The 144,179-nt window shown below is 39.4% G+C and overlaps 5 protein-coding genes and 1 long non-coding RNA gene across 9 annotated transcripts in view; 3 read left to right on the top strand and 3 right to left on the bottom strand.

Annotated features, from left to right (window-relative positions):
* elp4 (elongator acetyltransferase complex subunit 4) overlaps window positions 1-2,911 on the bottom strand; it is a 54,796-nt gene extending 51,885 nt beyond the window's left edge. The window contains exons 1-2 of the mRNA XM_085268065.1: window positions 2,727-2,911; window positions 1,493-1,528 (exon numbers count right to left, since the gene is read on the bottom strand). Of these exons, the coding sequence (XP_085124191.1) occupies window positions 1,493-1,528; window positions 2,727-2,904 (214 nt within the window). The 5' untranslated portion in view covers window positions 2,905-2,911. The remainder of the gene's footprint in view (window positions 1-1,492; window positions 1,529-2,726) is intronic.
* Window positions 2,912-3,004: 93 nt separating this feature from the next.
* Window positions 3,005-16,083, top strand: immp1l (inner mitochondrial membrane peptidase subunit 1). Of its 2 annotated transcripts, none has more exons than XM_085268076.1 (6): window positions 3,005-3,087; window positions 10,404-10,514; window positions 10,603-10,691; window positions 10,956-11,082; window positions 14,876-14,986; window positions 15,573-16,083. In XM_085268076.1, the coding sequence occupies exons 2-6, from the start codon at window positions 10,410-10,412 to the stop codon at window positions 15,657-15,659; spliced, it is 519 nt and encodes a 172-aa protein (XP_085124202.1). In that variant the 5' UTR covers window positions 3,005-3,087; window positions 10,404-10,409; the 3' UTR covers window positions 15,660-16,083. The 2 variants fall into 2 exon arrangements, with proteins under 2 accessions (XP_085124202.1, XP_085124197.1); XM_085268071.1 differs by lacking the exon at window positions 3,005-3,087 and adding an exon at window positions 7,117-7,135.
* Window positions 16,084-40,256: 24,173 nt separating this feature from the next.
* Window positions 40,257-56,709, top strand: LOC146583175 (uncharacterized). 2 transcript variants are annotated; one of them, XR_014891337.1, is made up of 4 exons: window positions 40,257-40,485; window positions 51,524-51,628; window positions 53,417-53,726; window positions 56,204-56,709. It is a non-coding gene; the product is annotated as an uncharacterized LOC146583175 (long non-coding RNA). The 2 variants fall into 2 exon arrangements; XR_014891338.1 differs by lacking the exon at window positions 51,524-51,628 and adding an exon at window positions 40,564-40,749.
* On the bottom strand, window positions 56,708-76,102 carry rps6ka2 (ribosomal protein S6 kinase, polypeptide 2). Of its 2 annotated transcripts, none has more exons than XM_085268050.1 (22): window positions 75,494-76,102; window positions 73,173-73,289; window positions 71,828-71,909; window positions 71,092-71,172; window positions 70,182-70,261; window positions 69,786-69,892; window positions 69,665-69,702; window positions 69,427-69,569; window positions 68,548-68,618; window positions 68,188-68,276; window positions 66,495-66,559; window positions 62,747-62,849; window positions 62,413-62,597; window positions 62,135-62,257; window positions 61,767-61,856; window positions 61,480-61,638; window positions 61,092-61,253; window positions 60,913-60,989; window positions 60,538-60,655; window positions 60,366-60,422; window positions 59,908-59,988; window positions 56,708-58,840 (listed from the first exon to the last, which is right to left on the bottom strand). In XM_085268050.1, the coding sequence occupies exons 1-22, from the start codon at window positions 75,596-75,598 to the stop codon at window positions 58,691-58,693; spliced, it is 2,283 nt and encodes a 760-aa protein (XP_085124176.1). In that variant the 5' UTR covers window positions 75,599-76,102; the 3' UTR covers window positions 56,708-58,690. The 2 variants fall into 2 exon arrangements, with proteins under 2 accessions (XP_085124176.1, XP_085124180.1); XM_085268054.1 differs by having other exon boundaries at window positions 62,413-62,555.
* A 1,096-nt stretch (window positions 76,103-77,198) lies between these two features.
* rnaset2 (ribonuclease T2) lies at window positions 77,199-85,742 on the bottom strand. The gene is made up of 10 exons (XM_085268046.1): window positions 85,592-85,742; window positions 84,722-84,799; window positions 84,552-84,606; window positions 80,586-80,635; window positions 80,225-80,282; window positions 79,544-79,608; window positions 78,944-79,057; window positions 78,779-78,824; window positions 78,591-78,665; window positions 77,199-78,493 (listed from the first exon to the last, which is right to left on the bottom strand). Exons 2-10 carry the CDS (start codon window positions 84,790-84,792, stop codon window positions 78,299-78,301), a joined length of 729 nt encoding a protein of 242 aa, XP_085124172.1. The 5' UTR covers window positions 84,793-84,799; window positions 85,592-85,742; the 3' UTR covers window positions 77,199-78,298.
* A 2,375-nt stretch (window positions 85,743-88,117) lies between these two features.
* On the top strand, window positions 88,118-117,296 carry myom2b (myomesin 2b). Its single transcript, XM_085268038.1, has 39 exons — window positions 88,118-88,243; window positions 90,023-90,126; window positions 91,784-91,841; window positions 91,985-92,139; window positions 93,659-93,745; window positions 95,630-95,718; window positions 96,909-96,959; window positions 97,160-97,324; window positions 97,730-97,891; window positions 98,100-98,241; window positions 98,835-99,034; window positions 99,452-99,505; window positions 99,744-99,871; window positions 100,109-100,292; window positions 100,642-100,816; window positions 100,923-101,044; window positions 101,148-101,335; window positions 101,586-101,712; window positions 101,836-102,014; window positions 102,803-102,917; window positions 103,217-103,379; window positions 103,502-103,608; window positions 104,618-104,662; window positions 105,043-105,179; window positions 105,577-105,721; window positions 106,246-106,308; window positions 106,575-106,642; window positions 107,632-107,745; window positions 107,862-107,949; window positions 109,006-109,044; window positions 109,922-110,027; window positions 110,683-110,749; window positions 111,165-111,261; window positions 112,079-112,115; window positions 113,715-113,737; window positions 113,828-113,883; window positions 113,959-114,048; window positions 116,269-116,394; window positions 116,752-117,296. The coding sequence occupies exons 2-39, from the start codon at window positions 90,044-90,046 to the stop codon at window positions 116,959-116,961; spliced, it is 4,245 nt and encodes a 1,414-aa protein (XP_085124164.1). The 5' UTR covers window positions 88,118-88,243; window positions 90,023-90,043; the 3' UTR covers window positions 116,962-117,296.
* The last annotated feature ends 26,883 nt before the right edge of the window (window positions 117,297-144,179 follow it).

Raw genomic sequence — 144,179 nt, 5'->3', positions numbered from 1 at the left:
AGGAGGATGCAGCCCATGAATTTGGACATGTCCAGAGTATAATCGCAGCCTTTGCGGTTAGAAAATTGCACTTGATCATGTCGCGATATTATCGCAAATGCGATATATCGTTCAGCCCTATTCCATAGGAATTAAAAGGGCGCTGCTAATCAAATGAACTTGAATAACTTAACTCACTTAACTGTCTGTCAGCAAGTGTGACCACTTCTGTAAATAATACTAAGAAGGAAAGACAGCAGCAAAATCAAATAGCTTGGAGTCCACAGTAAGAAACATTGCTCTCAACTGGAAAACAGTGAAAGTCCTAGCAAATTCATCCCAAGGCCAGACCTACATCTCAGAATCCAGAGGGCTTAGTTAGCATGTTAAATGTTAAAAGTTCATGACAGTGCAGTTAGAAAAAGACTGACCAAGTATGGCTTGTTTTTAAAGAACCTTAAAAGGCTGTAAGAGAGCAGTGCATGAACACATACCCACAAATCTTAATGAACTGAAGCAACATTGTAAAAAAAAGTAGACCAACTCATTCACAACAATGTGAAAATGATTCTTTCAAGTTATTGCTGCTAAAAGTGGTTCTATAAGCTACTGAATCATGGGGTATATACTTAATTTTTCACATAACTACAGAGTCCTGAGAAAACATTCTTTTTTATATGACTGTATCAAGAAATTATTTTGTTGCACAAACAATTTTATGGCAGAAATATAATTTATAAGAAAAGGAATCAAAACAATTTTAGGGCTGCCAAAGCTTCACTTTTGACCCAAAATTTTAGGATTAAACTTCCTGACAGCTGTGGGCAGCAGGGATATGTTTAACTGAGTTGGAGTCTGATTGGAGGAAGCATGTGAAGTTTGTATATTTGTTGCATTGTGGCTGGACAGATCCTTGCATTCACAACAAACTGCAGTGGATGCAGACATCAACACAAAGCCTCACAAACACGTTCTATTGATTCAATTCAAGTCACTCAGCAGACCCTAGCATTTCTGAAGATGTGTGGAGTAAAACACTGGAGCAATAATAATAATAGGAAGAAGAAGGAAGACGCTGAAAAATTACAGTGTCTGTTTGGTGATTAGAACTATTTGTTACTTGGACCCCTAAATATTTAATTATCTTTTAAGACTGATTTCAAGCTTTCTCATATTGAGCCCATTCAACCTGAATTAACAGGATAGCTAGATAGTGAGCTAGGTAGCTAGCTAGCTAGATAGATCCTTTATTGCCAGAGTAGCAACACATGTCTGCTACCACATATCTCAAAGACCAAACCAATATTTAATCATAATAATGTTAATACATGTATAAATAACAGCCACTAACTAATTAGCAAGTATGCAAAACATAGATAACATCATACTGGCATCACTGTACATTAAACAGTCTTATAGCAGCTGGTAAAAAAGGACCTCCTCTTGCTCTTTGGTCCAATTAACAGAAACCATAAACTAGTCAATACTTAGACATTTAAAGTGACATGCTCACCTATGAGAAGCACTGTTCCAACTGCTAATCCACCACCTGTTTGCGGAAACAAAAAACAAAATATTGTTTACATGTTAGTCTCATATATACAATATATCCAAATCACTATGAACCCTCCTTTTGTTCAACTGCTGCTAACATCTCTGTCCTTTTGGATCTACACAAGAGACACTTAGACTTGTCACTATGTCAAATGAACCCATGAACCCAGTGAGCACAACAGCAACTCTCTACAAGCTCCAAGTCGTGACAAGATTATGTTTCCACGAGCACTGCCAATCACTGTTCAGTAAAGACGCGTCAAAACATTTGTCTGTCTGTTCAACCAGGAACTGTACTTTCTGTGAAAAACTATTTTGATGGCCACATCAGCTGCTCATCTGACAAAACGTTTGTCAAATGACAAATTAGAACGACAGGTGCAACATACTGACAGACAGGTAAACAATTAATAGACAGTACAGTTGTCACAAAGGTTCTGTCATAACTAGAGAGTATTTTGACGTTGTGGAGAAATATTTTTTCACAGGTTTAGCTGGCAGAGACAACATGAACATGTGAATATAATTGTAGTACTTTTTTTTTTCAACTGTTAGATGCTTTCAGGCAACCGTACTTTTTACAGAAATGACTATTTGAATAATAAACCTGCCCTATTTTGTTATGCCAGGAGCTTCATTAAGAGTTAGACCTTAAAATGGCAGATATCCTTTTTTTTTTTGCTCCATTTAACCCACACCTAACCTAAGACTAAAGTGGCCTTAATAGATTTAGTCTGAATTAAGAAAAGCAACAACTCAGCAGGTGCCACACTATCGAATTAGCTTACCACAGTGCAAGACAACTAATAAGAATGTAACTGATTATATAATGTCCACAAAAATTAATAGGGAAATGGATTTAACTGGGAATGAATAAGGCCCTCTGGGTATTTTGTTATAATCAACATTTATTGTGAAAATTACCTAGTTGTTTTCACTGTTTTCTCACAGACAGCTTTTCCATCTAGTACTAATTAGAAGATGCATTATGCGTTTAAAATAAAAGCATATTTGTCTTGTCCTGGCAATGTCAAACGTCATAACTCGTCCTTAATATAATGGCTTTTCTTCTCATTCTCATTGCATTGATAATATGAATACAGTACGTTGCAGTAACGTGAAATCCAGCATGCGAAAGTTAGATTGAGAAATACTGCTAGCCTTTGTAGCTAGCATCCTAATGATAGACTGACCGAGCAAATAGTCGAGTGACGTGACACCGGTGGAGACTAGGAGCTGTCCATTTTGAACCGAAGGTCTAGTACCAGGTATGGATATTAACTTGCTCCTTGTTTTCTTCTGAAAACTCGTACTATTGAACGGTGGACGTTCGGCTGAGGGTTTACCCACACTATTCACGGGGGCTGCCATACTGTCAGTAACGTGCTGACGCGTGCTGATGTTTTGGCACGTGTTATCCAATCAAATAGGAGTTTGGTGAGGCTCAACCAATGACATCCGCTGTTGTTACAGTGCCGCTCCTGGAAGTCGTAAAAGGGAAGTTCAACTGTTATTGTAAGTGCCCGGTGAGAGCTTTTAGTCACACGCTACAAAGTGAGTACAACTCCACTCATTATATAGTTTAAATGTCTTGTTTTTATATTTTTCTACAAAAACCTAAGCTTATCTGTTGTTGTTATTATAACAGGAGTTATTCAGAAGTCGCTCAGTCCCTAAAAGTATATCGCGTCTCCTGATTATGACCTCGTTACACTAAATCTGAACATTGTGTTTTATAAATACGTTAATGAATGACAATACTTGTATGTTAAGCAGCTTAAACTGAATTGCTTTACCTTTATACTATACAGTGTTAAAATATTTGTAAAAGAGACTATTTAAATCGTTTTGTAATTTAATACACAAATGCATTACGTTGAAATTCTAAATAATATGAATATTTCGTGATAATGTACGATAATGTGTTGCGGTATTAAGCCACTCCTCAATATCTACAGGAGATTTATTGTATCTGAAAGTCATGTCCATAAGCAATGGTTAAAAAAAAATACTTAAAAATAATCTCACTGGAAGGGTGGCTGTCAAGAAGACATTCCTAATGAAGGGAAACGGATAAAAAGCGGAGGTATGCTAAATTACACAAAGACTGGACTGAAAATCAGTGGCAATAGGTATTGTCAAATGATGAATCCAAATTTTTAATTTTTAGTTCAAATTATCATTATGTATAGAGGTCAAGAGAAGGGTACACCGATGAACATATACAGGTATCTTTAAAATATACGGCGGAGGCTCTGTTGTGGTTTGAAGCTGCATGCAGCCAGTGCTGTAGGGGATCTTTTCAAGATTGATGGAATTATGAACACAGAAAACGTGCAATATCAGTCACTGACTGGCCAGCCCAGAGCCTGGACCTCAACATTACTGAATTAGTGTGGGGTCATCTTGTCAGAGAATGATACAAAAGGCAGCCAACATCCAAAAAAGAACTTTTAAGAAGATGTAAAACTATTCCTGGAGACTAATGAAAGAAAGCTTGTCTAAGAGAATTCAGTCTGTGTTGAAGAATACAGGTGGTCATACCAAATGTTGACTTTCAAACGCTTTTTTTTGGGGGGGAGCTTATATATTGTATTATATATATCTATATATTGTATGTTTGAGCATGTTTGCTCAAACTGTACCTATTTACCATTTTCCCATTAAATTATGGGACTTAAGACTTGCACAGTTCTCTATTGCGCTGTAAAAAAGTACATCACAATATTTGTAGTAGTGATTTGTTGTTTTTATATTCTGTTTTGCATTAAAGGATGGCCATCTTGATGTAAGGATTTTCAAAGTATTCAAGCCCAATTAATGTTTTAATTTTATGCCAGGAATTAACACAGGGACTTTAAAAGAATAAAAGGTTGTGTGTTAAAAAGCAAAAGGACAACTAGCAACAAATCAATCAACAACAAGTGCTTCAGAGAGCAACTTGGTGTTAGTATCTCGCCCAAGGATATTTGGCATGCAGACTGGAGCAGACTGGGATCAAACCACAAACCTGGTTAGTAAGCGCTCTGCCACCTGAGCTGCAGCCACCCCATAGACAACAACCTTTTCAAGGGAGGCCTTGCTTTTTTTCAGCAAGTAGTATCAAATCATAGATTATAAAAGTATAGCTCCACAGACCCAGTGTTAAACTGGCCTTTGTGCAATCAAGACCAGACAACAACTGGAAAATATTTGCAGATTAAAGAAGAGGCCCCAGGAAGCCAGTAAAAAACTACATCAAGCAATAGCATGAAAAATGTTTTTCTTAGTTTCCCAACCCTAAAACAATATCCAGTAACTGAGATAAATGTGATATAACATAATAGTACACATGCCCCTGTCCCAACCTGTAATCTGTTTCTCATGTCAAATGTATTTATGACTGTGGCCGTTGAAGGTGAAGGTAAATAATGGAATAGGAGACATTTGTGTTAGCCTTTATGTGGAATTGAAGGCATTATCAAAAATTATATTATTACTGTTATTCTTCCAAAAACCCTTGCACCTAATTAGTTTATTTTTAATTTTATTCAACATGCTCAAGTAGCTGTTTGCATCTCTGTTGCCAGTAGGATTAATTTACAATAATTAAGTATAGTTTGACTGCTTTAGTGTGATCAGAAGTCAGTTTTTAGGGTAGATTTAAACTTTTATGTAGAGTGTAATGCACATGGGTTTTTGGCAGATACATATATAATAACATAAAAAGCTGATAAATTGCAGTAAGTTCCTTTGATTTCAAGGTACTCATATTCTGCATGCTAGTTCACTGTCACACTGCCGTGGGAAATTTGAATGGGATTGAATAATATCAGGAGCATTTGTGCTTTTCCAGAGAATTCAAAATGTGAATTTGGCAGTTCATGACAAAAACTATTTTGTGAAGAACTCCTACTGTTTTGTTAGGAAAAGCTAGTGTTAGGAAAAGTTGACTGGTGAGTGAATGGTGTGATCCTTAAGACATCTGCAAAAAGGTTTGTGTGGCAGAGAGAGGCCAGAGGCAGCATAAGATCGCAGGATGCTGTGATGCTCCAGAGGAAACAATTGCCCAACTGCTCACTTTACAAATGCTCTCAGCAGACAGTCCTGCTGTTTTGACAGCACTGTGAGATTTATGTGTGCTGACAGGGGACCAAGGGAATATATCATGACTGACAACGCTGGGCATTGTGGTAAGCCTATATGAGGCAAATAAGATGCGCTGACTGGCCTGGGTCTCAAAAGGAGGAGGACCTGCTTCAGCAGTGCAACTTGCGGGATGTATGAATGCGTCTCTTTCCCTACATTCTCTGTACATTTCCTTTCATCTCCTTTTTAATTCTCTTAAATCTCAGTTTAAGCCTTTGGCTCTGTTGCACTCTTCAGTGTATGATAGTGTACACAAAGCAGTCTAACTGCAGAAAAAATAGCACAAATTTCCCCCCTTTCAAAGTGTGATCTAGTGTTTTTCTGTGGTGTTTTTGTCATTTTAATCTGTATCTGATTGAGCAATATAATGGCAGCAGTCATAACATGTCAGACCTTTCCTGGTTTGACTGTTTGGATTTCTTTAGTCTAATTCTGCCATCAGCATTGAACTGCGAGAAGCGGCTCCGTTTGTGTGTTGGGAGGATGCAAGATTATCATCAACATGCACTTATTTGTTTTGTTAACACTGAAAGAAAAGCATTATTCTAAAGGAACAAGTGCAATCAGCATAGGACAGGTCTTGTACACAACTAATTTTGTCTAAGGATTTGCCTTTTTCCATGTATTCACCATCCCATATTTTGAATAGCTTTATTTCGGTTTCCTGGTTTTTTTTTTCTACAGATGTAGTTTTAAAATACAGTGAGTCATATTTAGCTGACCTATACAAAAGGGACGTAGAAAGTATGGAAACATGAGTCAAAGGAAATTGCATTTTTAAAAATTGTAGGTTTGCTTTACAGTTGAGGTTCCTGTCAGTAGTTGTTAAAATATAAAAGGCCATTTCATTAGCTGGACAGTGCATAACCCAAGCGACTTTGTGAATGTGATACAACACCAGATAAAATCTGTCAGCACAAGGCCAGCACAACACAATCACTTGTGCTCTGCACAATAAGGCTTAGTGACTGATTTTTTTTTCCCCCATTCAGTATTATTGGCCAGGGACTCTGTCAACCTACACTTCCTTTCAATTCATAGCAGTTGTATTCATATCACTTTGCTATTATTTGCTCTGGTTGACCCATTGATTGCAGGTTTAAATCCTCGGCCCCAAATAGTAACCTCGCTCAGCTGTGTCACGGCTGTGTTGCCGTTAGCAACAATGAAAAGAGCAATATGGAGATCAGTCCCTTCAATTAAGCTTCTGATAGAAGGCAGACCTAGGAGAGATGGGGACCAGACATGGTACTCAGTGACTGGGACTTTTACATCTGTCACTCCCCATCAAGCCAGGTGTCTGTGTTTAAATCAGCAGGATTATCTGTGATTGCACTGATAGTTGAAACAGACCCCCTGTGTTGCCAAGCCTCCTCCTTTTTATAGCTCACATTAAGATCAAGTCAAGCTCTGCGCAACAGGACTTATGCCCCACCCTCCCCTGCCTTCTGCTGCCCAGAGGAAGACATCAGAGGTAGGATTCATCCCGTCTCTGCTCTGCCTGCTTCTCCAGACTCCCTTCCATCTGGGATCCTTAGGGAGAAGAAGAATATCTGACAAGGGGCTCGTAAGCCTCTTAGCCCCCCTGTTGCCCAGTTCTCTCTCAGCCCATGTTTTCCTAATTTAGTTGTGTAAGAAGTCCACCGCAAGGCCCTTGTGTGCTGTTTGGATTGAAATTCCCTTTGTGGCTCTAATAGACTGGCCATGTATATCAATTAACACTATTCAGCCATGGCAGGGTCAAATCTCTTGAGACTAGTAGCCGTAATTCCTTTCTGAATATTTCCTTATGGCTTCAATAATATGAGTTTAATTAGGTGTCAGTTGTGATAAGCTTTTATTGGCTTTTGGCTGTTTTTCTCTGGGGTTGTTTTTTTTGTTTGTTTGTTTGTTTGTTTACTGTTCATATATTGGCAGACTCTAATTGAAACAAATCTGCAGTGGAATCATTTCACTGATTATCTTCATTTTTGAGGCGTTTTCCCCCTATGTTTTTTCCAAGCAAATACATAATATAGTTCAGTTTCTTAATTACAACCTTTAAGAAACATCTCATGTCGATCCATTAGTAAGCTGATAGTACTGAAGCAGCATTACTTTTGCTGAAATTAAAGAGAAAACATTGGAAACACTTTTTTTTTTTTTTGATTGGCTTTTATTTCTTTCTCCTTGTTGTCATTGCAATATTCAGGAACCCTTTTTTATGTATGTGTTCTCAAATTTTGGACTAATAATGTTTTTGACAGAGGTTTAAATGTCCTGATAGGCTTTTCCACTGCTGCAGCACTTTATGCTCATATTTGGTATAGCAGAATTCACCCCCTCCTAATTCATCTACTTATGATTTCTGCTCTGAATGAGCAGGGCTTCTTCAGGAGTAAGATCACAGAGTTAAACACACAATGAAATGTTTCCATCAAAAGCTACTCATTTGGGCTCCCCCTTTCTCGTCACTGTAGCACTGTTCTGTGACAATGGGAGGCCAATGGCCACAGATGGTTCTGCAGCGAGCGCCACACTAGCTTTTTTTTTTTTTCCCATGAACATGTTTGGCATGTAATCCTGGATTAACAGTGAGACTTTTTGTGAATTTACAGCTGTAATACAGCATTCATTTAATGTTGATATCCCCCTAATAAACATGCGCTGGTTATTAGAAGACCGAGATAGTGTGGGTTATCTGACTCTTTGCCCAGGGGATTTAGAGCTAATAGAGATCACATCAGAGGTCTCTGTGGATGTCCACCTTGTTCTGAATCCCAGTGGAGTCTCTGCAGCTAACATATACACTTGCCATGAAACACATAGGTAATGCTATTCTCTGTGCACATTGACACACCAACACACCACATGCACACGCACAGACACACACTATCAATGACAGAGGGTGCCTCAGAAAACCAGCCGGCTGCATATGGACTCTCTTGATATCAGTCACTGGCCGTGTGATCTTGTTATGCAAAGTCCCTTAATCCCTACCTATGATGAATGCATGCTGGAATGGAGGGGGGTGATGAAACAGAGATATGAGGGCAGCTGTACGGGAGGCTGTCCACTGTGCTTTGAGAATAAGTGCTAACAAAGATTCCTGATCCCTGGTCTAGCAGAGGGAAGAGCACATGTGAGATCATGTCTGAGACTGCAATACAGTAACAGAATGGCAGAGAACCTGGTGGAGTAAGCTGAGAGCTAGACGAATATAGATGAACATGTTGCTTTCGTGCAGACCTGAGGTTCACATTAACCTTTAGACCATTTGCATCCCAACAGAGGAATTATGGGGCCAGAGGTGTTATTGTACCAGCTGGGGGAGGACTGAGTTTATAGTTCCTGTGGAACAGAACAAGACCGGAGCAAGCTGCAAGTGGAAGAGGGCACTTCATCTGGGCCCTGTCCTGACTGTATATGTCTCCCTTCACCTGCTCAAGCTTTGTCATTTGAAGTAGTAGTGAAAAGCAGAGGGTTGCCAGTGGTGATCGGGGAAAGAAACAGAGTAGCAGCACAGAGGGAGGTGAAAGGATGGAGTTGCTCTTTTTTGGATCAGAAAGGTTGGTGAATAGACCAGAGACAAACCATGCTAGGGATAAAAGAATAGAGGGTATAATAGGTGATGTATAGTTAGAATGAATGAGAGAGCATTGTGTGTGTGTGTGAGAGTGGAGAGTGGAGAGGAGTGGAGGAGGGTAATGGGATTAGGGGTAACACCTTTGGCAGGGCTGGGAGAGCCACCTGACACCCGGTCTGTTGAGAACCTGGGGAGAAAGGGAGTGGAGGTGGTGGGGGCAAAGGAGAAATCGGGGGTCTAATCCTTGTCCATCTTTGGGAAGTCATTCCCAGAGCTCTGAGGATTTGGGGCTTTGGTTTCCGCTCTGCTTGCTTTGGTTAATAATACCCTGGGAGGGAGAGAAGACATGGAGAGAGAAAGAGGGAAAGAGACAGGAGGAAAAGAAGAGATGGAAATGAAGATTTCTTTACCCTGTGGTGGACTGGCAGGACAGCGGCGTGAGCTAAAAGAAAATGTTTGAGGTGCAGGCCAACATCAAAACCAAGCTGTATCTATTGTTCTTCAGTTTGCATTTGTGTTTACGCAGGGGTGTGTGTGCGTGTGTTTGTGTGTGTGTGGGCTCGCATATGCACTTTGTACAACAGTGTGTAAATACTGCCTCTCTTTTCTCCAACCACCCCACAGGTTGCAGCTTGAGTAAAAGTCAATAACCTAAGTGTGCCTGGGATGTTTGCTTAGAAGACACATGGGTGCTCATTGTGTGTGTTCATGTGGCAGTGTTTGCAGGGCAGTTGTTTGGGTGCTTTTGGTGTCTTTTTGTTTCTATGGTGCTGACAGAAGTTGATAACTACTCTAATGACTGTGGTGGTGATGGAGGCAGCACAGTGTCAGGGACTAGCTGCCGACAGTGCAGAGCTGCTTGGCTGGATGTGTCACAGCTTCTGTGTTTGTCCATCACCTGAGCACAAGGTGTTGATTGGTCCATCCTACGCAGGATCAAAGTTCAGGGCAGTTTTCTGGTGTGAACTGGCCGCTCAGCCTCTGTGAATGAAACACCATAGAATGTGCCATCTTAGCAGTAGGCCAACTGTGACAACCTTGTCCACACCTTCAAGCATTAACCCTAAAACAGCTTTTGTTTTTAGAAATCCCATAAAGAACATAAGCCTACCATAAATGGATCAAGCATGTACTTCGATGACAGTGCATTATAATCCATGGCTGCTTTCTTCTGTAGGTTGAGATGTTCCGCCGTGTGCTGGGGAAGACCTTTGGTTTTGTGGGCTACACAATCCAGTATGGCTGCATTGCACACTGTGCTTTTGAATACATTGGAGAGTTAGTCGTGGTTCGTATTAAAAGATTACAGATTTAATGACTTTTTTTTATTTTTACAAGAAATAATTAAGAAAGAATTTTTTTTGGCTTTTATTCAGTGTTCTGGTCCATCCATGGAGCCCACCATTGTCAACGAGGATATTGTCTTCTCTGAACGGATGAGTCGGCATCTTTGCAAAATACAAAAGTAGGTTGCACTTAGTTTATGCAGTCGGGGAAAAAAAGATGACAGCAAGCATTTTAGAATATTTATAGCACACATTTTAACATTTCAGTGTGCATTTGTGATTCACTGCTTGATTTGTGACCATTTCTCTGCTTTTTCCCCCTAAAAATAAAAGAAAGCACAACAATACTAATATCCTACTAGTCATTTCAAATGGTGTCTTAGATCATATGGGATTTTTTGCATTTTCTTATTAAATAATCGTGTTTTATGGTTTCCTTTCAGGGGTGATATAGTCATTGCAAAAAGTCCATTTGACCCAAATATGAACATTTGTAAAAGGGTAATTGGATTGGAGGGTGACAAGGTCTGCACAAGTTCCCCATCAGATTTGTTCAAGACCCACACATATGTAAGTATCTTTTCATCACGATCATCATCATTACGCCCACATTTTCTGAAGATGTCATGCTTCTTAGCTGCTTTTCTTATACATATTGCGATTACCTGATTTACCAAGTAAGGTTTCTGGTGGCGGCTTTGCAGTTTTACTTCAAACAACCACAACTCAGTGACTGTCTTTGAAAGGGAAAAAAAGGTTAAAAAGATACAGTGCAAATAGAAAGTGATTGAAGAAGGTGTTTACAGCAAAACACTTGATAGTTTGTTTCACCCTAAAAATGACAAGCAGAATCTCTATGCATAATGCAAAACTGTCCCTCGCTTATTCTTTGTGTGTACCACAGTCTATAGGCTATCATCCTGTTGTTTACATTTTAGACCACACACATCCATTTTGTGTCATTGGTCAAAATATCAGTTTTGACAACACCTATATTTCCTCAGAACAGTGATAAAACCAGAGAGTGAACAGGGGTTCTGCTGCTGAAACCACTGTCATTGCTTTTCTATTACTACTCTCCCCAACACCCACAGCTCAGGCCTGCAATCTCTCTGAAGCCTGTTAGAGTTAGTGCCAGCCGAATGGACAGACTGATGGGCGGGAGGCTGTGTGTGTGTGGGTCTGTGTGTATGTGTGAACCGAAGATTTTTATCTTGCATGGTTTTTAAATCTGTTGTGTATTTAAAAGACTTAAGACACAAGGCCTGTAAGCGGCATTCACTGGATGAAAAAGGATATGTATATATTTTCTCTTTTACAAACAGCATTTTCATACTATATACATACGTATATAATCTTCCATATATGTGTGTGTATATATATCCACCTAGTGGATATATATATATATATATATATATATATATATATATATATATATATATATATATATATATATATCTCAATCAAAATTAATAAATAAATCTGCCACTAGGTGGAGAACTATTATTATATGACTTTAGACTCACTTTACATGTCCTTTCACCTTAATTCACTCATTTAAGTCCATTCAGAGGTTTAGTATCTCAGTTGGATGGATTATATATCAGGTTACTAAGAACATCTGAATCACAGCTTGCCAACTAGTGATCCAATTATCATCATCATTGACGATCGGTAAAAGATATAATGTGTATATTGGGGTTTCAGAAACCAGGATATCTCTTTGTGTAAGCAGGTGCAACACCACAGTTACCAGTTAGTTTCATTGGTTGTTTTGCTTTTTGTTTTGTTCACTTTTAAGTAGAGCATTTATTTAAAAGGGCAGTGTCTCTTTGTAACATCTTTGCTAGATTAAGTCAAAGTCATTATAATTAATTACAGTTTGCACAAGTATGTGTGTTTGGTGCTTTTTACCCACCAGCAGATGGATAGATCTGTTTGTGTGATTATTACAATAGTGTGAGGCATTATGGGTGGACCTGTAAAGATGAATTTTGGAAGGGAGTGTTACACCCTGTCAACACCTCATTTTCTGTTCTGACAGACAGGCAGGCCCTCTCCACCCTCAGCTATCCAACAACACACTAATTGCCCTGTCACCTTTTAGGAATGATTTCTGTGTCAGAGCTATTGTGTCAAAACAATGACACTTGATCCCTAATATTATACCAGAGATGGAGAGACAAGAAATAAGAGCGATGAAATGACGCTAGGCTTTCTGTTCTTTGCAGTAAAGATAGACAGAGCAATATGATGAAAGATGAACTCAGTATTCCTGTATTAAGCTTTAACATAATTCCCCAGCCCAATCATGTTAACATAATGAGCACTTTAATGGTGTAGCTGTTAAACAACACACCACCACAGTGAATACAGCTCCTGTTTCAGCTCTTCTCGACATGTCTCTGACAGCTACACAATGCCTGGCGTCAACCCAACCTGCAACCACAGGATGGGTGCAGTCATTGCCATCCATCACACCAGAGTCGCAGGCGGAGCTGATCAAAGTGACTCCGCCTCTAACTGCAACAGCTCTGGTTTTGAGCCTAACAGGATTTTTGGAAATACATGTGGTTAGAAATGACATTTGTTGATAACGGCTCCTCTGTCAAAATCAAACATGTTGGTGCTATTATGTGGTAAAATGACAAATTACTGGTTTATGTCAACACCCTGTGGACAGAGAAACATCTTAATTACAACCTTGATGTGTACCCAAAAAGAAATCGAGCGTTCCTCATAGTCTTCTCTTTACCTGTGCCTGAAACTGCAGTTTTCTTTGAAAAACACTCTTTGAAATGTGCATTGTTTGGTTTGTGACTATCTTGCATCCATTTCATTGTAATTAAGAGATTTTCTCTTGACCTGCTAATTTATTTTTTTTAATTTTTTTTTCCTTTGGATTATTCACACACCTACAAAGTGATATGAATAAGCGTTCATCCTCATGCTGGTCGCAGTGCAGCAGGTTCAAGTTTCAGACCTCTTCACTTTTTCACTTGGTGAAATACTGCCTAGTGGATCTTTAAAGTCAGACTTTACTCAGGTTTTGGTTTGATTCATAAACGCTGAAACAAAGTGCTGTTGTCAGTCAGACGTTGCTGGTCTGAATCAGTGTTTTTGATTAGGCCTTTAAATAGAAATTTTGCCATCAGGAGTTTTTGCTTTTCAATGATTTTTACACTACGCACAAATTCTTAAGAGGTACTGACTAAGTAACCTTTAAAATAAGCACAGTAGAGATAATATTTAAAAAAAAGATGAGAATGTGGAGAAACGGGGGGTTCTGATTTGGCAGATGACAAACGGTTGTGTTTCTTTTTCCTGTGCTTGGGAGCCAGCATATGTTACCATGTTAATGAGGTGTAATGGTGAGAATCCAGCATGCTGACATATGGTTCTCAGATGACTCCTTTAATGATATTCATTTGTGTCGTCGTTATTCAGTGAGTTGTTTACCTCGTGTTAGGTCAACGTGTCACTGGCTTGTGATTATGTCACATCATCTGTCTCAATTATCAAATATGAAATGAAATGCAGCATCCCACAGTAGTACTCAAGACTCTAATCAGAGAGCCGACTGATAAGGAATACAGAGGGAAAGATGTGACGTCACCTCAGTGCGGATAATATTCTGTCTTTATTCACGTTATTCTCTTCCTCCAGAGTACTTTTGCCGTTAAAAAGTTAGGCAACACAAAAATAGACTCGCGGATTGTGATGCCCATTATGACAATATAATGTGTTGTTGATCCTGTCTGCACATATAGGGAGGACAGCGCACTTAATTAGGGACTTGACAAGCCCACTCTCCTAAAGTGATGAGATTAATCATAATTGGTGTCACTGTGAATTAGAGAGCACTCGGATGACCGCCCCACTGGCAGGTCGGACTGCGGTGGAGACCCTTGGACACTGCTGCTAGCCGCAGCTTAGCTCTCCCTCATTCTCTCTCTTCCTCTCTTGCTCCCTTTCTTTTTGCTGCCCAGCTATCTCAGGCCTCTCTCTGGCTTTGCCCTCCTTGGGTAAAAGGGGCTCAGATCTCAGCCAACAGCCTAATGACCCTGTTTGAAGTTCTTCTAAATCCCTTCTCGCCGACCCTGCCCGTTACCCATGACCCCTCTCCTAAGACGGTGCAAGGTTAAAGAGGGACAAGCAGGTTAACGTTAAGATAGGCTAAGGAGGGAGGGTTGTCTGGAATATGGGGAGGGGTTCTCGCTAAATGAGATCAAATCACTTGTCTCTTAAGGTTGAGTAATGGTGCAATTTAAGACTATAAGACTTCTATCTCATTCTGTTTTTGTGGACTGGAGTTGTTTACATTATGAACTTTTTTTTTTGCCTTTTGTGCCAATGTTTCCAGGTTCCAAAAGGCCATGTGTGGCTAGAAGGGGATAACCTTAGGAATTCTACTGACTCAAGGAACTATGGCCCAATTCCCTATGCCCTCATCCGAGGGCGTGTTTGCTTAAAGGTAATGGGGGAGGTCTACTCTACATTGTCATATATGTATATTTAAAAAAGCATAACAAATGTGTGGGGTATTTGTGGAGTTTCTTCCTATAAGAGTTTTAGTGACTGAGCTCATGGCCAACCTATATATGTGTGTGTGTGTTTCTAGTCTTTTATTATTTTTTTAAATTATTGTTATTATCAAACAATGTCTGTTTTAAGCACAATTTAATGCCATGAGTCAGTTAAAAGTTCAAAGCAACTGCATCTGATTGACCAAAGCCTAGCCAACATATTGTTTAGCTTTCCATTCTGCTATGTTGTCGTGTCACTGGATGTCATATCAACCACGACCCTGTAAACGGGTCAGCCAACCTTCTGTCCATCTGATTGGACAGCAGCACTCCACTGGAGGCCCTACTATGACAGCTGATGAAATCACAGGATTTGCTATGATGTCAATGGTGTCATTAAAATTCATATTAGCAAATGTGTCACACCGTGTGATAAAGTGTGCAATATGGTTAGAAGCACCTTTATTCTGTACTTATGCCAGTCTTCTCTTTCTTTTAATCCATTCTTTCTTTGTCGCCCTTTGTCCCGTACAGCTCTGGCCACCACATAGTTTTGGGACCCTGAGTGAAAGTCCAACAGAACGGATCATTAAAACTCAGAGCGACTCGGACTCAGATTGACTTGTCTGCTTTGTTTATATTTGTACTTGTTCTTGACTTTTTCATTTTTGAATAAAAGTGTTAATTCTTTTAAAAAGTTAATCGTGCCCATTTGATTAAGATCAAGATTCAAGATTTGATTAAGATGCAGTAGCGAGAGACGCTGCATCTCTGTGGAACTGCTAATGGCAGAGCTGGCAGGGGCAAATATGCATAAGATTTAAAGCCAACTTAGTAATAGCAGCTATGTCAATGTATTAAAAGCCTAATCATACCAAACGGTGCAAACACTATTCAGGAATCAGAAGTTACGATTGAGTGAGTTCAGTTGCTTTATTTAAGTGATGCTGAAATGCACCAAAACTGTACATTTAATTTTTTTGTTGGCTATTTGTAAATCTTGAAAAAGTGATATCTGTCTGAACTAAAAGGAAGTATTTCAGCATTATGTGTCACATTTCCTTTAAAATCCGTTATTTATTTCATGTTTACCCTTCCTTGGTATTACGCTACAACAAAAACTCTCTGAATGTTTAATATTTCATCAGGCTGCCAAGGCAATTGAAAAAATCTTAGCACTTCCCATTTAAACATACAATATTAATACGCACTTAGTAAGGGGCTCTGTGTGTGTGCGCATGTGTTCATGCGTGCATTTAAAAATATCGAGTCTCACACTCAGTATGTTTACATGTACTGGTTATCACTGCTACTGCAGATTTCTACTTGGAAAAATGTCATTCCTTTGTCATATACTGTATAGGTTCTAGGTTTTACAGAACTGCATGGATGTGTCTTAGACCTAAAAATGGGTGTAATCATTGCTAATCATGGGTGCAAAATGGGTACATCATTAGCTATATGTCCTTGTTTTATAAAATAAATCTTTTGTAAGTAATGTGGTTTGCACCTCTGAACAGCAGGTAAATATTCAAACACAATCACAAAGAAAAAATCCAATCCTATGAGCTGTGGGCAGAGAATATTCACAGAATAGAATGGATCTAATTGCAAAACCAAGCTAGTTGTGATATATTTTTCATCAGGGTGTTAACTCAAAGCATTGTGCTGCTGCAGATTTTGAAGACTTTCTCATCCTGCTTAGGCCTTTCTGGACACAGGGACATAGCCGTACAGTGGCATACTGATGCTCAGCTGGTCATTCTCTGAGGCAGAGAGGGACTCTTCTTCTTTAAGCTCCCCAAGGGAAGTGAGTTCTAGGCAGCCGTGGGTCCCTGTCCAGCTGCTTCCTCTGTCTAGAGGGGGCCAGAGGGTCAGAGACAAGGCTCTCTGTGACACTGAATTATCTGCCTGAGTGTGATTGTGCCTGCTGGGAGGGACACTCAAGATTGTGTGAGCGTGTGTGTGTACTATATTTGTGTATATAAAAAATACTTTTGCAGGGCTTTGCTTCAAGCACATTTTTGTTTTTTGTAAGATTTTATATTCATCTGTTGTGTGTCAACACAATGCCACCGCTAAGCTAGAATGCTGACACAAGTAATCTTAGTGTGTCCCTTTAAAGATACTGCCCCATAGAGGGAGCTATGGCTGTTCACTGGTGTAGCTAAAGCCCCGTGGATGAAAAGCCGTTTATGATTTAAGTAATGTTAACAAGGTTAAAGATGAAGATAGCGGATTTACTCCACCTCAGGTCTACTGGATTAAGTACGTCTGTCACACATTTCCCCAAGTATAGAGGCACTCTGAAGTAAATGTTTTGCCATTAATGTAAAAAACACTGCATTAAGCTGCATTTTCCTTGAGGTAGGGTAAACAGATACGCAATGTACAGTATGTTGCCTTTGCTGTCATACTTTGAGTTGTACCAGAGTTACAAAGAGATGACTGGGCAGAGGTGTATATCATTATCATGCTGAGTGGGCACAAAGTGGGGAGTGAGGCAGGAAGAGATAGAGATCGGAAGAAACGGACAACAGACAGCTGTGCTGAGGTATGCAGCACTGCAAAGTCAGGCTGTGGGTTGTCAGTGGGGCAGAGGTGTGTCTGCTGCCTCTGTAAGAGGACACGGAGACATATAAAGTTGATTTTCAAACAAATGGCACATCACAGATCAGTTGGAATCCACACATTGAAGAGGTACGTCGCAAGACCTGTAAACAACCTCTGAGGTGTCAAAGAAGTTCCCTCTTTTTTTGAATTTTTAAAAATAGTTTTTAGTGGAAACTCATTGCATTGGTAGTATATACTACATCTAAATCAAATTGAATGATGCAGAGCTAAAACTAACAATTATCAGCAAGAAACAGCAGCAGACACTGAACTGAAATTAAAGAGAGTAGATATACATAACATAACTAAAATACTTCATGCATAAATCACATGCTTTGTGTTTTAAAGCCTCTATATAAAAATATAAATGTAGTCACCAAGTTAAGCCAATTAGCAAGTTCCTTTAAGTAGGCACATTGCCTCCAATAACCACTCATCTGATTTATCCTTTGGTGAAAATAATGATAACAATCATTTCATTAATTCCAATGCTTTGTGTTTTAAAGTGGGATAATCACATCTCTCTCTTTTTTACAATTCTTGTTTATTTTGGGGGGTAGTCTGCTATGTCATCTCCCTTTTACACTGCATTATGTGAGGTCACTTGTGTGAAGGGACTTAGATGCTGTAATGTGCACACGCAGCTGTAACAAGCTTTTTGATTATGGCAGACATCGAGGGTGTGACTTGACTGTCAAAGAATACCATCTTACCATAACAAATGGCTGTTTGCTGCTATTTTATGTTAAAAATCTCATAGATGATTAAACATTTCAGAAAAACACCTTCAACTTTTTCTTTGGGGGTACTGAGGGTATTTCCTGTGTCTGGCCTGTGCTTTTGTGGCTATGAGCTGGTTTAGTGTTCAAATTACTGATGATCCAGCCTTCCAATTGCTCTCAGAGCAGCAAATTACCTTGATAAAGTGTCTTTTACAAACATGTAGTATTTATCTTTCTTTCGTGTATTTACTAAAATCCGAAGTTCTTAAATTTGCCTTTTTCTTCTTCTAGCCAGTGGAGATTTCATGAAAAGATCTGACTGGGAAACAACACGTTTCTTAGTTTCATTGTAAGCTTTTCTTTATTTCTCTTTTTCTTTAACTGAGCACAGGGTTCTCCCTCGCTCTTGCTGTATTTCCTCAAACTGTTGCACGTTAAGAAAAAGGAAGATGAGAAATAGCTGGAAGGAGCAGATGGGACAAAAGGGAACTGGAGTGGAGAAAAGCTGAATATAGGGCAGTGAAGGGAAGACAGGCGGTATCTTTTTGCTTGATTCCTTAGTTCATTTCAGGTTAATTGAATCCTTTAAAAGTGCAAAGACACGTGAACGAGGAGAGCGGGAGGTGTGGGTAAAGAGAGTAAGAGAACCACCCATCACTGGTAATGGCCTGGTTTGTTTGTTTTCATACCCATGATGGAGATTGTGACCCAAAAATAAACTTGGGTCAGATGCAGCGGCATTACCCTGACAGCCAAATGTCTCTGTTAGTGCTGCATGCAAACGAAAATATGCTCATTCTCAAGCTATATCTCCCTAGCAGAAGGCCACTTATGAAAACCTGTCCAGTCTTAATTGCGCTGAACTTTTGCTTGTCGATGCTTTATTGAAGTTGAGGAGTTGAAGTGATATCAGTCACGCTGCTGTATGAATTCAGTCATGCCTCAGTTCCTTCTCTGTTTGCATATTTCCCATTCTATTGATGCATCCTGTTTTCTTTCTTCACTTTCCCTTTACGCTCCCTCCTCTCCCGTCCACTTGTGTTGCAGTTAGCTGATAAGGGAATTACTCCTTTCATTGATGGATCCTTTCATTCTCTTCTTTTAATCAAGCCTGTTAGTACTTCTTAATTAAGACATCACAGTAGCGTTTGATCACTTTTGCTTTTCTGTGAGAGAGAGGGGGATGGAGGGAGAAAGACAGTGAAAGAGATCATGAAAAAGAGTGGGTATACTCCACCAGTACCTATTCTGTGTGTGAAGATGACTGAACAGCTTCAATTGGGGCATACACACTTCCTTCAACTCTGTTCTGCCAGCCCTTGAGGCTTGTGGTGTGTACATCTCCCAAGCCAACAGACGTCAACCTCCAGAGATCCATAGTAGACAGATGGTATTGGAGGCTGGGTCGGATGGCTATCGAGCTCCCTACTGTCAGTTTGTTGTGATGATCACACACAGCAGGCTGTCAATACTCACAGTCCACTAATCAAAGAGTTTAAAAAAGAACTAACAACAAAGACTATTTAGAAGGCAAAATGCAACTTTAGCTTGGTTCCAAAAAAGAAATAAGAACTTGTAAATACTAAAAGTTATGCTTGTATAGCTTGTGTTGAAACAGGGTATGGGGCATTAGCCTATCTTTGGTCGTAGTTCCCACTCCCCCTCCTAAAGGCAGTGAACAGAGTGAGTGCTTCTTTCCTCTAATGGAACGGGTGGGTGAGATGTGCATTGGGTGTGAGGTCTCTACTGTACATACAGTACACTTACTGAGGGTCCAAATGGACGAGGTATGGGAACTCAACCCTCAGGCTAGGAGTGATGGAGAAAGGAGGAAGGGTGAGGGCTGATGACAGAATCCTTAGTCTGACAGCCATGACCTATATCGCTTTGAGTGTAAGAGAGAGAAGTAATGCATAATTGGAAGATGCACATTTGCTCAGTTTTTGCTGAAAGTCTATCAACCCAAATAATCTTGATTTCTCTGTGATATCCTAACATAATCAGTATATACCTTTTGCACTCAAACACACACACCCACATTCACATATATACAGTGTGTGTCTGTCTTTCTCGCTAACTGTCAGTTAATTAGTGAGTTGATGTGTGCTTGTGAGTCAGGGAGAATAAGGTACTCCCATTGTGCGTATGTGTATGTGCCTGTGTATGTGGTCCCCCTGGCATGTCCTGGATCCCGTAGCGGGATACGCAGCCCTTTCTGCCTGGTTTACTGATGGGAGCTGTTTGGCTTCCACACAATTTAGCAAAGGAAACTCTGTACAACAAACATAAACAGACAGAAGCTGATCCTGGCAATAACAGTGAGAGCATACACAAAGAAACACACAAACACACACACAGATGGGACACGTGTAGTCACGTTGGTGTCACATAAAAAGCTCGGATGTCATTCACCAGAGCAGCTTTGCAACTTTCTGTGTTGATAATTCTTCAAAGTAAGAAGCAAACTCACGAGTCCTGTCTCATTTCTCTGCGATGGCTCTCTGCTGCTTCACCCCTTTTCCATCTACGAGCTGGCGATTCTCCTCTTCGGAGCTTGCAGCCTTTCTTTCTCTCAACAAGTAGTCCATTTGCCCCCAAGGTACATGAGGGTAGGAGCAACAAAGGGAGGGGACAAAGAAAGAGGAACTTAGATCCTTAGAGCGGGGCATGGGCCCGAGTGGTGATGGAGAGCTGGCATGGGGAAGCAGAGCATTGCGTGCGTGTGTGTTTGTGTTCCTCTTTGGTCACTGTAGTTCAAAAGCTGAACTGCATCCAAGCCTTGGTAATGATGCAGCCGTCCACAACAGACTACAATAACCAACAGTCTATTGCTGGCCAATTACTGTCCGCAACAATTATATTTCCAATTCAGAGGTAACAAGGGAAAGTGGCCCAACTCAACTAATCATTTCGAGCAATTACTTTTAAAACTAATTAGAATGTCAGGTTTGGCTGTGCATGCCTGAGCTTGGGGGAGGTTTTTGTTTGTGTTTTTGTTGCTGTTTTCACTTTGTCAAATGGGTGGACTTGAAAGGAGAGAGCAGGGGGAGGGGGCAATATCAGCAACAGTGCAAGCCAAACATCAACCATCACCATGGGTTGAGAGACTTGGTCATTACGGCAGTTCTGTGAGTTTGGGGAATCCATTGTGTATGAGAAAATGCTGTGTTCGTTCTGTCGATGCCAGGCACTTTGCTAGACTGGTAAAATGAGTTCTTGGTGATGTCAGCTGAAACGCTGTGAGAGAGCTAACGGACCACAGATCTCTGGAGCCTCTAAGCTGAAAAGAGGGTGATGTGAAGGGGCACAAGCTATTGAAGGCTAAAAGCTGAATGTAAAAATGCTGTTTCGATGAGCTGTGGCGAATAAGACATGTTTCTAGAAAGGATGAGAGAGGACAGGCTAGCCAATATCATTTGAGTGCTGAATTACATGCTACATCCTCTCTTTCCTTTCCTTTGAACACAGGTTAACTGATTTTGTGTGATTTAATGTACTTTCCCATAATTGAGATTATTTTTTATTGTATAAGATAAGATTTAAATTACTATTGTGATAATAATTCTTGCAGAAACATTAAACAGTCACAATCATTGACTTAGGGAGGAAGTCAAGGTCAGTACTAATGCTATCTGTAATAGGCATATTTACAAAAGTGAGGAATAAAACTCACGTCTTGATCTGATACATTAATCCAGATCCCTACAGGGGTATTACACATTTTTAAAATGCATTTAACCAAGGGATACCTTGTACAGAAAACAGGGTGTATATTTCAATAAATAATGAGTCTTTTAGGTAACACTTAAATCAAATGAACCATCTCATATCGCACAACTAAGGAATGTGACATAAAATGGAACAACAGACTCCAACGGTCGAATTTATAAAACTTGTTCTTAAATACATGATGGTGCAGCAGCGTGTGAGAGCACATGGAGTTTGTGTGCACCAATGTTTCCAATTGGAAAATCTGCAAGATCGGTTGTGTTATATATTTTATGAGACCTGGGGGTTTCTTTTTATACCATACCGTTGTTAGACACGCAAATACCTTATGTATGTACAGCTGGTTAAGACGCACACACACGCACACGCTGACTTGTAAATGTAAAACGTTCGCCTTTAAAAGAAGCAGATTAGTCACATCAGTGGGACTGGTTAATGCATAGCAGGGTTACGGCAACTCACGCGAGTCTGGTGAGAGTTTTTTCTCTTTGTGTGACACTTTTCTTCCCGATGATTGTTTCATTTGTCAATAAATGTAGGGTAATGTGCTAACTATTCCCTTTCTTTGCAATAAAATTTTCATGCGCATCACTGCAAATGTACTACAGGCCTTAAAAAAAATAAATCCTAGAAATTTGCATTATTCAGTGTTGGCTTTGGGTCATGAGTGTCCAAATATATGCACACATGTGTTGTACACAACCACACACATACAAAAAAACCCACTAAAATGCCTCTAGTAGTTGTCATAACACACCACCCCTGATGGAGTGATGTCTCATTACTAGACAGCTTGCAGCAACAGCATGGCGTTACCTCTCCCACTTTTACAGGGCCATGGTGACAGTTGTGATTTTATCAACAAGCCCAATGAATGTGACATGAGTCAGTAAGTTTCTATTAAAGATTTTATAGAGTAGGCAGTTAAAGGTATTTGTAGCAAGCTGTCTTCATTTAGTGAGAATAAATTTGTTTTATTCTGCAAAGAAAACAGCTAGTTTCGGCTTCTATATCAAAAGTCACACCCTAATTGCCAGGACATTTAGAGAATTAAACCATACAGTAGGGAAAAACAAACTGTTTAAGAAGCATATGTCCAATTGAAGGCTTCAAGCAATGCTGGATGAAACATGCTGCACAGTATGAAGTGAGTTCTCTGAGGGAAGTGGACATTTGTGAAATGATACATTTCCACAAATGAGCCTAATTATATTGAGCTACTGGCCCTGCAATTATTTAGCTTCTGTACTTTGGCCTAAATAAAAAGAAATTAAATAAAGAAGAAAATACTGTATCACTTCACTTGATATCTTTGGATTTAAGATGTCTTTGGAAATTAATTCAAATAACCACTGCAAATTGAGTGGTTTGTTACTAAAACCCAAATGCATTTTCACTCAAATTGTTGTTTAATCACCACTTAGATTACGCTTTTTTAAATGTACACAAAATTAAAAAAAAAAAAAGACAACAACAACATCTTTTGCACTAAAGCAGCATAAAATGGCAAAGACAAGATGATAACAGGTAAAGCTGTAGCTGGAACCATAGTGTACATGCACATTCAGGATGCCATAAAAGGGCTGTCTGATGAGAGAAAACAAATCCTGTAGCACTAGGAGATAAGATAAAGAGTTGAAGCTACCAATAGGCATTTAATGCTCCGGTGCACTTATTGCACATGCAGTGGATTAAAACCTGTAACTAGACTCTGTGATGTACACATATTCTGAAACCTACAACTCTAACTTCCCCAAGGAAGGAAATACATTGTAGTTAATCTGGGAAAAGGGAAATAGTAATGTATATGTTTTCCACAATCTCCTGCAGTCTGCAGGTAGGCGTTTTCAAAAACTGTTTAGTCATCATACAGTTGATTTTTTTCTTCTCTTTTCTTTTTTTTCCTATTTGCTATTTTCCTCCAAGTGAATAATTTAATTCTTAAAACATTTTTATGATTAAGTCTTGTATGAAACACAAGACTTTTTCCCTTTCTGCAAGGCAATGTGACTGTGTTGTTGTTTTTGGCGGGGGGGCTGACTCGTTTTCTTTCTGCTTGAATAATGCGCACACATTTCTTCGTTTTATTTTTTAAGCATTAATATCTGGATGATACAGACTCAGAGATACAAATTAAATTGAGAGGGGGAATGCACTTTATTCTCACAACAATTTGTTTCATGCCAAACAAGCACAGTCATGTAATTATCGTCGTGGTAATTACTAATTAGGTAAAAAGAGATTCACAATGGTTGATTGTTATTTGTTATCTACGGCACTAAGGGACGAGATTAAAAAATATCTTTGCAGAGTATATTCCAGTGTTTGTTTTCAGTTTTTGCGTAACTTTCTCATACATAATTAGCTGACCCCTTTAAAAGCCTGATTATTTACAATTACACATCTGTAATTGGTGTTTTTCCTTTGGTTTCCCCAAACACTCCTTGTCAGAACATAATGCCCATTATGTTCACTGTGATGATATCCAGGCTGGAGATTTAGTCCAGAATTTCCTTCAGTGGGCCTACTGCGAAGGAGAGAGACCAAGATGGTCGAAACAGAGGCACGTAGAGAGGAGGGGCTGTTGCCACCGAAAAAAAGAGGAGAGTTACTTTGATTGACAGTTGTCTGGCCTGGTGCCTGCAGAGGTTGTTCCCCCCGCCGACTGCTATTATCAGCAGAAGGACTTCCCCATCGCCTTGGCAGCGACTGTGTCACCCCTCTCCCTTGGAGGATGCTATCCCATTTGGGAGGAGATGAATAGGGGTCCCCTCACCCCATATGAGGTCTCTGTGGACAGAATCTTTACAGAGGAAGCACAGTGGAGTAAACAGACTTTATGTCAACACCAGCATCTTCAACATCTTTGAACACACACGCACACGCACGCACACACACACACACACACACACACACACACACACACACACACACACACACACACACACACACACACACACCTGCACACAGAGAGAGAAGGAGAGAAAAAATAGTCTTTCAGTACTTGGGCTTCAAAATAGCAAATTTGGGAGACATTTGTTTTTCCCAAATATGATATCGATATTCTTGCTGTAAAAGGGAGACCTATCTAAATTGTTGCCTTCCACTTAAATATGTATGATTTGAATGCATCGGGCTATTCAAATATGGCAAATGTGAGTTTCTGGACTGATGTTAATGTTTAAAGATTCTCCACCTGTGGATTAACAGCAGTTGTTCAGAAACCGCTGTCTGTCACCACGATTTATTTCTTATTTTGTTTTTTAAAATTTAACATCTTGATATAAATCTTAAGTTTAAACTACAGTGAGGTTGCATGACAATAGCTAGCAGCCGAGCTGCTCTAATTCATTTGCGCACTCTGTGATGAATCACTGAGGTATAAATTTAACATCTTTTTGAAAATTCTGAGCATTAGTCATTCCCTCATGTTAATTAAATACCATCTCAGTGAGTCTGACATGTAACTGATGGAACAGCTTGTCGTGACATTTGTCCCCACTTTAGCATTTAAAGCTGCATGTCTGAGAGTATTTTAGGTGCACAGTTAATTTCTAAAGGAATGCAGACAGCTCACAGACAACACACAGACAGCTGCAATGCTAGGTGATTGGCATGTTCAATGTACTGTGTGTAATGCGAGTAAATCCTTCACTTAGGCAGGTGTGTGTGATAGAGAGAAAGAGAAAGCACCAGGAGACGCAGAAAGAAAGAAAGTGTGTGTGCAAGTGTCATGGACAGGTTTTATTAAATTTTGTTCTTTTGACAACATCCCTGCAGCTGTGGGCGTGGAGAGCCTCTTGACTCGCACTTAAATATACATGTATTGTTCTTTCTTACTTTTGGATCAGACACGGACAGGCCGTGAGAGGGTAGATGGCTACATTTTTAAGTCCATGTCCAACATTATCTTATCATTCTCCTCCATTAAAGAGCCATCTGGGTAAATAGTAATGCTTTTATCAGTCGCGACTGTAATAAGTACAGACGACAGTATCCATGGTGAGAAACTGCAGGTGTATTGTGTACCTTATTTATGTCAGTACACCTGAACTCACTCACCTGTGCTGTCATTCCAGCTGCCAGCTGATAGCTGACCATATTTGGCTCACACAAAAACCTTTATTCTTAGCCAGCCACACACACACACACACACACACACACACACACACACACACACACAATCACACATCACTTCCTCACTCTCAATTTAACCTTAGTGTGATGGGGCCCATGTTTAGGCTCCTTGCGGGTGTTAATGGCCAATGGAGCAGATATCGTAATGAGTGATCAATCTAGTTGCTCGCCGTCACAGCAACACATTAGCCATTCATACAAATTCAGTCCACTCGCCCAAGCAGAAGATCTGGATGCATATTTAATGTTTATCTTTTACAGATCTCATTTAAGCAGACCTGTTTGTGAAGCTTTGAAAAGGTGGCAAAGTCCATACATAGTCTGCTCCTACCTGACAGAATCAAACAAGTGTGTCTTGCATCCACGCAAGTGATGTTCTTTTTTAATGAAGACCCTGGAAACGCTGCATCTGTGAATAATAACTTGATGATTATTGTGATCAGTTGAAGCCATTTTACAATTAACACTCGTGCTTGGAAAAGAGGCATCACATCAATTAAACAAGAGCCAAAAACTAAATAAATAAAAATGGTCCAGAGATGAAAGAGAGCTGATGCATACAGTATAATGTCAGGATATAAAACGCAGCAACCCTGGAGATGGAGAGAGAGGAGGACAGTCACTAAGAGTGTCTGCTTTTAAGTACCTCAATCATGCACCTGTCACTCCGTTTCCTCACATAGACATCAGTGTTTACCAAAATGAGGGCTGACAGAAGACATCAGTGCTGGTTTGTGTGCAAACAGCTTGTTTGGACAGCCTCGTGGAGCCTGCCTGGTCTAGCACACGGATGCATTTTTCTTAAGATCAAATAATAATCCATTTAAAGTGTTTAGAGTAGGAGAAGCAGATAAGAAGAGCATTAAGAACCAATGTTGTATTAGCTTTCTGAGACAGTATTTATATAGCTTATATATGAGATATATAAGCTCTTTCTCTGTCTTTATAGATAGATAGATAGATAGATAGATGACATTGTATATACATGCTAATATGTGCAGCAGCACTGTATTTCAATAGGCAGTGAAATGAAGTGAGGCACAGTCACGAATCACACTGAGTATTTGCGTAAGTTAAAATAACCCTGAATTCATTTGCAATGGATCTCCCGTTTCTAAAAGCTCAACAATTGCAGCATCATGCATCCCAAGTCACCCGAGCAAAGTCTGAAAGCAGGTTTCAGGCAAGGCTGGTTCCAATTCAACTGTGATAAATGGGCAGATAAGACAATCAGTGCGCACTGTGACATAGTGCAGCGTCAGACCAGCACTCTGCTCGGGAGTTCAGGTGCAGCCATGGTCCTGCAGCCAAGAAAGGAGGGAAAAGCATAGGCACAAGGAGATGTCTTGTACCTTGTGTGTATAAATACCCAAACTACAGTATTAAAGGTGACTATTAGTTTGAGCTCATCTTGTTTGTCTATTCTACTGCCAGCTATGTGGTACTAAGGCCTCTAAACGTGAAGATTCACCTTTTTTGGGAACTAAAACAAGTATCTTAAGGACTTGTATCAACTCAAGCAGGAAATCACTGTGTCCTCAAGCCAGCATGGAAAACGAGTCTGCAGTTGAGAAACTTGTACCTGTGTGAAGTGGTGAGTTGGCCAGATACCTAAATACCATTTGTTAGTTACTGATAAATGAAAACTGTGTTCTTGGCTGACTAAAGAATGTATGAGACTGTTTGAAGTGTTTCTGTTGTCTTGTGCTGGGAAATGTGTACACGTGTACATGATTCACTGTCTCCAAAGGGTGCCAAGTCACAGCAGGGGAATGCCTGCATTGCATTTCCCTCATCCCTACGATAAAATAATGAATCTAATTGTGTGTTGCTCACTTGTACAAATCATGAGGCTATTATGGCTTCTCTTTCCAGCTTATTCTCAGGGTTGGAATGAATGCTGCTCCGCACGCATAGATCCCACCCACCCAGAGCAACACACCTCCATATAACATCCGTGCACACAAACTAGACCCTGAACAAAATACGTCAATGAGATGAATTCCTGGTTGTAAAGATTCTCCCTTTATTGTCTTCATTTCTGTGATCAGCTTTGTGTTGTTGTGGTTTGTACAATGACTGAGGAACCCTCTTGAACCAACTGAAAAGGTTTTTGTAATTTAAAAAAATTATTTTAGACTAGATAGGTGGATGCAGGAGGAACCCAGGGAGGAAAAAAGATCCCTTTAATGTGTTTTTTATATACATGTTAAGTCATGGGTTTAATGTATTCCCTTTTTCAATAGCTTAAGCAAATTCTGCATTTTAAGCAGGAGGAAAAACACACAGGGAGATTACTTTATGTACATATCAAGGAAGTGCAGCAGTTGTCCAAGTATACAGTGTGTTCAGATATCTGTGGATGTTGAAAGCTTGAGCATAGAGAGGTTTACACGGTGAAGTGAATATGGCAATACTGCCACCTAGAGGTGTGTGTGGGGGGGAGAGGAACGAGGTATAAGGACTGTTAACGCCAAGCTCACTTAGTTACAGTTGATGACAAAGTAATAACTATAAGAGCAGATTCCATTTTACAGTATAAATCCTGGATCACCAAAACGAATGCAAAGCCTTTATGTGCCTGTGTGCATTTGTGTGCACCAGCATGTGTTCGCCTCTCGTCTGTGACTATCAAAAGAATAGAAAAAGCAATTCTGGCTACATTATGGTTACATCAGATGGGCCATCCACCGAATCCCATCTCCACTGAATCCCATCTGTCCTGCAGAAGTAACCCAGCACATGCTGACCTGCTCTCATTTGCTGTCAGAGAGACTGAGATGCGGGGCAGGACTATAAAGAAAAGACGAGGCAGTGAAAGAGAGAGGGCTCACCTGTGAACCAGAAATGCCCTGTTCAGGTGGGACCTGTTTTGACCTGTTGCCACAGGGACCCTAATGTAAAGGGTGAGGGGGGAGTGGCCATCTGGTGTGCGTTTGTGACTGTATATATGTGTGTGCTTTTGTTTATGTGCCAAAAGGCATTAATAGGCCAGTGGATGTCTCAAACAGCTGTTACCATAAACAACATGAAAGCATATTAAACATTTTCAAATGCTGTTGTCTACAATGTGAGAATTTGCTTTCAGTCACACATGACATAACGCATACATCAAATTAAGAAATCTCCATTCCAGGGCATCGAGTACATTTGAAATATTCTTTTTGACGTGTGCAACTCAGCTAATGTGGAAACAGAGCAGACAGCAAAAAAACTTATGTTACCTAGAGTAGAGTCCATCTTACAAACTGTTTTAACATAAATATTGTCATCATCCAGTTATGTTGCGCATGCTAATATTTTCTGTTTCAATGGGGAAAGGAGAGACTATAAAGACTCCTCTATATTCTGCTTGTCTAATAATTGGACGTTAAGTGTTTTTTTTCTGGAATTATATACTTGATTTATTGATGTATGCTGTATAATTTCACAATCAGTTCTGAAATTGCCTGACAATGACAATAATGTGATCTTCTATCTTTTACAGTCAAAGGTCAGCTGTTTCTACAATTGTAACAATAACAGTCAAAACAAAATCACACACACTAATCGGAAAAATAACATGCAACGACTCAGACGTGGAATGACCTTTGTTGTTTATAGAAGAGCTGGTTCTCTTACAATCCACGCTCATGCATGTGAACATACGCTAAAGCATTCAGGAGTAAATATGGACACACACTCACCTCTTGAGAGACTGAAAAATCTAATTGGGATTTAAATTGGTTAGAGGCCTGGGGCAATGTTTGGCTGTGTGGCTCGTGTGTGTCTTATTCGTTGCTCTCTAAGGTCATTTAGAAAGCGCTTGTTTAGGGATGAGTGATTAGCAGAGATGTCCAGGGGCTTCCAACTCATAGGAGGCTTCCTGGAAAGGCGGGATAGACCTGCTACAGTGACATGGCTGAACAGTAAGGGCTCCAGGGCTTTGCCATCCAGTACAGTGGGGATTTTTGCTGCGGTTGTGAATCAGCGTAATGGATACTTATCTGTTTGAGCTGCATGTGTGAAATTACATATCAAAGGTGAGTTGCAGGATTCCTGAAGTGAAGGTATTTCACCCGTTTTATATTATTTCTGTGACCCGAACCCTTAACACCAAGAGACAACATGTTACCACATTTAAATGACAGCACCGAACATATTTATGCGCGCGCAGGGTGTCACATGCACACAAACAGACGAGCATTCAATGTAACAAAGTCCTCTGTTGAACCTGACATCCAATTTAACAAACACCAGTTTAAAGTCCTGTTGACAAGAAGCAGGAAGCGAGAAGAGAAAGAGGATATGACATGAGGAGAAATCGGCTCCTTCTGTTCCTTGTCACTCCAGATTATTGAAGACTTACCCAACATGCACCTGGGGGAATCAGTGTCTGTCCACCCAAGTCTCTCAGTCTCATGTTGCTCTGCTTCTCTCTAACACACAGACGCATACACAAAACACACACATACTCTCTTTCTGTCCTCCTCCCTCCTTTCCTCCTTATCAAACACGGGCCTACTGTACACCCTTATTTGCATTTTTTTCCCTTTGTCCTTAAAAAATATATATTATTCTATTTTTATTTTCCAACCAAGTGTTTGCAAACGGTTCAACGTGGGCATGTATGTCAGCCTTGGTATCCTTATACATATGTGTACATGTGTGAGCAGATGTTCGCTTGAGGCAGTCTTGCATGCTTGTCCCTGATAGCTCAATAGAAATATGGGACAAACTTGAAATCACAAAAGAACTTTGCGTCAAGACGTATTCGGCATACAAACTGAATAACTAATAGGAGTGAAATCAGTTCATCTCCATCAAATCGCACTGTCCACATTTTTGGCCTGACTATTCATTACAAGACAATTTATTATAATTTGTATTATTTCTACGTGTTCAAGGAGGAGGAAAAATACATCTGTTAATAGCGTGAATCCCTTGATAACGTCCCCGCAGAATAGGCTGCGGCTCTCCATCTGATATTAATAGGTCTTCGAAACACCGCTGTAGTTATTACAGTTATTTATACATTTTACTTCACAAAGCCAGCATACCTCAGTGAGCACCAAATACATTTTGTCAAACTCTTTAATGGTAATTTAATGAACCGTGACCTTTGGATGACAATTAATGCCAGATGTATTTCCACAATATTCATTTACTACTGGCTAATTTTACCTTGCCTGCGTTTTCTCCTGTGCAGATATTCATGCAAGTCTTGTTTAAATGAGCTTTTCATCATTAGTTAGCCTCACTGGGACAAAGACTTGCCTGTCCACTTGCTGGAACTGAATTTGAAAATCCACCTATCAGTCCTTAATGAATATGTTTATAAAACGCAGAAGCTCATGCATTAGCTGCCCTTTCATCATGAGTGGTTTTGATAAAGATGATAGATCCAAATGGGTGCGTTCATTATTGGGATACAAACAATTTCGAGCTGGACTTTGAGATGCGTGTCACAGAGCTTCTAAGAGCATCTAATGTCCCCTATTGATCGGGTTATTGACAGGATTGATGCAGAATCCAACAGACTCATGAAGTGCTTTTAATTTAAACCTTATAAGTCCGCAACATTTTTTTGGGTTCAAGTGAGATAATAATCACAAGATCTCAGAAATATCTAGTTTCCTCTTGTTCTTTTTTTCTCCCTCTACCCCTTCTCACTATGTTTCCAGTCTATCATACATCCCCCCCTTACTGGGATCAGTGGGGCCATCACGCGCGCACCTTTGATGTCTCCCAGAGTTAAGCTGGTTTTGAAGTCAGATTAGTGAATTGTAAACACCCTTTTAGACCTTCAGACTCTCTCCACAGAATGAGGGAGAGAGCGCGAGGGAGAGAAAGTGAAAGAGTTGTGGGATTAACCCATACGCCACAGCTCAAAGGTTAGCCGATCCAAAACCACGCTCCATATTGCCATGTGCACAAACACGAATTGAGGTGTTCAACTCATTTATCATCTGCTTTTCTCTCCCGTCTCACCCTTTTTCATTTCGTTTTATTTTGGTGAAGCTACGGAAAAGGCTGGATTGAAGCAGACAGTAGATTTGTGTGGGAGGAAGAGTGCCCTCCCTGCTCTCACACACACACACACACACACACACACACACACACACACACACACACACACACACACTGACGTGCATGCGCACACATATATACACACGTGTACGGAGAGAGGGCAGTGTTTTTCAGAGGAGAAGCCCGTCTGTCTCTTTCACATTCCATTAGTTCCTGGAGCTACATCAGAGGGCAGAGGGTGCACACAGACATTCCTGCAAGACGCAGATGTCAGGATCAAAAGTCAGACTGACTCCTGTACGCAGCAGGGGAGAAAGACAGAGAGGAAGAAAAGAGAGGGAGAGAGCAAAGGAAGAAAAAGAATTTATGCTGGGTACGGCGAGAAAGTGTGGCCGCATCTTTTTGAACATCCTGTGTGCTGAAACCCTGAAAGAATTATTCACTCCTTCAACAAATTCTCCAATTTTCTGCAAACAAAGGCCTTATCCACTACCGCGTGTTTCCATCTACACCTGTAATGCTTTGTGTATTTACTGTTCTCAGGGCTATAGTTGCTATTGTTACTTACTGCTCTCTTGCTGCCAGGCTGATGGGAAACCATGCACCATGCTGCCTACATCTTGTGCCTTGTTTCAGTTATTAAAAGGCACGGGACCAGATGGTGCATGTGTGCCTGTGTTTTGTGCGTGCGTGTGTGTGTGTGTGTGTGTGTGTGTCTGTCTCCAGGTCTACACTTTGGCTCCAGGCTCTCCCAGAACTGGCACAAGCCCAAGTGGGTCATCCATGCAAAGATTCTCTCTCTCTCGCCTCCTCACCAAGAGCGCATCTGTGTACGCCTTTACATGGGGAATGCAGGCGTGTGTGTTTGTTTATGTGTGCTTCTTGTGAGGATACATTATGGGTTATAGAAAGGATGTGGGTGCTGGGCAAACAAAACATAATTTCTGTTCTGCATATGTCCATCTCTCCTCCTGGGTCTTTCAGTTTCTCTCTTCTCTCTGTCTGTTTTCCATCTCATTTGTTGTTTTTTTTAATCTCTTCCTTTCTCTAATCTCTAGCCAGCAGAGAAACCAGGTGAACATTCAGTCAAGTGATCAAGGGATGTTTTTTTTCTTTCTTTCCTTCCTTTTTTCCTGCTATTTTCACACGATAACCCTAGTATGAGAAAGAGAAAGAGAGAAAATAAATAACCTCGCCCTCAAGAGACTAAGAGAGGAAGCAAAGCAAGCCAAGGTGGGTAACGGTGAACTGCAGACATATGTGCAGGGACACTGAAGTAAATGGCAGAGGATGGGAGGGTAAACACTTTCAGCATCGGCTTCGGAAAAGGAAGACAGAAGGAGTTAAGAAGAGCCATGGGCCTAGTAGAGCTGTCAAGACGGCCAGGGAGCTGCAAAACTACAGACTGTCAGGAAACATTGTGTCCCTCCAAGATCAACCAGAACTTGTCTCGGCTTACAGTGCAGTTGTGATTTCACAGATACGTCTTTAAGTAGACAAGCACTGTTTTTAATGCGCTTGGAGATTCCACTCCCTTTTTTTTCTCTAACATGTCACTATTACATTAAGCAGACTTGAGATCCAGCATCAGAGGCTAGGATTCAGCTTAGAGCATCGCTGCAGAATCTTCATCTATCATGTTGTGTGCATTTCTGTTACAAAACAAAGATTTTATCAAGTGGGAGATTGTCTGTATTTGCTTGAAGAAATGCTTTAACTCTGTGTAACCTCAAAAAAAGAAGGAAATTTATGTCTAAATCTGTGCTGAATCTGTTTCCCCTCATGTTCTCACCTTGCATAATAGATTGTATTAACTGCAAATGTATCTTAAATACTTAAGAGATCCCCCACTGTTTCCCTCCATCCTTCTTTTTCCCGCACCTGTCTCACTGCTATTCGTGCTGCTCACCACCTGCCTTTCAGCTTGCAGCGGCAGAGGGCACTGATTACATTAGTCCTCAGAGAGCTGCCCGGATCAATACAGCGCCACTGTTCAATCCCGTGCAATCACAGCCACTCGCTAATGAGAGAGGGAAAAGTACAGACGGAGAAAAGAAAGAAAAGAAAACCGACGTTCGCTTCTGTTTTCATCAAAGTGGAATTGTATTATAGATTTGTCCTTTGACGACCACACATAGTGGAAACTTCCTTGATCAATACTGCATCAGGGTTTTTCCACATTTAGGTGACTGTAACAAGACCTCATTTTGTTCCATGGGGTTTCTTTCATACGAAGTGCCCGCCCGTCTTCCATTCTGCTTCCCCATTGTGTATCACACGCTCTCGTTTTTTGACTCCCTCTTTCTCTCTCTTGCACATCGCTGTTTAATGATGGTAATTTTCCACCCAGGTCCGAGTGTGAGCTGATGTGGTGAGGCTCTTGGCCCCCCACTGTTCCTGATGAGGCATGATGGGAAATTACCCAGAGCTCTCTGTTGTCAGATTGTAACTCACTGTTTGGTTGTAATAAGCAGGCAAACCCCTGCATGTGTGTTCTCACACACACGTGCGCAGACACCTCTGATTGTGTGCATTAATTACACTGTGTGAGATCACCACAGTGACCACAGCTGTGTGGGCCATGCCTTGCTTTCCAGGTCACTTGGGTCATCGGCTCCCTATAACAGCTACAGCACTGTCACTGCCAGACACAACAGCACATAATGAGACTTCTCCTTGCTGTGCTCGCTGTTCAGATACCAGTGAAACGTTCTTCTCCATCAATCCATCACTTCCTTTCTATCACCTTCCCTACACTGTCATGTCGCTCCCCTTAACATGGTGATGCGAGTGCGTGTGCGCGGCTGCCTGCGGTTTATTGATGGACACGAGGGAGGTACGGGGCTTACTGGGGCACCACCGCTGGGTTAGAGTGGATGGTGGTGGAGAGTGTGGAGTGGGGGGGCTGCCCCTGTCACTGTGGTGTGTCACCTCTGCAGCAGCGCTGTCACCAACAAATGGCGCTTTAGTGGAACCCTGTAAAGAGAGTCGTGCTGAGGTACTGTTTGAATCAGCTTGGGGCCAGTGGGGGACTGCCGGTTCTGTTTGATCAACATCAGCGGATGTTGGGAGGATGTCCACTGTCAGCCTAACTACAGATGACCATCCACAGTCAATAGAGACAGTGGGTATATTTTTTTTATCACTGTATATTTTTCAAGATTTAACAGAACACAATGTAAAAAAAAGGGGGGGGGGGGGGGGGGAATCAAAGGTCAGTAATCTCATATATTATATACTGCATAGTCTTTCTCTGGCATTACAAAAATCCAGCATACATGAAACTGATACAATTTTAATTTCATTTCTGGGCGCAAAATATCTATTACTGTTAATTCAAAGTCAATTTTCAATTGACTTGAACTGAAAATTGACTCAATTCAAAAACTGAGTCAATTCAAAGTCAATTTTTAATTGACAATTTGCAGTGAGTTGGAGTAAGTGTGTTTAATTTTAGAACCATTGTTTTCCAAATGAGTGAACATACATGTCTTACCTCCACACCGAAGGTAAGTGGAGGCTTTAACAGATGGATTTGATAGGAGCTAACATAATTTTGCATGATGTGGATGAAACATACATGAAACACGACAATAAGCATTTGTGACTGGAGGCGAAAATGATTTTGTACATTTTTACTCCCCTAAACCTGTTTATGTTACACTTCATTCCTGCTGGGCACCAATGTTTCCTCACTGGATTTCAGTTTAAATGTAAAACACTTTATTTCCAAAACATATGCACATTTATATACTTCAGATCAATTGCTTTCGATGGCCAGGGAGTTTTAAACAGTCAAAACAGCTCAAAGGAGACAAATCAAATCTAAATTATAATTATGTGAGCAGAAGTCGGATGTTCATTATATAATTATAATTATAACCAGTGTGCTGTCATTTTTTATGATAATTTCAAAGACTATTATTGTATATTGTATTTGGTATATTTAAATGACCATAATAGAGTATGATATGTATTCAGTAAATTGGGATTAAGGATGATGGAATGATCCCCATCAGATTACCCGTTTTGATAGTAGATACCCACATCAGATCTTTAAGATATCTCTGATCGCTATATTATATTGAGAGCGTTGTAATTACTTTTCTCCCTGCAGCGCTTGCTGCTGTGCCGAGCACCTCCTTGCACTGCCGAGGAGATACCCTTCTAAGAGAAGCTTTTGCTAATGGATAACAGTCAGCCTTACCACTATCATAGTGCCGCTGGCGGAATGTGGGCAAAATGGCAAGGCCCAACTAAACTGGTGTGACTGAAAACATTCTCAGATAGGGCACAATCCATCCATATACACACATATACATGCACAGCAACACACACACCCAGAGGCCAGGAGCTGACAGTAAATAAAACCACAGTCCCTCCTTAATTAGCTCTCTGCCTAAGGGTGAAAACACAGAGAGAAAGTGTGTCAGTCTCTCCCTGTGTTGGACGCTAAGCTGCCACTGTATTCCTCTGTCCATGTTTGCTAAGAAAAATGGCATTTCAGCACAATGATTTGGGTACAGATGTAATTGCACAGCCCTTTGTGTACAAAAATATCAAGCGATTGTTTTAAAGTTAGTTGTTCCTTACCTAATTTTTATCAATTCATTTTTAATGGTCTATTTTGGGACAATACAAATAGATAGTTAGACATTTACTCTAATTAATAGCAGTGAATTTGCATTAATAAAGTGAATGTAAATTTAGGTCATGAACGTCACGAGGCATGTGAGTGCAGTGATGCCTCACCCTTTTACTTGTATCCTCATTATAATTTAAAAAATTGTGCTCTCCTTTCAATAGCTGTCCATGAGTTACTGACCCTAACCCACATATTAAATAGGTGCTGTAAGCATGAAATTATTATTTTTGAACTGCATCTTATTTATTTTTCATTATTGCAACAGAATACGGAATATGATGTAAAGCCATGGAAATTTTTTTTTATATAATTTAAATCATCAGTGTAGTAATGGACAATTTTCCTGGTTTGAATGAAAGGCAGTCAGAAACTAGGATAACAGTGCACTACTGACCCCTGCTGGTGTTAGCTGGAAGAAACAGGTGTATGGGACAATCCAAAAATACACAACTATTGACTAAAATGACCTTTTGCTTTTTCACTATTTTCTCCAGCTCCATACCCACACTTGAAAAGGCATGTACTGAAAAATACATTACACACAATCCCTGACAAAATCTATCTATCTATCTATCTATCTATCTATCTATCTATCTATCTATCTATCTATCTATCTATCTATCTATCTATCTATCTATCTATCTATCTATCTATCTATCTATCTATCTATCTATTATGCATGCATACATTTTTCGCACATGCTCTCTCAGCACAAAATAATGTATTTGGCAATTTCTCCTCTACCAAACAGGCTTGTGTGTTACACCTGACTTAACTTCTTTAAGGGCAGCGGATTTACACCTCGTTGGCCATCTGATGTCACTAAGCCAGCGGTCAGAGAGAGGAGGAGAGTGCTTGTAAGTAAGACCTCTGGGGGAGAGCAGCTTTAGGAGGTTAAGTAAATCTTGTAGTGGACAAAGGCCAAATCAGATGGGACACAGAGGGGGTTTGTTATGACTCACTTCATCATTCAGCAGCTGGAATAAAGGGATGAGGGGGGATGATACCTGCTTGAGAAGCACGAAACATATGTGCATTAGTATTTATCTCCTCCTCTGCCCACAGTTGAGCGTTGTCTAAATTCTTGCAGGACGAGGCCAGCAAGTGTATGAGATCAGACAAGCACAGGACGCACGTCACTAAGAGCGCATGGCAGTGGCCCTGGAGCCATGGCTAACTATGAGTGCACTATCATTCGCCACTGTAAGGAAAGACCCAATTAAGAACATTAATTATGCTTCCTTGGCACTAACTCTATCACTCTCTTTTTAGCCTGGAGAGCATTTAAGTCTAAGGCCTTGGCTGCATGCTCCCTCTCATGCTTTAATCCAATCTAGTAGACAAAGTTTGTCATGTTTGGCAGAACTGGACTTTCTGGGATAAGTTGGGATATCCAGATGGACAGAGTAGGAGAGTTGAGCTCATCCACAGGGTAAGGATGTGTAGTCGCACAGAAAATGCAGTGTGATCTCAAAGACTAATTCTGCAAGGTTCTCCTAATGCACTGTGAAAAACCTGTGAGGGAGGCAGATGCAACATGGTTCACGTCAGCATGCCTCACAGCTCTTTGCTGACACAGAAAATGCTAAACTGATACAAGCCTAACGTCAATTAGAATTTCTAAATACAGTAAAAGTGAATGTGTGCATTAATCCTCTGTGTACACTAATATTAATTATAGGGAGTGAAATGTGCTTCCCTTGTTCAAATCTATATACTGCCCGAAGCATGCTGTCTTAATATATAAAGTGTTTTATTTGTGAGGTTTCTTTTTACTTCAGACTTAGTTTCTCTGCCTTTGCTCACTAATTAGTAACATAATTAGAATTACTGACTGTCATACAAAGATTTCTTTTTTCAGCTACATGGTGATGGTTTTAGAAGGGTTTTTCTCAGCAAGTAACCAATTTCCATTGTGACAAAAAACATTAAAATTTTCATACAAATGTGTCTCTGTAAGAGAGGGAATGACAGTCCAATTAAGGACACAAGGTTGTTTGGTTTATGATTTGATTAAAACTGCTGCAAAAAAGAAAAAAAGATTTGATATGAAGGAGATCTGTTTTGAATATGAAATCCTTCATTAGAGCCTGGACGATAGAGATGATACAGCTCTACACTATGTTAGCTGATTTCATGTCCTTGTTCAGTTAGTGCTCTATGAAAAATGAATGATAATTGTGAACAGTGTCAGTCAGTAAGCGTTGCGTGTCTCAACCTGATGTTTAGTCTAATTTAGTTGTGAAAGTGGCTTCAGCATGAGCCCCTATTCTGGCCAGACTGGGACAATGTTTCGTTGATTTTATCCATCCAGTTTGTGTTTTACCTCAAATTTGGACACAAATAGTATTAACCTCCTAAGACCCGAACTCTTTGATATTTTTGTACATATTGGGGCCTGATGAATGTAAAAACAAAGAATTACTTTCTTTGTTTGTTTGGGGTTTTTTTTTACCTGATTTTTTGTTTCTAAGAAAAATGAGAGCCACATATGAGGATATTCGTTTAAAATTTCAATAGACCAGTAGCAGTATAATGTCCTCGTAAGTGAATATCAGGCCCTTGTAGAGCAAAATGGAGTATTTTGGTCTAAATAACCCAAAATGTGATGTCCACATGTAGACGCCAGGTCCTAGGAGGTTAAAGAATAACAATGTGTCAAGCATTAAAAAAATCAGGATCAATAAGTACAAATGTGCTAGACATTAATGTCATAGTTTGTGCCTTCAAAGTATCCTGATGGTCATGGCAAGGTCACGTCTTTAGGACATACCGTGTTATTGTGCTGTTACAATTTCAGCAGTAATCAAATATCAACATACACTCGGATATTATAAAGTTTATCCAAAAAGTTTATCCAAAACATGTACATGTTCAAGTTCAAACAGTTCTTCTGCTTGCCTTCAGGGCATGCAGAATTAAAGCATTTCATTTCAGAGGTCTGCATCTGCACTGAGCATTTCCGATATAACCACTGCTGGACGACACGGTACATGGATTTAAACTGTAACATTATCATAAGGAATGTGGTCCCTTAAACACCGCGGACTGAACAAGTTTGTCTTTTATGAATGAATGAATCTTCTGCTGCCCCGACCTGTAGTTCCGAACCAAACACAACTCTTGAGATGATCCTGCTCATAAAATATTCCCAGATTACCAGACCTCAGTTTTCATGGCCAACAGAACATTAACATGCTTATTGCTCTCGCCGATTATCCTCACTATGTACGGTACATTAGCGAACTGTACGATTGGCCAACCCCCTGCCTGTGCAATCAACAGAGAGCGTGAATGAATGATCAGCCATTAGCAGGTCGGGTGTGAACTGTGAAAATGGGCTCTCACACCAATGACTGCAGGAGGCCTTGATTTGCTTTAGCCTAGCTTAGCAACCTGCTAGCAAGGACCGAGCGGTTGTTAACACTGTGGCAGTGCGTGAGCTAGCGTTAGCCTGCCCAATGTAATGCAGTGGAATACGGACTAGTGTAGCGTGTTGAAGCCCAGTCTAGTGGAGTGCTGTGTGCAAGATCATAGTAAGACTCCTTGCTAGCATATGCTTGTGTTTAATGCAGCGACCTGCTTCTGCATGGTGAGTTTACACATACCCTGCAGTGAAGGTAGTGTGTGTGTGTGCGTGTAATATCAGTAATCAGTGTACCTCACACAGACAGAGTATAACTAGGCCCAGTGTGGTGAGAGTGGCTGAGACCAGCTCTCTGCCAGCCCAAGTTGACTGTTTCAGCCGCTTTGTGTGTGTTTGTGGTCATGGATACTAAGACTGGAGGCTCCACCTTCAGATGCCGTCTAGGCAGCCAAGGCCCCTCAAGGTCCAGGTAATAGGACCTTGGTCCAGGTAATAAGTGTCTTTGTGCTGTCTTCTCTTCATGTTGCATTTTATTTATTTATTTTAGAGAGTGGGGGGTCCTTTAATACCCCTGTGAGTTCTCTGTGTGTGTATGTGTGTGTCCTCCTGCCTGTGCAAATGTTAGTTTAATGCATTTATGACCTTTATGCAGTACACATGAGGAAAGCAAAGAGATGAACTCTGTTATCAGTGTTACAGGAATGCTGCAGAAAGGGTGCACGGAGCTTTGTGTGTGCCTGTGTTTGTGTGGCTCAAGCAGTGTTGGTCTGCTCTCTGTGGATCGGATGCTATTAGAGTTACCAGCATGAAGGCAGCAACATGTCCAGGGTCAAGAGAAGATTTCTGATGGACAGGAAAAAAAAAAGTGCCAAGTGATCCTTGGTTGCGTTTTGTTGAAGTAAATGTAAAAAAATAAAACACAAGGAAATAGAGAAGGGATTCACTTGTGAGGAAAGTAAAGCAAAATGGGTATTGTGTGAAATGTGACCTTTTGTTGTATCTAATTGAAATAGAAAATGCTGGGAAAAGTAAGAAGGAACTTATTAAACCAGATTTTTAAAACTGTTTTATTCTTTTTAAACTGCTAGAGATAAAGGAGACGGTAGTTCAAACAAGCCAGAGCCAATGGCACATTAGTCACAATGAAGAAATCAAGACCGTTCTGATCATGTACAATTTTCCACTTTATCTTGTTTGACAGTGTTGAGAGATGGGCGTGAGAGGGGTGAGAAAGCGTGATACTGTATTTCAGCATCATGCTTATTTGGTTTTTCCACCTTCACACCCCGGTCAAATTTCACGGCACAGAACCATAGCTGCATGACGGTTCATCGTAGTCCCTCGAATCAGTGGACCAGAGTGGACCCGAGGCCGCTGACTGAGCACACAGCTCGCTGGTATTAGCTCAGCGCGCTGGCGTCTGCAGTGTGCATGGTTAATTCGGCTGTTGTTGTCGCTTATGTGTGTCCCAGTGGAGCCAGGGCGCGTTGGTTCGCAAGCCTGGTTTTAGTTCCACTCACTAGTCTACATGCACACATGGAAACTGATGTGAGATCCCTCTGGGCTCTTCCATCACTTCATGTGTGAAAAACCTGAAACTCTTACCTAATACGGACTACATTAGTTTGGTATTTTGTATTTGATTGATGGCGACCATTGAGGCTCAGAATATATATACATATTTTGTTTTTGCTTTGTTTGTTTTTTTTCTTTGCACGAGCTTTCAGGTTTATTTCTGAGTTAAAATAATTGGCTCATCTATACTGCAGGCTAATACATTTCCCTCTACATCAACATATTTTGAGACGTAACTCAACTAATTGTAAATTATGCTTATCATTAAACTTTTAAATTATGTGTTTACATTGTATTTGTTTCAGGTGCAATAATAAAAATATGTATGTGTATTTATGGGGGCTGATGCAAGACAGTAAGCACGCATATAACCTTACTTTTCAAGGTCAAGCAGCTCTTTCTGTTTTCTATAATGATGACCTCTCTGTTCCCTGTCACTGAACAGCTCAAGGACCTCAGATCCAACTGTCATATTCACATCACAGCACTTACCCAGGCTACCCTGTCCATCACCAGAAACAAACATTTCATTATCATTCTAAATCACTGGCAGATCACTAATTCATCCCTCATGCACTCAGATTTAGGCATATTTTTGAATAATTCAGTGTTATTTGTTCATTCAGTGTTCTTCCTTACATTAACATCTCACTTTCTGCATCCGTACTGGCTCATCTTTGTGATGTGACCAGTGGCTGTGTGATAAGAAGGCTAAATAATGAGTAAGCTTTAAAACAAGTAATGGTTGAGCTTTACTATCAAACTCTCACACTGGGGATTTGTAGATTAGTGTTGCTTTTTGATTCCACACCCTCAACCCGTTGATGTGGCGTTGCATAGATGTTGTTGCCCTGATCATCATTCAGGCTTGGAGTCATAATAATGAGCAACAGGATGGGTGCAGCAAGAGACGGCGAGACAAATACTGGGTGCATGTGATGTTAAGTGTAAACTCTCTTAACTGGATTCACCTGATTTGCGCCTGTTCATGCCCCAGTGTGCTCAGGCATGCTAGCTGTTCAGCACCCAGGCTCATTATAAGGCCTAATTCAATTGACCTGGGGATGTAAACACATCTGTACGCAAATATAAGCGGGCCAATTTGGAGTGCCGCGACACTGAGCTGCAGTGATTTGTTGTACCGAGAGGATAATCAGCACAGAGCCTGAAAAGTAATAGTGAGGAGGCAGTAGCAATAAAGTAGTTACTGTCTGCTCAGGGACAAAAAAAAAAGATGAAGGGGTGGTGGTGAGGGGTGGGGGCAGTGCAAGCTCAGCTAGTGTCCCATGCTTACTTGGGTGTAATGACCCATCAGTGGTGACATCTTGTTTCATCAACTTCTGCTTCCTTTCACTTGTCTATCTGGGCTGAGTCTCTCCTTATCTGCTGCCCTTCTCCCCTCCTGCCTACTGAAATCTGTCTTCCTCTCTCGTGTTTTCATTTTCTGTTGGCCTGTATCTACTTCTCCTCTCAGCTAGATGCAAAGGGTTACCCTGAACCACATAGTGGAGGACGTACAGTTTCAGAGCATCTTGTATTCTGTGAGAAGGATCAAAGACCCATTGATTTTTTTTTTTTTTTTTTTTTTTTGAAATCGCTGCTGGCATACAATCATTTAGTCAGATTTTGCTAAATGAGCGGGTAATAAATTTGATTGTGTAATTGTTATACAGATCAATTTAGAGCAAATAGCTGTATTTGAAAGTGGAACAAGCTTGATTAAGTTATCACACAATTCTGATAATCCAGTAATCGTGTAATTCTTTTAAAGCAAAATAGCAAAAAAAAAATCCTCCTGTGACACTAAATTGAATATCATTTGTTTGGGTTTTCATCATATGAGATGCAAGATGCCATTGTGCACCTGTGAAACTGAAATGGATTGTGACAAAACAAGAAAATGATTGCCATAATGACCGGTAATTAAAGTAATAGCTTATCAATTATTTGAATTCTAATTATTGCATGGTTTTAATTTTTTGTATTTAGCAAGCTGGCTTGACCTTCGCTACATGTCGTACCCCTGCTGTCTCTCTCCATGTTTTCTGTCTGTATCTAATACACAATATAAATGCACACTTTTTTTATTTTTTAAATATCCTGGACAGACAGAAGTAAGATAGGTGAAGTAAGAGGAAGCAGTGTGAATCAAAAACAGTATAACGACATTGTAACTGTCTTTGTCAGATGTGTGTGTGTGTGTGTGTGTGTGTGTGTGTGTGTGTGTGTGTGTGTGTGTGTGTGTGCGCGCGCGCACATGTACGCTTGTGTGTGTGAATGTGTGTATGGGAAGAGGCACGGGGGCCGAGCTGACGAGGCCTCTCACTGGGATACTGGCAGGCCTTACTTGCCGCAGGCCCAGCTCTCAGCTCCACCTCTGACAGGCTTCATACTTATTGCTCAATGACATTCGATGTTTTCCTTCAGTTTGCTGTAAGATTGATTTCTCAGATATGTTTGAAATATCTCCAGAGCCCTAGAGCGTGGTGACTGGCACAGTGGCACAGAGAAAGAGAGAGAGACAGAGAGGTGGTGCAATCGGGGAGTAGAGGAGAGGATGGTGTGTTCGAGGCTAAGGATAAGTTGTAAGGAAGAAGAACAGTGTAGAATTCTCCAGTTTTGCATGAATGGGAGGACGTCTTTATGATGCTTTTAGCTTTTGAACTTTTTGCCATCTTTGAAAATTTAGCCAACTGAAAATTTACAACAAAACAGAGAAGCATGAGCTTGTTCATTCATTCAGTTCAGTTTTATTTTTATAGCTCCAAATCACAGAAACGGTTGCCTCAAGGCAAAGACAGTAAGGTAAAGACAATAATACAGTGAACACCCCAACAATCAGATGAGCCCCTGTGAACAAGCACTTGATGACAGCGGGAAGGAAGATCTCGGTTTTAACAGGAATAAACCTCCAGCAGAAACGGGCACAGTCAGGTCTTGGGGGTGAGGGGAGAAAGACAGGACAAAAGACACACTGTAGGAAAGAGATGAACAATAACCAATGATTAAAGTTTGTGTGTAACCAAATAGTACATTTGTAAATCTCATCTTATGTTCAGATAGATTGTTCAATTCACATTATTAAATGCCTGAAAAAAGGGGGTGGCCCAGTGGTTGAGTGTCTGGAGCGCATACCTCAGTAGCATTCTCTCAGCAGTGAGCTTTCGGTTTCAGTTTTTAACCCATTTTTCCTGCCTGTGTGCACTTCCAGTATCGAATGAATGCCTGAACAATCTTCCTCAAAATAATACCAGAAAACAGTAGAAATGGCTTAAAACATGGAATCCTAGAGCTGTGGTTGAGGCCACGATGTGAAGTTTCCTTGTAACAAAGAAAATGTATGTATTGCCTTTCATGACGTGAGCGTTTCCATAAAGTTACATGACTGTGAAAAAGGGTGATACTGCAGAAAAATCACAAAAAACCCCCATCGCTCTGTAGAGTTTAAAAGTCCTTTGTCTTTCCAAAGTCCAAAAGTTAAATATTTTCAGTGACATAAAACGCACAATAATAGTGGGTTCCAGAATGAATGTGAAGTTGGAATTTCCGAGTTCGAGTTTGGAATATGAATCTTGAACACCTCCTCAACTTGCATTTCCTACTCGGAAAGTTGGAACAGCCCCAGCAACCACGAGTTAACAATCCAAGATGGCGGCAGCAAACATAAACAGTAATGAAGCTGTAAAACTTGGAATCTGTGCTGCTGCTGCTGCTGTGTGTTTGTGACTCGCTAAATAAGCCGTACACCTTACTGCAGCAAATTCCAAGTTCCGAGGTATTTTGAATCTCTCCATGGAACCTGATACCTGACAGGCAATTAGTCCAAGATCTGGAGAGGCCTGACGGTCCCTTTAGCGTGGCCCCTGTTGTGGCATCGTACCTCTCTCTCTCTTCCAAGGTGTTTATCCTGTTTGCAGAGGGGCCTGTAATGAAATTTTCCCCTTTGTGAAAATGCATCCTCTGTGCATATTGCATTATGTCACATCTCATCAGTGAGCATTTGATCACATCTACTGCTTTGTTTTCTCTGGAAGAAGGTGGGGGGTGGGGGGGCACAGATCAACTGTTTTAAACTCTTTAATGCAATTTAACAATGCCACATATTCTTTTCACGTTTCATTGGGGTCCTTTACGTGTGAAATTACAGAGCCTTGCCTAGCCTGACTGACACAGCGCAGCAGAGGCAGGGTCACACCGAAGCGCCAGATGTGGGAGGGAGAGCGAAATTAATTGCTACACATTGTTCAGTGGGTGTATGTGCACCTTTAGTGAATTAACCGCTCTCTGGGTGTGACTGTTTGAATAAGGGGAATTGGGTACGAGGCCTCTCGCTCACAGCTGAAGCCAACGCTAGGCGCTGCATCCAGTTTGCTTATCTGCCCCCTAAATTCACATGCTTAACTTGTCGTTTGTTAGTGCGTGAAGTAGGAAAATATTTCTATGAACAACTCGTTGCTTAGTTGTTGTTCTCAATTTCTTTGTGTTGCTCTAGCAGTTCATATCTAAAGTACATGTATGTCAAATGTATATTTTAAATCTGCTTTAACATATTTTTAAAGACAAGGAAAATGGCATTTAAATGCAATTTGAATATTCTAGATACTCTGAATCTAAGAAAGAGCCACTTAATTCGCGTGACATATTCAGACAGACAGTTTTAATTGTGATGACCTGAAAGCTGTGCATTAGGTAAAAATGGCAAACCAATTAGAGAGAGTGTCAGCATGGGCCCAATAATGTGAATCTTAATGTTGTCTCTACTGACTTGCATTGCTATTAGGTTAGACAATGAGATTGAGAGCACAGATAATGCACATTAATGACAGTTGGATGGCAGACATGAGGAGCATATGGTGCTCTCCTATGGCCATTTACAAAGTTCATACCATGCTTTCACCCATCTGGAGTATGGCAAGAAAGTCAAGTTTATATTTAAGATTTTGTGGTTTCTATAATTCAAAGAATAAAGCTTAAAATATATTTGATCTTGATTTATTTTGCTGCATTGATACCCGATTTTGTGGCAGCCATAAGATCTACAGAAAGGCAGTGCATCATCATGTTCCTCTGAGGTCTTACCATCTACACAGCAGATACAAGCCCTAACCCATGCTGCCAGCTTCATCCCTATCAGAGGAACTAACAGTGCCCACTGTAATCACGGGCCTGGCATAGTCTCCAGCATGGAGAGTTTCTCGTGGACCATCCCTTCAGAATAGGTCCTTCCACCTGGACCCCCCCCCCCCCCAAAACCCCCTGTCTCTCTATTTTTCTGGGCAATAGGAGGGTGGAAGGTTTGGGGATTTGATGGGGAGATGGTGGGTGAGGGAGGGATTGGGGAGGTAGTGGAGGTGGCGGGGGCACTCTGCTTCCCCTGGGGCTGCCTGCTGGAGCGAGGTGACCCAGCTTGTCGCTCGGTGACCTGTGAGAGGGACATTATGAAGTGTGAGTGGCTGTCACCCTAACCGCTTGTGACAGCACGGCTCCCGGCACAGCTGTGCCAGCCAGAGACCCAGGGCCCATGGAGAAAGGGGGTGGGAGAGAGGACGCTTTGGAAAAGGTGCGGACTTGGGGCGGGGTGTTCAGAGGGTGTCTGTGGTGGGGCAGGAGGTTGGGAGTAGAAGGAGAAAGAAGGTGAGGGTATCAAGGCTCCGTCTCTCATACTGGTGTAATGACTTCATCCCACTGATTCCGCTACTTAACGGATAGCCCTGCAGGTCTTTCATGTCAAAGCCAGTAGATTTGGGCTTTGAGCTACACTACATTATAGCATAGTGACGAAAGTCATAAGACCAGATGTTGTCCTTTAAGCGACCAGGGTTACATTTGTTCTAAGCCCAACTCTCAAAAACAAGGCGTTCTTTATTAGCGTTCCTATTATTTTCGCAGTTTACACAAAGAGCTTACATTTTATTGTCTCTATTGTCATTTTCAGTGAATGATTTACTCAGCAAATGTTTTGTCCCATCAACTTCCCTCAGGATGGCACAGAAGCACAGAAAGCAAACAACAAGAGAAAATGTTTGTTTTTTTTTATTGTTCTTGTTCTTGTTCTGGCGCTTTCGTCTAAGCTGCTCTTCTTAATGATAGGTTGCAGGACCTTGAAAGGGTTTGTTCAGTGTAGTCCACTGCAAATCTCGAGTAGAAAGGTCAGAGACCTTTGACATGCCTGTGCTGTTATTTACCATCCAGTTAAACTCATTAGTTTGTGACTTGACTCGGGGAACAAAGGTGTTGCCACCCAAGTCCCAGTCAGGATCATTAAGCTTTACTTCTTTTGATGGAGTAATTGGGCACGTTGAAAGATAAAGCAATGGAACTATACATAAGTTTGATTTCTAAGGTAATGCTTAATATATTCTCAGCACTTTTTTTTTTTTTTTTTGCAATACATCACAGGTGAGTACAGTTCACAAATAACCAACGAGTATTTCACACTATAAAATGCAGATAATATGTATGTGCAGCTTTTGAAAGTGTTCTGCCTCCCAGGAATATTATCTCATGCCATATGGAAAAGTCCCAAAGCCTAGTGTCAGTGTCTGACAGTTGTAGACAGCAATAACCCTACTTCCTTGTGGCTGAGCACGCAATGTGATTTCCCTCAGCAGGTCTCTAATTTCCCTAATCACTGTACAATGCAAATAGTCTCATTTACACATGGATGAGCAAACCAAGAAACACAGAGCCTCATTGATCTTAAGGTGTTCACAGGAACCAAATGAACTCGTATGTCTTATTTTATTTTCATGTGTATATCTTGAACGTGCCAGCATAGAATAGACACATACTTTTTGTTTATAGCTACAATTTGGATATCTTTGCCAACCTTAGTTTATGTCATCTGTTACCGAGAAGACTCATTTGTCGCACCTCACTGCAGGCTGCAAACAAAAAAGATGATATGAAATTGTTCTAATTGAGTAATAGTGCTGGGAAAGAGTCATTATCTCACAGAAACACAGCGTCTAGATTAAAATATCCCAAGTGAAGCTCACTTAACCAGTCAGCTTAGTTAACTACAGTGGCTAAAGTTAAAAAAAATAAAAAGAATAAAGATTTTGGTAAAAAAAAGTTTATTGCTTTTGTTTTTTCTAAAGAACAAAGAGCCTATAAAGAAAGCCATACAAGGCAATACAGCCATGAGATATGATTGTGAAATATCTTGGCAAGTTTTATATAATTTTTTTCTTCACCTTGTAGAATAAATTGTAACCTTAGTAAATTCAAGCAAATACTATACATCTCTCGGGCAGCTGGTCCAAAGTGAATGTATGCACTATTGTGTTGAGGAAAAACCTTGTTAATTCATAGTTAATTTTATTTTAGTTATGTACTATTACCAAACAATGAAATAGTAGTTAACATTTATTAATTGATTTGTAGAAAATGTCTGTTTGAAAAGTTGACACTAATATTTATAGATGTCTCGAAATGGTAATTAAGTGTGGTATAATTTGATAAAATAAAACATTTAAAAATCACATAATCAAGGAACAAATTATATTGTAAATTCATTTGACCGTTCTGACATAATAACCTGGACACCCCAACAAAATGACTGCAGAACCACAGACTGTAATACAGCGTCCAAGTCCCGTATGCAAATATCAAATGCATCTAAATGATATGTCATTAAAAGAACCAGAAAGGTTACAAACTGTTAGATGGTTAATGCTGACACATCTGATTTTCTCAGAATCCACCTTTTGACATTGGGCAAGAAAAAGTGGAAGTAAATGCTACTTTTCAGGTATAAAATTCAAATTGGTGTTCAGAATGTATATAAGTGGTTTACATTAAACTATCAGACTTTTGAAGTGAATCCCACCTCACACACATGTCACAAGACAAACACAAAAGGTCATCTTATGCCTATAATGACAACCCATTTTCATCATAATGTCATTGTTTAATAGTGAAATATTTACTTGCTTTGTATTCAGTCTTCTTTTAACTTTCTATGACTATGCTGTATCCCTCTATCCCCGCTCTGTATCTAAACCTTTCCCCTTTACTCCACACCTCTCTCTCTCTGCATCCCTCTGTCACAGCTGACCTGTGTCCTCTCTCTGCAGGGCCTCTCCTGGTAGCGCCCAGCTGGCGCGCTGGGCAGAGGCAGGAGGTAGTGCCAGCTCTACTGGTGCAGAAAGGGGCACACCAGGCAGACAGGCCCAGTGTCAGCAGCAGCAGCAGCATGCTATCCCCCTGGCTGCCATGTTCACAACACACACATATGCCCACATATATCTATATATTGCCGTAGCCTGAATGCATGCACACACCAGCATCAGTGGACCAATGCCAAATGGGTTTGGTCTGACTGGGACCTAGTTAACTGGGACAAAACATTTGTTTACACACTAGACTAGTGAAAACAGGCACAGAGACACATTGAACCACGCACACATTCACATGGGAGGGCATGCAGAGACAATGCTGCATAAAGGAAAACCAGCACTGTCTTTTCCAAACTCCTTAATGATTAGTTTGACAGATCTTCAAGTCAGCCTGTGGCCCGTTGTCCCTGAAGGAGTGTGAGTTATACGGTGCAAGTAATAGAACACATATTGAACTGTGTGCATGTTATTGACTTGTAGAAGTCTTCAGGGTCAGCACTAGAAGCTGGTTGTAATTAAGAAGATGGGGACTTGGCCTCCTGCCTGTAGTTACCCCTGCAAGACTTCAGCCCAGGGTTTGCCTATGCTCTTACTATTGATTTAACTTGACCTTCTTCTGCCAGCAAGTGTATTAACCCAAGTAAAACCTTACAGCCCTGAGATCAGATCTGCAGTAATTACGATCAACAGGGAGAGGAGGAAAACATATTGCACCTCGACGTACATCATTTTGAAACTTGCGAGCTCAGGTGGCTTGAATTTAAATGTCAAGATGTATACAGACTAATGTGGCAACACTGTGACATATATAAGTAATGTGAGGTTTGGAATCGTTCATAGTGTAGTGTATTTGTAATCTTAGATTCATATGGCATATTGTTTGTTTCTGCATAGGATTTGGCTGATTTGCATACTGTTTGATTATCAGAGCCTTGCGTATTCAGCCAAACTTCCTCACTGTTGTTTGTATGTGTGTGTATTTTGACCTCTTTACACAGAGAGCCCCCCAATTGTGCCCCAGCAGCCAGCCGAGCTCAGTCAAGCGAAGCCTATATGCTCACTGGCATTTCACACACCCAAACGCGTGCATGCAAACACACATGAATATCACTTATCCAGCTGGGCTCGAATGCCGCACACTCTCTCACTGTCATACACACACACACACGCACATTACTTTAGATATGGAAATAGTGGTTAGGGTGTTATTCCCTAATGTACACCTTGTATAGCACCTCTGTCCAACAAAAAAAACCCAACCTCAGTCACATCTCCACTCCAATCAGTCCAACTCTTGCTTCACTCTGCAGGTCGGCCCACCCTTTGCCATTACCAGGATTTGAGGCACACTTCCGCCTTAAAAGTTGTACACCACTACCTTTGATAATCAAGATGGAACCTAATTGAGCTCACCCATGCAGAAGATGCTCTCGCCTTTTTCGCGCACACACACTTTTTGAGGAGATGGGGGCCTATACTGTTTCAGCTCATCCAACTGTGAGATTCTCCTTTCCCCTTTCCAGTCCTGCCATCATCTCACTAATGGTGTTTCTATCTCTTCTCCATAGGAGGTAAATGAAGCTTTTAAGCAGGGCGGAGGGAAGGGGGACCGCTGAAAAGATTAATTGACTTTCTACAGAGCTTCACTTATCCTCCTCTGGCACCTTTGACTTGTGAGTGTATTTGTGTTTGGATTACATGATTATATCACCGTCATTGCAGCAATTTGTGGTTTGTTCAAAAACTGTTTGAAAATATCAAACTGTGTCCCATCAGCCATTTCATCCACAGTGGCTACTTGATAACTCTCTGTACAATTAGAGCAAAGATTGGTGGCATTCGTGGTTAAATTGTTTGTGATTATAAATGAAATGAACTTTTCTCCAGTTAAATTTATATGTGAGTGAAGCAATACGCAGAGTAACATCAGTGTGGTATTTCTTATTGATTCTGTTCCCTTTTAGGACCATAATTCTGGCACAAAACTAGCTACACGAATGGATAAGTGCAGGTTTGATGCCTTGATTTATCCTCAACACTATTAAAAAACTTTAATGCCACTTTAATATAGATTTGAATTAAAGAGCCAGATAACAACCCTGCAGCAGTCCATAAAGTTTGACGTCACATAAAGTATGTACAGAAATATACTGCTGAAGTTGAGCACTTGGGACTGATGGTGGAAAAAAATGAATGAACAATGTATATTTTAATTTTAAAACTTCTGTAGTAAGACACTAATATAACTGAAGAGTTTATACTTAACCCTGTTGCACCGAAATCTTTTGTTGTGTTGCCTTCATATTGCTGTACTTATTTTATTTCTTAAAATCTGCACAGGATTTCTTACAAATTTAGTGAGTATAAAGTGGTAAATATTTTTCCCTCCTTTGATTTAGCTGCTGTGCACCAGACACCATTGCTACAGCAGACATTGTTGTTTTATTCAACACTGTAACATATCCTTCCTTCAGAAGCTAAGTTGGCTTGAAATTGCTTTGATGAGCAGTGCAACAGAAAAAGGCTGGGTGGAGTCTACTGCATAGACTACAGTGTGCCACGTATCGCACCTGTTTGTCACAGAGCTCTGGCATATAGCTGGGAGATGTAATTCGTATTGTATTAATTGTAAGATACAAAGGGTGAATTATAGCATAACACCAATACAAGGAAAGTTCTCACACAGTTTAAAATGACAACAAATCTTACACCTGGACTCATTCTTATGCAGAACCTCTAAAGTACAGTTAACTGATTTTAGAGTCCCTCTCTTCCGGCCTGACACATGTTCATGGACACACACACATGTAATGAAAGGTAATGCATCTGCTTCTCATATAGTCTGACTATGTATGCCGGTGTGATGAGAGTGCGAGGGAGAGAGAGCAGAGAAGCAAAATGTGTGAAAGTACTGAGTTCGCTCCCTACCCCCATCTTCCTGCTATAAACTCTACCACCCACAGCTGCACACACTTCTCCTGTCACGGTGATAATCTCTTTGTCAGGAGCCGTCTGTTAGAGATTTGTCCGTCTGATTCGGTGAATGTCCGAATGGCAGGTCGAGCTGTAATGCCACAGGGTGTCCAAGGGTCTGTGTCTCTGTGTGTGTGTGTTTATATGCATGTACGCACATCCAGTGCCATAGGTGGTGGGATATCTGTCCCTGTCAGTGTGTATATCCCTTTTCTTTGGACCTCTGTTTTGTGACAGAAGGGGAATGTTGGAATATAAAGGCAAAGATGTAACTAAAGAGGAGACTGTTATAATGTGAATTATTAGCTGTTCTAACTTTGAAGTGATTCCTACAGTGAAAAAGTGAGCAATGTGAAGCTGCAATTTGGTGACGTACTCGTTTAGCCATGTTATGGCCTCTAACCCTCATGCTAACACAGTCAATTTGGATTTAACCCAGATGTTAGCGCTACCTACAGATGGCATAACATGTCATCCTTTTCCAACAGGCTATGGTTATAGCTGCTACCCCAGCAGGACCCCTTCTTGTCAGCCACTAATGCTGTGACTGACATCCATCAACTATGAGCCACCACAAGATGGGTAAACATGATAGAGGGCAAGAACTGGTTGTGTCCCGGCCATTTGTGAATGACTCCTCAACTGAAATGAGGGTAACCTGGATGGCGACGTCAACACAGACCTCAATTTAGACAAAATGAAGGAGGACAAGGATGACACCACCTTCCAGCAGTTGACCTGGCGTGTATTTACATTTCTCAGGAGGTGCACATCAGAAGAAACGGTTCTGGTTATGTCGTAAGTTACGATGTACATCTGACGCAGATTGATCTCACTATACAGCAAAGTCAGCATGTTCCCTTAACATTGTCACATTGTTTATCAAGAAAAGAATTGGAAGATATGAATCCAAGCCTTGTACTCTGGTATAAAATGTATGTAGTTTATACACTTATTCCATGCTCTTCCTGTGGAGGAGTCCAAGGCTGTGGGTGAGCCTTGCAGTCTCTGGTGGGACAGTCTTGTGGTTAAACCTGTCAATCATGGACAAAGAAGGCTGGAGTCATGGACGTACCCTGTGTCCCGCCAAAGGTCTTTTGTGGCCCAGTCTTGGAGAAAATGAAAGACAGAAAGACGGAGAAGCTTTCGTCCTCTGCCTACCACAAAAATCAAATTCACTACCCCACCAGGTGCATAGAGCTAGCATTGCAGCTCCAGCAGTGGCAGTGAGGGATAGGCAAAGTGGAGTTAAAATGCAGAGAGAAGGAGAGTGTGTCCCAATCTGCTCAGGAGGCCAAGGCAGGCAGAAACCACAAGGCTTTGGGGTAAAGCATTTATTTCTAGTGGTGGCTGCAAGAAACTTGTCATGCCCAAAGGAGGGTAAGAAGAAGTGTTTGACCTAACGTTTAATCAGTATTCTGTATCACCTCATGAAGGGATGGAAAGGGTAAACTAATGCCCTCATAGTTTATGATTCAGGTGCTTCTGCAGTTCCCAGTTTATCAGGTCTTTCTCGTACTGCTTTCCATTTGAATTGGGAAGCCAGAAAGTTCAACTTCAAAATTAGAATTTGCAACTGGAATGCCCCCTCAACTCAGATTTCCAACTCAGAAAGCTGGAGAGCACTTCCAGCCCTGATTTCACAATCCAAGATGGCAGCAGTGAACATGTATAGTAAAACTGTAAAACCTGTAATCTGTGCTCACACTGTTGTGTGTGACTCATTACATAAGCCATGCACAGCCAGCTTCTATCTGTGAGTGCACACACATTGCAAGTTTTGTGATGTATTAGTGGCTCTAACTTGCCTAGGGAGTATAAAAAAATATGTTTTTTTTTTCTTTCTCTTCTGACTACTGCTGCTACTACTACTCTTCCCAACTCCAATATCTTACTTAGGTGGATGGAATCCAGCATCAGTCTCCATCCCCAGCGGCTATATTTCAGACATCTCTGCATGCAGGTGATCAGCAGAGGTCTCCCAAAGAGGAGGCTCAGAAATGGCATTTAATATTGCCATTAAAAAAAACCCCAACTAACAAACAAACAAACAAACAAAACTCTGACGAAAAGCAGGGTTATCTCTCGCTGAATGTATTAAACACTTACAAAAGTACATGTACATTGAGAAAGAGTGCTTGGGCCTGTCAACCCCTCCATCCAGGATGAAAGCTACACTGGCTCAGCCAACGCTGGAAGTCAGTACCTCAGGTTCGGCCTAGCATACTGTAGCTCAGCTTCTGGAGGGCTGATACAGTCTGGTTGTGGGGTACATCTCACATAGACTGAGGATGTGGATCTAGGACTGCAGCTTGACTGGTTTGTCATTAAAAGACATGGTGTTAAGGTGACTGTACCAGGGGATTTCCTAAGTGGAACACTTCACTTCCCAGGGATTTCATAAAGTAACAGTGTTTCTTGTTTTGTTTTGTTGGGTTTTTTGTTGTTGTTGTTTTGTCTTTGCATCCATCTTGGTCTTCCTCATCTTTATGACAATATGAAATAGCTTTTTAAAAAAAATAAAAAATAATGTAGCGATGAGGCAACCAAAATACTGCAAATATTAATGTCTTAACTTTACAGAAAAATGTCATGTCCCTTTCAACAACACCACTGTTGGTACTAAATCAGAAAGTTGCTTACATAGGCATTTGAAAACTTGCATATTGCAGGGTGCTAACCTGTATCAGGTGCTAACCAGTTTTCCAACTCATGGTTTACTTAAATATCCACAGATTTAATAATAATAATAATAATAATAATAATAATAATAATAATAATATGATATAAAATCCTAAGACCAAAACCAATCATTTGTATTTTTCCATAGTCATAAGGTAAAGTTACAAAGATTTCAATAAATTCAAAATGGCGATATACTCTTAAGATTCTAAGTACATTTTTGAAGTTCTCCCCTTATGAAAAGATAACATAAAATCTGACAAAGCTGTAATTGCCGGGTTGAGTTATTGTTTCTCAAAGCTCTTGTTCTTTCTTTTGCCTTTCATCTCTCCCCTCCCGACACCTTCTCCTTGCTATGTCTGTTGTTTGGTCTCCTCTTGTCACTCCACTGCAATCATCTTCACAGGGGGGCTTGTCATCTGTATCTACTCATATCCTACAATCCCTTTTGCTCCGAGCACTACTGCACTTAAATGTCAGGGCTGATGAGCCCGCCACACCCACCTGACACATCAGCTCAGTGCCTGCTAAAAGCTTTTATGGTGTGCCTGGTGGTTGATATAAATTAAAGAGTTTTCCTTCTTCTTTTTCAGGGATTATGGCTCTAAAGGGACAACTTCAAGTAAGCAGTGGAAAGAGAGCAAAAGGATGGACTATGATTGGTTGCCATCTAGTGGCTTTAACTCTGGCTTGCTGCTGCTGCTGCTGCACCATGAAGGTTTAAAATGTTGGGTTTAGTAGGTTTCACTCCTAAAAAAGGCAGGTAATAAGAGATTTCCTCTACCCCTCACAGGCAAGTTGGTGTCAAACATTTTTCTCAGTATTTGTAGATATTAGGAAATGGTTATTAATGACTGGAAAATAATTTCTTTTGGTGTGACCCTTCTTATTAAATATAAAACTACACTGACTTCACAGCAATTAAATGGAACAGGACCTTTTGTTTATGTTATGAAAATATAGATTTTTACAAGCCAAATCCTTATTAGGCAATGGCTGATTGATTGCATGCAGGTTAATGTCATCGATCACGTTACTGGGAGCGCTTCTGTCACAAGTCAGAATAACAAATCAAACCAGCTCTTCATACACTTCAATGTCATTTTCCGTTCTTTTCCTTTATTTGTAAAACTTTGGCATTCTGGCCAATATCTTCAACAATTGGCTGGGTATAGACAGTATGTACACAGCAATGGATGCACAACACAATGTAATATGTACAGTCCCAATATATTTGCTAAACAATATATCGGTCTTCCTGGTTGCTGACAGTTGTACAACCAAGCCTGCTGATACAACATACTGTTGGTTTTGCACAACAGTACGTACAGTCTAAATGAATAAACAATATATACAACATTACTTTTACGGTTGTACAACACACATACTCATACTGCATACTTATAGTTTCATCAGTTCGCCAGCCACACCTTTTGCCGTTGTGCAGTGCAACAAAACCCACAGTTTTTGAATTGGCAAACAAAACTGTGTGCAGAATGTATTGTCTCTACTACAGTGCTTATTTCTTGCACATCTCAAAACGTTTTACCTCTGATCAGCAAGTATGTTTCTAACTTGTGGAGCATTATAATCTACATTGCTACGGCTTACCTGTACAACACAAAGTGCTACTAGTATCTGCAAAAAACCCTGTTCTATCATACCTCGTCTTTATGAGTGAACATCTCATTAGATAAAATCAGGGCAGCAGCATTAGACAGTATATACAAAAATCTGACACAGTGATTCTCCAATGTTTTGGCTTTCAGATACTAATGGCAAACATAAGCCTACTGATAAACACATTTGAGCACATGCAAATTGATGAATTATGCTGGACGTTGTCTAAAATGTATAGACTGCAGAGTGTGCCATGTTTCTTTTAAAGACTACTCAGTGAATCAAAGGCTGTGGAAGACAATTATGCAAGAAAAATCTTGATCACATTTTCTACCAATAAGACTAAATGGCATTGCTATAGGTTCTGTAAATAGTCAGTCTTCCTGTGTGTTTTGAAATTTGAGCATAGCTGTTCAGTATCTCAGTAGCTGTATATTCCAGAGGAGCAGAACAGAAGAGACATGGGTAAAGTGGAAATGATGTTACTCCAGTTGAATGACGACTTGCTGAGGACTAAAGTCTCCCAACAAGTGTTGCTCCACCTCAGACATGAACAACACCGTATGAAAGCAGCTGAATCGGGCAAAAAAAAAAAAAAAATCTGGTACAGAAAGGTGCCAGTGGCACTGGCCTCTGGTGTTTTTAATTGTACTATACCTCAGCCGTACAATATATATATTTACGCTAGGTTGTTTTGTTCTGCTGGTGCTCGAGTGCAACATCCAGTGGTTCTTAATGTAGATGGCATTTTTAAATAAATAATTCCCTTTGGTAGGATATTTACATTTTTAACAGGCATGAGTCTGAGGATTGGAGTAAAATATGCTAATCTAAGAGAGATGCTGTGTGTATAAGTTATGACTTTGGAACAATAAATGCTATGCTTTTGTTGACATACAAAAATATATAAACCATACTGCTACTTTTATGTTTGTGGCACTGAATACTCGTTTTTTCAGTCTACTGTTTCTTACTTTGAACTGCAGCCGTTCCTGCAAATATACAGTAATTCAAGGCAGATAAGAGTTTGTCTGTGTGTATTGTAAGACAGCCTTGCCACTTATATGACCAAGGATGTTAACCAACTGAAATCAAGGCCAGCTTCCAAAGGACGGGTAAGTTAGAAGCAATTTTTTTAAATAAAATGTCTGTATGTTTGAATTGAAAATTCTCTTTTCAAAATTAAGAATAATTTATTTTAAGGTCTATTATTTGACTTCCTCAAGCCACTCAGTTTCACAGTTTCCAATGAAGGTGCATGTGATGAATTTTATATCAGTGCATCAAGCTGTTAAAATTGAAACAATTCACCGAGTGACTTGACGCTAATCCTGGTGCCAGTACAAGTAGGCCTCTATATTGTCATGTTATAGTTTATTAGATGTGATTTGTGCTTTTTAGAATGCAGGTCTACGATTAAAAGCTAAAATTATATTTGTGCTGCATTCAAATGGTTGAGGCTATTCCTTTTCCTTAGGATCTGAAGTGAGTTTTGGACTCCCGAGTTTCTTCATCCCTCTCCGCTGAGCAAGGCCAGAAGACTGAACAGGCTCCAGGACAGGGGCAGGAGCACAGCGCCTCAAAGCAGAATAGGTGGCAGATAGAGCCCCCTAGTGGAATAAAAGTAGAATGCATTGTATTGGATCAGTGTAATTCAGGTGACACCTTTACTATCAAAAGAGCCATTTTAAAGGAATTATTGACCAGACAATCTATTTGATGGTTACCCATTTAATTATATTAGCTATTAAATATATATAATTTTTGTACCTGTTATAACAAAAGAATTCCCAAGCTTTAAAGTAAAGTGCATCTTCTCTTATGTACCTTAATAGCCTATGTTAAAATGTATGATTAAAATGTATACTTAATCTATGTATACTTAATCTATGAGGTTAACCTATTAGAATTACTAATAAATCATTTACCACATGTGGCTACTCTACAGTGTTTATTTAGTACTTTAACTATGCCTTTTCAATTTAACAATAACAGATTTTTGTGGCATGTATGAAATTATAGAATTATACTTACTAAAATTGTGTACTTATATTTATTATCAACTAATCAGACCTTGAGGACTACTCTGAAACAGTTATAAAGCTATGCATGCAACTTTGAATCCTACTTCTTTTTGTGCAAATTAATCAGTTTAATAGGAGACCACTCTAATACTGAAAATATGGACATACCAGTAAATCAGCACCACTGCTGGTAAAAATGGAGCGATTTATAAGCTGCATTCCTCTATCCAAATACATCTGATACTTTCAGGTACAATTTAAGTGTTTTTTTCCCCAGATACTTTTTAAGACTACTCTGCATTAAACATCGAAGATGAACCAAACTTCTGTTTTAAGGTAGAATTCACTTTATTTCAGTGGGACTTCCTGGTTAAATAAAATGTTAAAGTTTCTGTTACAGTGACCTGATATAGGTAGCAGTCTTACAAACTCAAAACATTAATAGCATAAAATGTAGGAGCTACAGTATAAAAATACCCACCCCAAAAAACTATAAACATCCACTTTTCTTTGGAGGTCTCCTTAGAAGATTTTAGATTGAGCAATAGATATATAAGTGATTTTTCCATCTATATTAGCACGATACAGGGGATAATATGCTTATCTCTATAGTAATCTGTATTTGTAATTACATAGAGTACAAAGGCTCTGACCTTGACAATGAGTGGATCTTGTCTGGTGAGACATTTGTCAGAGAGCTGGTCTCTCTCAACAATCCAGGGGTGACGAAGAACCTGAAAAGCATCACAGTAAAACTGATATCAGCTCTGAATGTATATAATGTATATAACGTGGTAACACCACAACCATGATACATCTGTAGTATTGCAAACAGTGTAGGTATATAGTCAAACACATGATATACTGTCGTGGTATGAACATCAGGCTCAGTGCATATGTGTACATCTGGGCTAAAGGAAATGATATGTATGTAAAATTTCAGTTTGTATACACTTTTGTAATCTATTGCTTTGTCTAAATTAATAAAATTTATATCTATAGCATATTCATTATATCATGATGGAAAAAAACTGTCAAGGTGGGACCTGCACTATACTAATAGCACAATATGCCATATGACAGGCCAGTTTATGTTATGGACTAATGGTACCTGTGGGGCAGTCAGACGCTGGTGGGGGTCCACATGGAGCATCTTAACCACGATATCCTGTTAAACAAATGGGGACATGAACGGTTAATATATTTGTTCTGCACTGATACTACGATGCTAGAGGCAAACATTTCCATTTTATGCAAATCAGAAAGCATTAAGATGTTTGAACCTTGGCTGCTTCTGACACCAGCTCCCAGTTTCCTCCTGTGATAATGAATTTCCCACAGCCGATCTGAGCCAGAATCTCCTCTGCTGTGTCCTCGGGACTGCTGGCAAATGGGCTGAAACTGACCAACAACAATGCCCACTTACAGAAAGCAATTCAATCTAATAAAAAATGCATGACTCCAGAAAACCATGACCTCCGATTTGAGACATTTTCTCTTATTGTCTCACTGTTATTTCACCGGGGGGGTGTATTTAGACATGCTGTTTATTGCTGTTGCAGGAGTCTTTGAAGAAAATTGCAACATTGCATACAGTTTACACCTGAACTGTATCACAACCTGTGAGTGTGAGTTGTATTAAGACCTTATAAACTCACCCAGCTATCATAGTGTAGAGCAGGATCCCCAGGCTCCAGATGTCACAGGCTGCATCATAACCCTGTTTCCTCAAAATCTGCACATATACAAAAAAAGCAAAGAAAACCACTCACAGATATCTGTTAAATAATTTGTATAAGTGATACTGAGATGCACCTTGTAATGACTGCTGATGTACCTCAGGAGCCATGAACGTAGCTGTGTAACAGGGAGTCATCAGCAAACCATTTTCAGCTCTGAGCTGTTTGGCAAAACCAAAGTCGCATATCCTGATGCATTCTGGGAGTCCACTGTCATCTGCATAGCAGATGTTGCTGGGTTTCAAGTCTCGATGTACAACCTGGAAAAAATAGTCACCATTAAGCCTTAATAATGTGCATACATATAAATATACTACATGGACATTGCCATTGAAGCTCCCAGCACACAGCTTTTGTGCTGATGTTAATGACCTCTGAAGTTATGGGGCTTTGGCAATGTATATGCACTATGTTATGACACTGGGACTGAACCGCCCCACCTGAATTCAAAGATTGATTTTTAAGCCCTCCTTTCATCCAGCTTACCCCCTGTGAGTGTAAATATTCCACAGTTTTGGTCAGAGCGCACATGATGTCTGATGCATCTCTCTCAGTAAAATTTGTGTGCATCAGAGCTTTGTCCAGCAACTCGTCCCCTCTCAGTAACTCCTGAACCAGATACACACACTGGCCATCGTCAAACACCTATAGGTAAAGGTGAATGCAGAAGAAAGATACAAACAAATATCTTTTTTAAAAAAAGAAAAAATGCTTAGGAAAAATTACATGCAAATTAAAAATCACTATTCTGCAGGCTCATGTGCTGTACTTACATCTTTCAGGGTAATAATATTTGGATGCTGTCCATATCTTAACAGAATCTCAATCTCTTCTGACGGATCTCTCCTCGCTCTGTCAATAATCTGACATAAATGTGCACAGCATATTAGCATGATGGATCACCAGTGATTTGTAACTAACTCTGAGTTACAGCTCAGGAAGCATGCAAGTTTTGTCCAGTTTGACTACATTTTATTTTAATATGTAAGCAGCCCCAAATAGTCATTTCACAAGCTAACAAATAGTCCTGTTTACATTCAACACCATCATAGTAAAGAATATTACTGCTGAGGCTCTAAAGGCAAAGAGTAAATCAATAGTGTATTTAAATAAATTGCAGTTCAGGTTAAGTGTCCCCTACCTTCACACAATACTCCACTGAAGTAATTCTGTGCAGACATCTTTTGCAGACAGAGGTTCCCGTGTGTCCGATTTCTTCTTTCAGATCATAAACATCACCGAAGGCCAGATCACCACAGAGATGCTATGTAGAAAACACATAATCAGGTGCACAAACACTACAACATTAAATGACTTATGTAGTTGCTGACAGGGAATTTATTTGAGGTAATGTTTGGAAAGGTCAGAAACCTAAATACATAAACTGTGTGCTAGTCTGTGATTTAATTAGATGTATACCTGTGCGATGGGGTTGATGTTCAGCTCTTGAGGAGTGGCCGCTACTGTAGCAACACTGGACTCCTGAGTTTGGTTAGTTGCAACGAAGCTAAAACCACGAAACAACTGGTGTGTGTTCGCGCTGGGAGGGATGCCTGGAGAATCTGGATATCCCAAGACACATTGAACCAAACGTCTGCAGAGTGCTTGACAGTGTTTTAGAAATATTAAAGTTTAGTAAAAACGATTGATCAGTATGGTAGTTTTCTTTTTTTTCTGTTCCTCATTGAACCCAGTCGCCTATAACCTATACATTAATTCTGTATTTGCATGTGTGTCTACATGCTTTAGTTACCAGTAGGTGTTCTGGAGGTGAACTCAGGGTCAAAATGGAAAGTGTCTTCAGGTCTGCCAACGGTTGGTTTGAAAGGAGGCCTCACTTCCTTCTTGTACAGCTTCTATGAATGAGCAAAAAAAACCAGAGAAATTGGAATACTGTTACACCAGCAGCTGAATTCAACACAAATGACACATGATCTGTAAAGGAGGTATAAAAGTCAGAAGAAAACACGATGTATAAGCTTTGACTATAGCGTGTTTGGGGGGGAAAAAATGATTATTTCAGTCAGATCTGATAAAAAAAATAGTCCACAAGTTTGCTAGGTTTGCACACAAATAAGACAAATAAGTAAAATTTATTTATTTAAACACGGAAAAATAGTTGCCCAAAGTGCTATACTAAACAATTGTTGTAAGTTGTAAAATATTTTTTAATATTACAAATTAAAACAATTTAAAAAAAAAAGAAAAGAGAACAACAACCAGTTTAAGAGCATTTTCTATGAATAAGTCTGCCCTTCACCAGTTCATCACTGTAACCATTAAACTTCCCAGTTTAGCCTGCCCTTACAGTCAAGTATATACTTTGATTGACATGGACTTTTCTTGTAATATAGTTTCAGAATTGGAAATATCCAGACAATGTATGTACAGATCCAATATCCAATTAAAAAAAATTAAAATGATTTAGGACAACTTTATTTTGTCATATTATAATATGACTTGCTAAGGAGTCCTTACCTTAGAAAATAATCTCTCATCTTCCTGTTTTTTCTTATACCTTTCTCTGTCTCGAGTGATATTATCCCACTTTATCATTTTTTCCTCACTGGGTACAGCCACTGTACCATTAGCTAGCAGACAGACACTGTGCAAAACTGTAGCACTTGTTACACCATCCATTCATTCATTCATTCATTCATTCATCCATTCATTCAACTCTTCTGCTTATCCTCATTGAGTGCAGCATGGATAAGATCTTGGAGAGGCTTACGGCTGCTGTGAATACTCAGAATAAGATCTCTGAGTGCAGACTGGATTACATCTTGGAAGGGCTCGCTCGGAATAACATCTCTGAGCGCAAATTGGATTACATCTTGGGGAGGCTCACTGTGGTCGTGAGTTCTCAGAATCAGCTCTTTGAGCACAAGAATGACAACATCACAGAGCGCAAGTTTGATAACATCATGGAGAAGCTCACGGCTCTCCAACGGGAGATTGAGAGACCAGTGTTGGACTGTTAGAACGGCTTTGAAATTCATATGAGCTGTTCGCACTAAAGTAAAAAGCACCATCACTTCATGCGGATACCCTTTCGGCGCCAGTTGCGGTCGCAAGGCCAAACAAAAACACCCTGATAACGACTGTGTTTAGTCTGTTCCTTCCCATTCCATGCAAGGCCACCTGGGTTGGCTGGAAGACTGTTTACTTAGCCTAGCAGGGCGAAGGACACTGTCTCAGCTGAACTCTGGACACGCACACACATACATATACACTGATATGCACACACTCATCCCCCCTCTCTTTCCAAATGCCTTCGATGCTTGTTCCCTCCTGGGAACACGACGGGTCTGAGCCCCTCTTTTTTTTCCTCTTGTACTTTCCCATTGTAGTGTTTATTTCAGTATTTTTTTTCTGTAATGCTACCGATCTCCGACCTGTATCCCCATGTGATGTCTGTGTTGTGTGTGTAAGGTTGGGGGGGTGGGGGGGGGGTCCTATTTCACTGCAGGGCAACCTGCACGTGGCGAATAAAGCCTTGATTGATTGATTGATTGATTGATCCTTGTCAGAGTTGTGGGGGAGTCTATCGCAGGGCTAACACAGTGAGACAGACAACCATTCACACTCACATGGGCAACTTCAAATCATCCATTACCCCAATAATTGCATTCTTTGGAGTGTGGAAGAAAACCAGAGAGAACCCACGGAAACACAAGGAGAGCATGTAAACTCCACACAGAGAAGCCCCACCCAGATGGTGGAGCTGAACTCAAGCAACAGTGCTAACCACCACGCAACCATCCATCATACAATATATTTTGCTCTTCACTGACTATCATATTCAATTATTCATTAACCGAAGTTAAAAAAAAAAAAAAAAAAGGAAAAAAGTAGAGCAAATTAGAATGTGACAGAATACAACAAGGTCCTTCTAGAAGCAAGTGCTGCAACTTGGCACCTATCTTGAAACACCTCTCAGGACTTCTGAATAAATGTGAATATCCACTAATGGGAAAAAATTATAAAAAATTAATATGAAGTAAAGACTGGTGGCTGGTTGTATAGCTATTATACAGCAGCAGAAAGGCACCTGCTGTAATACTGAGTATAGCCTGCAGATGTCACCATTGCAGTGCCCATTAAAGGGAACAATCTTTCTGGGTTCCTATTACTAGCATACATGGAAAGTAACCAACAGAGACTATTAGAAATTGGGAAGTGTTGATGCATTTGAGTATTTGGTTTTCATTTGATAGTGTTGAGAAAATGAGGCTACAAATCTTTACTATTTCAAAGATCAAGACATTAAAGAAAGGCTAAGACCGCAAAGTCAGAAAAGGTTCTGATGAATGATGTGGAATCATTCTGCCTGATAGAGTACAGTGATTTAATTAGCATAGTGCAGAATAGAGCATAAGCCTCTTACTGACAGTTGTCACATCAAGCCAGCAACACCATGTGTAAATGGGAGCATGTTGTGTGGAAGTGAGCAGGTAGTAATGTAGTGAGGAGGGCAGCAATGGGAACCCGCGGTGAGGGCAGAGATTAGCGAGCATGTAAAGCCGATGATAGTGGATTCTGATAGAAATAAGAGCGCCATAATTCACAAAAGCAGATAAATGAGAGTCCCAAGCCTTCCAAACATCTATGATTAAAAAGGAAGGGTGCTTTAAGAGATCAGAGCAGATATTTATAGGGAGGATGATTACAATCAATAAAACAAATGAGTCTATGATTGCTTTGCTGAGATTTCTGCTTTTAAAACTGATTTAAAGGAGAGAGAAAAACCAAATCCCCTTTTATGGCAGCCAGCAGGCTTGGTGGTGTGTAACCAACATGAATATGTGTCACTTTTTTAAAGTAATGCTGGATGAATGGAATGGGAATGAATTAGCCCTATCAGAAATGCAATCTTCAAATTTATAAAAATGACATGAATATTTTTTCTGCTTCTGTTGACAAATGTTTCAGCCCACAAATAGTGTAGGAGGGCTTTGTTTTCTAACATGCAATAAGCACAGCTTGCATTTTGAAGAACGCCAAGGGGGCAAATTGTTTTTCACTGTACATCCAAAGGAGCTGAGGTCTCAAGGTTAGATAAAGATAGTTAGGATAAAGACTTTAGTGAAAACATTTGCACATGAGCCAACTTTCTGAGACAAAGGCTTTTACAGATAAGAAGATAAGAAGAAAAAGTTAGGCAAGATGGACAGAAAAGGAAGTTTGGGGTTTTGCTGCTAACCAACATCACATGAGCATGTTAAAGTGCCGTGACTATGGACAACTCTTGAGGAAGTGAAGGAGGAGTTGTCTTGACCAAGTAAACCTGATCCATGTGATGCTGATTTTAAGTTTAACTCAGGTCAATAATCTCATTACTGCACTTTAAAACTACAACAGCAATGTAGTTGATGCAGTAAGAAATTATTATTATTCGTAAATGTGAGAAAGACAGTGGTTATAAGACAATAACGGTATAATACAAGTTTATAGTACCCAAATATCTATATTGCAGAATACTCTTAATAAATTATGCTTACATTCCAGTCTATTGATGCAAAGAAGCGGTGCCTTTTTATTTCTTCTACTCCATCTGGTCCTGCACCTATAAGTAACACAGATTAAGAGAATCAGAATCAACCGCAAGCCTTTTATTGTCATTAAATCACAAGATGTAATAAAACTGAAATGCTACATCCGCATGTACCTCCAAAATAAAATCAATTCACACACTTCAACAATCATTCACACAGTAAAACAAACCCTTTCAGTTGAAGATAATAAATAATTATGGATATGAAGGAGTAAAAACTACAAATAAATAAATAAATCCGCCATGCCATGGTGCATTTAAAAAACTGTTCTTTAATCTATTTATCCTTTATTTTGGTGGAAATGTAACATCTACCACAGCGCAACAGGTCAAACAGCTGTTTCCAGGGCGACGACTTCCCTTAGTGATTTTTTTAAGGCTCTTGAGAGCTATCTCACTCTTGCATTTAAATCACTGTTAAAATGATCATGAATTTAGCAGGTGAATTTCTTGTAAACCATGAATGGACAAAGTATCATTTCTAGTGTTATATGTGGTACATTTGTAATATGAATAGATTTTTTTTTTTAAAACCAAATTAGCACCTTGTTAGTACTGGTACTTTTCCCTTGAGAATTTTCTTAATGCTTCACACTACAGACTCAACAAGGTGATGGAAACATTCCTCAGAGATTTAGATAGGATCACACAATTGCTCTAAATCTCCCGTCTCACCACATCCCAAAAGTGCTCTATTGGATTGAAATCTGGTGATTATAGAGGCCATTTGAGTACAGTGAACTCATTGTCATGTTCAAGAAACCATTTTTGATTATCTGAGCTTTGCGACACGACACATTATCCTGCCAGAAGCAGCCATCAGAAGATGGGTACACTATAAAGGGATAAAGGGATGTACATGGTCATTAACAATATTCAGGTAAATGTGATATGTTGATACTAAGGGGTCAAAATGTACCAAGAAAATATGCCCCACACTATTACACCATCATAAGCAGCCTTAACCCTCCTACAAGGCAGGATGGACCCATGCTTTCATGTGTAAACAAATTTCTGACCCTGTCATATAAATGTTGCAGCAGAAATTGATACTCATAAGACCTGGAAACTTTTTTCTTCCAGGCTTCTGTTGTCCAGTTGGGTGAGCATATCCTCAGTTTCCTGTTCTAGCTGACAGGAGCAGCATGAGGTGTGGTCTTCTGCTGCTGTAGCCCATGTGGTTCAATGTATTGTATATTCATTCATGCTCTTCTACATCAACAGGGCATTTTTGCTCAGAGAGCTGCCACTCACTAAACATGTGGGAAAATCCCAGTAGATCAGAACAGTTTCTGAAATATACAGATCAGCCCATTTGACACCAACAACCCTGCTACAGTCAAAGTCACTCAGCTCACCTTTCACTCCATTCTAATGCCACATTTGAACTTCAGCAGGTTATCCTGACCATGTCTACATGCCAAACATGTGACATGTGATGCAATTTGCTGCTGAATTGCTAAAATATTTGCCCAAATGAGGTGCTGATTAGGTGTACCTATTACAAGAGACCAGAGAGTGTGTAAAATAAGAAGTGACTTCAAAAGTTATCCAAATGGACACAAACTGCTGATGTTTAAGTTTCTAAATTTATTCTAAAAACACATTTAATTGTCATTGTTCAAGGTTTTTATACATACCAAGTCGATTAGCAGGATTTCTCTTGAAGAGCGCTCTTAATAAACTCTGCACTTCAGGACTGAGGAACTGTGGCATTCCCAGCTTAGCCCTGAACACACAAGCCAAGAAACAGGTTTATGCATGTTTATGTCTGCTGACAGTTTATTTTTATGTTCATTCAGGTATAGTGGATCTCTTGAGGTTAATAATTGCAGATTTATATAAGCAGCTTATCCTATAAAGCAACCCTCAGAAATCAAAGATACAATATAGATAATTGAAATGCAGTTGGACAATGGGAAACAGATAAGAATTTTTAAACATTACATCCTGCAAAAGATGTGAAGGTTCAATAAAATAGCAACAATAATTAGTCTTACTTTAGAATAAGTGCCATTGTTTCTTTCCGATCTTTTCCTTGAAAGGGTAATGATCCCGTCAACATTTCAAACTGGAAAACACAACGAAACAACTGTCAAAACACGTCCGCCCAATAATGGAAGCTGTGGAGGTGGATTATCTCATTAGCATGCTTGCTTCAAATTTTATTAGTCATTTGACTTCCACTGCAAACGGGCCAAATCAGAAACAAAGCTGTTGAAATTAACGCATAATACCATGACCTAAATCACATTTAACTGGAAAAGGCTGAGAGGCATAAAATAAAGATATACACTGGTTAACACTGTAACAAACCTAACCTACTGTGCACCCTGATAATAGACTTTGCCACACCCAATGGTATTCACCCACATTAAAGATTGGATTACAATGTGAAGGAGTTCTCTTTTTTTCAGTAATCTCTTTTACTTTTCAATATCTCTACAGCACATTGAGAAATCTTCGGCTATTTATTTGTTTATTTTAATATCAGTACATTCCTAACACCAGACAAGGGCAGACAGGGTTGACATCTTCCCCTGGTGACCTAATGTAGCTGCCAGCTGTCAGTGAATGTTTAACCTCTCAGTATTAGTAAAGTAAGCCACCAGGCTAGCGAAACAAGCAGCATCCAGCAGATGCACGTTTGCTGAAAATAATGGGACCTAATCTGCCAGATACAGTAATTAAAGTTGTTTTACTGCCAGAGGAAAGCCAAACGAAGAAATCAGTGCACTGGCATATTATCTAAGAACTGAGTTTGTAGTTAATTCATTATTAGATAAAACATACAAGCCAGCAGAGTGACTGCATGCTCAGAAGGAAAATTAGTCATGCATGTCAGAAGTGTAGAGAGACTATCAAAGTAAAAGACTTACCATAAGCACGCCAAATGACCACCAGTCAGCGCTTTGTGTATGACCTCTCCTGTTTACAACCTCTGGAGCCATGTACTCTATTGTTCCACAGAAGGAATAAGCCCTTTTATCATGGTCAATAGCTTCCTTACTCAAGCCAAAGTCTGGATAGTGAGACAGAGACAAAAGGGGATCATAGTCAAAAGACAAATAGAGACAGAAAAGCAGAGAATTACAGTTTTCAGTCAGATGTACTGACCTGTAATCTTAATATGTCCTTCTTCATCCAGAAGAATGCTTAAGAGGGAGAAGAGAACTTTAAAATCAGCATCGAAATATTTTTTCTAAAATGCATAAAAGGGATGTTTATGAGCTAGTACTTTTCAGGCTTGAGATCCCTGTAGATGATCCCCAGACTGTGTAAATGGTCCAAGGCCAAAGCCAGCTCTGCAAGGTAAAACTTCACATCCTCTTCTGTGAACATTACCTAGTACAAATGAACAAATGTATTAAATATAATGTGCAAAAACGAAAAGTAAGGGGAAACTGGTCTGTTATTGATTCACATATTTGTTTTTGAGCTCTCTCCTATGAAATTCGCTTTTCACCAGAGCCAACCGAACTATGGCACATTGTCTCAATATGTGTGCCTCCTTTAAAGTACAAAAAAAATGACTGTCTTTGATCTCTTTCACAGGCGAATGATGGGAGTTATACAAACACCTTCCCATAACAAACAGTGAGAAGTGGATTATGATTTGAACCAGGAAGCCTACCTCCTTGGACAGACGAGTAAAAAGGTCTCCTCCTCGGAGGAAATCCAGGATCAGGTAGAGCTTCCCTTCTGTCTGGAAGGCTACACAAATACATAAGTACATGCACAAACAGAAATGCAAGTTAAACACGTCTTGAGGCTTTAATTGCTGTATTGAGGACTATAAAGTATTCTATTATTTTGTGCACAGTCTGCACATTTATCTGCAGTTGTGTATAGATACAAATAAGGGCAGACTACAATGACTTCCCTCATTTTTGAACATGTATGCAATGAGAAAAATGACTTGTGAAATGTCACCTTGTCTTTGTGTAACAGATCAAAATGACTAATTAGTCAACTGCCCCGCTGAAGTCCCCCAACAGCACACAGCCCCATTTAAACAGACACTAGCTGTTGATTTAGAACTACAGGGACGAGGAATATAGACCAACGCTAAACAACATTTATTAAACAAATAATGACTTACCCAACACAATTTTTCTATGCTCATTTCTGGTTCCACACCTTTATTCCTTAACTCTATTAAAGTAGCTTTGCATGATTCATAGTTCAACAATATCCTTATTTGCCCTATACTGGGCTTTACTACTAACCCTTGGTTCATCTACTGTCTGAAATAAGCCACTTCAGCTTTCTTTCCCCTACTTAAACTCAATTTTCCCTTTAAGTGGATGCTATTCGGAAAACAGCACACAACCAAGAAAAGAAAAAAACTCTGAAATAGAGCATTTAGGGCAATCTGAGTTTTTGCCTTATTACTTGTACATATGCTGACCTGATTACTTCAAATCTTAGGCCATGTTTAATGGCCAAACATTCACTATTAACACTATGTATCATTCTACATGTATAAGGCCAATAGATTCCAACACATACATGCTGAAAAAGCACAAGTAATTCATACTCACCATAGTGAAGTTTAACTATAAATGGGTGGTTCACTTCAGCCAGTATATCTCTTTCCATCTTCGATCGCACACGATCCCGAACTGAGTAGGAGATAGAAGGCAGTCTTTTTAATGAAGTTTCAGCCAGTTCATTCTGTAAAATGTCACAAGTCTAATAACACGAGTACGTGTTATGTAGGATAAGAATGCATTTCCTTGAAATTAAGGTAAATTAAATCCAGTGTAGCTGGTTTATAGTGAAATGAAAACCAGTGTTATTGCAACATCTGTCTGCTTGACAAGATGACAGTGTAACTCTTTAGATTCCAGAGGTGCAGGTTAAGAGGATTAAGGCTTGTACAAAGTCATTAAATCAGCACATGACATCTGAACCTGCTTTTACAGTACACCCCTGTTTACAATAATCTCGGCTGACGCAAAACAGTTTATCTGAATCAAAAGTACAAACTAACCTCTTTTACCCAAAATCCCCTTGAATGTAGGGCACTGTGAGAACTTGGGCAATGATATATCTATTGCTCCTCTACTAAACCAATAATAATTTTAACAAATGACCATGACTCAGATCCAATCCTCTGTGGAGCTGTGCTTGTTTTGTTTCTTTCTTTAAATATAGCCAATAACAAGAACATGATACAAAAGGGCTTTGTTTGAAAGAAATTTTTAAAAAAATTATTATTACTATTTGAAATGATGCCAATGGGGCAATATGCCAAGTGTATTTGCACTAAATCACCTTTTAGCGTTGCCTTCTTCAGGACCTTCATGGCATATAGCTGTCCTCTGTCCACTCCTCTTATTTTTCTAACCAGAAACACCTGCAATGATAATTACCATAAACATCACATTTTGTGCAACTGTTCTTTCGTAGTGACGTTTCTGAAACAAAAGAAAAAAAAAAAAACTTGTCATTTATATTTCACAACATTTAAAAATGCTATATTCACCCTTTGTAGGTTACCAAGCCGGAGCAAGTTACCATCACGTTACATAAAAGAGCCACATCAATGTGGTTTCGGTGCAACAGAGACAACAGCTACGATTTAAACAAGGTCTGCAATAATTTAGCAGACATATAGCAAGCTATGTAAACATGCTGTCTAAGCCACACTGTGACGTGACCTTTTGTCCATGCCTGCAGCCTTGGAAACGGCAGCCACATGCCAACATCTGCTGATGTTTCATGTAAGGCCCATTCCGATCTCTAATCTACAGTAACATTAACAAATCAGTGAGCCTTTACTAATTTAAATAAACTTGGTGATCTGTGAAACCGTTGTCAAGGCAGCTAATCTACAGATAATTAGAACTAGATGGCTTATCATTAGCAGATGATTGGCTGGTAAAGCATAATCAGCTGCGGCACTGAAATCAGACACGCATATATTCACTGTGCCAAAAGGTAAGTGGACATCTCCTGGCTCATTTGAATCTAGTTTTTTAGAGTTAAGCAGGACCTTAGTTCTAAGTGGACTGAACAATAGTGCACTTTCTTTTTTACAGTTGCATTTTAAGAAATGCTCGCCTCTTTTCAATAGCATAAAGCAAGTACAAAAAAACCCCCACGATTTCTTGAGTTTGTGTGAAAAGCTTTGACCAATCTGCACAGACCTCTCACTTCAACTGAATCCAACACCTTTGGGAGGACTTGCAGCACTGACTGCGAGGCAGACCATATTGCACCACATCACTGTCTGACCTTAACGTTCTGGTGTCTGAGCAGGAGCAAATTCCTGCAGTGTGGTTTCAGGCTATCTTGGAAATACTTCCCACAGGACTGGAGGCAATTACAGCAGCATATTAATGCTGATGGTGTCTGGATGAAGTGCTCAACAGTCACACGAATGTGCACTTACTTTTGGGCATCATCATCATCATCTAATAAAACCGAGAGGAATAAAAAATATTAACATGATCATTATACCAAATACATGTAGCCTCAGAGGTGACCTTCTAGACTTTTTAAGGTTATTTATGTTTTTTTATTGTCAACACTGATATTTTCCGTAAGGTCAGTGTCCCATCACTTTTATCAGATTAAAGCCTTAAATCTGCAGTAAGTAAATGGTTGCACATTGTACCTTTCCATAGGATCCCTGTCCCAGCACTTTAAGCAGTTGGAACTGTGAAGGGTCTGCTTTCTCACAGCCCTCCTTAACATGGTGGCTGATGTCAAACTCCTTAAGTACACTGTCATCCTGATGAAAGAAAAGATAGAAGTCATTATTGGTAGATTAGGGTTAAGGTGAGATTTAAACGAGTTAATAAATTACACTTTACAACATATGAGCAATGATTAAATTGTGTCCCTATAACCTCAATGTGCATTTAAAAAGGCCATCAATGTAATAATTACTCATTAAATCATACCTAAAGATAGATAGTCATCTACAAGCCATTATATTGCTATCAAGATATTGGCTGAGGTCACTGGAAATCATGCACAGTGTAAGCTGCCTTTTTCAGCCTATTCAGTTTGCTTAATGAAGTGAATGACCAACTTTCAACAAGAGGCAAGGCTTAGACTGGATATTGTGACAATATGATATACACTGCAACTTCTTTTATACTGTAATTCTGTACAAAACACTATCAGGACTTGGTAAATATGGGTAATGGTTATAAATCGATTCTTCTAGCCTCCACTTGTTTGATGAAACCTGTTAGATAACCTTAATTTTTAGTATATGATAAGATTCTGTCTGTCCTGAAGAATCACTTGGCTGAGGTATTTTCATACCCTTTTATGCATTTAATGCAGCTTGTGATCAGCTACTAACCCATCCTCGTGGAATAGTTTGATAAGAGAAAGAAATGCTTCCCTCGATCTGGGAGCCAGAGTGACTGAACGTTCACATGAGGCTGAAAATAATCACATGGTCTCATTTCTCCAGTGACGGCAAGTCTTTTGATGCCATCTCCCTCCTACAGTTCCCCTTAAACCAGAAACGTCCACCAAAGCAAGTCATGAAAAATAAATACAGCCTTCAAATGTTATTGTCATTATAGCAAGGATAAAACAGCTGGTTTCTCCAAACTATTTTCCTAACTATCAGGAATTCAGAGGTAATTGCAGTCTGATTTTCCAGATTGATGTACCATCAAGAAAACAACATAGGAAAGGTTCTCATCTTGATAGTACAATAATGACTAATACGAACTATGCCATACCAGTGTAGACAGTGGAAGTCTAAAAACCATACAATTACTGACATAAGTGAATAGCAAGAATATAGATCTATAACCCACAACACACGTACAATAGATTCAAGTAAGATGAAGAGATGAAGATCTCTTCCAGTTTGAAGATGAAACGATAACATTTTTGCAAATGTGCAAAATAGGTTATATTTAACGGCCATTTTGTAGATTTTACTGTTTAAAACTGAATTGGATTATAAATGGGTGACTGAAATATCAGTTTGTATTATATAGTATTTTGCATGTTGATGCACTTCGATCAAATCAATCCATGAGCTAATTTACACACATAAAAATATAAAGTCCAACTTATTGTAATGGGATTTTTCACCAGTCACTTTGAGGTCATTGAAGGCCTGGCTTCAACTGTAACATGCTGGAAAGTTTCAACTCATACTGAGCAAACTGCTCCCTTCTTTTCTTTAATTGCTGGTTTATTCCTTAAACAAGGTCGCCTGAGTAATTTCCACCTACTCCTGATGGAGCATCAGAGCATCCCATTCCAGGGACAGGCGACTAGACAGGTAAACAAACTCAAGCAGGCAGGCATTTGCTAAAATAAAACAATCACGTTAACGGTAGCCTATAAAGATGATTCATCAGCACTCCTTTACAAAGAAAAGGGAGGGATAAGGTGAGGTTTTGCTCCATTAATATCCAAAACATTCAGGTAGATCTGCAACAAAAGACTCACTGCCTCTCTCTGCCCTGCTGCTTTGTTTGGGCTATAAATAAACCTCCACTGCTGAGGCTGACCGCTGAATCAATCTGTCTGTATCCATTTATCTATCAACCTGCCTGCCTTGTTGCTTGTTTGCCCGTTAGCGTTTCTGTCTGACTATATTTCCATACAACTTCTCTCTCTCTCTCTCTATGTCCGTCACAGCACAGTGACTCCCTTCGTATTCCTCTATTTTCTAGCTTCCCCACGGCCAGAGAAAGCAGCAACAGCTGTAGAACGACGCAGCAGTGACTCCTGAAACACTCCAAAACAAACCAAATAACACACATTCTTTCCACTATCATTCCCATGTGCACACGGACTGTTCACACACACACGCAGTCCACTGTCTGCTGCACATGTGAGCTGGTGTCTGGGCTGTTACATTCCCACAAACGCACATGGTGCAAATGTGATGCAGCCCCCCTTACAGCAAACATATTTGCATTTGTGTCCAAATGATCTGCTAAGGCCACTCACCTCCACCTGGCAGAACCCAGCGGTGTTTTTGTTTCTTGCCGCCTTGTTCTTCAGGTAAATAGAAAACCATCTCCTCACCGTGAATTTTCGCGTGCTGGTATCCATGGCAACGAGCAGATTTCTCTCTCTCTCCCCCCTTTGTGCATCTATCCCATAATGATAATCATGTCCCCTGCCGGGGGTCCTAGGGTAGAAATGGATCTTTTATTGGTTCGTTTATTTGTCTCGCAGCTTCATCACTGGTCCATCCTCAATGCGGTCCTCGCTCTTTAGGTTTCCCATCATTCGCATGCGCCTCTCGTCCCTCCGGTGGCTTCTCAGACGGTCCCGTGTCCCTTAGCTGCAGTGGACACCGGCGAGCACGCAGACAGAGTTGTGACAGAGGCTTAAAGCTACGCAGGCAGACAGCGGGATGATGAACGGGACCTGTGCTGCTGGGTTTGGGGTTGCCTTGTGTTTTGCATCAGGCTCTCTGCGTGAGGCTGCAGGGAGAGGTGACGAATAAATCTGTTCCGCTGAATCAGGAGGTGCGTGTGTGTGTGAGCTCCCTCTTCACATCTCTGCCCGTGCATGTGTTTATTCATCCCCTGCTCCCTACCTCCCTCTCTCTTTCTGCAGACCAAGGGATTGTCACCAGTCACATTGTGTGCCACCCCTCCCTCTCTTATTCTCGCCCCTGCTCCTGGCCCTCACCTCCCTCTTCGTTTCTCCCAACAGCATACAGCAACAGCTGGTGAGGTCACATGGTTGTAACCCAGCTACCTCTCCGTCTCCCTCTTCTCCTGTCCCTTCTTTTTTTGTGTGTGGCATCCAATTCCACACACAGGCAATGAAACAAATGACAAAATAACATGGGCTACAGTGTAGGCTGCATACCAGTAGATGGGAAAAGAGTGGCTAAGATCCAGTCACATCACATCAGAGTAACAGTGTTCAATAAAATCCCGAGGGCAGCAGTAATCAATGTTGGGATCAATAATGATGACAGCAACAAGGACAACAATCACAATCAAGTACAGAGGGATCTGGTTGATCAGTGGGTGTGGGTGTCTGTGTGTGTAGGTACTTGGATCTGTCACATCAGCAGCTTTGCAGAACTGCAGTGTTACATAACAAGAGAGAGAGCAAAGGGGAGGGAGATGGAAATACAGACCAAACTGAGAGGGAGGTAAGGGGTAAATGAGGACTGCGTTCTACCTAGGTCAAGTGTCCATGGCTGACCAAGGCTTAATTTCTTCTTCTTTCTTTCTTTTTTTATTACGTTTAAAATTCTTCATCCAGGGCAGTTCACCTGAAACGCCCAAACTGTGATCTCTAAACCTGGAAATGACTAAAAATGTGGGGTTTTGGCATCGTTTCATGTTAGATCATATTTGGATGTAACTGGCACAGAATGTTAGGTCACTTTACCGCTAATGAAAATGTAATCAGATGTGTTTCGTCATGCTGCTGTGCGGTGTTGTGGGAGGAGATTCAGGATTATGGATTGGTGTCTTTGTCCGTTTGGGATTAAGGATCTATAAGTAGATCACATTAATATTTATACACACCGATATAGACAGACACTACTACGACGCTATACTACACTACATGTCAGGATGCATGTTAAAACCATCCCATGTTTTGTGGCATGTAAAATTTTTTAAAGCAAATAATACATCATATCAAAATGACATTTTACATAATGATTATAGCAGACACTGAATAGATATTGAAGGCTTTATTGTGAGAGAAAAAAATGATACACATGCTTAGTTCAGAAATTTCACACTACAGCATTGATCTACTGTAGATACAATAAAATCCATTAGATTTAAAATAATTCATCTATGAACAAAAAGCCACAGTCCAACAGCATCAATAGAAACAAGTCTGTGTGCAGATCGGTGAGGTGTTAAATAACCTTTTCCAAAACAAGTGCTAAACCCTATTCAGGCCATAGGTCAGCAAAAACTGATGTGCTGTGAACTTGTGTAACATCTTCTGTAATGTACTGTGCTGACACTCACATCTCTTAATGAATATTGAAATAAATGAAAGATTTACTGCATACTACCTTATATTTATGGAAACAGACCTAAAAAGGAAACATCAAACACACATACTTGGCAGTTATAAAGTGTTTCAGAAGTGCCACTGTGGGCTTACAAAGATGGTCCTCAAAACATGCATATCATCTATTTCACTGTGTGTGTGTGTGTGTGTGTGTGTGTGTGTGTGTGTATGTATGTATGTATGTATGTATATATATATATATATATATATATAAAAAACTGAATTGCCAGATAAACTTGGTTATCATGATTCTGAAAACAAAACCAAAACAAAGCAAAAATGCATTACTATATACAAAGAAATGCAAACACCCCTGCCAAAACAGGAGAGAGGACACACAATAGGTGGTACATAGGCACATGTAGCAATGCAGAAATAAATATGCCTACCAATAATAAAAAAAATACACACTACGAAGATTTATAAATGTGCAGCATATTAAACTCCCTGCCCGTCCTGACTTGAAATTACCATAATGCCCCTGCTGTGCTGCAGAGAAACCCATGCTGCGCACTGGCAGTCTTATCTACTTGTAAGAGTCAGACGGGAATATAATTCCAGCAAAGCACAAAGTGACAGTGGAGTGTGGCTGAGTGTGCGTCCTGGTTTGTAGGACGTAAAAAGAACATTTCAATCAAAAGCAGTTTTTATTCAAGTCACAGTTAGAATTTAAATGCATTCGAATAAAAAAGAATCATCATCATAGTGTGTTGTACAATTTCAATTTGTGAAAATATTGGGTTTTTTGTATTATTCAACAGGTGGATAGTAAACTGGCACATCGTGGTTGCACACAGATAACCCTGATCCCTTGTCAACATTCATGGGATAGTCCCAACCTCTATCAGGATCAGATTCCGTGGAAACTTGTTTCTCACAGTCCATCAGGGCGAAACTACTGTTGAAGCACAACTCAATTTGCCCCAAAACCTGGAAACTGTCATTCTGTCAAAACAAACAATCAAAAACATACCAATTAACAATTTAACAGCTGACGTGTTAAAACTCATTTTGAAATAATTTCACTGAACCTGAAATGTACCTTTGTTGAATGGCCACACTGGATCTTAGGTTTGACGTGGTAGAAGTTTTCTATTACTCCTTCAATGTATGAAAACTACACAGACACATCAGGAGCAAAATAAGAGAAGCTGCAGTTATGACCTTTAACTTTGTGAGGTACTTCTAACAAGATTTAAGCTGGGATTGTACAAATACAATCAAACTTACATTATAGTATTGCGGAGAAGGCGTGATGGAAAACTTCTTCAGGATGCTAAAATAACAAAAACAGACATTTCCATACATAAAATAACTGTATGCGTTTCTCTGGACTGGACTGCAGGAATCAGGTGTGCATATGTATAAACGTGTAAATATGCGAGTGGTTTGTACCTGTCCAAATCCAGTGTATGATACAGATCCAGTGCCTTGCTGAAGTATTTATGTTGGCTGTTCAGAGAAATGGCTTTGGCTGCGCACGTACCATGTTTCTTCCACTCATATTTCCTAAAGCACACAAATAAAATTATTTGGAAATGTTCATATTATCTTAAAGATTCACTGGACTGCTCAAACAGACCATGTAGCAGCATTCGTATAAGGCAGGGGTGTCAAACATGAATCCTGGGGGGCAAAGACTCCAATCCTACCACCTGGATAGCTATGATAAATATGAAGAAACGCAGAAAATTTCCTGCTGAAAAACACCTCCTTTTTGGCCAAAAGAATAGATAAACAGTTGCATGACAATTTCTGGGGGTTTTTGTTTTGTTTTGCACAACGAGTCCACAGTAAATTAAAAAAAATTGAACATTTTATGTGAATTAATAAAAACTGTGTGTAAATTAAAACAAAAAACATTTTGGTATCTTATTCCTCAGACTGTTTATCGGCCACTATGTAAAATTAATTTAATTAATTTCACATCCCTGAATTAAAGCAACACTAAAGTGGTAGTAGAAGTGCTCTATAGTTCCAGCAGCTCAGACATACCAGAAGTCATTAGACAAGGGATCAAACAAGTCAGGCCAACTCGTCTTCATGTCTGGGAGCAGGTCCTGAAAACATACAAGCAAAGGCATGCGTTGTTTTATTCATCACTAAAAGGTCTAAAGCATAGGTGTCAAACTCTGGCCCGCGGGCCAAATTTGGCCCACAGCCTAATTACATTTGGCCCGTGAAGCCATACCAAATTACTATCAGAGCTGGCCTACTGGTATTATACAGCTAATATATATATTGTTTAGTATTAAGCTTTGCTTGTTCCATATTCAGTTTTTTAGCAAAATGTGTTTGAGTCCATAAGAAAAGATTCATTCTTATATCTGGAGGAATAAATATATTTCAATAAATATTAACGTTAGCCAGCGACTTTGTTACAGTTTTGAATTTTGGCCCACTGTGTATTTGAGTTTGACACCCCTGGACTAAAGTATAAAAACAGGAGAAATTCACCTTTTCAAATGGTTTCTATGCTTATTTGTATTTTTTTTAGTTTTGGGTGCTTCACTTCAAAACAGCTATTTGGAGACTTGTGTATTCATTTCATGAACTAATTCCAGCTTTTTTTAATATATGCAAACTGGTATTTAAGCTTGTGTTATATTATCTTCTGTGAGTTACACTCACCTAAGAAAAAATATATTTAGAAAAAGACTCTGAATAGTGTTTTACCTCTATTTCGGAAGAGTTGAAATGCCATGAAGAATTGCAGAAAGCGCCACCATCTGGCCTGAAAAAAGAAAGATTCAAACTTCATTCACTCACAGAAAAAAGGGGATATTGACGCAAACAAATAAACAAAACAGAAACAAACAAACATAATTCAGCCAAGCAATAACAACAGTGGTAATGAATAGTTTGGCCAAAGATTTCATTTTTTCACCAAGTAAAAAACCTCATTATTCACTCAATATATACAGTATGGTGGAAAACATGTAATACATCCTTGTAATCAGGGATGTATTACACACACACACACACACACACACACACACACACGCACACACACACACACACACACACACACACTTACCAGAATCCATGTAGTGTCCACTGGCTAATGTTGCTTTGACAGTGCTCCATCTAAAATATATAAACATTTATTTAGACAACTCTAATAATCATTCCACATCGGAAACTGAAACCACGTATTCAACGTATATACACAGTCAGGAACTTTGATGACTGATGAAATGAGGAACCCCTTTAAAGCTACAGTGTGTGTGATAAGTTGAGAAGTTGATTTGTTTTGTTGTTTTTTTAAGGTCATTTGGGGCCTGCAGTTTGTTGTGTTGTTGCGCTGTATTTTTCTTTGTAGTGGTGGATTTTTATTGCTTCCATCTTCAGTGTACATAAACGAGAGCAGCCAGAAACGCGTCTAGGGCAAACTGACATCCTGAGCAAAATGCCTAAATAACAGTACAACTAATCGAGGGTCATCGATGTTACCAAATCAGACATGCCCTTCTGACACAGTCGTGTATGTGCCATAAACCCTTATATAACACCCACAGACATGCTCAGTCAGAGAAGTTCACAAGACAGAATAATTACCAGGAAAAGTGCTTTCAAAAACCACAAAAAAGGGGATGTTCATTTTGTGTCGTCAGTTGTGGTAACTGCGTACTTGTGATCACAATGAAACTCTTACTTCGACAAAGGAGAATCTCAACACGTCCGACCAAATAGCTCGCAAAGATATCACATGATATTTGAGAACTGCAAGCTCAGTTTGTTCACTTTGCATGATAATAATTAAGCACGTTTTGAAGCTCCTACGACCAAATAAATAAATAAATATACAAACAAATGCCAAAGACTCAGATGTTGTGAATACTTAACAGGATTGCATAAATAAAAGCTTCAAATTAACTGCAAATAGCTTAAGACAAATTACAGAGCTATCAGGAATTCACTATCCTCGTATTTATTTCCAGATAAATATGAACTCTTAGGACTGTTTCAGGTCAGTATTTATGCACAAATTTACAATTTTTGAATGCAACTGTACCCTAGTACATGGTGCACTTTTCCCATAAAAGCTACATCTGCCTCATAAATCACACATAAATCTACTAAAGAATGACTTGAAATGAACAAAATCTGCCTTTTGGAGACTCAGTTCAAAGCTTGACAATAGAGATGCAGTGGGATATGAGAACTGTTCTGAGGTCTGTCCTAAAGGAAGTCAACATACCCAGGATAACTTTCTGTTATCTGGTTTCACTTCCCCTAACACTAACACTCCACTTCTTCGCACGCTTTGAGGTGAAGGGACCAGAGGCAGCAGCAGCAAAAACATCGGACAGCAGCAGCCCAAGCCTCATAGTGCAGGAATATGAGGTGAGGCACACACTGAGGGCAGTGAACCCCAGGAAGGCCGCCGGACCAGATGGGGTAACCGCAAAGGTCCTAAAAGAGTGTGCAGACCAGCTGGCTGGGGTCTTCACTAAGATCTTCAACACTTCACTGTCCCAGTCCTGCATCCCGCCGTGCCTAAAGTCAGCCACAATTGTCCCACTGCCAAAGCGTACTAACATTAGCAGCCTCAACGACTACCGACCAGTTGCTCTAACACCTGTTATAATGAAGTGCTTCGAGAAACTGGTCCGACGTCACATCATGTCCTGCCTGCCACCCACACTCGACCCGCTCCAGTTTGCATACAGAGCTAACAGATCAACTGAAGATGCCATTGCTACAACGCTCCACACCACCATCTCTCACCTGGAAGTGCAGGGCCGTTACGCCAGGCTGCTCTTTGTTGACTTTAGCTCTGCTTTCAATACGATACTCCCGGACAGACTAATAGTTAAACTGCTGGAAATTGGACTTCCTTCTACCACCTGCCGCTGGATCAGAGACTTCCTCTCAGACCGTGTACAGAGAGTTAGAGTGGGGCCTCATCTTTCCTCAGCCCTCAGCCTCAACAAGGGTCCCCTACTGTACACTCTGTACACACATGACTGTGTTAGTTCCACCCAGACAACACAGTCATCAAGTTTGCAGATGATACCACCGTGGTGGGGCTCATCTCAGGGGGAGATGAGACGGCGTACAGAGCTGAAGTTCAGAGGCTGTCAGATTGGTGTGTCGATAACAACCTGGACCTCAATACCACCAAGACAAAAGAACTGGTAGTTGACTTCAGAAGGAGGAAGTCCGAGCTGCAGCCTGTCAGCATCAACGGGGAGTGCGTGGAAAGGGTCTCCAGTTTCAAGTTTCTGGGTGTGCACATAGACACAGACCTCCAATGGAGCTCTAACACCTCTGCGGTCTTAAAGAAGGCCCAACAGCGTCTCCACTTTCTGAGAATCCTCAGAAAAATGGACCTGAAGAAGGAGCTGCTGACCGTCTTCTACCGCTGCTCCATTGAAAGTGTGCTGACATATTGCATCGGTGTGTGGTTCTCCAGCTGCACCACAGCACACAGAAAGGCACTCCAGAGGGTCATCAACATGGCCCAAAAAATCATTGGACACCGGGTGTCCAAAAATCATTGGACACCCGGTGTCCTGGGTGCACACACCCAGGACACCGGGTGTTTAAGCTGCTGCTGTCTGGCAGGAGGTTCAGGCTGCTGAGGTCCCGAACAAACAGACTCAAGGACAGCTTTTACAACAGGGCAATAGCCCTGATCAATGTAAATAGCTGACCTGACTGGCTACCTCCCTGGACTTTTTTTTTAGGGGGGAGGTAACAATGTTTAAAACAATAACAATAATAATATTTATATTTATAACAAGGTGCAATAATAATTAATGTGCAATAATAACAGTGTGCAATACACATACACTTATTCTTCTTTTTTATACCAAGTTAATATACTGTGTTGTGTTGTTTGTTGCGTTGTGATGTGTCATATTGTGTCGTGTTGTGTTATATGTAGTGCCGACGTAGGACAGTTTTCCAATTTCATTGTACTACTGTACTATGTATGACTGTGCAATGACAATAAAGAGTTATCTTATCTTATCTTAATACTCAGGCTGCGATCACATGAAGGTGGCCATTAATATGATAGACTGTAAAACCTGGGTCAGCTTATTTACAAGTGAATGAACGGGGTGGCATTGGCACCAATCACGATCACAAACACGGACAGGCTGAGTCTACAAAGGAGAGTAAAACTAATAGAAATGTATGATGAGGTTAAAGACAATGCAGACTGAGTATAACACAGCTCACCAATCAGCAGGATTACAATTACAGTGTCTAATTCAAAAAATGAGCTGTGCAGTAGTATAGTATTAATTCTTTGAATTTTTTAAACTTCTGCATCATTACTATGACCCCTGTCCCCTCAAAATAAATAAATAAATAAATAAATAAATAATAATAATAATAATAATAATAATAATAATAACTTGCACAATAAATGTTTAAGGAACAAATTGCACAAATATGGCTGATGGGATACAAATGAAAAAAAAAATCATACAGATTATAATATTATTTTCATTTTTTAAATAAAAGGACTTTTCTAGCAATTGTTTCAAGGGCTTAAGGTGCAGTTGTGGTAAAACTGTTTGCAGTCAACACGAGAAAGTCATTGTGTTATGTTGTGTCTACGAGAGCTTTATTACTGATCTACCGATGAAGAAAAGACTTCAGCTGCTACTGAAAAACTAGAACACGTTCTGTATCATGTTAGATACATAGTGTTACCCAGGTAAGAAGTGATACTAACCCTGTGTTTTCATAATACTGACCTTGAAACTACTTTGATAAGCTTGAATCAAACCCAGCATACTTCAAATGTTTTGGAAAGGAACCAAAAACTAAGAATGGAACAAGTGAAATATGAGGCACTTGGCATTAAATAATGACACTTTAAATAAAATAAAAAAGTCAGTCAGCAGAGTTCAATCTGGGTGTGGCTGCCATGAGTGCACTTTTTCCTTTTTTATATAAGGTTGCTTCACTTGGAAGACAGGAACTGGTTCTGCACAACTACGATAACTAAAGGGCAATGATTTCATTAATTATACAAACTCACCGAACAGAAAGTGGTTGGCCAGTGATGGGTGAGGATCATTTTGGTCCACATGTGTCTGAAATATAGAAAGATTTCTTAAAAAACAAAAACCAAGAAAACAAATTCAGTCTATCGTTACATAAATCTATACGTTCTAATGAACCACCTCCTAAGTGTTTGTCTGTACTTACTTGGATGAAATTATGAAAGATGAGGACATGGTTAGGACCAGGCATATCAATAAGGGGTAGCAGAGCCTCATGGTTGTCCTAAAATAAAATAGCAGGTTAGTCAATAAATGGCAGCTTATATGTAAAACTAAACATCTACATTACATTTTACATATACAGTGTGGAATCAGTAAGCACGCAGCTTTGTGGATTCTGATGAAAATATGTAACTGACACACACAAACAATCAAAAAGCACAAAATAAGACAAAAATATTATCCCGGCAGTTTTTCTGTCGCTCTTCAAACAGATATAAAATGCTGTTTAAATAACTTCAAAGTTTCACAAACGTATTAATTGGGCCTGTTTGGACAGCTACTTTAATATCTGTTTGTTGTTCCTGGTATGAAAAATACAGTCGAGAGAAATGTCTATCAACACAAATATTGTTAAAAAAAATTTATATATATATATACACACACACACACACACACACACACACACACACACACACACACACACTTGTGGGTCTTTTATTGACTCAGTTTACCTATATGTGAAACTGTATTCTGATTAAGGGAACAACCTTGCCCTCAGACCAAACAAAACATTTGGAAGCCCAATGTAAAATCGTCTGGAGTCACCGCTGTTGTTAAGGAAATAAAGAAATGGCGACAGAGAACTTTTAACGACCCTTTTACTCGGTGTGATTAGATTGTTTACGGTACTAGTTTACATTAGACAAAATTAGCTACAGTAGATGCATTTGCAAAAACTATAATCCTAGCTATCGACGTTTAAAAACAATCATTTAGCGTGAAACGCCCGACTCTTTTATGTCAGCAAAAAGATCGTATTACACACACATAACATATTTTTAAAATCTCTCACCTTGCGTCAAATACGTCACAGCCGAAACTCGCAATAGTTCTCAAATGTGAAACAGTTTCCCGAACAAATAGCTTCTGTCGGTTAAAGTACTTCACACGATCTATAACCGACAGCCCATTGTTTGTTGTTTATGTTCCACATCGCGTCACTACCTACCTGTTCACTTAGCCAATCAGAAGCGATGCTCCGCTCATGCGTCATCACGCAGCAGAACCGGTGGCTTCATTTATTCTCCGGAGTCTGCCGGTGATATTTTCAAATGTGGTGCGTTGATTCAACAGTGTACAGACGTCCCTATCCTCCAGTCAAAAATATGTTGAATATATCGTCGTCATATTAGAATCACTGTACTAAAGTATTACACAGTCATTAGCATTACAACTTTTTCTGCCTCAGTGTTAACCATGAGGTTGATCATTCAGACACTGAGCTAAAGCGAAGACAAAACAGAAAGAAAGAAAAAGAAATATAGGCATATTTTGAGTTTGTACAGACACGTTTTACGGATATTATTGAGACAAAAATCAAAACAAGAACACAAAAATGAATTATTCAATCTGAGTCATTTTATTTTCTTTAAAACATATTTCTTGACAGCCTGGTGGATTGAATATGCGTGCTTATGCTAGGCTTAGAAAAAAACCGGGGAGTTTACTTCACATGTCATTTGCGACTTTGTACATTGACATCTGCTTGGGATTTTTTGACAAGTTGGCACCAGCTATGCAGAACACGAAAACGGAAGCGTGTGACAGCTAGTCTGCGGATTAAAAAGCCCAGAGTGAACACGCGAGAAAGCTGATTTACTCTGTCAGCACCAATTAATGCATGTTTTCAACAGAAATTGGTCAGTATTGGCAAAACTGTCTTCAACATAAAGTAGGTTAAATGTACTGTATACAGTACGCTTCTCCTGTTACTTTTCACTTAGCATCTAAATGAATGGGCCAGCCATAATAAATATGAGGCCCCATTATTGGCCAGTGTGTCAAACTAAAGGTATGGAAGGAACATTTCTAATTTATTTCACTCTTGTCTTTTCAGGCTGGCTGTTAAAAAGTGTTTTCCATCATAAACAGAGCCTGATTAGACTCCATATGTCTGCACTGTCTGTTTTTAGCTTTCAAAATCTGTTTTTCAGCCTCAGTGTTAACCATGATGTAGCAAAATGATCAGGGAGAGTATAGTACTAAACAACCAACAGGGGGCTCTTTTCCTACCACAAAAGCTTATGGTTTTGTTTTTACCCCCAGCACCACCACACAGATAGACACAGACACGCACACTTTTTTTCTGTAATTTCTAGACTATACTTAAGCCATTCTACTTAACTAGATGAGTCACAGAATATTTAAACAGTTATTATTATTATTTATACTGAACCATGGCTTTAGAGATTAGAGGTCAGGATAAAGGGTATTATTGACTGTCTGCTTGACATGGTGATATGTAATAATTATGAAAAAAGCAAGGACTGGTCTTTGGGAATTCATCTTTTTCATGAAGAGTTTAAAATTAAGGATTATGAAATTTGTTTGTTGCACAGGTCAGTTTTTCTTCATTTCAGGAGCTGCTGATTGATAGAAAAATTTGACCCCTGCAAATAGAACTTGTTAAAAACAGCATCTCTCCGGAAAGCATTAATCCCCAGTCACATCAATTTTAAACTGACTAGGTGTTTGTCTAAATCAGCTTTTCTTGTACTCTCATCTTTTGTTTGGCGTATTCATTCTCCTGTCTATGTCATCAGCACCACGTGAAACCACAGCCATGCCTCCCTCTCTCCGTCTTCCCTTTTTCCAAATGTGACTTATGCTGTCCTCTCATGTGATTTTGTCTCAGATGTGAAATGTGTTTCAAAGCTCCTCCACTGTGTCAGGAATAGTCAAGCTGTAACTGTAGCTATTTTTATAAATAGACCCTGGCCAAAGTTCAGCATGTGGCACAGTGTCTTAAGACATTTCTCAGCACAGAATGGTGAAAGACCTTAGAGAGGGTCTAGTATTAACTAATATGCAGCTAAATTTAAATGTAGCTATAAACTCATGATCCACCGTATCCAGCCATTGTAATACAGAATTTAAATCTGTTTTCCTCAGTTTGAGTGTGCATGTTTTAAAAGCTCTATAATGATGCATACAGTGACACATTTTATTATTCATTAACATGTTATTGTGGCATGGTAAAACTCATTAGTTAAGTGCTACTTGAAAGCTCTCCATACTGCTGTCTAGTCTGTGGGGCTAAAAGTGCTGCTGGTGAAAGTGTGGTATTGCCCCCCCTCCCAAAACATAGCATCACTGTTGTCAGATTCTCTGCATTGTCTGTGTGCTCTCGTATACTTAAATAACTCATTATTAAGCATGCACCATTAATTTGGAATACCAAAAACAAATCGGTTGGCTTCCATTACAAAGTGTAATGAATAAACTCTATTATTCAAATAGTTTACTGGTTCCAGTAATTATGAGTCTTGAAGGATACTGGTTATATATAGGCAGCTCTGTCTCCTTTTAAGGCCTCACGGAGAAGCAGGTGGGGAACAGTTGAAGACGGGTGGTGGTTTTGTTGGCCCTGTACTTGGTTTAGGCTGACTCCCTGTGGATTCAGCTTGACAGCCGAAGTCGCTGCAAAGGGAATCAATCTCAAGGGGTAAGAAAATCAATTTTAAATTCAGTTTTATGCTCCTCTCTCCTCTGGATCTGCAGCTTTGTTTCAAATCCAAGTATAGCTGGTGGGATCAGTGGGATGGCATAGAGAGAACAGACCGAGGCACAGCCAAGAGATGTTTCTTGCTCCTTAGTCAGAGCTATTAATGATACTCAATGTGATGAGTGATACTATATATTAATTTCATTTTATTATGAATATTAATTACTGCATTCGCGATATGTGGTGATTCATTTGGCGTGAATGAGTGACCAACAGAGGGCTGCCTGTCGGTGTGCAACGCTTGGACTTTAAATGTGTTGGTTTCATGTATACTTGAGCTCATTTATCCGCTAACAAAGATTACGCCTCAAGTTAGAAAATGTACAAGCGCTTGAGCCAATGTTGAGCTACTGTATTGTTGCTACCACTAGTTTTGCATCTAGGTAGAAGTGTTTATGGTCAGACTGGAGAAATTCAAAGGCTTGCATTGTTCTGACTGAGATCTATAAAGTTTTACAGCTACAATAGAGATGTTTGGGTGTTACGTGAGGTAACACCCACAGTATGTTTGCTAATACCAAATAGTCAGACAGTTACAGTAAGACTGTGGTTACCCATTTCAGGGAAAATATAATGACTGTAAAAGGGCAAAATACGAGTGATGGACATAAATAAAATATTGTGCTTCATTATTCAAATGAGAACGATTATTTTTGCTGTCTGGGGATAGAGGTTGGAGGCAAGGGTTTTGTTTTGTTCTTTTACTGTGGCTGACTTTCTGCTTGGAGGATTGCCTTGGGCCAATAGAAGTGATGCATACAGTGACACTGAATCTTAGCAGTGTGTTTCAAAGACATGGAAGTAGAAATGTTTTTGCCGGTGCAGCACGTCTCAGTTGCCTTCAGGGAGGGAGGCTGGGCCGCAGTATCGCTTCACGTTTCATCTGACCTTATTTCTGGTCCCTGAGGACTATGAGGTGATGCAAGGCAGTTATACTCCCCTGTGTGTGTGGATGATGTAAGACAAAGCTACTGTATTCTCTTGCCTTGAAGTCCACATCTACTCTGTTTATATGAAACACACAACAAATGAAAAGGACTTCAGATTATACACGAGACATTTCCTGAAATGTTCTTAATAATGAACGTTTTAAATAAGCTGGAGCCAGACAGCCGTAAGCAGCATGCACATAGTTGATGACACATTTAAGGATGCTGAACTGTCAGTGATACGTTTGTATGGCAACATTTTCTTTTTCTGTGTTTTTAGTGTCAGTTTTTACGTCCCTATCATCAATAATGGATTAATGCCGTGCTGTCTTAGTCACGTTCCAGTAACTGGCTTCCTTTTTGTCTAATTTATTCAAATTATATTTATTGGCAATTGTTAAACACACAAGCCATTACTGCTATCAAACTGGTACCACACTCTTGGCTGCAGCTGTGCTTCAGTTGCTATTCTTATCCATACTTGTCCATGCCCTTTGTTTACATTTGTGCCCGTGTGTTCCATCAATATAGTGTCATCTTGTCAGTCCTGGAGCCGACAGTCAGCTATGTTTATGAATTTGGATGTCGGGGGAATAATGCAGACTTCAAGTTTCCAAAGTTTAGGAGTGTTTTTTTTTTCCTTTTAGGGTCGAGTAAATAAAAACATCATGCTGAAATGTAATTGGAAATGACTATTTTCAAAATTTCAAGCATCTCTTCAAGAATCGTTCAGTGTTTGTCTTTGTGATTGTATGCATCAATCTTGTAATGTGTGGTGCTGGTCCAACAGGTCAATATCTACGGCATCATCATGTCAGCGTGGATCAAACGTGGAAGTTACAACCATGAATACCACCACAAACAGAGCCAGTATGTGGTTAAAGAATATAGCAGGTACCAAGAGACTCTGTATTATTTATAGTTTTAAGTTACTTAAATTGTCCTAATAATATTACTAATATTAGATGTGTAACAGTAGTAAGGTTTTGTACAACTAAACCTGCAAATGAAGCCATGTAAGCAACAGACGGACTAACCAACATAAAGACTCTGAGGTGGTTAGTAAAAGCTTTATGAAAAGATTTCATACTTGATTAAGGAACTCCTATGAGTAAGGAAGATTTTTCATTGTAATTTTCTTGTTAACTTTATGGTGAGTTTCCTAAATTTGATTAGGTTTGATAGTGTAAATGAATAAAAAGGCTGCTACTGTAAAATCTGTCCTTAAATTAGTGATTTTTCTTATTATTAGTTACAATTTCTGTTTTCATGTCTGCTTGTGTGTATGTGTGACTCAAAAAAAGAGTACTAACAGGTACTCTGGTTGCTTTGTTCATTCTTTACTGAAACTATTTAAAAAGATTTATTATTTCCATTCCCTACTTATACTCAAAATTATATTATTTTAGATAAAACAGCCATTCCAGGTGCATTTATACCACTAAAAACAGAAGAGATGCATGAATATGTTCCCTTTCCTTCCTCATATGTTTACCCAATCTCCTTTAAAGTGCACCACAAAATTTGCATGTTTAGCTATTTTAAGGCAAATCTCTGTGTGACACAAATACTAAGAGTCACTCCCGGTCAAGGTCAAGGATAGACTCATCTCCCTGACTTAAAATGCTGCATTGCTGCTCCTGCCCCAGATGGCAGATCACCGTACCAACTGTTGTTTGTTGCTGCCAGCTTTCAAGATCCCCTTGACTTTAGGGGCTGAAGGGCACTTCTGGTGGCAGTTGTGGAATTACTTTTTGTCTGAAGGGTTTTGTTTTGTTTTTTTAAACAACAGCAATGAACAACACTGCTATGGCGTATCCATAATGTTATATACAAATAATATTACATCAGACTTTAGCCAGGATCTTATATATTTGGCAAATAAGCTGCTAAAAGTGAGAGTTGTGCAATGGCTGTGTGATTAATCAAGATCTAGGCAAGTTTAAAAAAAAAATACACACAAAAAAAATGCAGGTGTCGAGCAGTGAGGTGATAATCTGTAATTTGCCCTCTGTACAGTGTGACTCTTAAGACTCCGACAGCCGTGATCACACTGCCAGAGGGGTCATAGATTCACAGATGAGTGTATGTTGATGGCCTGTTTATAGCTTCCTGTTTAAGGTCATGTTTAGTTGTCTTTCCCCGTCCTGCATTATTCCTATAATTATTCCCTGTGTTTCAGGGACATAGACTGGGAAGCATGCATAAAATAAGTTCAGGCTAAAACCTTTCATTCTGTAGTAGTATTATAGCACTATATTTATGCTCACATTTCAGGAAGTACAATGTATGTTTGGTAGGTCAGTACTGATTTATGAGTAGAAACATGCACCATGTCCCACAGTATGGCCCAAATACTATGAGGCATTTTTTAAATTACAGCTGGGAAGCCAGTGCTACTTACTGTAAGAGGTTTTTTGGCAGGGATGGTCCACATCTCAAAGTAACTGATATCTTTATTTATTTTATATTAGATGCTCAATTATCAGCTTACAGGGCTCAGGTTTATCATGGTTTTAGGAAACTGACTTATTGCTGTCATTGTCTTTAGCTCTGAGGCGATGGAGGAAAGATATGAGCACAAAACAAAAACCCGCATCCAGGAAGTGGTAAGAATCTTGTAACTGTTTTAATCAAGACTTCTATATTCGTTGTTTAACTGTCCTGTGGATTTTATTAATATTAATGCTTTATAGTACAATGGATTTTAAAATGATCTGTCATATACTGGTCTTATTGTTTGCCTGTCTAGGTAAGAACAAAATTGGATGACAAATATGTGCGTGAGGAGCCCATGATCAGGGGACCAATGTTCCTGGTCCGACTCAGATCCCACATGGTGTTTGAAAACACTCCAGTCAAAATCTTCTGTACTGTTGAGGGCTTCCCCATGCCTGTTGTAAAATGGTAAGTCAGTCTCTACGTGATTTGTTGACTCTGACTGTCACTGTGGTCTGTATAAAATGAACTTACGTAATTTAAAAAACAAAACAAAACACCCATGCATCCAGGAGATGTAGCTTCTGACACTGAAAATCCATGATTAAGTTAAAAGTTCCCACTGTCGATATATGACTACATATTTGTTAGTTTTCTTTCCATATTTTGCTACATTGTAGTACAAACCAACCACTACATTTTTGACTATTACGCTTAAGTCAGTATGCTAGCAATGGTTACTCCACTGTGTTTGTGACACACACACACACACATCATTTTTTATGTGTGGGCATGGTTGTTCTTTCATTGCTGTTTCACAGTCACTGGGAGTTCACATGCCAGTTAGGCATCAATAGACCTCTGTGATGGATGCTGAGGATCTCCCTCCTCATCTCAGGAAGGGTTTGAATAATCCCTGTAACACAGTTTATGATCTGCCTAAGAAGGAGTGACTATGCCATGGGCCCAGGGTTTGCAGCTCTGTGCCTGGTATGAAATGAGAATGCTCTCCTGATAGGCCTTGTCATAAGTGCTCTCATGTGCATATCTTAGGCTTATTCATGACTTTGCATTCCAGCAGCAGATGGCTATGAATCAACATTGAGGACAGCATATTAAGAAAACAACAAATGTAAAATCACCGAAGTCTTCATTCAATATAGACTGTAGACATTTGGCTAACGCCTTATTCCCCGTAAGCCTATTTAAGGGATAGCATTGTCTGCTCTAGTACAGACTATAATAGCAGATTTCAGAATCAGAATACTTTATTAATCCCTAATAAAATTATGTATGTATGTATTTGACAGTCTTTTAATGCTGCTGCATGTGCAGCATGTATGGCCAGTAACTTGGCTGTCCTCATAGCGACCTTGAGGAAATAGACGATCAGGATTTACAAGTTTCTACTGATTTGCATTATCACCTCACTCGCAGTTGTGCTCATAGTCTGGTCTTTGTGGAGTCAGTCACTCGGCTAGATGAGACAGTCCGCAAGATATTTAACAACACAGTCTAATATAATTAATTACTATCCAACGTGAAAGATCTTTTTAAATTAGTGTTTGGACATAAATGTTGACATTTGCTTCTTGCCGTCTCAAATTGCACCGAAATAAGGCAGGAAGCACAGTTAAGGTCAGAAAATTCTTGTGGGTCAGTTTCTGATTGGATCTTCAGTTCACATCACATGCTGTGGGCATCAAGCTGTGTTTTTTTATGTTTACCGCTGATCTTAATGCTGATGCAGACATGAGAGTTTTGGCTCTCATGAAGTGTCATTCCCAGCTTTTTGTCTGTTGTGGTGAGGCCAAACTACAAGGTAAGAAGATGAAAAGGAAGCCAGTTTTCCAGGGTCACAGGTTTCCATAAAATCCCAAGAATAAACGTAAAAGACCATTTTGTGGTCTTGTGGATACATCATTGCATTCATACCTTTTATTACTCAATGCTTCATGAAGATAGCTATTGTTTTGCTCAATTTTAGGTATAAAGATGGAATGATCCTGGACTTGTCTTCTGGAAGATATCTGGTTGAAGCCAAAGGTGGAATCCACTCCCTGGAGATCCCAAGGTACATTAAGTTCAATAAAGGTTAGAGTTTTTGAACATATTTTTATTTATCTGCCACCAATTTACTAATAGCAGTCATCTCATGGGATTTTATATTGTAAGGTAAAGACCCCAAAAGAGAAGAAAATCCAATAATACAGCAGTCCAGCACAATAGTGGGAAAAACGTTTCCCACTATGGTGCATCTTTCTCACAAAGGGCTTTTCCTTTAACTTTGAACTTTAAGAATGGGTCACAATCTAAAACTCCCATCTCTTTCTGTCCACGTCTGTATGGCTCTCTCCCTCTCCTTGATGTTACTTTTTTAAATCTACATTTTATAAGACATCCCAACTTTTTTGGAAATGGGTTGTAGTTTGCTTGTACTTGTCTGCTTCTATGTTTTCTTAAGATGAAGTGCACTGAGTTACAAGGCCACTGGTCTCACTGCCCAAATATCGGGATTAAGAATATGTAGCGAGCCATTGGAAATCTCCTCCTCCTTAATTCTTTCAAGCCCCATGCACAAAATTAGATCAGAGATGTTTACCGTCTGTCACCTGAAGGTGTGGGCGGGCTGTGTAGTTAAAGTCAGGGGACTGGAGCTTATCCTACTCTCCCTCCAGTCTGTGGAAGCTCAGCTGTTCAAGTGCTGACCTCAGTGGTACGTGATACTCTGGGAATCTTTCAGGCCACCGCTGTTTCCTTACTTACACACTGTACAGCCAGCAGTTAATACTCCTTGGAGAAAAAACACCCATGAAGCACATCATACTCTTGAGTACTGCATTCTTACCATGACTTATGACTTTTTAAAATAGCTAAATAATTAAAATAACAGTTACCGCAAAACTTTAGCATGGCATTAAGCAGGGTTAGAAATAGACAGCAAGAAGTTATGTTATGTATAGACACCTCACGAGTCCTACACCTACACACTGTATAGCTTAAGTTATTTGCGACTTAATGAGAGTACATTCGCTGTTCTCCCCCACATTACTTCTGCAATTTATGCTAATAACATCCTCTTTCATGACTATATCAGTTTATTAATTTGTCAAGGGGTCAAAGTCTCATGTCACATGCTAAAGGTGTGACATACGATTGTGGAAAAGTGAGCGATATGAGCAGAAACAAAAAGACCACTTAAGTTTTGCAACTTGCCAGAATGGCCAAAGATCTGTAGCTACACTGCTCTAAAGAAAACAAATCCAGTAACCTCTATGTAAATATAACGTAGAGAAAGCTTAGCAGACACAGTGCTTGTGATGAACTGCATTGCAGCTCTAACATATTGGCAGATTATAAAATCCGCCCACACAGAAGATACAATTAACCCCCTGCCCTGTGACCTTGTTTCCAACTCAAAGGACTATGCACTGAGTATTCTGCAAGCATTACTTTGTTTGTCAGGTGAGATTTGGCACATGGTGTTTCCTAAAAGGAAAGCTGTGGGTCTAAACCAAAACATTCTCTGAATAAGTAAACCAAGCATTGTTAATTGAAGTGTGAATGGGGCTTTACACAATCTGTGCTCTGTCTTCTCCACTGCTGATTATCCCTGGCAACATGAAGCATTCATGTGGGGAATAATTGCTCATTTGGTGAAGTGGATTCATATACGCTGTTGGAGAAAATGCACAGTGGCAATGTATCAGTAGAGAGCAGTTAGTCCTGTCATTGCAGATCTTCTAATATGTAGCTCACCTGCTATTTAGGCAGTTTCGGTAATTTCACAGATGACTGTAAAATCCATAAGATTGCCATGAAGTCCCAGAATTTAGCTAAGTATGCTAAGTATGACACAGTGCTCAATCACCATTTCGTTTATTCTCTAATCTGTTGCAATCTGTTGGGAAATCTTTTGATCAAAATGCAACCATTTTATGTTTATTCTGTGTTCCAGATGCTCAACTGATGATACAGCTCAGTACACTGCTATGGCTGTAAACCTCCATGGACAAGCCTCCAGTCAGGCCTCCATTATTGTGAAGAGTAAGCCATTCAATCTGATAACCAGAGGCTTTAAGTGTAAAGCAATGGACGTGCAACAGGGTTGCACACGCTGACTCTCATACACACACAAGCCAACCCCCAAACTCTAGACCAGATGCAAGAACGTAAACATTTGTTTATAGTTTAGTGTTGCTAACTGACTTAGCCAAAGTACCAAAACACCCCAAGTCTGCCACCCATTCGCACGATCTACCACTCTGTTGCTACGATCCATAGCTTGCCTCAATCGACTCAATAAAGACTTTGTGAAACCAGTGCTATACTTGCGACACTGAGAGGTTAACTTACATCAGGGACTGTACACTTGACAACGTGTACACAAACTCTTGATATGGAGCAGGCAACATGCCCAGACCAATCAGAAGAAACCACAGTGATGTGTGAGCAAAAGCGCCGCTTGTACTCCATAAATCAAATTCCAGTAATTATTTAATTGATGCTGCCTCACGATCATATGCTATGCCTCCAAGCAGAGAATATCCAACTTCCTTTGGTAATGATATTTCAAGTTGGGTTGATAACACTTTTGTGATTATTGTGGCAAATAACGATGAGACTGATTGCTGTAAGCAAAAAGGGAACTCTGTGACAGGAACTAGTTCTAACTAGGAAACCATGGACGTGGTTTTACAGTAGCAACCTATTAAGCACAATAATCGAAATACAATCACACCCCAAATCATAACCCACTATTCTCTAAATAGGAAGGCTAATTCACTATGGGACCATATCTTACAAAATCAACCCTAATTGTGCAAAACAGGATTTAAAACTAGCAAATTAAATCATAACTTAAACTTGGGTTAACATTTGTGTCACTTCCCCAATAAACTTCCATACAATCAGACCCCCCACCCAACACAGACACACACACACAGACCACAGGATTCTCCTTTTGCTGACTTTGGCTTCACTTCTGAGACTAGAGGCTACTTCACAAAGTGTCTATACCTACAGCTGAGTGTTTACTATGAGGAGTTACTTGTGCAATTAGCAACATTTCAACAAATTTCATGTAGGGTTATTTTACAATAAATGTTATTCATAAAAAAAGTAATCATATTTAGATGAATCATACAAATCTGTAACTGCACATCTGTATTATTTCAGCTGGCTGTTGCTGCCAATCACACACAACGTTTACTGTTTTTTGTTGTTTTTTTGTGCAGGATTCAAGCAGGAGGAAGAGTCCTGTTCATATGCATGGCTGCCTTATGAAGGTAGGCAAAGTAATTACCTCCAGAGAACATCAGCACTAGATTTTAAAATACTCATAAATTACAACTGTAATACAATTATATCATTTAATATGAGTTAACATAATATTCCTCTATTCTCCTTTCAAAAGAGCGTGTGAAGCAACATGCTGTTACCACCAATTCTACTATCTCTTTCATGTTATCTCTCTTCTTTTCCCCAGCTTCTATGCTACCAAAGATCCATTACACTAAAATCCACATTACTTTTTTGGAGATGTTTGGACCAGTGTTTGCTACCGAGGGTGAATCTGCCACCCTTTCTGCTACCATGACCCTGGAGCCCAACCTGGCAAACCTACAGCCTGAGGCACAGTGGTACAGAGATGGTAATTGATATAAAATAGCACTTTATGATACAGTAATTACCCTATAATTGCTAGTAATATATGCTAAATGCCACAGTGACTGCCTGACCCAATCTAGCCGACATGCAGCCAGAGGCACAGCAGTGGAAAAATTAGAAAATGTTATGGACACTATTTTTATTGCCTATTAATTATACCAAAAGCAGTTAAGTAGACTCAAGTAATATCACCCCAAATTTGTGAGCCGTTTCATTTGCTACGTGTGTGTGTCTGAGGTATAAAAGAAAATTCTAGCTTATTTTTGTTGTATGCAGAAAGGCTTTATTTACTCAAACTTGATGTTTCATTATTTTAGCATTTTATAGTTCAGGTTCATAAGAGTTATGCGGTGAAGCTGAGTCAATGAGCCTGTCTCATTTTTCCTAGACACTCGTCTGTTTGACTCTAAATGGGTGAAGATTGAAACTGGTAGAGGATTCAGCAAATTGACTCTTCCAAATCTCTACAAAGATGACGAGGGTCTCTATACCCTGCGCATGGTCACTAAAGGAGGCACCGCAGAACACAGCGCCTTTGTCTCAGTCGCAGGTAAGATGAGCCAAACGTTGGACTGGATAAGATTAACGTATTTCTAAATCCAGTTTGGAAACTGGAGCTTAAATTTTATGAAACTGATACGGTTTTGCTGTCAACATAATACTTATTCTGGTAACTGCTAATGCTAAGTATTATTGCTTCTTATTTCTTATGAATAATGTGATTATTAAAACAATGCACGTCATCACTTCCTGTCTAGATGGTCCTCCTCCAGTCCCTGCTGCACCTGGTGCTCCTATGGACATCAAGATCCATGATGCCAACAGAGACTATGTCATTGTGTCATGGAAGCCTCCTAATACAACTACAGAGGGTCCAATCCTGGGATACTTTGTCGACAAGTAAGAGTTACTGGTATAAACGCCATAAACAGATAAACTGGCCAGCATAAAGACAAACTAATTACTTTAAGTAATCCTATTGAGCTTACTTGAGTATCAAATTACTGTTTTTTGTCTCAAGGAAGAGGGGCAGTCCATGTTCTCTTTATTGCACATAAAATACACAGCTGCTTTTGTTTATTTCTTCTGTCGCTCATATTTTAACCTAAACAGAGCAGGAATGGGCATGCTCTGCTACCTATTGGCTGCTTTTCATTCTTTTTCAATCTGCATTTTTTTTGCTGAGGAAGCTCTTTTCCTGCTTATGTCCTTTTTTTTGTCTAGCATCATAATGAACAGATAATTTCAGCACAAGTGCTTTCAGTGAGGCTCCAACAGGTACACTGTTCTGATCTCATATACCAATCAGCATTTTTTAATAATATGGTAGCATACACAAAACATAAAACATCCATTATAAACTTGTACACATATTACTCTTTGCAATAGTTACATGTTTATAATGACTCCATGCCATACCAGTATTTTATCAGATCTTTCTATTTGCATTCATCTCATTAACTCTGCGACATTCTCATCTTTTCTCTTCTTAGATGTGAGGTTGGAACTGAAAACTGGACCCAATGTAACGATCACCCCATAAAGATCTGTAAATATCCGGTGTCTGGGCTGTTTGAAGGGCACTCCTTCTACTTCAGAGTCAGAGCTGTTAACTCCCATGGAATCAGCAAACCTTCTCGTATGTCTGATCCCATCACTGCAATGGACCCCACTGAGTTTGAGAGGCTTCACGGTGGGTTTAACTACACTAATACAGAGAAATGTCTAAGCTCACCTTAAAAATACAGTGTTTTGAAGTTTTGCCATGTGTCATGTTGTCATTATTGTAGTCACTATTGTTTGAAATTATAACTGTCTTCTTGTTTCTTGCTAAACAGTTATTCATGTAGAATTACAATCAGCCCTGATTTAAAGCACATAATAAAAAACACATTATGTAACTAAATTATGTCATATTGTACTTATCTCATGCTTTTATTTGGGGGCAGGTTAGACTTGTAAAATACACACTAATCAGTCTATTTTATAGCATTAGATACGGTACATGTTCAGCTCCTATATAAACAACAAATTTGTATTTAAAATGATCTCAAAAAAAGGTCACTATCAATCACAAACACATGATGATCATCTCTTTATCTTCCTCTAGCCAAAAGGCTTGGAGGAAGACTGGATATCGTGTCTTACCATGACGAGGTTGAAGGTGGGTTTGAATTGAAGTTGATACATACATTCTGATGCTCTGTTTAAACTTCAGCAGGTTGTCTTGACCATGTCTCCAAGTTGAAATGCAATGAGTTGCTGACTGGTGATTGGCTGATTAGATATTTGTGTTAAGCAATTGAACAGATGTACGCAAGGAAGCGACTGGTTCGTGTATTTGTTACGCCACATATAATATGTATTATATTTTTAACGTTTTCAGTCTTGTTTCTTTGTAGCTGAAGGAAAGCCTCCAGGTGTTCCATCAGGAATTAATGCCTCAGAAACAGACAGGACCTATGTTGTTTTGAGCTGGAAAGCCCCAGCGTACACCAGCAGCGCTCCCATGTGGTACTACATAGAAAAGGTAACAAACAATGTCATATTCTAATTCACTGACTTCCCCCTCAACAGTTGTTTATAGTTTGACGAAGCAGTAACAGCAGTTTTTTTCTCCTTTATATTATGCAGCTGCATTAACTTGTGTGCCTAAACTATTTTTACAGGTCTTCTGTATAACACATATAGAGACAAGCCTTGGAAAAAATAAAATACATTTTTAAAATGTAAACAAACTTGCTTCCATGTCTCCGTCTCTCCACAGTGCATGGCAGACAGTGGCGCATGGCAGCGCGTTAACACCCAGGTCCCTATTCGATCTCCTCGTTATGCTGTCTTTGACCTGGCAGAGGGAAAACAATATAAGTTCAGAGTTTTGTCTGCCAACATTTATGGGACCAGTGCGCCATCAGAGCCAACTGGACCTATTCAGACTCAGGAACTCAAAGGTTTGCCTCCATTTTTCCTTTCCTGTTACACAGCAGTAGTGTTTATTATTACCAATTACCAGTTGCAACACCTTTAATTGTATTTCTGTGTTACTTCACAACAAAATGTGGTGTGGGTGATCTTCTGAACTGCTTACTACAAAAAGTTTTCAATATGTCAGCTGAGAGATTTGTTTCAAATGTTTCAAACATGAAGCTGACATAAAAATTATGGTCAGGTGTAAGAGGGTTGTGGTATAGATACTGAGTAGCAGCCACTTGAAAACCAGAAGAACCTAATATAAAGTATCCTTAATTGTAATTACAGTATTATGTAGCTATTTTTTATTTATTTTTTAATCAATTGCAGGCGTACCATCCGCTCCTGGTCAGGTGATTGCGACAAGGGAAACAGACACCTCTGTCCTCATCCAATGGGCTCCTCCAAAGGAACCTAATAATTTGATTGGTTATTACATTGACCAGTGTGTGCAAGGATCCAAGAACTGGACCTCAGCCAATCACAAACCTCACAAGAACACCAAGTATGTTTCTAGCGACACACAAACACACTGTTGGGCTCAAAAATGGATTTTTTTCTCTGGCTGCTTATTACACAATGGGCTTTGTGTCACGTTTGTGTCTCTTCAGGTTTGTGGTTAGTGGTTTGACCACAGGAGAAACCTACATGTTCCGCGTCCAGGCTATCAATGAGCTGGGTCTCAGTGATGAATCCCAGGAGTCAGCACCTTTGACTGTCAAGGCTGCCCTTAGTCAGTAATGCCAAATATTTGCTCACTACTGCAGATGTTAATCATGATAACTGCCCCAAACCTTTTCATTTTAAAGAATTAAAACTCAATACTGTTCTTACAGCCACCCCATCTGCTCCTTATAACATTGCACTGCTGTACTGCGACGGCCATTCAATGATCCTGAACTGGAAGAAGCCTCTTCGCTCTGGAGGAGCAAAGATCAAAGAGTATTATGTGGACAAAAGACGTAGAGGAACAACCATGTGGAGGGAGGTTCATATCCCACCAATCACAGAGAGAGTTTATAAGGTATTTGGACTCTTTTTATAACATTCAAACATCAAAACAAACAGAAGAGGGCCACAATTTTGCATACATACTTGCATACTCTTCTTATTATATATCATACAAAAGTTAAGATACATATTATTTTATTTGGGATGGTCTGATTATTTTGTGCAAAACTGGCCTGTTCAACTCTGAAAGTGGCATGTCCATTTTGTTTAAATTGATAATGATAACTAGGATTTTAGTTAACCATGTAACATTTTATTAAAAGGTGGAGAACTTGACAGAGGGAGCAGTCTATCAGTTCCAGGTTTATGGAGCCAACCTGGCTGGTCTTGGACCAGCGTCCAAACATTCAGAAGACCTTACATGTGATGCCTGGACAATGCCAGAACCTGGTTAGTAAATTTCACTTTTTAGTGACTGACTTTAAACTCTGAGTTAAAAGTGAAGCTTTTACACTTCTAGAAAGATAAATATGGAATTGTTGTTCTTCTCCTCTCATCATCTGGCTCATATAGGCCCAGCCTATGACCTGACCTTTTGTGAAGTGAGAGATAATTCATTGGTGGTTGAGTGGCAAAAGCCTGTCTACACTGGTTCTGAACCAATCACAGGCTACCATGTTGAGTATGCCAAGAAGGGTACTGCTAACTGGATCACAGCCAATGAAAAAGCTGCCAGTCACCGCTTCCTAAAGGTGAGGGTATCACTGTTCCAATCTATGAATCATAGAGGTTATCCTCCACTGCTCATCAGAGATTTTACTCAAGCACGCAAGACAAAAGAAATTGGAATAACGCTTTTAATTTACAATATAACATATAGGTTAGACTAAATGTTGGCACTGCTGAAACAAGTGTAAAATGCAGTGCATGACGTTTATTATGTAACAGTGTGTTTCTTCATCTTTACTGAACTTTTCCCCCCCAAAACATCAATTTTCATCCACTTTTTCCAGCACTTTATTTACCACTACCAAAACTGCAGCAGTGTAGGTACAAAAACTGTGTGACACTGACATCTAGTGGATGAACCAAGTAACGACTTGGTGAAATGGTACAAAAAGAAAATCTGTTAAAGGTGAATCACTTATGTGTGATAATGGAAAGTCAGTAAAGTAAAATAAGACAAGAATAATTATAATAATACCAAGACCATTTAGTGATCTAATAAAAATATGCTTTGAAACAATACGGATTACTCATGCATTATTAATATTTAGGGTAAGTTGCCTAAAAGAACAGGGGGAATTATAATAATAGATCCAGCTGCTGCTGGGCTAAAGGATGATATATTTTACATTCATTCACAGCACCAAGTGATCAACAAAATAAATAGTATTGTTAGATTCAGAATAGAATATGCTGTTATTATGTCATAATTTATTTACCTGTCAATTTTGCACAGGTTGAAAGTTACCACACCCATTTACAGACGTTCACACCTCCACTCCCCCTAGCAACAGATTGTCTGTTTGTGTCCTAGGTAACAGGTCTGGAGGTGGGCACTACCTATGTGTTCAGAGTGCGTGCAGTCAATGCTGCTGGAGTGGGTATGGCCTCAATGGCCTCTGACCCTGTGACTGCCAAGGCCGTGGCAGGTAACATTTAACAGCAGACAGAAACTGAATACCTTACTATTAGAATATAAGGGTATTAGAATTCATAAATATGTGTCTCCAAGTTCCTCTTTGTAAAGCATACAAAGTGCTATGGTTTTGCTTTGAGTGAGTGTTGCACTATTGTTGACAGTGGTGAAGGCAAGAGTTTAAGAGCGAGTGGACACATGTGATATCAATCCATCAAATATCAAAGCTCACATTAATAGCTGTTTAGGCTTTCTGGGCATTAACTGGAGACAAAAATGAGTCTAAAAACTATGTTTATCTGTGTATTGAAGGTTCCCAGGAGGTGTCCTGTGTGGTGGATGAGAAGTCAGGTGACATTGTTCTGTCATTCGAGTCCTGCCAGATAAACGAAGGCTCCAAGTTCATCTGGAAGAAAGATTATAAAGAAATCACAGATTTCTCTAAAGGGGTAGTGATTAAATCCGAGGGCATCCAGTAAGACCACAGTCACACACATATATAACATGCATATGGCATCAAACATTTGCATTCAATTTCAGCTTGAACAATCTCTCTGACTGTGTGTGTCTGTGTTTCTCTTCCGCCCTCCACTGCAGCTCTAAGCTGATCTTCAAGAACCCAGATAAGGAGGACTTTGGGACGTATTCTGTTTCTGTCACAAACACAGAGGGAGTGTCATCCAGCTACACAATCTCTAATGAAGGTAGGTTCAATTCATTGCTAAGTAAGGATGGCTCTGATGCTTAGGCACCCAGTCAACTGTCATGAAAAATTTGAAAATCTATAAAAGAATCTGCAACTTAGACTTAATGAAATCTCTCATGTTTATGTTTATTTGTATTCTATACTCATGGCTCATTTGCCCTTGTTGACTTATGGTAATTTGCGATGTTGCCTTTATTATCTTAATCATCTCATCGCATTAGTTTGCATTCCATATCCGTTTCCTACCTCTGTTAAACTATTGCATGCAAATACCACTCATGCCTTGATCGTGAAAATTTGAACAGCTGTAGAGCAACACCCTAATAACTACATCAAAAGCGCAGACTTGAGCTAAAATCAAAAGAAAACTGTATCGGAGAACTAAGGCAGTGTGTAGAATGCAATAAAAGATGAAAGCAGTGAGAGCATACTTAAAAACAATCAGCCTGGCATGTAGGCAACAAACAATTTCATTACACAGCTGATGATACTAGCAGAGCGCATTATTTCTCCAAGCTTGGGGCACTGAACATGTTTTACCACCAGATCTTTGTGGCAAAAGGATTTCTGTCAGAAAGCTTCACAACGCTTTTCCTTCTATTGCACCAGTTTGCTACGAGGCTATAATACGTGGCTTCCACTGATTGCTTCCCATTCGGCCTACAGTTATTCCACTGTAACTCGCAATAATTTCTGAACTTCTAGCACGCAAGGATTCATTCATTTCAGTTATATCACAGGTACTTGGTGAGGCTCCAATAATACAACAACTCATAATACAGGCTGTGTTTCAGGGTAAGCATTCAGGGCCAGTTATGAGTCACAATGTAATTTTGTTCTTTCAGCTTTGAGCTTCAGTTTTAATGTTTTTGTTCCTTGATTTTCCTCTCCCTGACTTATCTGGTACCTCATCGAAGCTAATGGTAAAATTAGACCAATGTATAAAATGTCACATGTATGATAACTGCATGTCTGTGTCTATAAAATAATGTGTCTGTGCCTTATAGAGTTGGTAAAGATGCTGGCGCTCAGTTATGATATCAGACACCCAGGTAGGTACCTTTGGCTGACTCTTTCAATCTCTCTGAGTTTCTCTCTCTTTGTCCTTTTTAATCTCTTCTTTAAAACTTTCTCCTCTGAGTCTTAATCTGTCTTACCTGCTCACTTCATTTCTCGTTCTCCCTCTTTTATGCTTTTATTTTTCTTTCTTCTTCTGCCTTTGAAGATTTCTGATTTCTTTATTTTTTTAGGGGCAGATTTCTCTTTTTATTTGATCCAAAAAAAAAGAAAAAAAAGAAAAAAGTCTTACCTGCTTTTGCATCACATTGCCTAAGCTCTTCTCCTTCTCCTGTCCTCTCCTCCTTCGTCTCCTCATTTAACAAGGACAATAATGTTTTGAAACCCCTTACCCTTCCTCCCTCTTGTCCTCTAGTCATCCCGCTGAAGTCTGAGTTGGCCTATAAGATTCTGGAGAGAGGCCGAATGAGGTTCTGGCTGCAGGCTGAGGAGATTTCTTCCAATGTCACCTACAAATTCTTTGCAAACAACAAGGAACTGTCTGGAGCTGATGTAAGATACATCTTAGTTTACCCGCAGATTGTAGTCAGTTCCTACCTATGCCACTCTCCCTATGCAGTACTTGAAATTCATGGGTGTAGAAAGTCATGCAAATGGAAAATGAAGTCTGGAAAATGATATATCAGTTAGCCAGGTAGTCTTCTTTCAGCTGTAATTTTTGCGAGGCTCAAACTGAAAGGTCCCAGAGTATGGGCTAAACCATTTAAGTGAGCCTTGCAAATAAAAACAGAAGAGATGAATGATTTATATTCTAGCTTCAAGGTGAACAACCTACTTTTCTATCAAGACAATAGTTCAGTCAGCTGTTTTTAACTACACAAAAGTTATGATAGTCACAAAGTCTGTCGTCAAGTAGGCTTTTTAAAATTACAACTCTATTTTTCTGCAGCCCAACAAGATGGCTCATGACGTCGCTACAGGGATCATTGAGTTCATCATGGATCATTTCACTGAGGAGAATGAGGGGACATATACCTGCCAGATCACAGATGGAGGAGGAAAGGCACAGAGCTCACTGGTTCTGATTGGAAATGGTAAGAGGGACCAAGGTTTACTGCTGTCCTACGATCAGCCTTTCAAATGTGGTTCCAACCCAGTCGGACCCCACAAAACCTGCAGTATCCGACTACATTCAACAAAAAAAGAACAATACCCTCTGGACTGTATTTTCTTTCTTTTTTTTTAAGTGGATGTGTGCAGAAAGAACTTATCACAACCTCTTATTTTTCAGCGTACTAATTAGGGGGTATGCTGTCAAGCCTAAGCCAGGAGAAACACAGACATGTAGCAGAGAGTGTATAGAATGGGCTTTTTTGTATGACAGTAGACTTAGCATCTGCTGCATTAGAGATCCCATTATGGAAATGTATTAAGCCCGTTAGTGTAGAGAAGGGTTTGAACTTCATGTCTATAGGACTCCCTAAGACTCAACTAAAGATGCTTGATTTCATAAATTATGATTCTGCTCTCATATGGGGGACCACTAAAAAAAGAATCTATAGCAACACTTTGATCTTTTAATTATTCTCCGTTTATGTGTATCTGTATGTGCACATAGCTTTCAAGGCAGCACTGGCTGAGGCTGATTTCCAGAGGAGAGAGTACATCAGAGTCAAAGAGGGTAAGAAATACAAAACATCATCCAATTTTAAGCTTGTAAGAGCTTTGTTCTTAATTTAGCCTGAGACCAGCACAACACTATGTTACCCAGGAGATAACTAATGAGTGAGCATACAGGAGAGAAGTACACTATCTTTACATAAACTCTCGAGCTGCAACCTTAAAACCACACATCAGTTAATACAGCTTATAACAAGGTTCCTCAAGTGTTTTGTAAAAGCTTATGTCCATTTTCAAGGCTTCCTCTCATGTTTCCTTTCACTACAGGCCCCCACTTTAGTGAGTTTCTATCACTTCAGATTGGGGATGACTGCTCTGTCACTTTGGTTTGCAAGGTAAACACAGTGGTACTCGATATTTATTGAATATTTACAGTCTGACAAATGGGAGGCTCACTTACTGAGCAGATATTCTATGGAGACTAAGTGTGGATGCCACAGTGCTGCGTAATGATAAGGTCCAGACAGATAATAACTCGAATTGTCACGGTTTTTCCTGCCCTTGTTAGAATGAAGTATATTATCAAGAACATTTTAAAATTAAAGTGGCCGTTTATATGCTCGGGGACAGTTAAGTTGACATCAGCATATCTTTGATTTATGCAGAGATATAGTAAATATATGCATTCATTATTTGACTGTTGAGTATCAAAACAGAGCAAGCTTAAACATCAACCAGTTTTCAGAAAAATGCTCTACTTCTAATATGGGATCATTTAGGGTATAATATGTTGCAGAAAAATATAAACAGCCTCAAGTTTTTTTTGGTTGAAAGACAGGATTTACATTTTAATCCATCAAGTGGGTGAGAATTACTGCAAAAAGTTGATGAGGTACAGTTATGTGCTAACATTTGGGAACCTCTGGTTGACTTGTTGACTTTTGTAGGCAAGAATAAGTGTACTTGTCCTGCAGCAAACAGGCATTTTAAATAACCCCTTCTTCAAATGCTAATGCACTCTTACCATATAGTTCATTAACTAAACAGCCAAGCATTAAACTGTGTTTTACCATTTTCTCCGATTAGTATTATTTTTATATTCAGAAAACAAAAGCACCAATGCATTAACATTTAAGAGATTTGTTTTTCACTTTAATCCGTTTGCTGCAGGCATTTGCTTCCTTTGTCTTTCAAAAGCCTCGTCGACATCTCTTGCTCTTCCTAAACTACCACATAAACAAGACTTTATATACAGCACATCACTGGTCATCTGGATTTGCATTGTTCGATGAATTGTATAAAATATAAAGTGTGTGTGTGACAATAAAACTTCACTTCCTGTTTTTCGAAAATAATAATATGCAATTTTTATTGATTTTAACAGGTTGCTAACTTGAAGAAGGAATCAGTGTTTCACTGGTTTAGAGAAGACACGGAGATCATCCCGGATGTAAAACCTGACCTGGGATCAGGAGTCTGTAAACTGCCAATTAAAGAGGTAAGAGCACACTGTGGCACTAAAGACTATGTTTTTGTTTTTTCCCAACGCTGTCCTCATGGTGTGTTCAAAATTGACAAATCTGCATTCCCTATGTTGCACTGTTTCGTCTCCAGTTTTCACTGAAGACAGCAGGAATTTACAAAGCCACCATCAGTGATGACAGAGGAAAAGATATGAGCCAAATAAACATTTCTGGAAAAGGTAAACATGTTCTCTATTTTTGCAGTTCATCTTACCGCTTAATAAAAATGACAAGTTCACTGTCTGGATAGTTAGCTTGATGTCTTACTGAGCAAGTATAATTGTTTAACTACAGTGTATTATTCTTACAAAAAGAATAAATAAAATGCTTGACATGGGGAAAAAATGTATAATGTTATAAACTGTTTATTTTTTTTACTGATTTTTCCTCAAAAGCAGCAGGATACAAAGTAGATATATTACCATACTGAAAAACAATTGTTCCTATTTTTTCTAAACAAAACCACAACACAAGAAAAAAGGAAATAATAAAAAAGCCTCGGTCTACAAATTACATCTTGAATGATTCATAAATTATGATTGGTGCCAAAACTGTTAAAATTAGTCAAAAACATTTTTTGTCAATTCCAAAAGGCAGCTCCCCTCCAAAAATATCTCGTCTCCCTTTTTTATTCTACGTGTCACTTGTTTGAATGTAACTATTTTGCATGCAGTTTGATCTGCTATCCAAAATAGCTCAGATTGCTTGATTTCCAGTGCGTTAATATTGTTTTACATCCTGATGTCATAGCCAGTGGGACCCATAACCTCTTCATTTCACTGATATTATCTGGTAACAGACCCAGAACACTTAAAACTGTGAGTAAAACAACTGATTCAATAGGTATAATAGCTTCCCAGAATAACACTTCATTTAAAAAACAAAAAAAGAACAAAAAACAAAACCCCACTTTCTCAAATTTCTCACAGATGTTGATGTGCCTAAGTTTAATATGTTTGATATGTGAAGATGTTTATATATGAATTAACTGAGACTGAGCTTCACATGAACAAGTATGCCAAGAAACAATCTGGTGAAAGTGTACCTCACAAAACAAATGCAGGTATTTACACTGTTTCACTATGTTGGGTTGGGAAACCATAGAGTAACAGATTCCCATGTTTTCATTAAACCTTCCTTACTGAGCTCTGAATGCAGCCACCAGAGAGCAGCATCATGCCTTTCCATCCTCTTGGCTCCGTCTCTGACCCCGTGTTCCTCTGCCTTTCTTCTAGTCTTTGACGATGCCATAAACAAGCTCAGCCAACTGGCTGGTAAGTCGCTGCATTCTGCACACAGACACACACACCAATAATCTCATAAAGAGACATCCATGTTAAAAACGGTACGACACACCACCAGCACCACCCTCTACCCACTGTAGGCATCCAGTTCAAATTATCTAACTTTAACATGGCACCATCAAACCCCAGTGATGAGAGATTTGGTAGATCCGTCATCAGGCTGATATGGGTCTTGTTTTAAAAACCCTCTGCTACATACACACACACACTTATCAGCGTGTGGCAGAAGTTGTCATGCTGGAAGCATTTGGCCATCATGCCATCATGTGGTGAAATCACTTTAAAATTCCACTGCGCTGTCACAGTGACAGTGTGGAGGAGCATCTTACTCCTATTTTAAGAGACAGTCACTTGACAGCTCTGCAGCAACTGTTACAGCAGTGGCTGCAGAGGAGAAGAGGGTTCATTACTGTGATAATGGGAAACCATGGTGATGTGACCAGGTGGATGACACACTTGCCCACTTGTAATGTGCAGTGAGGAAAATCCGACACAGACATTGTGGAGTATAAAATGCCCTTTTAGGTATAACGGCTTAAAAAAAAAAAAAGTTAATAAAACCTGTCATGGTTGAAGTGCTTTACTGAGTGCCAGGATATAAACAATCTGCTCTTTGCTTCATTAGCAGAATTTTCCTCTCCAAACTGGACAAAAGGGAATTTCAAAATAGATCCTACAAATGGCTGAAAATGGAAGTTTGTTTTTATTCAATTAATTCATCTCTGCATGCAGTAGCTTTCACAGCATAGTGAGGTCACAGAGTCCAGCAGCTGCAGGGAAACATGTATTTTACTTTGATTTCAAACGTGGTCCTCACAACCTCCATCGCCTCTATTACCTCCTCCAGGAGCCAGTGCAGCAGAGCTTGTGATAAACTGCACAGCAACAGGCATTCAGCTGCAGTGTCACATGAAGTATTACACCTCAGAGATGAACATCACCTGGTATCATGGGTAAGGAATTAGATTAAACACAGAATTAACACCGCCTCACAAATACAAACATAATACCAAATAGTTGGAGTACGAAGATGAAGGTAAGGAACGGAGGAAGAAAATACGCATAACTCCAGTATTTGTAGTCCTGGTAGTTGTTTTACTAGAGTATTCTTTTAAGTCCACCTATAAACATGCTGACCACAAACGCATTATTCTGGTTTTCCCTCAAGTTAAACTGCCGCGAGTGGGAAAAACAATAAGCCGCATAATAAAACTTCTGATGGGCTATTGGCAAGTGGTTTCATTATCCCTGTTATTGCAGTAAAATTGCCCCGTTTTGTGACAGAAATCACACAGCTATTATTTTCTATAGAGAAGGAAGGCTTTTCTGCACTTAAAAGCACTCCAGTTCACTCCAGAGATTATAAAATGTTAAAAAAATGGGTTCATGAAAGAAAAAGTGGAAAGAACAATGAAGTAAAACTGAATAAAAATTATGAAGCTTTTATTTTAAAACATCTCACTGTCTTTTCTGTGGGTTTGTGTAAGAGCAAGAGGTCGGCATGACATTAGCGAGGCATGTAAATATGATTTTCATTTACCTCACTCGCTCAAAAAGAAACCCCCACCACACAAACACACACACTAACCTCTCTTTTCTTCTCCTCAGTGAGACTAAACTCTCCCACAGTGACAAGATTGTGATTGGTGGAACCCCGGCTATGGCAACAATGGAGGTATTATCATCTTTTATACAAAGCTGAACAGTATATGCTTCGGAGGAATCTCACACATCAGTAGCTTTATGACAGTAAAGCACCTCAGACATTGGTGCTGCTGCTCGTCTGTGTTGCTTGTAGAAGTCCTCAAAGTGTCTTTGCAGAGACGAGGAAACTTTGAGATAAATTAAAGGGATAATCACAAGGGAAAGCTAATGAATAAAAATGGTTTAAAATTCATTAAAGTTGATTAAGTAGCGTGTCTTCCGATCGTTTTGTCAGAAAGCTTTATAATTGTAATTAGCCTACCTGTTAAATTAATCTCATTTTAAATCATAGCTCAAAACACACAAAGCAGAAATAAATACCAAGACACTGAGTTGATGCCTCTGCCGTCATGTGGCTGATCATTTTTTTGCTGATTGATTCACAGGTAGTTGAACCAGTGGAGAAGGACAAGGGCAAGTACTCCATCGTGATCACTGACCCTGAAAACTCACATAAACGCACACTGGACCTCAGCGGTGATGGTCAGTACTTTCAGTACTTTTCCTCTCTTATTTCCTTCCCTCCAGAGTCAATTCCTGTTTTTATCGATAACTCTGTAAAAAGAGGGTAGAAAATAACACAGTCACTTGTTTTTATGGCTGTCTTTCAGCGTGTAGTCTCTCTGGTTATACTTCAGCTAGTCTTTGAGTATGAAAGTCTCCAGTTTCATACTGCTGCTTGTGAGTTACATACATTTGAGTGTGGATCGGATTACATACACAACAATGCAAAAGTCTTGAGCTACTCTTTATTTCCCTAATCGTTTGAAAGACAGAAAGCTTTGAAAAGTTTTTCTTTGGACATTAGCTGCTTTTCACTCATTTTCTGGCTAATTATAGAGGAATGGTTTTTTTGGTTTAAACCACCCAACACTGACCTATGTATCATTCAAGCATAAAAATGGCCACCAACTCAACGGTTGAAGCAGTTTTGTGTCTACACATAACAGAAAAATTAGCAAAGAACCATTTTTAAATTGTACCTTTAATAATTACTGCGGCTCAAAACTTTTGCACAGCACTGTATGGAAAAAATCTCCATTAAAACTTCTCAAATTAACTTTTTTGATTTATGACACATTCATGAGTGTTATAACTGAAAGGTGCATTCCTGTATTACCACCATTTTAAAACTATTAATTTCTTTAAAAAAATGTTACCATGTTCATTAGCAGGAAAAGGGAAAGATTCTGTTTTGATATTATAAAGACTATTTTGGTTCTAGGTGTGTCTAAATTTAAAGGAAAGTAAACTGGCATGTGCTGTGACAGTGACTGTTTTCTGTTTTTGTGTTTAACAGTATATGAGAAAGCCTTTGCAGAGTTCCAGAAACTAAAGTAAGACTATATTCTCAAAGCTGTTTTCTTTTTTTTTAATCTTGTGCCTTTATGTGTCAGACTGGCTCGCCTAATGATGAATCACTGCTTCCTTCACATTTGCTTCATAACTGTGAGTTTGACATCTAATAGTTCAAAGTAATGATTTCCCAGGCTACACTGTGTTCACATACAGAAAACAATAGTCTTGTTTTCCTGCTTCAAATAATGTAAAGAATGAGGTTTTCTATAAATACACGTATATTCGACTCTCTCGTTCTGATTGTATTTGAATAGTAAAACATCTATTGGAAATTTCATTAACATTTGTTTCTCCACATTTCAAACAGTGCAAAGCCTTCAGATCATTTGAGACACTGCAGAAGGATTGTATGAGCCTTTGTAACCACTATATGCTCAGTGTTAATCAGTGTAGATCCATGCATTGATTAGACTTGTCACTTTAAAATATCAGTGCACTCCTAACTCCAAACTGCTACACTAAAACTAACTGCTTGTTTTGAATATTTTAGTTGTTTAATTAGCCTGTGCTTTGCCCTGTAAGGACCTGTGCAAGTCTGACTCAGGATTTAATCCCAGAATAAAGTTATGATTTTCAGATTAGGTCACTATATTATTTGATGACTTATTCTCCTTTTTCTGTGACTGAAGAAACTGTGTGTATGCTTTAAATCACTGCTGCATGAATGTAGCATGCTGCAAATCGAATCAGACGCTTCCCTGGCACTATTGCATGAGCAGAATCTAAAGAGCTCCAAGAGGTGTAAAACTTCTGCATGCAAGTATGGTTTTTTTTTCACCTACAGCTACAGTTTTGAAAAGTCTTGTTAAATCACTGCAACTCGAGTTGCATAAATGATCAATACAGCATTAGGAAAAATTACCCTGCATCTTTAAGTTGAGCAAATTCAAAAACTCCAAGGCTGGCTGTCTGGAAAGAGTCCAGCGCATTATAATTTGAGATAAAAATCTTGGTTAAAAATAGAAGCAGTCAGGTAGCAGAGATCCTTTGGGGTCTGTCGGCTAATTGGGCCAAAGCAAACCCCACACCCACACACACATTTTGCAAATCCTTTTAGGAAAGGGATTGAGACTGCAAACACTAAACACTGCATGCAGTGTGGAAACCATCCAAATCCCTTTTCCAATTAACATTCAAAGAGAGACATTTAAGCACAAGACTTTACAAACACATTGAAACAAGTGACACGCTGTTACCCTTTTGATTGAGCATCAACTTGCCAAGAGGAGAGCAGAGTTTCCCCAACCATCTGGTCCTGTGGCTGACCTCTGGTCCTGCCATGCTGCTCCAACAGCCCTCACATAACAATATCATTTTTCCCCAGGAAATATACATGAAACTCCTGAAGTAAACAATATTAAAAGGAGGTTTGGCTGTAAATCTAAAGCACCTTGTAGCACACCATCTGACCACTGTTAGTTAACCGAAAGGAAAAAGAAAAAAAACAAAGAAAAAATGATGTGTGGTCAGAGCCAGGTAATGAAAGCTAACCAGAAACGACTTGGCTAAAGTAAAACTTGAACTAAATAAAGATTTGCTAGTGACAATAATAATACAAAACTGCTTTGATTTTTCAGGACCGAGGCATACGCTGAGAAGAGTAAGTTTATCCTCCTGTTCTCCTTTATATAATAGCTTAATATAATAAACAATAGGAATAACCTAGAATGTTAACAACTGTTTGTTTTAGACCGTGGTAAGGTGGTGGGAGGACTGCCTGATGTGGTCACCATTATGGAAAAGAAGGTAGGCGTGCAAGTGTGTGAAACTGCATGCTTTTGGTCTCATTTTGCTAATAGGTATTTTTTATGCTTTCTGTAGACTTTGAGTTTAACATGTACAGTGTGTGGAGACCCCAAACCTCAGGTGTCATGGCTGAAGAACGGATCGGAAGTCGAGCCTGATGATCAGGTAAATGTGTAAATGTGTTATTGGAGTTATGTCAAAATAAATTTCACAACTTGTTTTCAGCTAATTAAATTGTGTTTGCAAGTCACATATACAACCAGTTCATATTCAGACGGGGCTTTGTACTTTTATTTGATTCCTTCCCGATAAATACTGCCTTATTCTCTGACTCTGTTTAACCTCTTCAGAAACTCAACTCCTCCCCTCCTGTCTCATGATTAATTGTCTCATTAACCATACACAATTACAACATAATGTTTCTATTAACTTGTCTTGTGGAAATTTCACACTCAGTATGTGTCTACTAAAATATGCTTCATGATATCATGACTCCAGATTCATTTGATCAGATAATGTCTGTTCAAAAGTCAATGTCTATAATACTTACCATGATATTAAAACCAGTATTCATATAAAATAATAGCAGTAATTAAAAAACTATTTCTGGTAATACTGAAAGTGGTAATGAAGTACTTTCTAAAAAGCATGCTTCATGTATATTTAAATTAGTACAAATGATTAGTAGTAATAAAATGCACAATACCCCAAAACCATTGATATGCTTTAGTTCCTTGTTAGGAACTTCATGAATGTGATGTTGTCCCTATTGTGTCAAAGCCCTTTTTATACATTCATCAGCCACTTTAGTAGGTACACTGATTCAAGAAATTATTAAAGTAAATATTTAATCAGCCAATGGCAGCAACGCCGTACATTTAGGCATGTAGGGGGATCAAAAGGGGGAAGAAAGGTGAGACTTTGAATGTACATGAGCAGGGTTATTTGTGACAGACGAGCTAGTCTAAGTATTCTGATCAAAAATAGAAGATCAACAATGGAGTACGTTTGGGATGTGGTGGAGCATGAGATTAGCAGCATGATGCCATCATGTCGATATGAAACAAAATCCCTGATGAATGTTTTAAGCATCTTGCTAAAGATGTTATGGCTGAAGACAACAGGATCCAATCCAAAACTAGCAACGTATACCTAATCAAGTGGCAGGTGAGTGTATTTACCACTGAGAGCACCAAGATTCAGGAAACTACACTACGCTTCTATACTGACCCCAAAGTCAGTATTATCAGCACAATCCTAGATCAGTAACGGAACAACTCTACCCCTCATAACTCATTAACCTACTTGCCAACCAGAGTACAGTAAGTCTACAGTCTGTCGTTAGTCAACGAAAGCTCTTTCAATAGCATCAGAATCCTGCAGCTTCTACCAGCTTTGAAGATTTAAGTTTGAGAAACCCCGGTCCAGGAGGAATTTGTGTTCAAGTTTTCTCCTTTATTCATTCCCTCACCTGCTAATAATCTGTCTAAAACAAGAAGCGAGGCCCTTGTTGATGAGTTTTCCAAACCTCTAGAGTGTCTCTCATGCACTTAGTTACAACAGAGGCTTCTCAGGATGCATGAAGATAAATGAAAAACAAACATGAACATAAGAAGATCCAGAGAATTTTATATCTAATCCTCATGTTTGACTCTGGAAGTACACAGCATGTCAATTCGAGTAGTGTAATAAGCAGAAGTTACTATTTTTTAGACATTTTGTCAGATTTTATAATATCTGTATCACAGAAATGACTGTAATTAGAATATTTTTTCCCTGAATAATACACAGCTTAACCTACATTGGTCTAGTAAATTAATGCATTTAACCAAGAACACATAGCATGCTAATGGCTACCATTTTTAGGATTTTAATCTACTAGACCGTTTTATTTCTTGTAATTAAAAGGCAAGTGTTTCTCTTAATAATGTAATTAACCTGCTGAAAGTACCACTCCATAAAATGTATAAATGTCCAGACCTTACAAGTGAGTGGGCAGGTACAAGAGGCAATTTAAAATGTTGGGCTCTTGTCTGCACCACTCGTAGTACATGGTACAATTCAGAATAAAGTACTCTGTGTAGACTAGAGTATCAGAGACAATATACAGTAGGTTTTTTTTGGGTGGTCTAAAAAAATATGGATGGGGCACATCTGTATTGCTTTTCAATTCAATTTCACCATACTTTGGTTGAGCGTGGTTGAGTGCAGCAGAACAGATAAGACAGGAATACATCATTAGTCCCTTTGTCCATTCAGCCCATGCACCAGTGCTCAGCTTTTGCTCATGCTGCCACTTTGAGTAAGGCATTTTAAAGAATAAATCATGCTAAACTCCCTCCACTGGCTTTCTCACTTTTTTTAACCTCTGAATTCATTTCCCAGTATGTGGTCTCCCTGGACCAGGGCAAGTTTGCCAGTCTGACGATCAAAGGCGTTTCCATGGAGGATTCTGGCAGATATACCATGATTGTCCAGAATAAATATGGAGGAGAGTCTGTGGATATAGTGGTGAGTGTTGCCGCTGTGTAACACAAATGACTGAATTTACTCTGAGCCGTCATCTGCAGCAGAAATATTTTCTTTCCATTGGTGCCCAACATGGGGATATATTTTGATCGCAGCAGCACAAAAACCTTACACGGGCCTGATATTTGACCTTGTTACTTTTGCTCACCCTGATTTTGACAGAATTAATATAAAATAATACAAAATCCAAATTTCTCTAAAATTAAAAATACCTAAATAATTTCTATTGATGATGCAATGTGCTGCAGCCCTTTAAACAATCCTTTTGTGTTCACCGCTGTAGTAAATGCACGTATGGGTATTAACATTATGTCCTTGTCTCGCTATTTTTATCTCCAGGTCAGTGTGTATCGCCATGGGGAGAAAATCCCTGAGGCAAAACCAACTCTGACCCCTAAAACAATCATCCCACCTAAATTACCAATCGAGATCCCTCAGCCTAAGACTCAGCCTGCTCCGAGCGCTGCCCCTTCAACTCCTAGCCCTGCCGCTCCTAAGGCAGCACTGGGAAGAGGGGTGAAGAGTCCTACTCCAAGTCGGAGGAAGTGAAAAGCAAGGCAGAAGAAATGCAATCACTGGTGCACAATTAGAACACACATAGCTGAGAAGCCTTTATTGGTGTTCTCTATCTGGACTGAAATGGAGCTAATACTCTTTGCATTAAATTAGAGCATCAAGAAAACCCTGACACATGAAATAAATCTTGCAATTGTGATGGAAAGAAAAAAATTGTTTCAATGTGAAATCATTGTATAAAATCAGCAAAATTATACTAGAATAATAAAAAGCTAGGCACTATCTAAACATGAGGAAATTAGAAATTAATTGAAATGAACTCGAATAAAGCTACAAATTGAATAAAACTTTCTGAAGAAAGAGTGAAATGTGTTTTAAATTCATTCTTGAAGTGTACAAATGACACCGCATGCAGTATAATTAAATATTAAATGGCTTGCAAATTACAGGAACATTGCCCAAAGTTAACTGACTTGAAGCCTCGATGCACCTTGGCACACTATTTCATATTTATCATAGTTAGGGGGAGTTTAACATGTTAGTCAAAACTTTTCCATAGGTATTAAATTGGGTTAAAGTCTAGTAAGTACAAATCCCAAAGGAGACCAGTAAACATTAATTTCATGCCCTATGGATGTGGGTATTGTCCCCTGTAACCACGTGACCCATCCATCTTTGTTGTCATGCCACCAAAATACCCCCACAGCATACCAAAACCATGGGATCCCCTCACTGTAGAGTTTAAGAGCTTTCTCTTTAAATTCTTATCTGTGTCACAGAATATTTCAAGTAAACCAGAGAGATGGTCTGCTCCATCAAGGATTACTCTAAACATAGTTTAAAAAAAATGCTGTGTTATGTTACAAAGTTGCTAGGGCCACTAGCTTTGACATGCCCTCACATCACTAACCTGCTGACTATTACCTGCATTTTTGATGGTGTCTAGCACCAGATGTTCTTGGTATAATCACATACACACCACTCCCATTTGCCTTTGATTATGGGGCTGAGGCAAGTTTCATTATGAGCCAGTGGAGAGAGGTGCGCCCTTCTTGTCTATATTTTTCTGAATATGATCAGTGGTTTGGCTCAGTCTCACAGTCATTTACATATTTAAATGCACAAAAACAACACAGGCTTAGTATCACAGCTCACAAGATCAGTGTTCATTTTATGTTGTTTAAAGGGAGAAAAAAAACCCCCACACACACACACACAGACACGCACCTTTCATGAAGAAAAAAGGGACAGAGAGAAAGAAATAGGTCAGGCTGTACAAAGTAGTCATTATACTGCCACCTCAACAACACAGTCAACTGATGACTGCAAATGTATAACACCATCCTCCTTAAGATCACCATGGTGAACACGCTGAAGATTAACTGGCAGTGAATCACCATTAAGTAAACCAGAGCTGTGAAGTGAAGCTGTCATACTAACGCTGCTGCCTCTCAAACCGTCATTACCAAATTTTACCTAATATTAACTCCAACTGTTAGCAGAAGATATGCATTCTGCCTTGCAGCCAAATATGTTCAGTCCTCCTGGTCATCAGCCAGAAGCAGAAACAGACATGCTATAAGTAGTCAGGTTTAAAGACTTGAGCCCAAGTGCAGGAAGTTGTGATGGCAGAGCTGATGAAAGGATGGCTGATGAGATTTGTGGTTCATTAAAGCTGATGAGAGGAGCAGACGGAGAAGAGGGAGGGAGGGGCGCAGGGTAAAGTCATTGTTTCTGTGTTTGCTGTTGCTAATAAAAGAAAGCGATTACACTTTGCTAGCCTGTTTATTCATTCTGTCAGAGGAGAACAAGAGACGGGTTGTGAGAGAACTGAGTAATGGAGAAGGCTGGAAGAGAGAAACTGAGACTGTTAGGTTCCTCATTTTGAGTGTTACTTTTGTTGCTGATGCGTCTGCTTTGGCAGCATGAGACGAGTCTTGTCATGCTTGTTAAAAACTTGTGAATGAGCTGAGTGATTGGATGAAGGGGGTGGGGGGGAGTTTGTCTTATTTTCCGTGCTGTTGTGTTTTGCCTTGTTTTTTTTATCCCTTTGGACATGAAGACAAACTTCATCATGCCATAAAGTGTTTATATACAGTAAGTGTGAAAGGAAAGGAGACAAGCTTGTGTGAGCGATGAATGCAGATAATTCAGTGTTGTGTGGCAATAAAGGACTTCTGAAGTGTGACAGAGGGAGACAGGAAGGGAAGGCTTGAGTGTATCAGAGAGAGCAGGAGGAAGGGAAAGAGAGACAGATCTGAATCATTTTGATGTTTTGCTGATCATCTGCTGTGAGATCATTTTCCTGACTTTTTAATTAATTTTCACATTTTTAATCAACATAATTACAGAGAATCCAAATGTTGCCATGGCAACCACTTTTAAATTTCAATAAACTTGGAAAATGACTCGTCTCTGCAAGACACACGGGTGAGCTGTGCACTCACAGAAATGCAATATGCATAGACACACAACCTGATCACAAACACACTTAAACACACAAATATATAACACACACACACACACACACACACACACACACACACACACACACACACACACACACACACACACACACACACACACACACAAATTTATATATAGATGGCTGCTATCTAAATGGAATAGCTAGCCAGTACTGATAGCATGAAATTGTGTTTCCAAATATAACACCGTGTCATTGGAGTGTACGAGTGTGTGTGTCTGTGTATGTGTGCTAAGAAACCAGACTATAGAATATATATTTCTTTGCAATCCTCCACATGGGGGCACTATGGGAACATGCACACACACATAAAGACTCTGTGGCTCACTTTTAGGCACATGCACAGCCTCGGTCTTGCTCTCTCGCTCGCTCTCTCTCTCAAACGCACACAAACACACACACAGATAGACAGGCCTGTCCTAATTAAAGCAGCGCTGTTCAAACAATGAGATAAACTAGGAGCAGAGACATTTTGTGGGTGTGCACTGACACAAAGCCACATTTTAAAGTACCACTATTATCCACACATATATGTGGCTATAAATGCGCACACACACTTTTTGGTTTTAATTTGCAATCACAATTATTGGGGGGGGCATACTTCATTTATTGACACTGTGATGATAACTGCTGATTTTGGCTGAGAGGGGAGGAAAGAGGTGCACACAAGGATGTGAAAGAAAGAGGAATAAGAGGAACATGAGAAGGAGGAAAAAGAGGAAAGAGGACCTAACACAGGACAGCAGTGAGAGCAGATCCGTGCTATACTGCAAAGTTGTCTAGCCTTTTCAGCACAAATGATCATTTCTTTAGTTCACTGAGTGGTAAGGGCAGCTATTGGTAAAAAGGGAAGAAAAGCAAGAGTAATGTGGAGAGGGAGTGAAGGAAAGTTAAGAAAGAGCTGAGACTGAGCAGCAGCAGAAGGGGAAAAGGTGTGGGAGACAAAAGAACAAATAGAGAAGAGGGAGGGAGAAAAGCAGGAAACAAGCAGAGAATGAGAGAGAATGAAAAAACTTAATAAGATGGGCTGATTAAACCCGAGGATGTAAAATAAAGTTGCCCTTTCACAACCCATGCCAACTAAGTATATGCAGTGTGTAATGGCGAGTAGCAATATATCAAATTTGACATTATCAAGACAGCCATGTCTGCTCATTGATCAGAGAGGTGAAGAGTTAATTTGTAGATGACCATCTTACCTCTGGCTGGGATATCCCTTCAGATTGGTGACAGATTCAAAGTAAATCAACCCAGTAATCCTTCAATGCGCCTTCATCCTTGCTACTGCAACGTTTGTCCTGTGCAATACAAATCAAGTATCAACTAGAAGAATAACCATACTTTGATAAGAAAACCAGCAAAGGATTTTCAACACGGGTTAGGATAATGACACAGAAAGGAAGACTTAAGGCATGACACTGTGAATGCAGCGGGAGGAAGATACACAGCTAGTGAAATTTCCGCACCACAGCTATACTTGGCTATCGAAATAGTTTGAGTTGAAGTTGTGTTCGATTATATTATGCATATTTGACCAATTAATGGTCTTTTCCTCAGGTGTTTCTTTTTCCTCCAGACACCTGTGTTCTATTTCTGTCACTTAAAACCATCCGTGAACTTGAAGGCTGGATTTGCAATCAGCATGTGTTATGACTCATCTTAACAAGGAAGCAAATTTAAGATTCACATCTGGTATATTTCCAGTGAAACTAAGCGATGCTTTGGAAGGTAAACTTCTGTCTCTGCTGGGAAATCAGGCAGCTCAGCTATACAGCAGCCCCCCTGGAGCTTGGAGTGACTCAGTGTCTGGCTGTTGGAGGCTTCAGCATGGTGGATGGCTGACAACATGGGGACTTATACCCTGAATATCTGGTCCAAGGACAACATGCCTATTTGCCATTCTGCACTGTAGCCATAATGCCACTCGGCTGCTACTGTGGGTCCTAACACATTAAATCCAAAGGCATTGTTTGTGTCAACACTGCTATAAATCATCTTGTAGAGTGAAAGAACCACAAGGATGTGCTTTGCTCTGGGAAGAGGCACGGTGTAAGTGGCTCATTGTTTTACAGAAATCCAAAACAACATGCAGGCTCTTGTATCCATGTTCAGGTTTCAGTTTTCAGTATAAATGCAATTTTTTTTGGGTAACTAACAAAGCTATTTATGCTGAAATACACATCTATGTGCTCACACATGCAAGTTAAACACAACATTGCTAAAACAAAAGAGGAAAGAAAGGTTCAGCTTTTACAGCTCATCCGAGCAGTACCTGTACCACGTCTGAGCACGATTTGATCTCCACTGTTCCGTGTTCAAAGTAGTTTGAGTCAAGTCTCTAAATTACTCACATTTATGAATGGGATTCCTGATCTATCTGCGACTATGTGACCTTACCATCAATGGAAATGGGAAAGAGTGGCCAGGGAAATCAGTTTCAGTGCACGTCTCTGAGAATGGGAGACAATGAGCATGACGTGTGATTTTTAACTTCAGTTTCTTATTCCTGAAAAGCTTACATTTTTAAAAATGCAAGACTCTCATCTGGCAGCAGCGTCTTCTCCCACTCCACACTCAATATTATCATACTCTCCTCAGCCTGCCTGTCTCTCTGCTTCTATCTTCCTTTGACTCCTATCGTTCTACTCCATTCATTTCAACTCTCATTTCTTCTATGTCTTTCTTTTTTAGCTTCTCCTCCTTCACTCTTTTCACTCCTTCTCCAATTACTGTGAAATTGCAAGGCGGCTGGTTGGAAACTTCTCTGACAGAGAAATTTGGCTCAGATCAGAATCACTAGCAAGCATTCCTGCATTCCTTTCTCAATCTAAATGATTTTGCAGCTTAACAGGCGCACCCACTCAGAAAGCCAGGCAGACTCACTCTAACCTTACTACAAGTCTCCTACCCTCACTTTCTCTTTTGCATGCACACTCTCTTTCATTCACGTCTCAGTTTCTCAGTCACGTGCATACAACAAAGCAAATGCAGGACAGTTGCGTTACTATACCACAGGTAACATTTGGTACTGAGAGAGACAGGAAGTTAGACAGATGGAATGGCATTTTAGCAAAGTCGATCATTAAAAATAAACATATATTATGTGTGTTGCATAATGCACAGTTCTGGGAATCGTACCATTATGTACCTTATTTCTTTATAAATCAAACGCAGATGAATTTTGAGCTTCAGCAGGCACTAATGCATGTCAAGATGTCAAAGTCATAGAGACAAAGGACGATGTCGACTCGAGTCTGCTGGTAGGTTTTTTTTTTTTGGCTGTCTGTGGGGGCCAGCTGTCTCACTGAGATTATTATATGAAGGCAGAACAATAGGTTTGACTCACCTCTTTCCATATATCAGGTGCTCTTCATGACTTTTGATATGGAACTACCTATTACACTGAACAAGTGTCTGCATCTCCTCAGCCTGATCGGCTGATTCAGAAGAAGAAGGTACCGTCATAATCAGCTGCTTCAAATATAACTTTTCACACTGCCTCAGAAACCGCCAAGTCCACCCGCTGCATGCCAAATATCCCTGGACAAGATACTAACCTTAAGTTCCTCTCTAATGTATCCACTGGAGTCTGAATGTGCCTAACTGTTAAACAGAAAGCACTTAAGCATGTTGTATAAAGGCCTTGAGTTCTCAGAACTAGAAAAGCACATTGTCCTACTTTAAAAAAAAAAAATCAAATATCTCAAATCTAGTCTTCAGTAGGGCTGTGCGATATGACCAAAATATCATATCCCAATATAAGAATTCTATCGTCCCGATAACGATATAAATCACAAAAATGTAAACTTATCTGTAAATTCTGTGAATCTCGGGCAGTTCGTCATGCGGGAAGTGTTTCCAGCTGCGCTTCATGTAGCTGGAGTCGAGTGTTTTAACAGATGCATGAAACCAGGGCCGGCCTGTGGCATAGGCCGTATAGGCAAATGCTAAGGGCGCCGTCCATCAGGGGGCGCCACGCCAGTGCCACAAATGTTGAAAAAAAAAAAAGTTGGTACTATTATTTCTAAATACAAAAAATAATCCCACGTTAATTAAAATGTAAAGTAAAGCTTATTTAATAGAAATATTATTTGTTACAACATTACACTACACTGCTGATGTAGGGGGGCGCCACCTAAAATCTTGCCTAGGGCGCCAGATTGGTTAGGGCCGTTTCTGCATGAAACTATACATTTTTAGACAAGTTGTAAAGGCCTACGTTTTCTTTGTGAGTATTTATTACACGGCGTGCTGCGGGGAAAAGTCTGTTCTAACGTTTGAGTCTAAGGTTTATTTTTTAACACCTGGCGGCTCTTTTTTACTTCTCTTCCGTAAATAATCTGCTCTTTCACGTGATTCAGTTTATTTTGAAAAGTCTCAACAGGATCTTGAGCTTTATTGTGAAAGGTTTATGTGGTACATAAACAAGCGGACACGCGATGCTGTTACCGTCCTTGTTGCTAACCACAATGCATAAAAACAGGCGCTTGTCCTTCGGTAGTGTGGTTATATAAAATATAAGAGAAAGAGAGAACTTTAAGAAATTAATATAGCCACTACAGTGACCATCAAAACGATGAAAAAAATATTGCCGTAAACAGTTTATTTTGCGACACCACGAAACAAACGATAGCGTAAAATGAAACGATAAACGTTTTTATATCGTCATCCGATATATATCGTTATATCGAACAGCCCTAGTCTTCAGTAATGTAAAGTGAGCTTCTTGAGTTCAACAAAGAGCTATTGCCGCTGTTTTAAAGAGTCTTTTAATATGCATTCATGGGCATGAGAGGGCAGTGGTTGTGACCTTACAATCAGAAAAGAGGACTTCCACCCGCAAGGTCGTGAGGATCAAAATCACCAGTGGCAGTCTAATGAGAAGCTCAAATCTATTACATACTGGTTACTGCCATGCATTATTCTTTATGGAAAATGGTCACATTCCAAAAGCTGCGAGTCAGAGTACATTTTATGTAGTAAAGCCACTGTTTTCAAGCTGCCTTATGGTCAATGTCATTCTGTTTTTGTTTTTTTCCTCTCTTTAATCTTGCACTGCTCTGAATCATCCATACAAAAGAAAGAACTGACTTAAAAGTTACAACATTTGAGATAAAAGCCTTCAGGTTGTCTCCACTCTCTGTGATCTATGTTTCTCCCCTTACAATATTAAATACAATTATTTACTTTGAACGTTTTCACCTGTTGCAATCCTCTTTATAGTTTCAGTTTCTAGACCTTGCAAGTATTTCTCTCCCTCTCTTTCTCTTTCTTGCTTCCTCCCCCTCAAGCTCATCTGTGTACAATCAGGTCAGACGGTGGCAGTTAATTTAACCTTTGTTCTGGTTAGCTGGTTTTCATTAATAATTAACCGAAACTTAGAAATCACACAGACTTTAACATCTAAAATCCTTTAAACCTCTGGACTATTGCTCAGTAGGAAACATACCCATTTCAGATTTGATCATAACCTTATATTTCCATCACAATCAGTGTTTTGGGGGTTTTTATCCTGATATCCTACACCCTTTTAAATTGACAGGGTTGAATGTAGGTGTAGCTGCTATCTGATAAATCAATGATGATTTTATACATAACATACCTAAATGTTAGGTATCTGGCAGCAGCGTCTTCTCCCACTCTCCCAATATACAGTTCCTTTACTGTGAAATTCGCTTCTGCGTAAAAATAATTTATATAAATTAAAATGTAGACAAGCTGTAGACAACTCTTTGTTTCAATATGATTCCTATACACCAATAAGACTTTTGTTAAATTGTTTTAAATACATCCCTAATAATGGAATGTGGGATGATCAAAACTGAATTCCAACTTGTTTCATGGTTTCATCAAACTTCTCCCACACGAAGGTTTTTGCTTTAGCGAATGCTCTGCTTGGCCTTCTGGCACCTGCCTCCAGAGACCCACAAGCCAACCAAGCAAACCAGTCAATAGGACTCCTTCAACTTGACTGAGCCGTGCACTTCATAAGTCTACCAGAGGTTGTGGTCAAATGCTGTCCAAGGTCTGCCACAGGTGGGAGTTGAAGATCTCCCAGATAAGAGCTGCTACAAAGTGGTCCTCTACACTCGCTACATGTTTGGGAATCCCAGCCCTATCCATTACCTCTCCACATGATCCGACTCCCCACCATGTGGTGATCAGTTAAAAGCTCAGTTCCTTCTCTTCAGATCGGATGGTATGATTATAAATTACTGACCTTGGTTGTCCTGATCCCATGTGCGCTTATGGACACCCTTATTGTCACATATGGTGGTTGTTACTATGTGAGATTAACATAATAGTTCAACAAAAAGAAAACAAACAAACATAAAACACCACTTTGTTACAGATTGGCACCCAATTACACCCCTCTGGTCTCCATGGTCCATGGGGAGTTTTTGTTTCACATCACAACTTGCCTTCTGGACATCAAACTAATTTGAAACTAAATGGAGAGAATAAGAACACATAAAAACAATCCTATTGGTGTATCCATCAGTGGTGTTTATCGCACACTACGAGATGCTATGTGCATATTAGTATTGTACAGCACTTTAGTCTACCAGGTGTGTTTTTAAAGTGCTATATAAATAAATAAATGATGATGATGATGATGATGCAAAACCATATAATTTACATGCATAATTCATAGCTCTATAACAAGTACTTAAAGTGTGCTTAAAGAAGTCACAACAGTGTTTCTTGGTGCAATGTCCATAAGTTAGAGGAAGAGGAATTAGCGCAAAAGGCATAATTTTTTCAAAGTAGCAGACAATTTTCAATGCAACTTTCAAACACCTCAACAAATATAAGCAAACACACCGTTTCTGCGCAGTTTATCACACTGTGTGTCTGCTGCTTTTTTTTTTTTTTTTTGCAGGGGTAGAAAAGAATGTGAGATAACTTCACTCAAAGATGGAAAAAGATGTAATACAGACAGGACAGGAGAGGAAGACGAGAGATTATTTTTAAAAGGAGACAACTGCTCACTTGACGTTTGATAGACTGGAAATGTAAAGCTTTATCGACTGAGTATTTGTGCATGCAAGGAAATGGGCTATGGACATTTCCTTGCCACTTAGTGTACAGAGCAGAGTAGACAATTCTGACAACATAGTATCAACAAGACACAGACAATAACAACATGTATAGCATATTTACGGTGCAATGATGCAGAGTGTTGGAATAAATTATGGAATAAATAAGGGATGGATAACAAGTTACTACACACACACACACACACACACACACACACACACACACACACACACACACACACACACACACAGTGTTTACACAATGATTAACTATAAATAGATGCATATGGTATATTGAGATATAGAACAGAACAAAACATTATTTAAAGAGTAAGTTAGTTGTGTTGGTTTGTGGTGCAGACATACACTCTTTGATTGTGATCTGTTCCCAGTTAACATGACTTGAACCAAATCTTAACTATTTCCAGTGAGGATGGTCTGCTTCAAGGGACAAGCTCTTGACCTTCTGCTGTGCCAGACATTTGATTTTTATTTATTTATTTTGTATATTAGCTGTAATTTGGTGGTAAAATGTAGTGTTACTCATCCAGACTAGAAACTTCTAGTTCAATGTGAACACGCAGGCATGTCAGGATCTGATTTAGGGAGCATGTCAAAATAGTAAAATTTGCAGATGACACGAAGATCATCAGACTCAAGGACGGTTATGAGGCTGCATACAGATGTGGGGTTAACCAGCTGGACCTGTGGTCCAGTCAGAACAACCTAGACCTCAATATAATATATAAGATGTGGAGATGACAGTGGACTTCAGGAAGAACCCCTCTCCATTATCTCCCCTCAGTTTATTCAACACCATTGTGGCTGCTGTGGAAACCTTCAGGTTTCGGGGATTCACGATCTCCCACGATCTGAAGTGGTCATCCAGTACAGATACAATCATCAAAAAGGCCCAGCAGAGGATTTACTTCCTGCACCAGGAACATTACTGCAGACCCCTGGTGACAACCTGTTCCAATTCCTCCCCTCTGGTAGGCACTACAGAGCAGTGTACACCAATACAAGCAGCTATCTGAACACTTTCTTTGCACAGGCTGTCTACTTAAAACATCCATTATACCTTCTGCTGAATCAAAGCATTCAATCACTTGAAAATACACCAAACTGCAGTATAATTAATGCATGAAGGCCAAGGAAAACAATGCAATGGCTGCCAACACGAGTCCAACATGTACTCAGACGTCCATAAAAGCGAGCCTGGACAGCACGTCTGTGTACCCATCCAGCTCACAAAGAAACACTGAAATCACCAATGCAACCAAACTCCATTTGGCCAAAGAGTTGGTGAGTAATGAAGGTTTCAGGAAAATAGTAAACATACTGGACAAGAGAGTTGTTATCCCCTCGCGCAACAATTTTTCTAATGTGGCAATGCCTACACTGTATGGAAAATGTTCCAGAGGGGAAAAAAGAGAAGGATCTCGCAGCTGTCGAGTAGGTTTTATTCACATTTATCATGTCATGGAAAAATAAATGGAGTTAAAGACACAGGAGAATAATAATAATAATAATAAATCTGAGGAATAGTAATAAGTGTGCCTCTTGGCATAGGCATACTTAATGATAATAATAACAAAAACAAAAAGAAGACAAATCACTGCTGTTCAGTGAAGATACCACGGAAATGTGCGTTTATAACTATGTGTGTGTTTGTGTGTGGTAGCAGCATGCTATTGCTCCTGGCAGCAGGTCCGTACACTTGCCTGTCATGACCAATCTGTGTCAAAAAGACCACAGCTCCCACACACACACACACACACACACACACACACACACACACACACACACACACACACACACACACACACACACACACGTCATTTCTTTGCTCTCTCTAGTAAGATCAGGGTCAGCTATGCAGTCACCCATACCTGTTATTCCGTTTGCTTTCAAATACAAAGAGCAGAAGACATCAACAAGCTGCAGTAAAATTGTATATAGCATGTCCTTCACTATGTTCAGACATTTCAACCTCAGGAAACGGTCAATACTCAGTGATCCTGAACATATTTCGAACATATTTGTGACTATGTATCGAGTTAGTGCTTCAAATGTGCACGCCATGTAAAACAGAGCCACACTGATCGTTTCAAGCTAGACATTCAAAATATTGTATGGTGCACTCAGAAATTAGAAAGTAGTCACAAATGTAATATCATGACACACACACACACACACACACACACACACACACACACTGGAGCAGGGAAGAGTACAGAAATTTAAAGACAAAATCCATATCTTTAAAAGAACTTTGCAGTCGCAGCATTTTGAAAGCTGCAAATTAGAGCAAAATGAAGGTCTCGGCAATAATTCATTATCTTTTGTCAGCACAACCACAGACAGTGACTTAGACTGATGATAAAATCATTCTACAAGTTTCTGCCCAAGTTATCCATTCGTGCAACAAGTGCTGTGCAGTTTAGAAAATGTTTAATTGTATGTTGGCAGCTATTCAGAGTAAACAGTTTAAAGTGAAGTGGGAAGTTTAAGGCGTAAGGGTGGCGGGGTGGGCATGCCTTGGCTTTGTACACTGATAAAACAGCATGTCACTTTTGCCTCTAGGATTTATTTCTTATTAATTTAGTGATCAATTAGCATCATGCAAATTTAAGTTTCAGATTGCTTGTCAGGAGGCGTAAAAGCTAGCCTATATGGAACACTAGAGCGCTTTGAGTACTTCGAGAGTAGAGCAGGGCGATATGACCAAAAATATTTATCACGATATACATTTGAAAATTTGTGATAACGATATAATTGACACTAGACAAAACACTTTACAACTCCTGAACTTTATTAGTGCAAAAAAACCCAAAAAACATCAATGTATTGTCACTTAAACAAGCAGCTTTTATGTGTATTAAAGTTATATAAAAATTTAACAGTGCAAATGCAAATTCCTTGCTGACATTTTAACCAAAAGGCATTTCCAGTGGAAATTGGCTGACATATCCTCAGCATAACCATGTATAATATCCACAAAACTTAAAAAGAGGTTATACACACACAAAGTACAGTAATATTATGTTGAAGCACAGTACGTATCACTCCGTGAGGCTCCTGTCTACGATAGCCATAATGCTCCGACAATCCATCAAGCGGTGCGGGTTCGTAGCAAAGTCGTACTAAAACATTTGACAGATTTTCGAGCGCCGTGTACCACATAAAATCGTTTCGAGGTGAGTAAACACAACCAGAATTCATACATAAGGCACACGGGATTATAAGGGGCACTGTCGATTTTCAGAAAAAGCAAAGGATTAATTTAAAGTGTGCCGTATTTTCCGACAAACACGGTAATAACGACAGCCCGCTAGCATGCTCTACCAAAAATAGTGCTTTGTTGTGTATCTGACGAATGAAAGCTAAACCAGTTCCACACCACTGAAGTTGCAGCATTTTTACAAACCAATTCTGGTTCATCCGTTTCATTCAACGATCCACTTTCGCTCTTCTTATACTGCGTCGACGCCATGTGCTTATGTAAACAAAGGCACTGCACATGCGCGTTTTACCCATATTCTATCGCGATGTGTCATTTTCCTATCGTTGCCCAACATTACACCGGTATTACCGTGAATGGTATGATATAGCCCAGCCCTATCCGAGAGAGTAGAAAAGCGCCATATAAGAATCATTACCATTTACATAAGATTTAGTAAAGTTTTAATTCATAATTGTTACAGTAAGTTCAACAGGATCAGAGCTTTCTGATTTGTTACAAAACTGTTTTTAACTCTCTAACTTTAAATTTTGACTAAGTGGGGAGGGGAAAAAAGCGGTGACAGAAAAAGAGTAACTGATGTTCTCCTATATTCCTCAGGAAGAAGGTTGTAAAATGATCGACTTTACACACATCCCACCTCCTATACAGCAGAAAAGCAATAGAAAAATGACGTATAGGAGCTCTTAGTGTTGCTGTGCGAGTTTGTGTTTACATCTTGTTTTCTTATATCCTAGTTTTTAATCAAAGGCATCTGGTGGAGCACTTATATAACATCGTGGAGGTAGCTACAGTAAGTTTCAAATGTGTGCGATGTGTGGAGTGTGTGTGTGTGTACACGCCAGGTGATTATGACAACTGCTTTAGTTACCGAGAGCTAAACAGGCTTCATCCACTTCCTGCTCTTTTCATGCACTCCCTCTCTATTCTTCTACCTTTTTAATCTCTTCCTCCCTCTGCCTCTTTCTCTTCCTCCTCCTCACTGTCAGCATATTTCCCTCGCTGTATAGGCATACTGAATTGATAATATTTGTTGAGCTTAAAGAGGGATTTTGTAGCTGCTCAAGCAGCCGTGCAACTGCTCCATACTCTGATGGAGTAAGTAAATGGATGTGGTTGCTACAGACTGCTGTAGCCAAAATAACTATCGCACACATTTTGTTACATTTTTTGAAGAAAGAATAAATAAATCAGTGCATTTTTTAGAACAAAAAAAAAAAGATCCAGACTTAATCTCTTTAAATTAATCTTTTAAAGTTATGCTCTGCTGCCAGTTTCCAGGATTATATTCATAACAATGGGCAGAAGGTTAAAATCTGATGGACATGAGCGCCTCCAAGTTACAAAAGCTGATTATCTGCAGTGGTATAGAGAGTTCATGTTTTATATTTGTATCAATCCCAAATTTCACAAATTATTTATAGCTAAACAATTAAAAATGATACATTATTGTAATCCCCTCACATAGATACTGAAGGACTTCAATTGGCAATAAGCACAGTAGTCCATAAATGTGCTTTCAGCTGATTTACTGTAACTGAGTGGGTACTTCAAAACACTAACAAGGTTAAAGCCAACCAACCATTTTCCACAGTTAGCTTTGTGCATTTCCACTGATTATATTTACTGGAGGGCTAATAAACAAAAGGCTAATGCACATCATATCAGCATCTGTTTCAACACCGCTGATGGATTGTTTTACTGTAAATGATGGTCTAAGATGTGAAAAGCATTCCTTTGTAGTTTGCAATATTAGGTGTTCATTTTTGTCATTGTCCCTGTTGTATAGTTGTGTTTCATGTATTTTGTTTGAATGTGTTTCTTTGTTATCGTACTAGTGATTATTTGTCTCACTTTTCTTGTGTTGTGCATATTTGCATGTTTTTTTCTTTCCAATTGGAATGCGCAGAGCTTTCAGAGTCGCGTCTCTGTTGAATGTGTCTCACTGACAAGAATAAAACTAATGAAGATTGTTCGAACTTCCCCAGTGTTCTTTTCGCTACCAGTGATTTTCAGCAGTTGGGGGCGAACGTGGCTCAGGGGATTGGGAAGCTCATGAGAGAGAGCAGGGGGGTTCGATTCCCCTGCTCTCTCTGTCCTGGTCGTTGTGTCCTTGGGCAAGACACTTTACTCTACCGCCTACTGGTGCTGGCCAGAGGGGCCGATGGCACGATATGGCAGCCTCGCCTCTGTCAGTCTGCTGCAGGGCAGCTGTGCCTACAACTGTAGCTTGCCTCCACCAGTGTGTGAATGTGAGAGTGAATGAATAGTGGAATTGTAAAGCGCTATATAAATGCAATCCATTATCATTGTAGAGAGAGCTATCATTTTATGAATGTTCTTTTCTAATGTTGAAAAAAAAGTATAGTTCTGTTTTTTTTTAAAGAAAAGAACTAGACATTTGAATTCCTCCACCTAAAACTGGAACGAATACCTCCATCTCAGAAAACTCATTTTTACTGTCCACTATTTTCACCCTGAGCCCAGGATGCCTCTTGCAAAGCTGAATTCAACTCACCGAGCTATATCAGATGACAATCCCTCCCTTGTTAGTTACCTGCTGCTGTCAGGCTCAAGGGTCCAAACCATAAGCTGCAAAAATGTATTGACTGCTGTCAAACGGCGCAGACAGGAATAAAATTTGAATCACTTGACTATATGCCCTCATATCTCATCACGTTATGGCAGACACAAGAGAGATTAAAGTAGCTATGGCTGCAGTAAATCCATTTATTCACTTTCCACAGCCAGCTGCATATCATTGGGGTCAGAACTCTATCCCAGTGTACAGTTGACAAAATGCATGCAATCATCATGAAACGCTGCTCGCCCATGACACAATGAACACAGAAATGAATGGAAACCCAAAAGCTCCTTTGCACGTCCATCTGATTATGTTGTGTCTGGAGGATTCAGAGAATGTGGAGGAGAACATATAAAAGGGAAAAATGCTCATATATGATTTCATAGCGTGGCTGAATCAAATATGTGCCACGGCTTTTCTGCTGCACAACACTTGCTAGCGAGTAACAGAGCAGCAAGCTCAATGCAATTGTGGGAAGGAACTGTGCAGCCTTTGTCTAGCAAAGCATTCAGCGCTTTTCACCCAGATGACCAGTGTCATATCGTGAATCAGTTTAATTCATACATCAAGCCTGTGTAGCATTTAAATGCAAACGTCACAAAAACCCAACCACACCAGGCTGCTCGGAGCTATAAATTTTTCTCACAACCACAATTTATTGTGCAGCACACTGAATTAGTCTGCCATTTCTTTGAAATAAACCATTAATTTCCTGGCCTTTTTATGTCATGTCAGCTTTACTTTCACATTATTAATTTCCAATGCAAACAAAATGTCCACAACTCAAAATCCCACATTATCATAATCAGAGGGCAAAGGATGAAGGAAATCTTTCAACTTTATCTAAATATATGATGTAGTTATGTGACTACCAGCGGGAATCAGCAGACTGGAGCATGATGGATTTCATTTGGTCATATTAGCCATTACCCCAGCACTCCTGTTTTGAAATGTGTTGCTGCCATCAAATGCTTAGCTAATATTTGTAATGAAATGGTAAAATGTCTCAATTTAAATATTTGATATGTTTTGCATCTTCTACTGTGAATAAAATGTAGGTTTGTCTGGTTTTATTTACATTTTTTGCAGTATCCCAGCTTTTCTGGAACTGCAGTTGTAGATTAAACTTAAGAAATGGGAACAAATTTTGTGTTTTTTGTGACAGACTGCTGGTAACAAAGTGGCCAGAGATCCAATTTCAAATTGATTCTTTGCTCAGTTGTCTGTTAGGTGTTGACACAACACTGGTTTATCCCTTGAGGCGTCTTTTTGTTCTTGACTGATTCTTAGGTCAGTGTTAAGTGGCTTAACAAACAAATGGGTTACAAAGTTACAAGGACTGGAATGAAAATGGGTGAAAAGCAGCCATTCTCCAAAGACCTTCAGAAAATATTAAGAACTATTGCTGAGACCATTTTAAAAAAAACTAAAGAAAGTCTGTCTAAAAATATAAAGAAATCAGGGGTGGCTTGAGACTTTTGCACAGTACTGTGAGTGCTGACAGCATCATCTATCAGTTGACGGATCATTTATTTTGATAGTGATTGCAGTGTTTGATACAATAATGCACCAGAAATGAGTCAGCAAGAGAACAGGACACACACTCATGAAACTCTGTCTCCATCTCCTCAGATTCTATTATGATGGACTTCCACACTATCACAAAACTAACAATGTGACACCTGTGTGTGCACGCGTAGGTCATTATAACCTCTACAGATAGGTACAACACCTGGTGCACACACACACACACACACACACACACACACACACACACACACACACACACACACACACCTTGAAGGTGGTGGAATTGATTTTACACAGAAAGCTCTAATCCAAAGTTACTTATTAGAGCTGCCAACTTTAAATGCCCTGATCAGCTAGCTGAGACGCTTGTGTACGCATTTGCACACTTTCCTTTTTTCCCTACTAACCTTTTAACATGCATACTTTAACTACGTCTACTATCTAATCTTACTTTTAGCTTTTATGCAGAGCACCATCAATGTTGAATCAGCGACCCCCTGTAATAACTTCAATTTTAAATGGCCAGATTAAACCATGCAGAAATGCATGGTTCCCACAGGATGAATCCTAATTACTTTTCTAATCGCCTCACGATTGTTTTATTGTCACCATGTGGAATATTTTATCAGCAGAACTACCCAAAGAGCCCCATTCAGGATACATTTCAATACATTTGGTGAGCCTGCTGACTTGGCACAGTCAATATTGGTTTATGACCCAAACCAAAATACAGTCAAACTAATTACATTTCTACTGACCTCAGCTGTCCTGTGCGAGCATCATTATTAGCATGTTAGCACTCAGGCACTGCGCTAATTAAGCATAAGAGCAATGCTACCTAGTCTTTTTGTGTTTTACTATATCCTTCCATTATTTTTCCACCAGTGGAAATGCACACACACTATACACATGTTCACAGCTGTTTAGGTCATTTATTCTTAAGTCAAGGCTGGGAGTGACTGCCTGTCCCCCTAATTTGCTGCCATGCTGAATATCCACTACCCTCGTTCAGACCATCTGACAGAGAAACCAGACTAGAAAGGAGCAGGCACACAAGCAGGAAAAGACAGAGGAGCAAGACAGAAGAGACCAGGAGAGTACAAGATGAGAGGAGACTCAGGAGGCATTTGCCCGACAGGAATCCTGACTCTTCCAGTCCCCGTCTTTCAGACACACAAACACAGAAACAGGAAGAGCAAAACAGGGAAAATGATTTACTCGCACTGCCAACTGTGAATGATGCCAAAATGATAATCATGCCTGAATCCCTGCAATGATGCCAAAATCCATTGCCATTTCCCATTTTAGGCGATTGGCCAATACAATAAGTACATAATAGCATTTCAGTGTTTCCCCAAGATATATTTTTTGGCAGTGTGATAAGCCCCCTGAAACAGCATTTAGATGTGATACTAAAACTCTCCATTGAAACCAATAATAATGAAATTCTGTGACAGCAAACCACGTGGTGATAAAGTTCTCCTGTTAAATCAACAACTCTCTGCCAAGGATTAAACCCAGAGCAGCGAGGGCTCTAATCTGTGATGTTATCGAGGGACAGATGCTGGAGCTCCCTTCCTGATAATGAGTTACAGACTCTCTCACTCTTGTTTACGGTTTTTCACAGTCACTTAAAGCCTCCCAAGACTATATGACATTACAGATATACCTGAGGAAATAAAAGCTTCATGGATCATGATCATGCCAGAGTGACACTGATCATAATAATGGAGGCTCCAGAAATTGGTAGCACTGCTCGATTTGGGCAGTATTTTAAATTAAATGACTGTTACATTATTCTCCTTTTTCATATTCATTTTAATTGCTTTGCTGTATTTTAGACTTTTTGTTGCATTTAGCAACTGCAACATGTGTGAGTCACATCATGCACTATAGTGAAGTGTAAATTATAGATTTAAAAGGAATGCGTTTTTCAGTTTTTTAAATTGCTGTCCAATTTCTCTACTGTGTGGAAGAAGTGATGATAGACAGTATGATAATTCCTGACACACATTAGCCCCTCATCTTATTCATTATATTCCTTCCTATCCATATACAATCAAACCCAATTTGTGGTATCTAGTCACTGAGATTGTATATTTCTGCATTATGATGATAACTGAGCAGAATCAAGTCCAATTAAAATAAAAGAGATTTACATTGTAAAAGCACATCGTGACTAACAGCAAGAGAAATACAAGCATTACAGCAGGCAGCAGCTTTTTGATTATTACTATAAACTTAAAACTGTCATAATTAACGGTTACAAGAGACACAACAATAAAACTATGAAATAGTATGCAGCTTTATCAGAGACTACACACCCCCATGACATGGTTGGGCTGGAAGTATTTACAGTATGACCTTTGCAGGCTGGCTACTATGGAGAAAACAGGTTTACGTACTGACACGCACGACCTCTCTTACTTGTCATCACTGTTAACAGTATTGGTCCTTTTCAAAAGTGGGGCAAACTGAACACAACTGCACACTACTCTGGTACTGGATATCAGGTATATAAGGGACTAATAAGCCATCAGTTTCTGAATTTACTAATACAAAATTGAGAATATACTTGATAGGTAGCATCTATGTTCTCTTTGTAATTGTCCTCTTGCACTGATATATTGGGAAAATACGAGTATCAATACTGAACAATATCAGGCTATTCTATGGGCCTATCAGAAAATAAGATGTTTGCTGGTTACCCTGATGTTTTTCTTTTGTGTCACATTAATTTTGCACTGAAAGATTTTATTTTTATAATGAAGATTTTCCTTGTAGAGATGGCAAAAAAAAAAAACCCCTAACTACTGTGGAAACTACTGACAGTGGAACTGTTGTTTTGAACACTGCAAAAATATATGCCAGAAACCAATCAGTGCATCTTTTAACTAAATACTGAGTAAGTTAAGTATAAAGAAAAATATGGAATTTGAAGCCTGTTGTTGACAGTAAAGAATAGTGTATACTTAAGATATGAAGAAGAAAGAGTTGATTAGAAGATTGTGAAAGGGAAATGAGTGATGGTTTCAAGAGATAAAAAAGTTTTTTTTTTTAAAAAGTAGCTTCTGTGCCACCTACATCAGCCGAGTTACTTTAATAAAGTTTGTGTGAGTCTCTCCATTCTCCTTTTAAATTTCACATCTTTGTTTTGCAATGCGATTGTTGATGGCTTGCATATTAATAATAACGATTTCATAAAAATTAGGTCAAGCAACACATTTTCTAAGCAAAAGAGATCACGATAAATTACCATCATCTGAAACGTGAGGCAGTTTATCTACGGTAAAATCCAGAAGTAATGCAGATCTGGTGAAATGCAATAAAATCATACAGCACATGGGTGTGTGGAGCCATTTGTGCATTAGAGACGGAGTGCATAACTCATGCATGTGGGAAATGAGTGGAAATGTGAGCTGTGTTACAGACACTCTCTTCCACTCTCTTCCAACAGACGGAAACTAATTTAAAGTTATCAGATCAGTTTAATAAAGCAACCATAACAACCACCTGTCTCCCAAAGTCCACACATGTTCAGTAGGGTCTAAAATAGTAATGGAAAATAACTGTTGGAATGTTAAATTAACATAAAATAGTACTAAAGACACCTTAAATTTCCATTAGGATAGAGCGAAGCACAGAAAATATTCAATCCCATGATTCCTGAGGGTAAATGATCTGCAGTTTCTGTTGAAATGTCACCATTGTTTTCATAAAGGAAAACAATATGTAGTTTATATGTCTAAATGGTTTTTTCTCTCCCTCTCCAACGGTGTAGGAAAAACTGTCAAGCTGTATTTATGGCATTGGGGAAGGAAAATATGCCATAAATATACCAAGGGTGCCAACAAAGGTGTCATGTTTAAAATTATACTGATAACAGCTTCTTATTAATTAATCAAAACAGTCGGATGGTACATTTCATATTTTTAATCTCATATCTCAACATTGCTTTTAAGCCAATAGCAGGCTTTATTATAGAATATCAGGATTTTGAATTCCCACAGTATTTAGTAGCTTGAGGTGGTCCTATCACAAAGTAATTGTCTTCATGTCACTGATTTGTGTTTTAGCCGGTGGATAAAAGCCAGACTCCTTGGTAATAATTAGCTCCCTTGTGTTCAGTTGATTGAGTGTGACCTCCTTGCAGGTATCTTTCTGAAAACAACTGACTAGCATAAATTTGTAAAACTGATGGGGTTTCTGAGGTTTCTTGCACAGGGTAGTGGATTATAAAAAAAATATTCATTTATATCATTTACAGTTAAGACAATGAAAGGATGAAAGGATTATGTTGCTTGCTGTATACAACAATCCTATGCATACTACTGAGCTAAGCAACTGAGGGCAAAATTAAACATACTGATCATCCACATATGCTAGATAGACCATGGAAAGAAACACTAATGATAGCTCAAGACTGTTAAGTGTGAAGCCCAGACTTAAGAGTAATATGCATTTTTGTTCTACAAATGATAATCTAGACAGATGATATCATAATTGCATGCTCCTTAACTTAATGCGTCCATAAGCCAGTTGCATTCAAGCATGAACAAGGATCACCCATAATGATGAAGCTCAGGCACATTAGCGGCCCATTGTGATGGCAATACAATTAACTCGACTCAGCCTAAAATCTGTATATTACCTATACAGCAGCGCCAAGCACCACTGGAACACAGAGTGAAAATGACAAACACTGGAAATAACTCAACATATAACACATCATGAAGGTTAGCAACAGAAAGTTAAAAGCGCAGATGAAAGCAGATACGTGGAGACTGATGTCATCCGCAAACTCAACATGAGTGTAAGTGGAGAAAAACAAAGTGGGCAGTCACCTCTGACCCTTCTCAGTCCTTTCACTCATTTCTGAAGCATGCCTTGTTGCTATCAGGCGCTAGTGTTCAGAGTTACAATAGTTCACAGATGGGAAATTAATTCCAACTTGAAGGCCATGAACGTCATTTGAACTCCCCGGATTGTCCTAGATTGATTTTTGACAATGGTACCACTTACCTCAGGTGAAATAGGCCAAATGACTTAGGAGTGTGACTGGAGTTGCACACCTGGCTAACGTTAGCCAATACGTTAGCTTTCCTGGGAGGTTTAACTTCAGGGCCGAGACGTTTGACAGGAAGTGTGGGGATATCATAGTATCAATACCAATGCTGGTATTGGTATCAGATTGATACCAGCCCGACAGCATCAATAGTTTGTTTAGACATGAAAAATGTCTGAATCTTCCTGTGTTGACTGTCAGATCTATTTTATTTATAGCTTATAGCACATTTAAACAACAGAAGTTGGTCCATTTTGCTGTAGAGATAGGTGCATTTACACTCCAACCCTTCCAAAAACCTGGTTTACATAAAAGGCTGAATTTTGTTGTGTGAACTAATTATTGTGGAAAACAAAAATCACAGTGATTTGATGGTCATTAAAATGTGTTACTCTCCCCAATATAAATTACCTTTATAGATTAAAATTCTTGATAGTAGCAATAACAGTCTTGCATTTACTTTACCTGTAAAATCTGCGATATTACACACCACTGTTCTTGACTAGAGGAGCTGGTAGCTTTAGATTTCTCCAGTTACTAGGTAGAGTGATTACACTCACCTTGTACATGCTCAGTCAGATTATATCTTTGTTTCTTGCTTAAATGAGTAACAACGTTTTAAATAACAAGTATAATAATCATAATAATAATAACTAATTCTGTCGAGTCAAACCAAAGTAAAATTTGTACTTTTTATCCTAAGATCAACTGTCAATAAATCCAAAGAGCAGTTATTCGAATCACAGCTTTGTAAGCTGAAAATCAAAATAACCTATACATCAACCTGGCAATCATACAAGTTCACATGTATGACAACATCGCTGGTGAAGCAAGCTCTTTCATCTTTCATTCATCAAATGTTAACCCCTAAAATATCTAAAGTTCTACATACTACATGCTGTTTTATTGATTAATATTCAGTTACATGCTATTAGTCGCTGGGCAAGAGAGCTGAGTCTCTGAGATTCAGTTACTGAAATAAAACAGTTACAAACAGTCGCTGCTTGAAAAGTGGGAGTTTCTTCAGTAAAGTGAGTAGATCTGTAATTCAAAGTAGAAGTTCAGATTTGTGACTGTTCACAGGTAAATAGATCATCCAGAAATGACTCAAAATAAATATGGAATTTGAATTTTTGCCAGTTTTAGAAGTCTGGGAAGCTTGACAGTTCCTCACACCCCTCCCTACTACAGTCTTCGACAGAGGCTGACATGACAGGGATCCAAATCACTTCCCAGAGTACAATATTGGACCCACAATCATGTCTTTCTCTCCACAGAACAGAGGAACTACCTGATAGAACAGGTGATTTGTATAAATGGCCTGTAAATGGTAAATGGCCTGTATTTGTATAGCACTTTACTAGTCCCTAAGGACCCCAAAGCGCTTTACACATCCAGTCATCCACCCATTCACACACTAGTTGAGGCTTAAGGAGAGTAGTTTTAAACATAGCTTTATTTTGTAGTCAGCTAATTCAAGATATGCCGTTCATTTTAGATACAGAACGTTGCCTATGATTTAGAAAATGCCTACAACTGAAACCTGGACAGAGAATAGGATGGCTAAAGCTGACAGGTTTACAGCTTTTTTTTAGCAGCCTACCCTTTCCTCATGAAGCCCTCAAGCTATCAGCCTCTCACGGGCTACAACCTTCGATAAAACAAATGTCAACAAGATTCTCGACAACCTGTCTGCTGTTTTGACCAAACATAAACTTGCTGTGCCAGACATCTGCAATATAAAAAAGGCAGGAATCAACACTGCATCAACAGTTTGTCCAGAAACCGCACAGTACCATTTGCGAATAGGACGCTCTCATCACATTTGTGTTTGATTTACACAAGTTCCATCCCATTAATTCTCATCTTAATTCTCCCCCAATCTATGTTGATGGCATTGGAAGACTTGGTCACTGTTATTGTGACCTGAATACTGAATACTGGTGGTTTTTCCTCCTCAGTTATCTCTTTTCTAGACATTATTCTCAGCATTCTTTCACTGAAAAATTAATTCGATTTTGACTGTTATAAGTGGGGCTCACAGCGACCTGAAATGGCCATCTCACACATGTTCATGTGCAAGATGAATATCTGAGGAGAATCTCACAAAACATGTTTCTGCCCAAAAGTTGAAAAAAATCCTTGTCTATTTAAAATAGAATTGTTTGGATTCAGAAATGTTGATACTAACCTTTGAAATGTCTTCAAAATCTATAATGTATCTGAGGCTGAACTGAAATGGATGTAAGTTGTAAGTTTACAGTTTGAAGTTATAGTTTTCAGACTTCTCAGGAAGCTTAAATAAGATCTGCTCACCCGGACGATCAGATTGGAACAGAAGTGTCTGTGAACTGCAAACTCCAGGTCTTTGCAGAGATTTTCTGTGGAGTTTAAGTCCAGGCTTTGCCTGGGGCACTGAGAGACCATCAGAGACTTGAAATAAGGTTTTGGTCATCCCAAAACTCTTTCAATGTCAAGACAAGGTAAACATGTTAAGGTGGTTTTTTAAAACACACTTATTTACTTAATTATTGCTTGAAGGTTTCTGCATCTGGGATCTTGAGAAGTGAGAAAAAAAAAACATGGTAAATTTTATTCAAATGCTTTATTTGTGCTACTGGGCAACTGATTGAAATAGGCATCAGTGGATGCCAAATACTGCAGTGATAGTAATGTTGTTCATGACATATTTTGCATGGCCAGCACAGTGGTGCACTGTCAACTCGCAGCAAGGAGTGTGCTGAGTCTGTGCAGAGTTTGCATGTTCTCCTTGTGCCTGGCATGCTAGGTTAATCGATTATTCTGCTTTGGCAGTTAGATTGACTGGTTGTTTTCTATGGTTGCACCCCACCATTAGCTTAATAACACCCGAGATAGGCTCCAGTCCTCCTGCAATGGGTGGCATTTTATGCATTTCTTGCACTAAATACAAATTAATATATGGTATTTATAGCATCTCTGGAAAATGTCTAATCACCAATTGGATGTAAAGCACCTTTCTATGGTTTTTAACAGTACTTGCCCACACAACAAAAGTGTGATACACTCTGACTATTTAATGAGGATGAACATGTAAATAAGCAAGAATTCATTATTTGAATTATTTTATTAGCAACAGTTTGAATTTACCTACTCCATCTGGTCTTCTTTGTAATATTTTTAAATGCACTTAATTATATGCTATTTTTGATTGTTTTGTTTATTGTATCTTATTTGTTTTTATTTTTTCATTTCTATTCTTATTCTACTCTTTAATCAGTCCTGAATAAACCAGCTTGGTGCTTCATTTTGCAATGTGCTTTCTAAATAAAGTTTTCGCTGTTTCAACTGATGGCCCCGCCCTGTGGTTTCAACCATCCACGTGTTGCTTCTGAGTGCTTGTGCTCTCTTCTCAAGTTTCACATCCGTCAGTGAATTAACCTCATTACTTGTATATTATGTATTCACTTTCATAGAGGTTTCTAACCTACCTGTAGCCATAGAAACAGTCTGGGACAGAAACAAACTTTATCAGTAACTAACACTCAAGATAAGTAAGATAATCCACTCCAGCCCCTGGAGTTAATAACCTGTTACTGACATTTGCACACTTTACACACACTTTCCTAGTGCAAACAAACTCTCTAATGGATTATCATTGACTATAAATCCGTACTCAGATTACCTTTAATAAAATGACATATTTGCACAGGATTCTGACTATAATAATAACTAACTGATAGATACCAATAATAATAATAAAATAAATAATAATAAAAAACAAAATATTGACTTGTTTGCACAAAATAAAACATTACCTTCTGACTTTAGGTTAAGGAACACCCCCCCCCCAAAAAAAAAAGTAATAGTGATAATAATATATTTTCACAAATATATTTGAAAACAAGGAAAGATGGAAGGAAAGGAAATCTTATACAATATATAATCATTGAGACAATAATTTATTATCGCAGAGGCCCCTTTTGCATTTACAGTTTTCAGCCTCAATGGGATCTGCACACTTACGGGCGATCAAGAAGCAACTCCAAATTCCAGGTCTTTGCATAGACTTTCTGTGGATTTTAAGTTTGGGTTTTGCCTGCGGCACTGAAAGACAGTCGGAGACTTGTTCCAAAGCCACTCTGGTATTGTTTTGGTTTTATGGTGCCTCTTCAGGACTGATATTCTTTCCTTTTCTTTTGTCCTTGAAGAGTCCATTAAATTCATTAAATTGTCAAACTCCAGGCAGGCTTTTGTCTGCTGTTATATTGTGGCTTTACACCAGCTTTACTCTACTGAAGTTCTTGTGATCAGCCCTGATACCTTCTCTAGCAATATCAAATCATTTGCCAAGTATCTGATCAGTATTTGAACTTCAATCTCACATTTCAACAATCTCACTGTTTTTCATCTAAGAAAGGATGCGAAAATCAAACATTTACTATCACCCAGTAATTTGAAACTTTTACTACCGTATTTATGTACGGAAGCGTAGATACGGAAGCGTAGAGCTGCCACCCAGGCAAAAGAAAAATACAAGTGTATCACGTTATAACGTGAAAGGTTTATTGTTCTAACAAGATGGGACCATAAGGCCCACAGTATTATAACTGTGGGCCTTAACGCGCACTGTCGACAAACGGGTCTGTGTTCATACATAAGGCGCACTGCATTATAAAGTGCATTAAACAAAACAAAACAGTCAGATAAGTCAAACTTTACTCAACTCATTCCTCTTGCTTCCTCCACTTCCGTACAATTAAACATACTGTTGAATTATCTGGTAGGTGCTCTAACACTGGAACAACAGTATATGTTATTCCAGTGTTTTTCTAATTTTTGCTATGTAACTTTGCACTGTCCAACTTTCTGCTGTAACAAATTTCCCACGTGTGAGAGTAATAAAGGTTATCTTATCTTACATTAATGATTAACCTCATATTGTGGCTGGATTATCTCAGTTGTTCTCCCCTACTGAAGTTTGGTCCGTTTACAGCAATTTTCCATCCGATTGATCCGATTCCGATCCATCCATCCGTCCAAAAAAACCCAAAAAAAACAAACCACTGGGAACTTTTATCAAGTGGAAAAAGATTAGCGTTCATTCTCCAGGTTTACTGTGTTATGCTTTGGTATGCTAACATAGCGGTGTCGCTAGCGATCACTAGCACAGCATTATATACCATCTAGCCCAACTTCAGTAATCCTACAAACGTCACTATTGTGTAGTTTTCTCTCTACATTCATGTTGGAAGTCATAGTCATGTACATTTTATTTTTTTTTCCAGAAATCTCTCAGTCAGAACATGACATAGCATGTTTAG

This window comes from Mchenga conophoros, linkage group LG1, assembly GCF_057382185.1.
Source record: "Mchenga conophoros isolate Kocher_MC1m ecotype Shallow Benthic linkage group LG1, M_conophoros_male_GT1.1, whole genome shotgun sequence".
NCBI lineage: Eukaryota > Metazoa > Chordata > Actinopteri > Cichliformes > Cichlidae > Mchenga > Mchenga conophoros.
The sequence above is the reverse complement of the archived record's forward strand: the minus strand, read 5'-3'. Positions and strand labels throughout refer to the sequence as shown.

Coding starts and splice junctions, on each gene's coding strand:
- immp1l (XM_085268076.1), top strand. CDS start 10,410: ATGTTCCGCCGTGTGCTGGGGAAGACCTTTGGTTTTGTGGGCTACACA. Junction 10,692..10,955: donor CATCTTTGCAAAATACAAAA/GTAGGTTGCACT, acceptor GTTTCCTTTCAG/GGGTGATATAGTCATTGCAA. Junction 14,987..15,572: donor GAGGGCGTGTTTGCTTAAAG/GTAATGGGGGAG, acceptor TGTCCCGTACAG/CTCTGGCCACCACATAGTTT.
- rps6ka2 (XM_085268050.1), bottom strand. CDS start 75,598: ATGGATACCAGCACGCGAAAATTCACGGTGAGGAGATGGTTTTCTATT. Junction 62,850..66,494: donor TTGCATCAATAGACTGGAAT/GTAAGCATAATT, acceptor GCTCATTCATAG/AAGCTGTACAAGAAGGAAGT. Junction 60,656..60,912: donor CTCTACACTATGATAGCTGG/GTGAGTTTATAA, acceptor GTTGTTGGTCAG/TTTCAGCCCATTTGCCAGCA.
- rnaset2 (XM_085268046.1), bottom strand. CDS start 84,792: ATGAGGCTCTGCTACCCCTTATTGATATGCCTGGTCCTAACCATGTCC. Junction 79,609..80,224: donor TCAACTCTTCCGAAATAGAG/GTAAAACACTAT, acceptor GTATGTTTTCAG/GACCTGCTCCCAGACATGAA. Junction 78,494..78,590: donor AGTGTGGCCATTCAACAAAG/GTACATTTCAGG, acceptor TTGTTTTGACAG/AATGACAGTTTCCAGGTTTT.
- myom2b (XM_085268038.1), top strand. CDS start 90,044: ATGTCAGCGTGGATCAAACGTGGAAGTTACAACCATGAATACCACCAC. Junction 106,643..107,631: donor CTGTCACTTTGGTTTGCAAG/GTAAACACAGTG, acceptor TGATTTTAACAG/GTTGCTAACTTGAAGAAGGA. Junction 113,738..113,827: donor CGAGGCATACGCTGAGAAGA/GTAAGTTTATCC, acceptor TGTTTGTTTTAG/ACCGTGGTAAGGTGGTGGGA.